Source organism: Myotis nattereri (genome assembly GCF_964212035.1).
Source record: "Myotis nattereri genome assembly, chromosome: 3".
NCBI classification, from domain to species: Eukaryota; Metazoa; Chordata; class Mammalia; order Chiroptera; family Vespertilionidae; genus Myotis; species Myotis nattereri.
In genome coordinates this window covers 27,394,758-27,538,936 of record NC_138077.1, presented here as the reverse complement: position 1 = coordinate 27,538,936, position 144,179 = coordinate 27,394,758, and the positions used below count along the sequence as shown (strand labels likewise).

At 37.3% G+C, this 144,179-nt stretch overlaps 1 long non-coding RNA gene across 1 annotated transcript; it reads right to left on the bottom strand.

Annotated features, from left to right (window-relative positions):
* Positions 1-24,025: 24,025 nt before the first annotated feature.
* On the bottom strand, positions 24,026-139,027 carry LOC308517363. The gene is made up of 4 exons (XR_013995827.1): positions 138,787-139,027; positions 104,757-104,888; positions 32,925-33,088; positions 24,026-25,506 (listed from the first exon to the last, which is right to left on the bottom strand). It is a non-coding gene; the product is annotated as an uncharacterized lncRNA (long non-coding RNA).
* Positions 139,028-144,179: the final 5,152 nt, after the last annotated feature.

Here is a 144,179-nt window from a genome sequence, read left to right as displayed (position 1 = left end):
AAATAATTACTAAGGTCTTTGATAGCAAAGAATAAGCAATCAGGAGAGGTGGTATGTTTTCCAGCAACAAGATATCCAAGAAGGGTGACAAGAAAGAGAGACATAGCTCTATCAAAGGTATTTGTGGCACAGAATTGCACAAAACCTCAGAATGAGTAGAGGTCAGTGTGAAGAGGAGAGAACAAAGGCAAAGCTGTGTTATTCCGTAACTTGTTGCAAAGCAAAAACAAAAGGAAGCTGCAGATATAGAGACTGGAGTTAAAAAAGAAATTACCAAAAGCATCTGATAAGAAAGACTAATAATATGCCTGTCAATGACAACAAATGCTTCCTCTGCAAGTTCTAAAGACGGAGGAAAGTGAATAAGTGATAAGCCCCCATTTCCCTTTAAAAATGCCCGAAAAGGCAAACCACAGAGCAAACTCTGGATGAAGATAAATGGAAACAAAAGAAAGTCACATTTCCTTTATTATTAAAATTATTTCAGATTGCACTAAACCATCAAATATCTGCAGCTTCTCTTTATCCTTTATCCACCACTTTCACTTTCACATGCTCTTGAATAAAATGAGTATTTTATTTTCCCTGGCATCTGTCCATCTTCCTCATCCTTCTCACCTGTTTCTCCTTTACTTTCAACTATTATCTCTTAAAGCATTTCAATGCCAGTCATCATTCTGTTTTAATGCAGTAAAACTTTAATTTTATGAGTACAAGTCTAAAAAAATTAAAAAGAAGGTGTAAGGTGAATTGTAATACATTAACAGAAATGTTGTGTTCCATATTTTAATATTAACACAACCACAAACAAGCAAAAGCATACCATCCCGATAAATATAAAGTGTCTTTATAAGGATAAACTATGGCATTTGGAATACAATAGTAAATTTTAGCAAAGCATAATTAAAGAAAAATTCAGATTGCCAAACTCTAGTACATTATCAGGAAATTGTCATTATGTCTGTTGAAAAAAAGTGTAACATACAAAAATTCATCTATTGTTCTATTTGAAATTGTTTTCTCATCATTTTCCAAATTATAAATTTCATATTATAACAGTAGTAACAATAATAATTAAAACAATTACAAGATATTCTGCCAAGTATTATTCATAATAGAATATGAGCAGAAAGAGTCAAACTGAAGTCTCATCATGGTTGTCATTCTCCTCTTAAGAATTAAACTTTATTAACATTTGGTTAAATTTTCTTGTAAAACATGCTTTTAATTCATGCACTCAAAATACTAAGATCAATATTGTTTACATCTCCATTGCTATTGAAAAGAATTAGCTAGCATTTAATTTATTTATGTTTATCATTATTTCATATTTTCAGGTAAACTGAGAAAAATAATATTGGGAGAAAACTCTCCTAGAATTTATTTGTATATTTCTAATAATTTACTATTTTTTCTGTGTTATGTCCTAAACAATCAAATTTGTTTTTAATTCTTATCTCTACCTCAGAACTTACATTCTTTGGTTTTGTTGTTTAATTTTTACCTAACCTAACTAAAAAAATTTCTTAATGTTATATAAGTCCCCGTGGGTGTTAGCCTAGGTAGCTAGAGAATAATAAAGGAAGGAAAAAAGGGAATTGGACATTAAGAAGCCTAATAGATAAGGGATCTGAATGGGACAATAAGTCTACTTCAATAGGAAAATACAGCTTACACACTTCCCAAGGGACCACTGCATCCTTCATCCTTGGGGCTTAATCTCTGAAGTGGGCAGGGAGGATCCTTACTGGTCATTAACCAGGATTACCATGGGAGAGAGAAAACAATACAGGGGGAAATTCCTCTTTGGATCCATGCACCATAGAACTTGAGATGGTGTAGGGGAAAGGTCCTTCTGCTATGAGGTATGCACAATAAAAGCCAAGATGGTGGGCATAAAGTCCTATCTATCCAGCCTGGGAAAATGATCAGATTGGACAAGGCAGCCCAGTAGCCATGTGAGGTGGTACCAAGCTCAGGTTTGGATACAATAACGGAGCTCCAGCCAGAGTGAACCCGGGTACAGAGACTACACTGGTCATCCAGAGACAAAGATTAAACTGGCCTAAGCTCCGGCATGTACTAAGAGCAGAATTTCTGGACCCTGGTCTTTTTCCTGGGTTTGATGAAGACAAGGCTAAACTCCCACAGCTGGATGGAGCTGAACTCAGGATAGCCCATGTTGTTTTTTCCATCTTCAATAAATCCCACCACCATACCTCATCCCCTATGTGTGGTCCCTGAAATGTGTTTCTTGTGACACTGCAAAGACCCCATTTTCATCAGCAATATGGGAGCCCACTGAGACTACAGAATTAGTCTAAATATTATTATGAAGGGAAACCATTTGAGCTACAGACGATGCACAAAGAAATCTCTGAACTTCTTTTATCTGACTCAAGCAGAACCTCTTGGAAGTACAGCTGCCATTAACCACTCTCTGAGGAAGTTTCCTATGAATTCAGCTGCCATGGAAACAGAGTGCCCATTACCATTAGCATAAAAAAAGTCAAGTAGAACCTTGTACAGTTTCCAATTGATGGCCTAAACCCTCCCATCTTCTGTTAAGTTTGGTAAATAAACATTTATCCCAAGCCATTCAGCGAGTTTTCACTAAGTAACTCCCATATGTAAATGTGGATAAACTTTGTCTATTCTCCTCTTCATTTATCTATTGTCAGTTAATTTGCAGGCCCCCATCACTGGACCCAAGTTGAAAAAGGAAACAGGTTTTCTTTCCAACTGTTTTGTGGACTCAAATAGGGTTGTTGGGACTCCCTGCTAGCTCCATAGAATGCAATTAAGATTCCAACACCTCAGACCAATCCAGCAAAGTAAACTGCTTTATTAGTCAGGCTCCTGGATCTTTGTTGGGGTTTGGTTGAGTAAGAGCCTCTCCTGGTCTTCTTTTCTAAAGGTATTTTTCAAAGTTTAGATTTACAGTAGGAAATTTATGGATATATATATATATATATATATATATATATATATATCCATTGTGTCCTATTTGTCTCTGTCTTTTTGTGTTGTTGCTGCTTGTTTTAAGGAGAATAATAGGGTAGGACACAGGCATAGATCTTTAAAGCTTATTGTCCTAGCTCACTGGTGAGTTTGTAAATCACCAATAAAACTGGATGAATTTCTCCTTCCATCTCAATGCTGTATTCTAAGAACTTGGCTTGGATACATGTTCTCTCTGGTTTTCTGCCTGCCTGGGGTGAATTTGAGGAGGTTGCTGTAAGGTCTGACTGCAGGTCAAGTTGGGGAGCTGAGAATTCATAGCCAACCAGGCAGAAATGTGGGCAGCGGGTGTTAGGTAGGAAATTAGACATGAGTGGTGCCTGCCTTGGAATCCTGAACAAGGGTCGGGCCCATACTGCCTTCTAACCCCTCTCTAGGGGCAGCCCAGCAGCCAGCAAACCGCCAGCAGGCAGGTTCAGAGCCAGCAGGTTCTTTGGTGCAAGTTGAGAGGAAAATGACATGACCTCAATGTGACCTTACTAGGGCTCTGGGCTAATGATAATAAAATTTGCATTTTGATTTTGACCCCAGCCCCCATGGATTGTTCTGTGTGCAATATGGATAAGGGCATGCCCAGGAAAAATATAGTTTCTGTCAATCATCCCTGAATGCAAATAAAAGTCTCTACTCAGAAATTCCCTTTTTTAAACCCATGAGTTTGGGGCCATTCTCATTCATTCTCTCTCTCTCTCTCTCTCTCTCTCTCTCTCTCTCTCTCTCTCTCTCTCTCTCTCTCCCCCCAAGGAGCACACTCATGCCATTCCTTTTTCCCTTCCCTTCCCCCGCAGGCACGCATTCCCCAATCTCTAAGTCTAAGGGATCCTAAGAGACTTGCAACCAGGGGGAAATTGGGCAGCTGAAGTTCGACTTGGGCTAACCCCCTAAACCTATCTCCAAGGCTTCCTTTTCTCTGATTTCCCAGTGAACTAAAGCAGCCCATTGTTCTCTCTCTCTCTCTCTCTCTCTCTCTCTCTCTCTCTCTCTCCTCTCTCTCTCTCCTCTCTCTCTCTCCTCTCTCTCTCTCTCCCTTCCCCCCCAACGGGCTCTTCATTTGGAATGTATCTGCAATATGCAATTAGCCCCACTTTGCTTTCATTTTCTGTGTGGACAAAAAGTACCAAGGTCCCAGCTTTAACCCCAGTGGTAAAACCGGGATGCCACAGGTGCAGCTTGCATCTTAATGACCATTGCCAGCTCTTAGGAATGTTGTTTTAGTCTAAATAATGGGACTCTTGTCTCATTCCTGCTGCCTTTGCTACTAACTGTAGCCAAGGGGGTCCTTGCTTTCTCTCCCATTGGCTGTTTTTGTGTACGGGGCTATCCATGTCCTCTTTAGGGACACCTTTTGCATCCATGGTTAAATCACAAAAACACTTATTGGCTTCAGTCACATTAGAAATGGGTGTACTCTTTGAAGTTAGGTTAGAATCCCAGGCGTCTTTGTTTGGGAAGTACTTTTAAGGATCATTTAGAAGGTCACTGGCTCCTTTGAGAAAACATAAATCTCCAAAGCTGACTCCACTAAGATCTTCCTTTCCTACTTCAGCTCCTCAATTCTCTATAGTTATTGGAACTGTAGACCACCCTGTGACCCTCTGGGCCTCTCAGGTGCTCAGGGACTCTCATGAAGAGAAAAAACAACAGTGAGGTAATTAGTAAAAAAAAATTTAGTCCGCAGGCTCCATAAGATTGTACATCATAATGAAAGAAAATCTTTAAAAAGTCTGGACAATTATTTAGGGGAAGTTTTAGCCCTCATATTGAGCAGGTAACAACTTCTTCCATCTGCCAGAAACACAATACAGATAAAATTATATAAGCAGTGAAAGAAGAGAATCAACTCATTTAAAGTAGTAAATTTATATTTATGACTTACTCATTAAAATTTTATCATGAAAGCCATAAATATCTCTATTTGCATTTGTCTATCAGTTTGTATATATGTTAAGTATACATGACATCTTTCCACCAAATTAGAAAAGGAATTCTATTCTAATTGGCCTAGAGAAAATAAGTCTTTATATAAATTATGTATTTCTAAAACTCTCAGAAATATAGGAACTAATCTAAATGCTTTTCAAATTCATGTGATTTGGAGAAGCCTTTGGTAAACAAGAGTAGTTGAATATTGTTGGTTCAATAAAACAGGCATGGCCTGGCCAGAGTGAATTGGTGGTTGAGCATCAACTTATGAACCAGGAGGTCCTGGTTCTATTTTACAGTCAGGGCACATGGCTAGATTGTGGGCTTGACCCCCAGTATGGATCGTGCAGGAGGCAGCTGATCAATGATTCTCTCTCATCGTTCATGTTTCTATCTCTCTCTCCCCCTCCCTTCTTCTCTGAAATCAATAAAAAAATATTAAAAAACAGGCATGCCCTCAGAGTTGACAGCATTACCTATAATAAAGTCATACATTTTTATTCTACCTAAGCTTACTAGTCAAATAAGCTAATACTATATCTACTAAATGTTTAATATTATAAAATTTATAGATTTAATTTCAATAAAATATAGTCATTTCTCTGAGAAACTTTATTTCAACAATAATTTTGTTTTATTATATGTCTGCTGACATATAAAATCTTTTTGGTAACTTGAAATCTTAGAGTTATTCAAAGTAATAGATATTCAATAAATATCTGGATTATTTCTAAATAAGTTAAAATGCTTCTTGGGAAGAAAGTAAGGAAATGTGGGCCAGTTAATAAACATGTTCTTTCTATCACACTCAAAAATTGTACTATAAAGAAGTATATGTCTCTAGAAATTGTGAAATGATGTAATCATAAAATTTGCTAATCTACTATAGAGTGTTGGTATATGACTGGCAATTCATAATTGTCTATTTCTTAATTTTCACTGTAAAGTGAAGGTTACTAATGGTTAAAAATTATAATAAAAATAAAAATATACAAATAAAACTACTATAAACAGCAAGAGTAAAGGAAAAATCTTTGTATGAAAAGTATACTAGTAAAGAGAAACAGTATATGTAGTAAAAATACATAATAAATACATATGTACTTTATACACTTATTATAAGGAATTGGCTTATGTGATTATGAACCTGATAAGTCTCATGGTCTGCCACCTGCAGGTTGGAAAATCAGAAAAGCAAGTGATGTAGTTGAGAACTAGGAGAGTCAATGGTGTAAGTTAGTAGAGGGCAGAAGACTGATGTCCCAGCTCATCAGTCAGGCAGAGAGTGACTTTGTTCTTACTCTGCCATTTTGTTCTATTAGGGCACTCAATGGGTTGGATGATGCCCAGTTACATTGGGGAGGGCAATCTACTCCATGCAATCCACTAATTCAAATGCTAGTCTCATCAAGAAACAACCAGCACACATGCACACACACACACACACACAGAAATAATGTTTCATCAGGGTATCCCATGTCCCAGTCAAGTTGACAAATAAAATTAACCATAATAAAAAATATTCAAGGTATATAGGAAGTGTTTTTATTAAGGGATAAAGTGTGATTTAGCTCTAAAGTAGTTGTTTAAGGTTAAAGTTTGTTCCAAAGTGAATAAAAGGAAAGTGTAAGAGAAAAGCCTAAGTAGCTATAGGAAATTATAAGGGGTCTGAAGAAAAGAAAAAAGTGGGAAGACTATCTTATGTGATCAATATAGCTAAGAATCACTAGGTTTTTAATGCGCTTTAGTGTCAAAAGTGTATGATGAAAAGCTTGAGTTCAGTTTTCTCTCTCTTAAAAAGATGATTGGTTTGCTTTTAATAAGAGGATAAAACCTTTCTCTTTACCTTTTGACTAATCTACCTAGGAAAGAAAAATTCTTTATCAGAATAATTTCTGTGCTTAATGTTGTATTTGCCATGTCCTCCATTATTTAAGAGAAATAAGTTATATGGTAAAAGAGTTCAATATTTTTGTTTGTTTGCTCTGTAGTAATGTTACCTCATACTTATATTTCATAAATATTTTATTCTCACTTTGGTTGAATAGATAACTAAGAATTTTTTTATAATGACCTGTGATCCTATTTAATCAAGTGTTTGAAATTTTTGACATTTTTGACAAGTTTTGACATTTTGCATTTCAAAAATAAAATCCTAAATAAATCATGGTCTTGAGCTGACTTTGAGGTTACCCAGAGGGCCCTTAAAAATCTCAAATCATTTTTTTTTACCTTGTAAAAAGAGAGTTGTTTTTAAATAATTGGTTAGGTGATATGTTGGCTGGCATGAAAAGCATTGTCAAGTAAGAAAAGATTCTTAATCTTCTCTAGTTTATACCTGTATGGATAAATGTTATTACTATAAATATGTCAAGAATTATATAAAATACTTAGAAAAATTATAAAACCCTTGCTGTCCATATGTCCTTATGATGCTTTATCTGATAGTACAAAACAATGGCAAAATGTTATCATTCATAATTCTACTTATTTAAAATGTTGTACATCCCAGAAACAACTAAATTTTCTTGTCAATTACATTATTTTGATGAACTCTATTCAGATTTTGCACTAATCATTATTTTACTCTAATGCTTTCTTGAAACTTTTTGCAATCAGCTGCAACCCAGAATGCTTCATCTTTATCAAAAGGGACTGTCTCCAAAACCAATGGAAAAGATTGCTTAGCAGGCTCTGAGGTATATACTTCTGATAGTGTTAGTAACTCTGAAATTATACCACTGGACTGAGTAATGATTTCTACTACTCTGGAGGAGAAGTTGATGGTTTCATGAAACTACTAATGCAATATCAAGAAAAATAAGAGTTATAAGGGATTAAATAAAGTGATAATAATGATTAAGTTTTATAAACTTTTTTGAACATTACTTATTTTTCATATTCTATTTTTCAGATTTAAGGAACCCCTTTTCTCATTTTCTTAAGCTATCTATAACAGACAAATTGAATAGATTATACTTTTGCACACAGAAGTAAAACATTTATCTTTTCTCCCTGTATGATCCCTCTAGAATTCATTAAGCATTCTCATTAAGTATTCTTACATGGCAATATGGTTATTTGCATAAATTCAATGAGAATGTGTTATTTTTAGAACATTCTTGGGAAAATTGATCATATTTTCAAGGCTTTAACTGGAATATTATATTTGAGAATGATATATACAAAATCAGATGTGATTAGGCAGTTTGAAGGAACTGAGACTGACCTTATGAGCGAATGGCATATAACAGTTTTGAGCCTTACACATAAGAAAAGCCACCTCCTGGAAGGCTCCGGAACCCCAGGATATTTTGAGGGACCTTGAGAGGAGTTTACCCACATCTACAGGTCTCTGCAGGTGAATGTACAACGGTTCATTTCTGGCTCTCCACCCTGAGGCTCTGTATAGCAAGTTCCAGTAAAGCACATTTTTAAAAAAGCTTATGTGGTCAATTACTATTTGTGCTGCACTTATGTAAATTAATAGTCCAAATTTAAGAAGACTAGTTGTAGTTTGTAAACAAAAACCATCTAACTTTATATTTGTCCAAATGGGTGTTAATATAGAGATAAATTTTATGTTTTAATGGAAAATCCACCGTTTGGCTTATCAGATTCTGGTCCTGTTCATTGTCTTTGAACTATTTTTCACCGCTTTGTAAATTAGATCCTGCTCTCTTTAGCATTTGTCAGTAATTAGTTTGTCAATAATTAATGCTTCCAATTTTTCTCCCACCCTCCGGACTTGGTATCACTGAGAACTAAAAACTGACTGCCCAGGTCTTTACTGGGATGCTAGGCTATGTAGTAGCTATTCTTTTCCCAAAGCTCTGGAAGTTGAAGCTGGAAAACTTGGCAGAAACTTCAAAAGAGTTAGCACAATAGTCAGGGTCACTCGGGGAGTTTACCTGAGCACCTGCATCTCCCATGCTCTACTCCTGAAGATGATTATGCCTATGACACTGTTGTCACAAACTACAAACCCGGAAATCCACCAGATTGCCATTACTGTCCTCGCTCCATTCTCTAAAGGCATTTTGAGCTTTACATCTAGAATCCTCTCAACTATCTGAACTCTGGACTCAAAAATTAGGTTTATATACAGTCTGCTCCAAAGCTTGCTATTTTCCTATCCTGTCGATTTTATACCAATGTCTCTTAGTGGATGGCATTTATTGCCCTCATCATACAAAGCCTTAATTTGATGAGTGCCAGGCTGAAAGAAATCTTACTGAACTTCTTTTATCTGACTGAACCAGAGCCTCCCTTAGAGAAAGTCACCTGTGAATTCATTCAGCTATTATGGAGACAGATTGTCCAGTCCAATTAGTATAAACAAACAAGCAAACAATGAAACAAAAAAGGAATAGAACCTTTCATACCTTCCCATTGAAGCCCTAAAGCCCTTCTCCATTTTTGTTAATTTTGGCATACAAAATTAACTCTTGAATGCAAGCACAAAGAAACTTTCTTTTTCTCCTGTTAGTCTTCTTATTGTCAATTAATTTCCAGATCCCCAAACACTAGGCCCAAGGAGGAAGAAAGAATTTTTTTTTTCCTCTCAACACATCTTACATATATTCCAAAGATTTTCATGTAATGAAAATGATATTATTATAAAATATGAGTTTCTGTTATTTAAATACATTTAACAAGTTTATTTTAATATCATTCAAACAGCCTATAAGTAAAATAAAAACATGTTAAATTATGGAGGATTATATGCTGGTTAAAAATGGCAGGCTAAGCACAGATGTTTTCTTACTCTCCATTATAAATTTTGAGTTTAAATGACAAAAGCATATCATAAAAATAATATTAAAAGTTACTGAAACCACAAGAGCTCTGAGAAAAGGAGAACTGAGAAGGCCTGGGAGATAAAAGGCATCCATAATTGAAAAGTGGACAAATGACAGCAGTAAAATATTAGCCTGAGGAAAGCAAAGTACATATTGTCCTTTCCAGAGAGTTTTGGGGATGCCACAATCTCTCATTCAACACGGATAAGGAGCAAGGGACTGAGGATTTACAGCATTCAGAGCAGCTCCCTTTTCCCTCCTTAAACCAACCAGCAGGAGGGAGCAAGCTCTGCCTGAAGGACCAACCCTCCATGGAAGGAGGGCTCTTGGTCTGCAGTAGACTCTGGGTTAGAGCTCTGAGGCTCGAGAGAAAAGTAGAGTAGCACTAAGCTACTTCATCAGTTTGTAATAAATCAAAAATAAAAGGAAAACAAAGTCATTTGAGGAAAGAATGATATTAAGAATACCATCTCACAAATCCACTTGAACTTGGAAATGGTGGTGACACCAACTAAGTTGCCCTTTGCTGTCCATGCATTCTATGGAAAACCCTGGTTGTCAAAATGTACAGTCCACTTCCATAGAACCTCAATCACCATCCCATGCAAAAGTGAGGTCTTAAGGAGATACCTCTGATGTCACAATAAAAACCATTGCTAGTCCCTTACAGAAATCAGTATATTTTACCCATCAAAGTGAATGAAGAACCCAGGAACATTGGAGGCTGAAGGGGAAACAATTCCAATATAATAACTGTAAATAATAAAAATTAAAAATGGAAAAAGTGACACTCGAACACATAGAGTAATTCTACTTACTACATTCAACGACATTTAAGATAAAACCACAAAATAAGAAAATAAATAATAAAAAAGGAACACTAAAATAGAAAGGTCCTGATGAAGAAAACTACATCAAACATGGAGATAAACAAGACAAAATATGGAGATTACTAAGTGTTCTTCAGTGCAATGCTGACTTTCTAGACTTCCTACTTACTGGGCTCCTTTACAAATATAAAGGGTCTGAGCTTAATGCGTGAATTTTTGATCGGTAGAAATTCAGGTAATTATTTTCTGTTTCAAAAGATCTCTCCAAAGCAGCCGTGGGCAAACTATGGTCCACGGGCCGGTTTGGCCCATTTGAAATGAATAAAACTAAAAAAGAAAAAGACCGTACCCTTTTATGTAATGATGTTTACTTTGAATTTATATTAGTTCACACAAATACTCCATCCATGCTTTTGTTCCGGCCCTCCGGTCCAGTTTAAGAACCCATTGTGGCCCTCCAGTCAAAAAGTTTGCCCACCCCTGCTCCAAAGCGTACAGATTGTAGACATTAATCAGTTTGAATAAAACCCAACTATCTCATTCTATCATTGTCTTAAAATTCCAGCCTCTTAAATGTTGCTTGGTATGGCTTTATCATGTTATTGGTGCCCTCATTAAGTTGAATAAAATCTTTGATACATGTTTTCTTTATATTTGCATGAGAATCTTGTTTTTTTCACTGTTAACAATAGTGGGGGTCATTGACTTTGATTCCCAAGGAAACTTACCTGATGAAGTCAAGAAAAGTGCACCTCACGGGCTGCTTTAAGCCCAAGCAACTCTTCTTCGCCTTTCAAAGTGAAGCCCAGAACTGATTCTCCAGTGTGCTTTTAAATTTTTTTTCTTAGCAATTTTGTGTTCTGCGTTTGTGTTTGATTTGTGCATGGCTGATAAGCTGTTCCTCTGATGGCTGCAGTCATTGGGAATTTGGTTTTATTGTTGGAGCATTTGGAGGTCTCTATCAGATGAATGAATGATAGTGATCTATTTTCAGTTAGGGGAAAGATGACAACATTGTTATGCTAGCATTCTTGTGTGTTTGTTATCTACTCATGAATTCAAATCCCTTAAGAATACTGTATCCACTGGAAAGGGAAATAGCTTTTTGATATCTGAACTGGTGGCTTTGTGTTTATGGTTTCCTTCTGACCTGTGACTGATGTAGAACTAAAAGCACAGCTCTCTCTGTGTCTGGAATTCAGAAAAGCTTTCGCCTTTCCTGGTATGAGAGTGATGTCTTTTCCTACCACCAGAGGGCAGATGATTAGGTTTCTTAAAGTAGCATTGCTCTGATTGTTTTATAAAGACTTATATGTAAATCCAATGTTCCTGAAATTCATAGAAATAAAGGAAAGTAAGCTTCTAATACCTAAGAATGCTAGACATCTTAAAAATTATTCTTATGGAAACTGCTATCTCAGACACATTAAAAAAAATCCAAATCACATAATTAAAGTAATACTTCGAACAAATTAGGCTAATTTAATACTTTTGATAAAAACATAAAAATAATAACTCTATGTTTTGGCTCAGGTTTATCAGTATGGGTTTAATGTAAGTGTATGGTTTTGTTTTTTAAAGATTTTTTCTTGTTATTTCATGAAGTGACTAGTCAATCTAAATTACCTAGACTTCTTATATTGCTTTATTAATCAAATAAGCTAATATTGTTCTTACATTATGTTTACGATTATAAAATAGTAAATTTGTATTTGACTAAATTGAATCATAATTATAACACTTTTTAATAACATTAATTATATGTGTAATATGTCAGATTAATCATAAATTTCAAGATCCTGAGGTAGCTTAAAACTATGAATAATTATTATAATTTTAATTTCAGAGTATGATCCAATATTGAAGCAATGATTACAAAACATCATTTTAAATGTATATAGTTTTGTTATTTTCATATACTATAAAATGGCCATGCCTTTGTGTTATGATAATGAGTGAGTTTATGTTTGCAACTTTAAAACAGTGTCAAAATAAATGCTTACATATGAGAGATATCAATTATCTACTTCTCAATTTGCTGTATAAAACTGAAGTTAGTTATTTTGGTTAACATTAAAATCGATACAGTTGAGACTGTAGTTGGGAAAATGGTGCTAGTGACTTGAATGTGGAGAAAAAGTAATGGAATATTTTTTGTTCATCAAGATAAAATGTAGTTTTGTCTTAAAGTGTCTGCAGTCTAGAATGTGAAAGAGGTCAGTGAAACACAAAACTAGATAGCACTAAAAAGTTGTAGGTGTGGCCTGGCCAGTGTTGCTCAGTGGTTGAGCATCAACCTATGAACCAGGAGGTCACGGTTCAATTCCCTATCAGGGCACATGCCCAGGTTGTGGGCTTGATCCCCCGTGTGGTGTGCAGGAGGCAGCCAAGCAATGATTGATGTCTCATCATTGATGTCTCTCTCTCTCTCCCTTCCTCTCTAAAATCAATAAAATATATATTAAAAAACAACAAAAGCAAAAAACAGCCAGGGCAAGGCCTATATTACTACCGAATATTACATTTAACTTTATCTCTATTAAAATGATAAATTGGTCTTAGATTTATTATTATAGAATATTAAAAATTACTCTTTACCTTCTGCCCTGACTGGTATGGCTCAGTTGGTTTGAGTGTCATTCAACACACCAAAAGGAGGTAGGTTCAATTCCCAGTTAGGGTACATGCCTAGGTTGTGGGTTTGGTCCAGTGTGGGCATGTGAGGGAAGCAACCCATCAATATTTCTCATTGACATTGATGTTTCTCTGTTTCTCTCTCTCTCTCTCTCTCTCTCTCTCTCTCTCTCTCTCTCTCTCTCCCTTCATTGCTCTAAAATCAACTAAGACAATATCCTTTACCTTCTGTGTATTTTTCTCAGCTAGATAGAAGATATCAGGTCTCTGTAGAATAATTTTCTCTACTTTGTGTATTTATAATATCCTTGATTACTTGCAATAAATAAAACCACATTATAATTAAAAACACAGACAACAAAAGTTTCCTCCTTTGTGAAAAACTAGAATTCCTTATAAAATTGCTACTTTGTTTTATGTTTATTTGAAAACATGTCATCAGTTTGATTAAATAGGTACACAAGTACAGTTTCTGAGGCATCTAAGATCCTAACCTTATTAAATATCCAAATCTCCTTTGACAGTTCTTTTGATTTTTCCTTCCCAAGATAAGATCCTAAGTTAAAAACTGAAATAAAATAAAAATTTCAGGTTATCTTTCACAGCTAACACTATCTTTGAGATTTTCCAGGTAACCTCAAGAAAATCACTAATATTGGTTATTTCATCTTGTACAATGAGGAAGGGCTCTAGAATAATAAAGTTTGTTAGGCAGGCTCATATTTCTTAGTTAGCTCAATTGTATTGTAAGATATACATAGAGAAAAACTCTCAAGTGCAAAAATACACTTGCCTTTTTTTAGGTTAAGTTTACAGGGAAAATGTTTTTAATGTAAATATTTCAAAAATTGTATTCTTTTTGAGGAGACTCTGGAGTTTTTTTTATGTTCTCACTCTCCATAAAATGTTTTTGCTTTTCGTGAAATATCGATCAAACGCTTATAAAACAGTTATCTATACCCCAAAAGAGAAATCTCCTTTTCTCTATTCTGATATCATCAGTATTTACAATAAATGAATGGTCTCTTTATCAAATATGTTTCTCCTTCCCTGTGTTTGCTAGGAGTCTCTTCTGTAAGTTATAGACTAGAATTACTGTCTTCACCAAACACAGTCAGCACCTCATGGAAATGCTATACCAGATATTCTGAACTGTTGATACTTTGATGCATAGAAGAAAATCTAAGTGACCTTGGGTTTGATAATGGGTTTTAGCTATAACATAAAAAGCATGATCCATAAAAGTAAAAAAAAAAAAAAAATCAATAGTTGGACTTTAATGAAATTAAAAAGTGCTGTGCAAAAGACACTCTTAAGGGAATGAAAAAAAAAAGCCTCAAACTTGGAGAAAATATCTGTAAAACAAATATTGTGTAAAGGACTGTTACACAAAATATATGAAAAACTCTTAAACTCAACAATAAAACAACAACAAATAACCCAATTGAAAAAAATGGGCAAAATATCTAAACAGATACCTCACCAAAGAAGATATGCCATTGGCACATAAACATGTGAAGAGATGTTCAACATCATTTATGATTAAGAGATTATGAATACAGAAATAGTAAAACACAAATACACACTTATTAGAATAGCTAAAATGCAAAATTTGACAAGCCGAATTCTAGGAAGATTTTGGAGCAATTCCTTTCATTGCTGGTAGGAACGAAAGATGGTATAGTCACTTTGGGAGACAGTTTGACAGTTTCATACAAAACACTTGTGATATGAATCAGCAATCATTCTCTCAGGTATTTACCCGAAGTACTAGTATTTGATGTCTACATAACAACCTGCACATAAATGTTTATAGCAGCTTTATTCATAATCACCAAAAACTGGAATCGATCACCTTGTCATTCAATAGGTGAATAATTACACAGTGATACAGCCATGCAATGGAACATTATTTAGCAATAAAATAGAAATGAGCTATCAGGCCACAAAGAAATATGGATAGACATTAAATGCATATTGCTAAGTGAAAAGAAGTCAGTCTGAAAAAGCTATACACTATATGATTCTAATTATATAAATTTTTGAAAAATGTAAATCTATAGAAACTAAAATGATCAGTGGTTTGTAAGGGTTCTGGGGAGAAAATTAAATAGGTGTAGCTTATGAACTTTTTAGGCAGTGATACTATTTTGTATAATATTGCAATGTTAGATGTAAAATTATGTATTTGTCAAAACATATCAAACTTTAAAGCACAAAGATGAACCTTAACACATGCAAATTAAAAAAAAATATTTTGAAGGTTGGGCAATCCCAGGAAGAAAGACAAGGAGGCTGTAATCTAACTGTATCATCAATGTATAAAAGAACCTTACTAAAGGAGATGAGGAGAAAAAGTGCTGACTGACCTAAGTAACTCTGGAAAGAAGATAAGTCTGTAAAACTATAGGCATAAAGACTGCACATACACACTGTATTTCAGTTCTTATGGGGGTTCACAATCTTGATACTTCTATAAATATTCTGGAATTGAATAATTAAGTAAATGAATGGCAGATTGTGGAAGCCAGGTTTTTGTGATGTGTTGTTTTTTTTACTGGTGGAGTTGGCTAATCAAGGAAGAGGACTAGAATGATCCATGTGGTAATGCATTAGCTTTGCAGACCTCTATAGAACCCATGATTAATTAATGGCTATGGATTGTAACATATAGAAATTATACACACATATTTTCTTGCTCTGTCAGCTGAGAAGGCCTGAACGCAACAACATCTCCTTAGCAACAAGCACACACAGTGCCCAGATCTTGGTTTCTAATATTATTCTACAATAAAAGAAACCAAGACTCTCTGAAGAAATGAATGATTTTAGGACTAGAGCAGTAGATATACAAGATGAGGCTAATGCATCTAGTAGTGTGAGAAAGCAAGGAATCAAACCAACTGTACATTATGGGGCTCTGTCAAAAAGACCCAGGAGCCTACAGAAAGAGTTTTCAATGGACAACAAAATGTAAAAGATAACATTAAATTATAGCCAAAACAAGAACAACAAATCTGATTATACTGATATAAATAAATTAATAAATATATAAAGGAATAATATTATAACTCTCCCATGCAGAACTATTTCAGTAAATTATGCAGGCATTCCGCCTTTGAATAGGACAGCAGAACTCCCCAGGCATAAGTATGGGCTCAGCATAGTGGCTTTCTTCCAAAGAACACAGTAGGGAAAGGGGGTGGGCTGGAAGAGTAACTTTCAAATGGAGAAACCTACTAACACTATCTTTGCCAGGCGATCGAAGTCAACCTCAATAACAATAAATCATGTAAAGGCTGTGTAGTCTTGACATGATTCGATGAAAATGGTACTTTACCTCCGTGATCTTCCCCAAACCCATAACCTCAGTCTAATCATAAAATAAAAATCAGCAAACTCCAAAAGGGGCATCCTATAAAATATATGAACAGAGCCCAAAACTGTCAAAGCTAACAACAGCAACAACAACAACAAAATCACAAACTTTCACAGTGAACAAGAGCCTGTTGTGGACTGACGGTGTCCCCCCAAATTCACACATTGCAGCCTTAATCCCCAATGTGATGGTATTTGGAGGTGGGACCTTTGATAAGTAATTAGTTTTAGATGAAGTCATGAGAATAGAGCTCCCATGATAGGATAAATACCCTTAAAAAAGAATAGAGAGAGAGAGAGAGAGAGAGGGAGAGAGAGAGAGAGAGAGAGAGAGAGAGAGAGAGAGAGAGAGAGGATATATCTCTCTGAGTTCATGCACCAAGGAAAGGCTATGTAAAGATACAACCAGAAAATTAGCTCTCACCAAGAACCCTTATTCTGGCACCCTTAATTCAAACTTCTAGTCCCAGAACTGTGAGGAATAAATGTACATTGGTTAAGTAATCCAGTCTATAGTCGTTCATTATAGCAGCTTAACTGACTAAGACAGAGTCTAAGAGATCTCATGACTGAAAATAATGTCCTAGCTCAGATGGGATCCTGAAGAAAAACAAACAAAAAAAACAAGCAAAAATCCCATTAGGAAAAACTAAAGGATCTAAAGAAAATATGGCCATTTAGGTAATAAAAATGTATCAATATTAGTTCTGTAATTATAACAATCATACCAAACTAATATGAGATGTTAATAATAAAGAAGACTGAGTGAAAGATATCTGAGAACTCTCGATCTTATCAGTTTTTTTCTGTAAATCTAAAACTGTTTCAAAAAATAAAATCTAGTCTAAAAAAATAAAAACCTGAAAAAATTCAGAATTACATTGAATTCAGAGTCAGTCTCCTAAATACAAAAAAAAAGAAATCCCTAGCCATGTGTTTAAAAAAGACCAACAGCACAAGTTATAAAAATTGGCAAAGGTATGAACATAAAAGGAAATGCAAATTGGTCATGAAAAAATGAAAGATTCTCAACCTAATTTTTAATAAAAAAATTAACATTAACACAGTGAGGTAGTCCTTTTCTGGCATACTTGGGAATAAAATATAAATGTTTGGCAACATATTCTGTTATCAGGGCTATGGGGAAATAAACACTCTCATATGTTACTGGTGAAACTACATATTAAAAAATTACTACAGAGACTAATTTAGTAACATCTATCAAAATTACAAAGACATTTACATTTTCAGCCAGTAATCTGACTTTTATGAGTTTATCCTATAGATATATTTTCATCTGTTGTTCTGTCTAAGATTATTTACTGCAGCATTGGTTCTAATAAAAAAAAAAAAAAGCTTGGAAGCAACATAATTTTGCATTAGTTGAGCCCTGGGTAAATAAATTATGGCTCATCTATACAGTGGGATAGTATAAAGCTGAGACGCACTTCAGTGTAAAGTGTAAGAGCACAAATTGTAGCGAGACTAACAGGTTGAAATCCCTACTTTACCTCTTGATATTTTTGAGGTTTGCTGTAAGATCCATGAACATGGCTTCTTCATCTATAAGTGGGGGTGAAACAAACCCACATTTCCTAGTGTTGTTTTGAAGGCTATGTTTTATGACATATGTCTTAATATTTTTAAAACATTCAAAAGAGTGCCTCATGCATGCTAATTACCATAAAATGTTTTCTATTGCTATGATTCTGTTATAAAAAAGAAACGAAGACATTCTCTGTATTTTGACATGGAGATAATGTTCAGTTAAAACAAAAAATGTATAAAACAGTGTGGCCATCATTAATGTATGAAGAAAATAAGAATTGATATTACTTCATACTTACTAGTATTTGCATAAAGAAAATCTAGAAGCAGGCACACACAAACCAAAAAACTGTGATTTATCTATAGATAAGGGGAAGGAGACTTGTGAGGGCAAAGGGGGAGAATTTTTACTGTATAGCTTTTCATACTTCTTTGATTTTTTTCAACTACTTGACTGTATGACCATTGAAAATGATACTACATTCAAACTATAAATATTTATAAATATATATAAATATGTAAGGTAGATAGCAATAAGTATATCTCATTTAATATTTATATCCATCTAATGAGGTAGGTTCTACTTTCCCCAATATGCTAAAGAACTGAGAAACACAGAATTAAGTAACTTTTCTAATGTTACAAAAATAGATTAGTTGGTGTTCAAGCGCAGATCTCGCTGACTACAAAGTCTATGCTCTTAGCCCCAGTCTCTCCCTGATTTGAAAGGCACATGTACGACAAGTCAGGATGACATTAATGGAAAATGCTCTGGGAGCCAAGCACTGGTCCTAGTTCTGAGCCTCCCGGGCGTCTCTTCTCATCATTGAAGTGTGAGTTTTGGGCCAGCGAATCCCTAAACCTCCTCTACCTGTAATCCCACAATCTCTATCATCTCTTTAAAAATAAATTATTTGGCATAAATCTTATGTAGAGAACATTAAACACTAACCTACTTTGGAATATATAATGTTGCTATATTGTTAACTATTTAATTTTAATATCACATATTAATTATAACTGATAACATTCCAAATTACTATTGAACAGTAAAATATTTAATACATAGTTCTGAATTATAAGAAAATATTATTATATTTCTTCAAATATTAAGGCCTTTAAAAATGAATTAAATATATAATTTAATTAAACTTAGTATAATTGTAAATTATCTGCTATTATTAATTGCAACATCCTTGACTGTCAATCTCATTACTTAGAATAAGGTAGAGATTTCTATGGAATATGGAATTATTCTGAAGGAGGCCAGTATTTCTCACTGCAGTGGTACTTTTTAAAATTATAGTTACTGAATCCTAACTCCTGACGTTTCTTTGTCAGTAGGAATAGAGATGGGATTAAGGATATTTTTTAACAAGTGATTAATGCAGATAGTCCTTAGAACAGTCTTTGAGAAACACTGTCATAGAATACTCAAAGGAGAAAGAAAACTCTCCATTCACTTCAATATCACACCAAAGGAAGGTTTGTGATTGTGTCACATGACATTTTTACTATTAAGATTGAATAACTAAAAATAAAATATTTTTATCCAAAAATAAAATATTTGGACATTGGTATCTCCCTAACCTACTAGTAACCTGCGGTATGATTCTTCTGGCCAGATGATGTTTATATAAAGAAAATGCTTTCCTTTTTATTTTCTTATATGAGGAGGGCGATAACTGATTCATTTAAAAGAACACAAAAAACAATCATTGATTTTTATTTTGTTTTGGTTGTTATTTTTAAATTGAGAGACAGGTGAGGAATCATATTGGATTGAATGCAATTTCTGAATTCAATAGTGTTATAAATCAGATAAAAAAGACAAAATAAAGATATCCATTGCTTAGCAGAGATACATAAAAGTGGGTATTCGAAACACTATAGTATATCATGTCAAATATAATCCACAAGGAATAGTGATTGCTATTCATATTCTCTGTCTTCTCTATTTTTTGATGGAACTGGTAGATAGTAAAATATGTTTAACAATGCCATCAACTACTGAGAGATTAAAAAGAAAACTTTGTAAAATTGAAATATATCTAAACCCTCATGGCTATCTGCTTTTTTACTTTATTTTTTTAATTTTTTTTTCTTTGTTGATTAAGGTATTACATATTTGTCCTTATCCTCCCATTGCTCCCCACTCCTTCACTCATGCCCTCACCCCCCTGGTGCCTGTGTCCATTGGTTAAGCTTATGTGCATGCATACAAGTCCTTTGGTTCATCTCTCCCCCTTACCTCCACCCTCCCCTACCTTCCCTCTGAGGTTTGACAGTCTGATCGATGTTTCTCTCTCTCTGGATCTGTTTCTGTTCATCAGTTTATGTTGTTTATTATATTCACAAATGAGTGGGATCATGTGATATTTATCTTTCTCTGACTGGCTTATTTTGCTTAGCATAATGTTCTTCAGGTCCATCCATGCTGTTACAAATAGTAAGAATTCCTTCTTTTTTACCGTAGCATAGTATTCCATTGTGTAGATGTACCACAGTTTTTTAAACCACTCATCTGCTGATGGGTACTTAAGCTGTTTCCAAATCTTAGCTATGGTGAATTGTGCCGCTATGAACATAGGGTGCATATATCCTTTCTGATTGGTGTTTCTAGTTTCTTGGGATATATTCCTAGCAGTGGGATCACTGGGTCAAATGGGAGTTCCATTTTTAGTTTTTTGAGGAAACTCCATACCTTCCTCCACAGTGGCCGCATCAGTCTGCATTCCCACCAGCAATGCACGAGGGCTCCTTTTTCTTCACATCTTCTCCAGTACTTGTCATTTGTTGATTTGTTGATGATAGCCATTCTGACAGGTATGAGATGGTACCACATTGTCATTTTGATTTGCATCTCTTGGATGATTAGTGACTTTGAGTATGTTTTCATATGTCTCTTGGCTTTCTGAATGTCCTCTTTCGGAGAGTATCTGTTTAGGTCCGTTGCCCATTTTTTAATTGGGTTGTTTATCTTTCTTTTGTTAAGTTGTATGAGTTCCCTGTAAATATTGGAGATTAAACCCTTATCGGTGGTAACATTGGTAAATATGTTCTCCCCATGCAGTGGGCTTTCTTGTTGTTTTGTTGATGGTTTCTTTTGCTGCACAGAAGCTTTTTATTTTGGTGTAGTCCCATTTGTTTATTTTCTCTTTAGTTTAGGAGCTGTATCAGTGAAGAAATTGCTTCGGCATATGTCTGAGATTTTGCTGCCTGTGGATTCTTCTAATATTTTTATGGTTTCCCATCTTATGTTTAAGTTCTTATCCATTTTGAGTTTATTTTTTTGTGTATGGTGTAAGTTGGTGGTCTAGTTTCATTTTTTTTTGCATGTATCTGTCCAATTTTCCCAACACCATTATTGAAGAGACTATATTGACTTCATTGTATGTTCTTTCCTTCTTTGTCAAATATTAATTGAGCATAGTGGTTTGGGTCAATTTCTGGGTTCTCTATTCTATTCCAAAGGTCTATATGTCTGTTCTTGTGCCAGTATCAGGCAGTTTTGATAACAGTGGATTTGTAATACAGCTTGATATCTGGTATTGAGAGCCTTCCTACTTTGTTCTTCTTTCTCAGGATTGCTGCAGCTATTCGGGGTCATTTTTTATTCCAGATGAATTTGTGGAGAGTTTGTTCTAGGTCTGTGAAATATGTTGTTGGTATCTTAATGGAAATTGCATTGAATCTATAGATTGCTCTGGGTAGTATGGGCATTTTAATGATGTTGATTCTAGCAATCCATGAACACAGTATGTTCTTTCATCTGTTTATGTCTTCCTCTATCTCTTTTTTCAGTGTACTGTAGTTTTCCGAGTACAGGTCTTTTACTTCTTTAGTTAAGTTCATTCCTAGGTATCTTAAATTTTTTGGTGCGATGGTAAATGGTGTTTTTTTTTTTAAATTTTATGCATTAATCTTTCCTAAGTGTTGTTGAATGCCACTGTATATTGCTTTTAGAACTTTGAATAGCATTTTTAAAGAAAAAAATGAAATGCCTCATATTTAAAAATGTATTTTCAATAAGTGAATTTAGCTTCCTTGAATTTATTCCTGTGTTGTATTTAGGTTTACTAATATTCTGAATCTCTTTCCTTTGCCAGCAACTTCAAAAATGTGAGTTGAGACCCAAAGGTGGATTAAAGAGCAATCCCAAGGATTATATAGTATTCAATAAAATAACTATATGAGATTTCAACACTTTTAATTTTCAGTTTGTAGTTAACTCCCATCAGTTTGTAGAGAAGTCCTAGAATATTATTCTCAAAATAATATTATTAGTAATTATTATTGTTCTTAATACTAATATAACAATGGAACAATACAACATGTTGGTTACCAAAATATGACTGAAAGCAATTTTACTCTTTTTGCAATTTCTGAAGAAATCACCAATAGAGTTATTTTTTTTTTTTTATTCCTTATTAATCAGCATCCTCACAGGAAGCGTGCCACTACGTTTGACACTTTTACCTGAGGCCTGTGTAAAATGTTTAGAAAACACTCAAGTTTTTGAATGTTGCAAAGATTACTAAGCCTTTTTAAAGTGCTGATGAAGTGTGTGTTAAGTTCTGTCTAAGGACATGAGGGTGGAGGCAGGAAGCGGATACGTGTAATAGCATAAACAAAAGTGAAACGTAAAGAAAAGGGCATGACTGCTGCACATAAAGTGTTGTTTTCCTATTTGCAAATGGTTAAGGCCCAGCAGTGTTGCAGACCTTCTTACAGGTGATTTGTCCTATTAAAATGCAAAACTACCCAACAAGAGACTGAAAAGCTGGTTTATTGTGGCGGGTCATTAACTACATTTGCATTTAAATTGTCACCTTTGACCAAACATCCTCTTTATATACAATGTATTTCTTTTTTTTAAATTAAATCTTTATTGTTCCGATTATTACATTTGTTCCTCTCCCCACCCCCCCCCCATAAATCCCCTCCTCCCAGTTCCCACCCCACCCTCTGCCCTCACTCCACACCCACTGTCCTCATCCATAGGTGCACTATTTTTGTCCAGTTTCTTACCACATCTCCCACACCCTTTCCCCTCGAAGAATAGTCAGTCCATTCCCTTTCTATGTCCATGATTCTATTATAATCACCAGTTCATTCTGTTCATCAGATTATTTATTCACTTGATTCTTAGATTCACTTGTTGATAGATGCGTATTTGTTGTTCATAATTTGTATCTTTACCTTTTTCTTCTTCTTCCTCTTCTTAAAGGATACCTTTCAGCATTTCATATAATACTGGTTTGGTAGTGATGAACTCCTTTAGCTTTTCCTTATCTGTGAAGCTCTTTACCTGACCTTCAATTCTAAATGATAGCTTTGCTGGATAAAGTAATCTTGGTTGTAGGTTCTTGGTATTCATCACTTTGAATATTTCTTGCCACTCCCTTCTGGCTTGCAAAGTTTCTGTTGAGAAATCAGCTGACAGTCATATGGGTATTCCCTTGTAGGTAACTGAGTTTCTTTCTCTTGCTGCTTTTAAGATTCTCTCTTTGCCTTTTGCTCTTGGCATTTTAATGATGATGTGTCTTGGTGTGGTCCTCTTTGGATTCCTTTTGTTTGGGGTTCTCTGTGCTTCCTGGACATGTAAGTCTATTTCTTTGACCAGGTAGGAGAAGTTTTCTGTCATTATTTCTTCAAATAGGTTTTCAATATCTTGCCCTCTCTCATCTTCTGGCACCCCTATAATTCTGATGTTGGTACGCTTGAAGCTGTCCCAGAGGCTCCTTACACTCTCTTCATATTTTTGGATTCTTTTTTCATTTTGCTTTTCCGGTTGGGTGTTTTTTGCTTCTTCGCATTTCAAATCTTTGCCTTGATTCTTGCGCTCCTCTGGTCTGCTGTTGGGAGTCTGTATAATATTCTTTATTTCAGTCAGTGTATGCTTAATTTCTAGTTGGTTCTTTATCACAACATCGAGGATCTCATTAGATTTCTTGAGGATCTCATTATATTCATCGGTGGTCTCACCATTCTTTTCGAGGGTCTTACTAAGTTTATCGGCGGCTTCTAGACAGTTCTTGAGAGACCTTAAAAGTGTGGTTTTGAACTCTACATCCTCCATTTCTGTCATTTGTGTCCTGTTTCTTTGTCTCCGTATTTTTAATGCTTTCTTGGTGCACCCCCTTGTGGTCTTTGTGCACAGTCTTGTTGTAGTTAAGCCTTGATTGTTGTAGGTAATACTGGGGGGGATTTGACCTCCAGGCCAACTGGCTGTGAGAAGCAGAGTTTTTTTTTTTTAAATATGGGGCAACATGCCATAAAATCCCTTTGTCTTTTTTTTCTTACCCTTGTAGGCAGGGTAGAGTCTCTTTTAAATCCTCTCTTTTTCTCAACCTCAAAAGAACATATTCTTAATCTACCTCAAAAGAACATTTTCTTGCGCTGGCCAGTGTGGATCAGTTGGTTTAACATCATCCCATGCACTGAGAGGTCACTGGTTCAATTCCTGGTCAGGGCACATGCCTGGGTTTTGGGCTGGATCCCCTGTCAAGGGCATGCAAGAAGCAGCAGATTGATTTCCCTCTCCCCCTCCCTTCCTCACTCTTTAAAATCAATTTAAAAACTTAAAAAAACATTATCTTAATTCACCTTAGGCAGACTTGTCTCTCTATCCCTTTTCCCCTTTGTCTATCTAATTATGATGTTGATAGTAATGATTCTCTACCACTATTACCTTTAGTGCAAGTTCAGCTACTACTGTGATGCAGCCCTGGTCTGGAGATAATCAAGCAAAGATGCAACTCTCCAGCTCTCCCGAGGGCAGTCCCTGTGTGATGGGGCATGCTGATAAGAGTTCCTGGTGGTAGAGAAAATAAATGAAAGATAAAAAAGCCTGAGTAGGTAAAGGTGAAATTTTCCTTAGTGGCCATGGGAAGAAATAAGGCATTGAATACACCTATGTGAACTTTTACCCAGTCTATTTTACAGAGTCAAATCACTACAGTCTTCTACAAAGAAGCATAAAATGCTGATCAGTGATAATTAGTGACCAGTTCCATCAATGGCCCAACACAGACTTTTCATTGTCTTTTTTTGTGTGTAGGGTAGCATTCCTTCCTGATATCCCAGGGGATGAGGTGTGGCTTTCCTTGGCTGTGTGTGTCCATCAGGAACTCTTCTGGTTAACCTGATCCTTCCCAGGAAAGAAGAACTTGGAAGTTAGGATTCAATAACTGCCATTCTCCAGTGACTATGCTTCTGACCAGAGGAAGATGGAATATTTACCACATCCTGTTCTTCGTGTATGAATTGAACCACAAGATGTGCGTTGGTGCCTTATTTGAAGTCAACCCCTTAATGGGCAGGCAGACAGAAGATTATCAGTTAGTTTTGTCTATCAGTTCTGGGATCTGAAAAATACCAAAGAACAGCGATCATTTGTGTGACTGACCCTAACAGTTTCTTACCTGAACACTAGACTGGCTTTCAAGCAATGTTTTGCAAACTAGAGTTGTATACAAGAAAATCAGTTAACTGAATAATGTTCCACATACAGTAGTTTTAAATAACATTGAATAAAAGGAAACTATCTACTGTATTGCATGTATTAAGTGTAAAGTGGTTTAGTAAATGTTTCTTTCAATTGTGTATGCAGGTATTTGATGTATGTCTCTGTATAATAGATTGCAATGTAAAGTGTAATTTTTTATGTGGGTCATAATCTAAAAAGTTAGAGCCCAAGTAGTCTCACAATTGGGTTTGAATAATTCATATATCCTAGTCCAATAGAATGTATCTATATCTTACCTGACTTCAAAAAGTGTGGCAAAATTTTTTATCACTTTTGGTTCCCTGGTCTATTCTGATTTTCCAACTTCATTTTTCTGAGCTTCATTGGTTGGCTTTACTCTCCAAAGCTATTCTTTCTCTCTCCCTCCATAGACTTCATTTTCTAGAGTACTTTTATATCCACAGAAAAGTTGTGTGGAAAATACCAAGTTCTCAGATACCCGTGCCCCAGACATGGACAGCCTCTCCCACTATCAACCACTATCAATACGCCCACCAGAGTGCTATACTTGTTATAATCAATGAATCTACATTGGCATATCATTATCAGCCCAAATCCATACTTTACACAAGAATACACATATGGTGTTGTGCATTCTATGGGTTTTAACAAATGTATTCACCATTGTATTATCCTCATACAGATTAGTTCCACGGCCTTAAATATCCTCTGTGCTCTGTCTATTCATCCTTTCCTCCCCTCAACCCCTGGCAAAGAAAGGTATTTTACTGTCTCCATAGCTTTGCCTTTTCCAGAATGTCATATAGTTGTAATCATATACTGTGCACCTTTTCAGATTGATTTCTTTCACTTAGTGATATGCGGTAAAATTTGCTCAATGTATTCTTATGGCTTGGTAGTACTCTATCATAAACTGTGGTGCAGCAAACAATGAAATCTTTCCATACAAGTTTTAGAAATTATGAATAAAGCTTCTATACACATCTGTGTGCAGGTTTTTGTGCGGTATAACTTATTAGCTTATTTGGGTAAATACCAAGGAGCATGATTTCTGAATTGTATGGCAAGCATATGTTCAGTTATATAAGAAACTACGAACTCTCTTCCAGCGTGACTGTAGTTCCATATTCCCACAAGCGTACCTGTTACTCCATAACCTCACCAGCATTTGGTGTTGCCAGTGTTCCAGATTCTGGCAATTCTAATAGGCATGTAGTGATATCTCATTTGCATCTCCCTGATGACATATGATGTGAAGAATCTTTTTATATGATTATTTGCCAAATGCTTTCTTCTTTGGTAACCTCTGTGTAGATACGTTTATGTTTTTAAAATTGAGTTGTTTATTTTCTGATTGTTGGGTTTTACAACTTCTTAGTATATTTTGGATAACAGTTCTTTATTAGCTATGTGCTTTGAAAATGCTTTCTCCCAGTCTGTGGCTTGTTTTCTCAAAGCAATGTTTTGTTTTGTTTTAAATATATTTTTTATTGACTTCAGAGACGAAGGGAGAGGGAGAGAGAAAGAGCAACATCAATGATGAGAGAGAACCATTGACCAGCTGTCTCCTGCATGCCCCATACTAGAGATCAAGCCCACAACCCAGGCATGTGCCCTGACCCAGAATTAAACCGTGACCTCCTGGTTCATAGGTGGATGCTCAATCACATTATTAACCAATGTCATCCTTATAAACTTAGTAAATTAAAAAAAAAGAAATACTAACACTTCAAAACATTGACTCAATTTTAAAATATACATACATAAGATAATTTTATGTTAGCTAAAAGCTTTTTGATAGTAGGCATGGAATAAATACAAAATATATGATGTATTAGATACTGAAGTAATATTTTTAGTTCTTAGATACTTTTTAAATATATTTGATAATTTTAATTTCTGTAAAAATTTAATCCCAGATAAAAATTATCAAAATCACTGTACCTGACTTGGCCATATGCAACCTACTAACAAAAATGTTATTCATAAATTATAGTTAATGATGTTTTGAGCATATTTACTTAGAATGACAAGTTATGTCAAGTGAGCTTAGATAAATAATGGTGTGTCAGGATAACATTAATTCATCTATTAGTTTATATTTAACTTTTGGTGATTTAAAAAGTAATTGTTATGATAAATATAAAATTCATTAATAAACATACAGTCATTGAATGTTTAAATCATGTGTCTACAATCAGTAGAAAATAGGATATAATAAACTTAGAACACATTTCATTTTATACAGTTGTATAATATAATAAGGAAAAGGACCCCAAAGACATAGCAGTGTGCTGAAATTGTTTTTATTTCCCATAAAACTAGCATTATTTAACTGTGATCAGGGAAAGTAAATCCTAGACTTGATATATGTTTTCTTGACTAAAACTCTTCCACATTTTAGTTTTGCCGAGTTTAACTATTTAGCTGTTGTAAAATAAAAACTCCAATTCACTTTATATATTGTTGAGAAGTAAAGTTTACTATTTGCTACCACATAAATATCACAGAAGAGATTTACTATGTATTGCAAAAGGAACAACACAACTTTCATATGCACAGAATAGTTCAGACTATTTTCTATCACCTACACACTGAAATGCTAGGGGATCAAGTCTTAAACCCAGGGTGTCATCTAGAATTTCTTTCTCAGATATCAATTCCTTACCTAGTAATTGACTTTATGAGTCAAACAGTGATAGGAGTCATTATATCAGCCAACCAGAAAGGATAAATTAAAAACAAAAACATCTACATTAAGACTCTTATGTAGTGATTCTTTTGCTTTTTTCAAATAAAAAAAATTACTTTTAATGCTAGAAGTAAGCTATTTACATTTTGGGACAATCTCAGAGAGCTACAATGCTGAGACTGACCTTATGGTGTCAAGAATTATATGAAATTTTGTGTTTTTTTTTTTTCATAATTTCAGTTGAGTTGAATTACATTCTGTTAAACATCTTAGATCTTTCATTTATCACTTGAGTGCTTTTTAAAAAAAATACTCACTAAAGGATATCTTTCCATTAATTTTTAGAGAAAGTGGGAAGGGGAGAGACAGAGAGACAGACATATCTATGTGAGAGAGACACATGGATTGTTTACCTCTGGTGCACATGTCCCAACTGGAGGACTGGGGCTAGGAATCAAGCCCGCAATTGAGGTACGTGTTCTTGACCAGAATGGAAACCATGACCCTTCAGTCTGAGTGCTCATGCTCGATTCACTGAGCAAAACCAGCTAGGGCCCACTTGAGTGCTTTTGATGTCAAAAAACTGATCATAGATAAATCTGAACCATTGGAAAAGGTGGTTTTGTTATTCATAACCAATTTGAGACAGGAAGATAATTTGTTATAAATGTTAAATGTGATTAGAAAATTGATGAATAATGATCAATAATGTAATGCACATTTAAAAATATTAATATTATTTTATAATAATTAATGACATAGTAAATAATAGGCTACAAAAGCTATTAGCAAAAAAGAAATCTGAAAATGGATAACTGGACTGAAATTAGAAAATCTTATTACAAAACATAAATGAAAATCAATGAAAAACATAACTCTAAACAATTACATAAGAAATCGTCTACCAGGCATGTAAATGCCACATTCACAAGCATTGTAACTGTGGATTGATGATATGGTGGCTATATATTTTATTTCATTTTCAATATTGTTTTGGGAAGAGAAGAATAAGATGGATTGTGAATTCAATACAAATTTTTCCCAAAGTAAAGATTATGAAGGAAACAAGCAAACAACTGAAACAAAACAAGAAAGATTCCTAGTTCCAGGGAGCACTCAATTCAATACAGATGTCTCTTGGGGATTTGCTCACTCACTGCTTTGCAGGAATAGTTTGACATGTGCGCTGAGCAGACTGGTATACAACTTAAAAAATAAAAGAAATTACATATCATTTCTATACCAGTATTGACAGATGGAAGAAAGAAATTTAAATAAGTGGTAGTTTAGTATAAATGTAAAGGATATACTGCATTAGTAATGACATCGAAAGATAAAGGAGGTCTTTGCTGTTTGACATCCTTTCTCTGACCTTAGTGGTGTGCATAATGAGATGGTTAGCTAGGGTATAATAAAAGATCTGGAAGAGATAAAGAATCTGCTCCATGAATAAAACTCATTTTGCCCAAGTAATTTCTTCACCTGGCCAGTACATGGAAAGGAAATGGGTCATGTATAAAACAGAGGAACAATTAGGAAACTTATCCAAGGTCATGTAGCTCATGGATGATAGATCTGAAATTTGTATCCAAGTTTCCCTTTAATAAGTTCTCTCAGAAAAAGTGGCTACTGTACATATTAATGATTCTAGAACCTATTAAATTGTGTGCACTCAGACACACACACATTTAACACACAAAATTGAACAGAGAAAACATTTTAATAAGAAATAAGAAAACATAAGAAACAAGCAATAGATTGAAAATTAATTTATATAAATTTTCATTCTACCATTAAATCTTTCTGAGACTTAGGGATATTAATTAGCTTCCCCAAAATCACTAAATTAATAAGTAGCAAACACAAATTTGAAACAGGCATTTCCAAATCCAATGACTTATATGTTCCCATCTCTTTCTTCAGAGTACAAAAACCATAAGTAATTTGAATTATGAAATTATGTTCCCTCATTCTAAGCAACCATTACAATATACAAAACTGAAGGCCTATGCCAGGACAGGCCAAGAGAATTGTTTTGTTATTCTAAATTATGTTGAAATGTGCTTTTCCACTGTTAGAATGTCCTTGGAGAGTACAGAAAATTTGACAAGAAGAGAAACTGAAAGTCAGAGGGGAGAGGTTATTAAAGTACAGAGAATAGCCTCATTCTGCTTCTCCCCAGTGATATTCCTACACTTGTCTCAGTGAAAGGATTAACTACCCTAGATATGTTTCACCTCCCCTATTTATATAATAAAGTAAAAGCATAACTTTATAGAAAAATTAGAGTTCAAAGTTTATAGCTCAGTGCTAAATCACTTAAATTATTTCTTCTGTGGATAGCACCAAAATCTCTGTGGAAATGTACCATTTTCATATCTACTCTTTTTCTCCTCATTAATGGAATTCTAAAACTAAGTATCTTTGAAATTTGTTCAATCATTTCTTTAAACTGCAAAAAAAAAAGGAATTATAGGGTCACCTAGTTTCATTTATATTTTTTAATACATGATAGCTGGAAAAAATCAAATATTATCTAAATCTATTTCCATATGCTTCAGAAGCAAACTTATGAATGTATATTAATGGATATTCTGCAAACTTTCTTAGAGACCATTAATTTTCCAACGCATAACAAAGCTGCAAAAAGAAAAAGTATTTAGACTAATAATTTTTCTTATAGGAATTCATCCTCAGGAAAAAAAAAATCAAAGAAATTTACAAGGAAATGTTTATAATGATATTTATCACAGTATTATAAATAATGACAAAAAGAAGGAATTTAGCAATAGCATAAGCAATTCAGACTAAGCAATTTGCAGATTATGGTACATTAATAAAATATGTTAACTAAAGATTCTGTTAAACAAAATAGTAATCCTATATAATAAAGGGGTAATATGCAAATTGACCCTAACAGCAGAACCACCTGGTAACAACAGGTCGCTATGATGTGCACTGACCACCAGGGGCCAGATGCTCAATGCAGGAGCTGCCCTCTGGTGGTCTGTGTACTTCCACAGGGAGAGCAACACTCAGCCAGAAGCCTCTCCTGCCTCCACGGCAGCACTAAGGATGTCTACCTAAGCTGTTAGTTGGACATCCCCCAAGGTCTCCTGGGCTGCCAGAGGGATGTCTGACTGCCAGCATAGGCCTGATCCCCTGGGGAGTGTGCTAAGCTGTCAGTTGGACATCCCCTGAGGAATCCCGGACTGAAAGAGGGCATAGGCTGAGCTGAGCCCCCCCCCCCCCCCCCGAGTGCATGAATTTTTGTGCACTGGGCCTCTAGCATAATATAAACTATATTTTGTGTAGAAATAATAAAATAATTGCAGAGATTAAGGCATTTTGCAAAAGTATGAAAAACAGAACTGGTAAATTATTAAAGTGCAGGGTCATTAAAATAAAGCAACACTGCACAAAAAGTTGGCAACTATAATTAGGAGAAAATAAAATAAAATTAAGAAATAGACAGGGTAATCATGAGAGACAAGAAGGATATTTTTAAAATTATAAAATAATACATTTCTGCTAATAATTTTGAAAATTCAGATGCTACTTAAACTTTCTATGATATAAAAAGCATGGAAACAACTCAATACATTACCATGTGTTATAAAAGTAGCATAAGAAAAGGAAATTATTTAGGGCTCCTCAATTAAGAGATTTTTAAAATAGCAAACAAAAAGGTATCAACTGAATAATATAATGTCCCAAAAGGTATGGATGACATTAAAATTACAAAAATATAAAAGACTCTTTTACAAATAATGTCATAATCACAATGTTCACTTGTTTTTTTAAAAAAAAAATTGTTGGAAATCTCTTTAAATTGTCAAAAATGTCACTTTGACAATTTTAAAAATTTGAAAGTATTGAAATAAAAATTTATAAATAGAATAATTTTTATATATGTATATATAATGTGTCCATTCAGCACTGTCAGTTAGGAGAAGAGTAATATATATCGAGAGAAGGAGACTATTTGTACAGATTTAAGAACACACGCTGCATTTTCATACTTAGACAACTGGGCAATTTGGGATTTTTAGAATCATGGGAGTGAAACTCTTCTAAAATACAACATTGATCACAAGACCAGTATGCAGATGAGAAAGCTGAGATCCAGGAATCGTGAATATATAGAGAAAATTATTTAAAACAATAATCATCATGTTCATTTTCTGACAGAATAGAATTGAAATTATTAGATAAAATTGAAATTAGTGTTCTTCGGCAACACTAAGATGAAGCCAATATGTTTAGTACTAGAAAGAAAAACATATAAGTATTCCAGAACATAAACATCATTCTGAATATTAAGTTTTATAGCCAAAAATAATCCCTAAATTGATAGTCTCCCATTTTTTTGTGTCTCAGTCAGAAACTTGTTAAAAGCTTCTTCTTTTTTTTTTTCCCCCCCAAATGGTTTTCTTGATAAATCCTATTTTGTGGTTGGGTACAATCCCCAAACAGCTACTACTGACATAATAACAGAGAGATATTCTGCCTAAATCACGGGCTCCATTTCACTGCATAAACAGCCAATAGTTTTCCAGTAGAGAAACCAGCAATGATCACACAGTTAAATAATAGCTACATACCTGCCAGGTTACTGTCATTTTTGGCATCCTTGGCATACACTCTTAATTTGGCCAAATACTATTTCAGTTACTGCCATGCCATTCCCAGAGGTAGTCTTTGGCTTTGTAAACTGATCTGACATCTGCAGTGCTTCCAGGAATGAGGTTTAAAAATATAACAGTGTCTGTGGAGAGGTATATAGAGACATGAGAGTTAAAAATAAATATACATTTTTTCATTTGGGAGTTAAATATATTCCTTATCCATGACAATTTTTTGAAACATACATATTTGCTTTTCATCTAAGCCTTAAAGAAAAATATAAACATACTAGAGGCCCAGTGCACAGAATTCGTGCACAGATAGGGTCCCTAGGCCTGGCTGGCAATCAGGGTTGATCGTGGTCTTACTTCTCCAGGCTGCCAGCTGTTGGCTGGGCTTTCCTTTCCCCAGCTACCTTCCCCCACTGCCAGCTGCCAACTGGGACCATCTTTTTTTTTTGTGCCACCCCCTGGTGGTCAGCACACATCAAAGCAAGCGGTCGAACTCCCAGTTTCCTGATCGAACTCCTGAGGGAATAATTTGCATATTAGCCTTTTATTATATAGAATGATGAAAGCTCAAAGCACTATAGCCATGTTGGCAAATTTTATGTTGCTTAAAATCAGATTTTTTACAGCAGCTTTTTAAAACTATCCCTCATGTTGTAGTTAAGTATAGATTTTATGGATTTATTCCTCTCAGTTTAATCTCACTAATCCTTCCCTTGATTTAACTTTGAATTTCTGGTTTTACACCACTTTCCCTAACTATAACCAGGATAGTCATGTTGATACTATCCCACCTTTTTTAGACTTTCTAAGGAACAAGTTTGATAACTATAAATTTTTATCAGACTATATTACTTTCTGTTCAAAATTTCCCAATAATATTCTTCTAAATCTGGAACTACTTGAAAGTATCCACTTTTTAAAAAAAAAAAAAATGTAAAACAATATGCTATTATTGTTTTGTGGATTTTTACTCTTGTTTACTTACCTGAATATTTTTCCTCTTCTCTCAATGCTGTTATTTCTAATTTCCTATCAAATTCTTAAAAGTAAATGTGTTTTTATTTATTGAGGTTTTATTAAAAAATGTTGAAAAAGGATGTTGTCCTCTTGCCACCTTATTTTTCAGGGAATCTGTGCTGATTTAGACCAGCATTTTCAAAGGCTAATATGTTAAATGATGAAAGAAACCTTTCCCAGGCCAACTAACTTTGGAATTCATTTCATTAAATTTGATTAAATAAGGTTCTTTGCTGTAAAACTTTACAGAATAATAGACAAAAACATTTTATAATTCTCTAATAGAATTATACAAACTCATTTACCTAAATAAACTTCTTGTGTCTAAGAGTCACTTAGACTTGCATGTTACTAAACCAGTTTAGGGAGAATGTGGATTAAATGTCAATCACTTCAATATCATATTGTCATTAAACTATTTCTGTCTTTTGTTTATTTTATTTGTTTGTTTTATATATATTTTAAATAATTTTAGAGAGGAAGGGAGATGGAAGAAGAGAGAAACATCAATGATATGAGAGAATCATTGATCGGCTGCCTCCTGCATGGCCCCAATGCAGATCAAGCTCACAACCAGGGCATGTGCCCTGACTGGGATTCAAACTGTGACCTCCTGGTTCATAGGTTAATGCTCAACCACCAAGCCATGCTGATTGGGCTCTCTGTTCCTAGTTGGACATTTCATGTGCCAACTAGAGGCCTGATGCACGAAATTCGTGCAAGGGCTCAGCCCTCGCAGCCCCAGTTTCATCCAGAAGGTCATCCAGAAGGATGTCAGGAAGGTCATTTGGCTGTCTGGTCTAATTAGCATATGATGCTTTCATTATTATAGATACCCTCCCAGGACAAATATTGAGTGTGTCCTAATTATTCTTCTACAGGTTGAACACAGAGTGATGAAAGGGCCAAAAAGGTCACTGTTTAAATAGAGTTTATATTTTAAAGGATAAAAGATAACATACAAGTAGATAAATTCAAGTACTGATGAGTGCCATGTACAAAATAATAGTGGATAAAATGGGAAGAACTGAGAGAAGTTTAGGCGGATTCTCAGGAAAAGTGTCTCTTAAAGGATGACATTTGGGCTGAGACTGGGATTAAAAGAGGAAACCATGCATATGAAGATTATAGGCCAGAGAGCTCAAAGTAAAGGGAAAAGCAGCAAAGCTGCAAAGGTGGAAATAAGTTTGGTGTTTTCTAATAATTTACAGTGTCCTGGCATGGTCAGAGCAAAGGCAAGGAGAAGGTAAGAGAGAGATAAGCAATAAGACTGGGGAGGGAGGCAGTGACCATGCCATGTAGAGGCTGTGTGGAGCTTGGATTTTAGTCTATGTGCAATGAGAAACCATTGGAGGGTTTAGAGCAGGAGGATGCCATGAATTTTAAAACACCACTATGGCTGCTGTGTGCAGAATGGCTAATTAGGGAGCAAAAGTAGAAACAGGCAAACCATTAAATAGACTATTGCATTAGCCCAAATGAGTGAAGATTTCTTGAACTAGGGGAGTAGCGATGCAAATAAGGTATATTTTGGAAAGAAATAACAGGATTTGCTTCTAGGTAAGGTATGGGAGCTAAGAAAAAGAAAATTAATGATAATTTCTACCTTAGTTTAATCAATAGAGTGGATATGGTGTTATTTATTGATATGATGAAGATTGGAGAAGGAAAATGAGGACAATAGGAAGACAAGAGCATACTTATGTTTTGAGATCTTGGTAAAGAAATCAAGTAGGCATTTAGATATATAAACTTGAAGCTGAGAAGAGAGATAAAGGCTGTAAAGTGTTTAGTATAGATGATATTGGAAGCTATGGGACTGAATAGGTTACCTAGAGGGATAAAGTTAATAGGAAAGAATGAATGACCTAGGCCAAAACCTGGAAGGTAACATATATTTTGAAATTAATAATTTTATAAATTTTTTAAATGACCTTGTGTCTTGAGAAGTGGGTGCCGGAAGCCAATTCCAGCATGTCAGCAGGACTGAATCATCTGGAGATGGCTGAGGGCATTTCCCAAAACATGAAAAGGATGCAAAAATGATTGCTTAAGCCAGATAGCTAAGGGCATCTCCATCTATATGTTATTGCCTCTTCCTGGCCAAACACCTGAGTAGCCATGGGCAGTTTTTCACCAATCTGACAATGGACTCTGTATACCTAACCCTACCCTTTGATGTGCATATCTACCTTGCCTTAGGACAAATTGTGTTAATAAATAGCAAGGGGTTCTGAGACAAGGAGAACTTGTTTTCTTTAGCCAAGCTCCTCTGGTTCCCCAAATGCCTTTCAAAATTATGTTTCCTCTCTGGACTCTTATTTAATCTACACGCAGCGCCTCCTCCAGATTCCTGAACCCTTTTAGATGCTGGATCAAGAACCCAAGCATTAAGTGGGCGTAGTCAGGAAGCTTCAGTATTATCTGAGAATGTGTAGACACAGTTCTGGGAAACCAAAGGGAAAACACATACCAGATCAGACCAAAGCCAGATATTGGAATTATGTTCTCAATCAGAATATATAACCCTGTGAAGGCAGAATCCTGAAGTCATATCATTCAGAAGAAGTACAACTGCTAGGTTTCTTACTCCTAGCTTATTAAAAAAAAACAAAACAACTTTTAATTTCTGATATATTAAGACATAACACTTGATTTTCTGAGAGCAGAACTAAAACATTAGTACTGATCCAGACAAGGAAATTCAACACAGTTATGCAGGTCATACACTAAGCAAAACTTTATTTACATTAAGAAATCTATTATGAAAGGAGTTTTTAGAGGTAAAATAGGCAGGTTTAGGGAGTTTTAGAAATAAAGAGGGTCCATGGGGGAAGTGCTACAAAAGTAGGGCTATGGAGCTGCCAAAAGGCATACATTCACAAAGGACAAAAGGTGCCACCTGATAAGGGGAGAGGAATACACCCATTCACAGAAGATAGGGAAAAGCCACCAGAGATAGAGAAATGCTGACAAATGGGAGAAAGAGGAAAACATATTTTCACAGGAGATAGAGAATTCTACCACTGAAGGCGGAGAAAAAGAGGGGATTCTCATGTGGGGTCTGAACTCTGAAGCTGTTATAGTGACAAATCAGGGGGGAATATCAAGAAACAAAGAACTGAAGCCTTTATAAACCTTAGAAAAAGGGGCTTATCGGGTCACCCCCTTGGGACCCCCTTCCTACGTGGGAGTCTGTACTTGTTTCCAATAAATTTCCACCTTTTCATATACCACCTTTTGTTCACGGCTTCATTCTTTGAATCCACCTGGACAAGAACCCAGGAAATAAATCACCTTTGCATCCAGCTCAAAAGAAGCCACGCGTTTCAGTTAGAATATATGCTTCCTTGCTATAAAGGATTTAGGGACTTCTTTTAAAATGCTACTGTTAGCATAGGTAGCTAGTTAGTTATTAATAAAGGAAGGGAACAAATGGAATCAGACATCATCCTGCTTAAGTAGGAAGTGGCAGCTTTGCAACCATAGGGTGGGGAGTGGGCGGGGGGTTGGGGATGGAGAGTGAGGGATAAACATAAAAAGGAAATTACTCTGTTGAGGCAAGCACAGTAGAAGCCAGATGGCAGGCAGAACTGTGAGGCATGGGTAGTAGGAGACAAATGGCAATCATAAAGGGAAGGAGTCTACCCTGGAAGATTCAGGAAAGGCATTGGTTAGGGGGAGGGCCCAGCACAAGCCCACAAAGAACTAGGAAGAAGATTGGTTAGTTTGAAAGAAAGCTTATCCTTCCCAAGTCCAAGGTAATATCTTCAAAGCTTAACAAAGGCCTGATGTTTGTTTGTGTGCTCTTTCTCCCCGGCAGCCCTGTGGGCCTGGCGGCGGGTGGGCCCAAGCGCATCACTGGTCACAGTCCCAGGTGCCATCAAGCCTTGAGGCAGAGGTACAGATGGGGAAAAGAGACACCGAAAGCTGTGTATCTTTGGATCTTGGCCCTCCTGGGCCTAACAGGTGTGGGTGCAGTTCTGAGGCCCCAGAGGTTGGACTTCTGTACCAAGATGGAGCTGAGCCACCTGGTCCTGGATGAGACATTGAGCACCTGGAACAGCCCACTGTTTTCACTCCAATAAATCATACCACCCTGCCTCCAGTGCTCCAATGCATGGGTCCCTGAAATGCATTTTAAATATATATATACATTTCAGAGAGGAAGGGAGAGGGAGAGAGAAACATCAGTGATGAGAGAGAACCATTGATCGGCTGTGCCCTGAATGCCCCACACTGGGGATTGAGCAGCAACCCAGGCATGTGTCCTGATTGGGAATGGAACTGGGACCTCCTGGTTCATAGGTCAATGCTCAACCACTGAGATTTGCTGGCCAGGCCCTGAAATGCATTTTTCACAGCTCCATGGAAGAATGCTATTTTTGCCAGCAACACCACTGCTATTGCAATGCATACTATCTGATATAATAAAAGACTAATATGCAAATTGACCAAATGGTGGAAAAACCAGTCGCTATGATGCACAATGACCACCAGGGGGCAGACACTCAATGCAGGATCTACCCCCTGGTGGTCAGTGTGCTCCCCCAGGGTGAGCGCCACTCAGCCAGAAGCCAGGCTCACGGCTGGTGAGCACAGTGGTGGTGGCGGGAGCCTGCCTCCGTAGCAGTGCTAAGGATGTCCAACTGACGGCTTAGGCCTGCTCCCCTAAGCCAGCAGTTGGACATCCCCCGAGGGCTCCCAGACTGCAGGAGGGCACAGGCCGGGCTGAAGACCGCCACGACAGTGCACGGATGTCATGCACCGGGCCTCTAGTATTTAATAAGTTCGAATCTGAAAATCTGTTTCAGCAATTAAAACAATTGAATAGAAACCGAGTTGATCCACAATAATGAAAATCACCAGCACTTATCAACCTATCTATCTATGATCTATCTTTTTATTACTTAGTGCATTGTTATATTATCCATAATCAATTAGCCAGTGTATAATGGCCTTTAAATTGGATCTTTAAAAAGCTGACCTGGTCATTCCAGTTGCTTGGCTTTTATATATGTAGTTGTATAAGCACATTCTGGCTTTGCACTCTATAGGTGCTGATGGAACCAGGGAATGTTTATAAATTACAGTAGAGTATTATTTACAGTCTTTCTGCTTTAGATTGGATAGGTTGGGCTGTAATTATTCTTTTGAACAATGACCTAACATTGTGGTGGTGAAGTGTAGGGGAGCAGAGGAAAACAGTGATAAAACTGAGACTGGAAATATCAGAAGCATTACAGCAGGTCGATGAAAGGCAACAAAGTATCACCAACAATTGGTCTGAAGCTCATCTGAAAATCGGTTACTATGATAAAAATATTTTCTTACTCAGTTAGAAAGAAAGACTTTTATTTAATTTAGTCAACATTTTCAAATAACCAAAACTGTATTATCTCAATCTTTCCATTTTTCCACTTTTTCCTTCTTAATTGAATCATAATTATTCACTATTAGACATTTTATAGCTCAACTGTTATATAAATTTTCTTAAAATCTGTGTTATATTATTATCTATTAAAAATAAATTTAATTATTGTGCTTATATTTTTAATCCTACCTACATTTACTTTACTTTAGTGTTTACAAATAAAATCAGATTAATATATTTGAAGATTTTATTGGGCTTGTAAAGAATAATAAACAAAGGTCTGATCCTCAAGCATCTTAAAACTTGGTTTGGAAAACAAATTAAAATCATGTGGAAATATAATTCCTACAGAACAGAAATTATACTGCAATTTAAATATATGTTTTTATAGATTGTTAATAAGTCAATAATCATTAATAAAATATGAAAAGCACAGAAATGCTCAGAGTCACATTGCAAAATAGTGGAATAGGAGGTTCCAGACCTCAACTCCCCACAGAAACAACAAATAGAACAGAACTCACAGACAAGAATTACATTACGGGAGTTCCAGAGTGGAGTTGAAAAGTTCAAGCACCTCAGTACAGCAAGACATTCAAGAATAGATGCAGAAAGAAGGTAACCATACCTCAATAAAGTAATAAAAAAGAAAATGAAAACATCCTGACATATTTTATTCACATTTCTTTTTTTAAAAAATATATTTTGTTGACTTTTTACAGAGAGGAAGGGAGAGGGATAGAGAGTTAGAAACATCAATGAGAGGAACATTGATCAGCTGCCTCCTGCACACTCCCTACTGGGTATGTGCCTGCAACTAAGGTATATGCCCTTGACTGGAATCAAACCTGGGACCCTTGAGTCCGCAGGCCGATGCTCTATCCACTGAGTCAAACCAGTTATGGCATTATTCTTGTTTCTATACACTAATAGCACATGTCCCAAAAATAAATTAAGAAAACAACCCTCTTTATAATAGTATCAAAAAAATAAAATATTTAAGAATATTTTTAAAAAATCTTTTTTGTTGAAAGTATTAACTGAGTAAAAGGTCTGCACATTAAAAACTATAAATCATTGATAGAATAATTTGAAGACAAATAAATGAAAAGATATATCATGTTCATTCATTGAAATAATTAATATTGCTACAGTGTCCATACTACTTAAAGTGATCTACATATTCAATTAAATCTCTAACAAAATTCTAATGGCATTTTTCACAGAAATGGAAAAATCAACTCTCTAATTCATATGGAACCACAAGACTCCAAAAAGCCAAAGTAATCTGGTAAAAGGAGAACAAAGTGGAACATATTCCATCTACTGATTTCAAATTCTATTACAAAGTTTTGGTAATCCAAAGAGTATTATGCTGGCATAAACACAGATATAGAAACAAATGGGACAAAATAGAGACCTCAGGGGAAAAAAGCAACTATATATATATATATATACTAGAGGCCTGATGCACAAAAATTTGTGCACTAGGGGGGGAGGGGGGGTCCCTCAGCCTGGCGTGTGCCCTCTCGCAGTCTGGGAACCCTCGGGAGATAACGACCTGCTGACTTAGGCCTGCTCCCAGGTGGCAGAGGGCAGGCCCAATCCCTAGGTGCAGCCCCCGGTCGGGCTCAGAGCAGGGCAGATTGGGGAGTTGGGGCACCGCCCCCTGTCATGCACAGAGCAGGGCGGATCTGGAGGTTGCGATGCCACCCTCAGTCACGCTCAGGGTAGGGCCGATTGGGGGGTTGGGGCACCGCCCCTGTCACACTCAAGGCAGGGTCGATGGGGATGTTGCGGCGCCACCCCCTGTCACGCACAGAGCAGGGCCCATCAGGGGAGTTGGGGCTCTGTACCCTGTCACACACAGAGCAGGGCCCATCAGGGGGTTGGGAGCTCCCCCCCGTCACTCACAGAGCAGGGCCGATCAGGGGGTTGAGGTGCTCCCCCCTGTCACTCACAGAGTAAGGCCAATAGGGGAGTTGGGGCACCACCCCCTATCACACACACAGCAGGACGGATCAGGGGGTTGGTGCACCGCCCTCTATCACCCACAGAGCACGGCCGATCAGGGGGTTAGGGCGCCGCCACTGTCACACTCAGGGCAGGGCCGATGGGGAGGTTATGGCTCTAACCCGTCACACACAGAGCAGGGCCCGTGCGGGGTGGTTGGGGCGCCGCACCCTGTCCCACACAGAGCCGCAGGGCGATCAGGGGGTTTGGGTGCTGCCCCCTGTGTCACTGATCCCGGTGCTGGGAGGCCTCTCAGCTCCGCTGATCCCGGTGCTGGGAGGCCGTGTGGCTCCGCTGATCCCGGTGCTGGGAGGCATATTACCCTTTTACTATATAGGATAGAGGCCTGGTGCACGGGTGGGGGCCGGCTGGTTTGCCCTGAACAGTGTCCTGGATCAGGGTGGGGGTCCCCACTGGGGTGCCTGGCCAGTCTGGGTGAAGGGCTGAGGGCTGTTTTCAGGCTGGCGGGTGACTGAAACTCCCAACTGCACCTTTTTTCCTTTTATTTTTTTATTCTGGGCCAGCTTTAGCTTTGAGGCTTGGCTCCAGCTCTTAGGCCTCTGCTGCTGAAAGCAGGTTTATGGCCTTTGTTTACCTTCTGTATTTGAAACAATGTTGGGATCCTGCTGGCTGAAGCCCGGCGACTAAAGCAGGTTTCTGGGGTTTTGTTTAGCTTCTATATTTGTAACATAGTTGCTTAGAGTTGCAGCTCAGAGGCCTACAGCGGCAGGTGGGGAACGTTGGAGTCCTCCGTCACTGAAGCAAGCAAGCCTCATGTTTGCTTTAAGCTGCCTGTCTGCCGGCCGCCATCTTGGCTGACAGTTAATTTGCATATTGCCCTGATTAGCCAATGGGAAGGTTAGCGGTCGTATGCTAATTGCCATGTTTCTCTTTTATTAGATAGGATATATATATAGGATATGTATATATATATATATGTATATATATACATATCCTATCTAATAAAAGGGTAATATTCAAATTAACCATCACTCCGTCACAAAGATGTTGGTCACCATAGCGACAAGATGGTGGTGCCCAGTCCTCTCAGCCCTGACGGAGTCACCCAGTCCCAGGGGGGTGGCCACTAAGAGTGGGCAGCATGAGCGGCCTGGCGGAATGCTGGCTGCATTGCCACACCTGGTTCAGGCCGGCCCCCTGGAGCCGGAGCAGACATGGACAGGGACAGGGGGGCCAGCCCGCAGCCTCCGCTGCCGAGTGCAGTCCCAGAGAGGAGACAGCGGGCCCACCTCCCACAGAAGCAGCAGGGGTCTCTCCCGCCTCCTGTGGAATGAACATGCGTCCCTCCCGCCTCCTGTGGAAGTGGTGCGGCTCCCTCCTGGCTTCCATGGATGCTGCAGCTTGCTTCTGCCTCCCATGGAAGCAATGTGGCTCCCGGTGGAAGCGGTGGGTGGCCTACTGCATGCGATATCGCACAATTAGCTAGTAGTATATATATAGCCAAGTAATCTGTCAAAAAGCCTCCTTGATTACAAAATGGGGACAGTGTAGTTTCTCCAATAAATAGTACTGGGAAAATGGGGTATCCACATGCAAAAGATTGAAACTGAAACCATATCTTGCTATATACAAAAATCAATCAAAATGGATCAAGGACCTGAAGCAATGAAACATTAGGGGAAAAAACTCCTTGACATTAGCCTTGGAAGTGATTTTTTTTTTTTTTTAAATAAAACCAAAGGCACACAAAGAAGCAAAAATAATTAGGTGACATTACATCAAACTAAAAAACTTCTGCACAGTTAAGGTAACCCACAGAATGGGAGAAAATATGTGCAAAGCACATATCTAATAATGGGTCAATTTCAAAAATATATAAGGAGCTCATACAACTCAGGGTCTAAAGGAGGAGAAAATGGGAGGTGGTGGTCGAAGGGTACAATGTTTCAGTTATTCAAGATAAATAAATTCTGGACCTCTATTATATAACACTAGTAGCCCTTCGCAAGAATCCATGTGCCAGTAGGTCGCTACCGCCCTCCTGTAGCTCTCTGCCTGCTGTCCTGCCCTCCTGTAGCTCCCTCCCACACCCCCTCCCTCCCCTCATAGCTTGCTACCCTGGCCCCTCCTGTAGCTCTCTGCAGCCGGCTTGTACCTCACTAGCCCACCATCCTGCTGATCTGTGATCTGGTCATGATGTGCTTCGTTGTTATGCCTCAGGTCGTAATGGCTAATCAGCATATTCCTCTCTTATATAGGAGGATAGTATCTATAACTAACAATACTTGAAAGATACTGTTAGATAGAACTTCATGGTTTCTTCTTATCACACACCACATGCATGCATGAACAATGTCTAGCACAGCCGAGGTGAACCTGAGGAGGGGCAGTGAAGGATTAAAGAAGACAGACAAGAGAATACAGTTGGGACCAGGTAGGATCACTCTGCCTGGATGGGGAAATGCTGGGAGCCGGTTCAACCTTGCTGCTTGACACAGTCGCTGCAGGGAAGAAATATCTGCACAGCATATGTTTCAAGGGACCTGGCGTATATGGCATACTGTTCTTAATATGTTTGCTCCCCTTCTTGGCGCTATGTGTTTTAATCAAGGTCACCTCTCCGAGAAAGGTTGTTTCCCCAGGTAGGGATTTTTCCCTGAAGTTAGGGAGGGAATAAAACCCCTTAACTAAGTGCCAGGTGGGTAGTTAATCAATTTAACTACGAACAATCACGCTTAAGCTACATAATCTTTACTCCCTGGAATGGAGATAAGAAATGCCCTAACCTTTGGAATAGAGATTGACAGGATTAAAATCAACTGGTATAAATACAGATGCAACAAGACAACAGGACACAGAACCTAGACATAGAACCTATGGAGAGAACCTGGCTGAAGAACCTAGAGACAGAACCTGGCTACAGAACCTGGATAGAACATGGCAAGAGAACCTGACTAGAACCTGGTGACTGAACCTGACTGGAGAACCTAACCAGAACCTGGCTGAAGAACCTGGCTACAGAATCTGGTGACCAAACCTGGCTGGGGAACCTGGGGAACCTGGCTATTGAACCTAGAAAGAGAACATGGACACAGAACCTGGCTGGAGATCCTAACCAGAACTTCGCTGGAGATCCTGAACAGAACTTGGCTGGAGATCCTAACCAGAACTTGGCTGGAGATCCTGGCTAGGCTGCTGATCAACTAAATGCTGTCTTCGTGTCATTTCTTCTTCGCCGACTCCGTCCACACCTTTGGGAACCCCTGGACCTGCTGGGGTTGGACCCCAACAGGAAATCAGGCAGGCAGGCAGGTGAGCGGTTAGAAGCCAGTGGTTAGAAGCCAGTGGTCCTGCATTGCAAGAGGCAGTTGGACATCCCTGAGGAGTCCTAGATTGGAGAGTGTGCAGGCCAGGCTGAGGGAACTCCCTCCTGGGCCTCTAGTATATAAATAATCTAGGTGTCCTACTCAAGTGACACAAAACTATACCAGCAAAACAAATGCTGCCTAAATTAGCAGAATAATTCACCAAAAAGTAACATATAATCTCTATGGACAGGGAGGAATGTTTTTAGTAACCATTGTAGGAGAGGATATTCCAGGCAGAGCAAATAGCATAAACAAGTGGATAAGAAAGGACTAGACACTTGAAAGATGCTGAAAATCTCCATTACTGCTTAGATTGCTGGCATGGATGGGCAGCAATGTATTAGAAAAAACTTAATTAACATTTATTAAATACCTCCTGTGTTCCCAACACTGTTGTGTTTTACATCTACTTACTCTAATTGTCAACACATTTCTTTATGACCCCATTTACAGAGGGGGATCCTCTTCCTTAAAGAAATAATAATTTTTTAAAACTTGACACAGCTAGTTAAATTGTTTTAACAGTTGCTAATCCAAGACTGACTACAAGATTCTGCTTTTTAAAAATATATTTTTATTAATTTCAGAGAGGAAGGAAATGGAAGAGAGAGATAGCGACAACAATGATGAGATAGAATCGTCGATTGGCTGCCTCCTTCACATCCTGCACTGGGGACTGAGCCTGCAACCTGGACATGTGTCCTGACTGGGAATCAAAACATGGCCTCCTGGTTCAGAGATCAATACTCAACCATTGAGCCACACCATTGAGGCAAAGGTTCCATTTTTGAATATCATGTCTCAAGGTTTGTGAGAGGAATTTTTTGGATATTGTGATACACGGGGGGAGTAGATTACTTTTAAATTTATATTTATATTTTAAGAAGGCAAACCAAATTAATGCTGCTGCTTGTGGCCTGAAGGCTTGGGAAGTAAAGAGCCATTTGGAAGGTTCCTGTGATAGATCTGACAAGAATCAATGAAGATGCCAACCAAGTCAGTGGAAGTCAAAATAGAAAGTATGGGTAGGTTTCAAATCTGCATAACGATTAGAATAAATAATATTTGGAAACTACCTACATTTAGACAATTAAGGAGTGAGAAAAATTAAGAGTGACTACTACTTTTCAAACTTGAGAAATATGGTATTTTTAAAAACAATGCATGGTATTTTAATATTTCCAAATACAGCTACTCATATAATTTTTTTCAGAAGAACAATAATTCTCTTTGTGGGAAAATTTCAGCACCTTTGAATACAAGGAGAGCAAATCTAAGCCTTAAAGTCAGTTCTAATTCTAGATCCCACAAGCTTTTGGATTTATCATAGGAAGCCTCTTTTATCCATCAAGCCCTGGTTATTTTGGACAGTAAGGTGGAAGCTGATGTTCAGAAGAATTAACCCTGGATTTGGTATTTGGGCTTAAGTAAATCCTGGACCCGCTATGCACAAGCTGTGCACAGCTGTGTGAGTTCATTCTCTTGTCTGAACCAGAGGGTAACAATACCCTTCCTTGAGCTTGACTGTGAAAATTAAACTTGAAAGTAAGTGAGAAACATGTCGTAAGGAGCACTAAATGTCTTCCTCTAAGTTCTGTAAAATAAAGAATACCTGCTTATTTTAAAATATGACAATATTGTTAGTAATAATTATTGTATTAGCTAAGCAAGTGCAATAAATACTGCTAAAATTCTGGTATAAAAAAATGCAAAGGAACAGAGCTATATTCACAATCAGAAAAAAATATCCTGTTATCCAGTCTCTGCAATTGCTTTATAGGCCACCCTGCACAGGATTGGGTATTTCAGATTTAAATCTAATTTTAATAAATTTAGATGCTTAAATTCTCAAAAGCATTTATAATTCCTATAAAATGTTAAGGAGGATACAAAACAGAGTATTTGAAAGTACTTAGCACTAGTTAATATTTAGGTGGTTCTGAGAAACTTGAATGAAAGGAGGGAATAAACAGTGAGAAGCAAACTGTATTTATTCATTTCAGATGCATAGTGAAGTATATTGGCATTGGTTAAAGCAAAGATTTGTGAGTCCAAAAGATCTGAGTTTAAATTAGTTTATTGCCTAAATTACACTCAGCAACTTAACCATTCTAAGCTTCAATTTTATCTAGAAACTGTAGAAAATAAAATTACTTTAATTGTTGGTTAAATTAATTGATAAATATATGTTAATTACTTAGCATATTTTCTGGATTATAAAGAGTACTAAAATATTGATAGCTATTTTGTTGTTGCAGCAAGCAGTGCCATGATCATCATCACCATCTTTATGTGCCCATTATCTTTAATCAAAGAGTTGTCAGAAACAGTGTTTACAGAATGTTTTATACAGAAACACTTTATACAGAAACACTTTATACAGAATGTTTTATACAGAAACATTTTCCCCATAATTATACAATAACTCCCAATCTTTCAGTGGGATGCTTGGTTTATCTGAAAAGGATTTTTCAGGAATTTAAAAAATTTTAAAAGTGCTTTTTTTAAAAAAAAAATATGCTTATTGCAAAAAAAAAAAATCAGTTGTATCATTCTTGCCATTCAACATTAATATGAAGAGTAACAAGACTTTTAATGGGAAAAAGTGAATATGAATTTTGCAACTAAACAAAATAACAACACCTTTTATATCCAACAGAATCTCAGAGAGCCTTGGCCATTAGCCATCATCTGCATTATCCTCTGTCTTCTTCATTTCAAATTTGAGATTTTTTTAATTTATTTATTTTTTTAATATATTTTATTGATTTTTTACAGAGAGGAAGGGAGAGAGATAGAGAGTTAGAAACATCGATGAGAGAGAAACATCGATCAGCTGCCTCCTGCACACTCCCACTGGGGATATGCCCGCAACCCAGGTACATGCCCTTGCCCGGAATCGAACCTGGGACGTTTCAGTCCGCAGGCCGACGCTCTATCCACTGAGCCAAACCGGTTTCAGCAAAATTTGAGATTTTTAAACATGATTTTTATATTTATGTTATTCCATGAGGTTGCAGTTTAGTTCTGAACTTAATCTTGGCAGATTGCCACCCCTTATTCTGACTGAGGTTTCATTAATTTGAAGCATGAGATTGGTAATATTAGTTTTTTGTTTATTTTTATGCAGCTAAAAACCATTTTGCCTCAATTTGTGACACCTTTTCACAGGGTTGTTCATCTAGAGGCCTCTCAAAATTCTTAACTGGCCTCATTATTCCATTTAAAAAGTTTTTGGTTTTTTTTTTTTAAAAAAGAGCCCAGAAGCCTCATGAGTCCACAGAGGGTAATTTCAGAGCATGTGAGAAGTGCTGTACAGCAGGGAGAGTCCTGGGCAGGAAGTACTTTGCAACTAGCTGTGAACAGTGACCCTTGACAATTTCTTTGACACTCAGAAGAATGTCTGAACGACCCTTAATGTAAGTCCCTGCTTCCTGACTTCATGGCATTCACTGTATGCTGGATCACAGCAACTTTTATAAGGAAGTATATCTATGTGCATGTGTATAATTAGCATTTTTTCCAAAAGTGCACAAATTTATCTACATATTACATTGAGAAAAAGTTGTGAGGAAAAGAGATTCCTCCCTAAACGTTAGATTTGTTAATAACAATGCATAATTAATCAAAGCAAAGATATGCAAACCATCTTAAGAAAGTAGAAGGGATTTGAGATTATAAAACCTCAAAGTGCTATCTTGACTAATACATTAAAATATGTGGAAAAAGTATAAGTCTCTAAGAAGGAGAATTAGCTGGACAGGAAATAAATCTAAAATTATTGAGCACTCACTATATTTTCATTCTCACACAAACACTATGAAACAAATATCATTGTTATCATTTTAAAACTGAGACACAGAGGATAAAAAATTTGCCCAACATTGTATGGCTGGTTAGTGCTGAAATCAAGTTGGACAAAAAGAGTCGCAGCAGCAAAAAGAGCATAGTCACCCTAGCATGGTTCAGAGTAAACATATTCCCACCCAATGGACTTGGAGTGCTTCATTCCATAGCTATCCCATCTGTGGCAATGGTGGGTCAGTTTACCTAACCCTGTTGTCATTAGTCAGTCTTTTCTTCTAAGGGAATCTATTTGTGAAGAATCCATACTATCCAGGCATTTTATAATTCATTTTCTCTTCTACAAGAATACACTCAATACATTGAAATAAGTATTCTGATAGGTTTGATAAGTTTCTTATTATAAATTTATAAAGTACTCTTTCAATCTATACTCAATTGTTTTTGACAGGCATGTTTTCATCCAAAAATAATAGAACACCATATTAACAGTGGCTACAATATAGGAGTTAATTTTTCTCTTATAGTAAGAAGGCTAAAAGTAGCCAGTTGCTGGTTTTGATTTCACAGCTTGCAATGCCAAGACCAGATCAGAGATTAACTTAGCCTTCTCTTTGTGTCATAAGATGACTACCTGAGCTCAAGGCATCATGTCAGCATCCAAGGCAAGAATTAAGAGGAAGGGTCTGTGTCCATTATATCTGGGCAATTGATCATAGAAAAAAAGCTTTCTCAGAAATTCCTCAGCAGACATTGACCAGGACTGTGTAATTTGGCAACTCTTATCAGTAAAAAGATGAGAAAAATTAGTGTTTGAGTTTTTCAGTAGAGAAGAGAAAGAAGAAGAAAGTTGGGAATGTTGTGTTAGAATCTAGAATAGCATACATGAAAGAGAGATCACCTCTAGTGTTGTTGATACATTTGGGCTATGAGCCTGTAAGTTTAATAACCAGACTTTGACCATGATAGATACAGCAAGGTGAAGGAAAGGATCAGTAAAAGACAACAAGACCAATTTCCCCTGGAATAACCTTTACAATACTTTTCATTCATTTTGAAATGTCTAAAATTGTAATTAAAATTTCCAAATAACCAGTGGTCAGCACAGTAGAAACATTTGCCTTGGAATTATTATAACGTTTTATCAAATTTACTTCACCATATCCAGGTATGTGTAGTCCCAGAGTGGATTCTTCAGAATATAACATACCAAAAGTCTGGGCAGGTATAAGACTAGTAGGGCACCATGACCAATTAAGATTTCATTTATGTGAACACCTATGAGTACGAGGGGAAAATATTTAGTTGAGTCCTATGGTTGATGAAGCACACCACCAAAAATCAGGACAAAACAATGATTCTTATCAATGGTGGCATAAAAATATTGAGGAAGAAGCTCCACTTGAGGTATAAAGTCCAGGTGCATGGTCTGAAGATGCTGGTGGGTGCCAGAGAAAAAAATGTTTTTTAGAGTAGAACTGAAAAGCTCTATGAATCAAGATCATTCTACTGTACTCTTAATTATATTCACAAGCTAAAATAAAGTTTCAGGTTGTTGGCAAATAGTAGTTACTTAATAATTTCTTGATACAATATATACTAGTATATACTAGAGGCCTGGCGCACGAAATCCATGCAAGGAGTTTGGCCCTAGCAGCCATAGCAGCTTCCCTCAACCCTCACAGCCCCAGCTTAGACTGGAAGGTCATTTGGCTGTCTGGTCTAATTAGCATATTATGCTTTTATTACACACACACACACACACACACACACACACACACAAGTGCTCTTGAATTGAATGTATAAAGTCATTCAATAGAATGGTCTTATGAACATGTGATGGTTATTTCTCTACAGTCCTGAGCTGTGCTCACTGGAGGACAGTGAAAGAAGAACAGTGACACTGCCAATGGGAGCAATGGTGAGACTGGGGGTAAAGGCTTTCAGCCTATTGGACCTGCAGAAGAGAGGGAAACAAGGGATTTGTGTGATAGTAGTTAAAAACACAGTCTTTGGAGATAAACATCATTGATTTGAATCTAGGTTCTTTCAGTAACTGTGATTTTTGGTAATGCAACCTTGTCATGTTTTGGTAAAGCAACTATCAGCTGGTAAGGGAGTGTTTGATGGCAGACCCATCACTCCCAAGGTTACACCCTCCCTGGAGGCCATATCCATTGAAGGCAGAGGCATGGGTATAAAAGCCCTTTGTAAATGTTCTATAAACTAATTTTAGAGTTTTGTCATTTATTAAATATTTATATTTGTTGGAGGAGACACAGGTCTGAAATCATTTACATGAGTAATACTCCAGACTCTGGGGACCAAAGTCCAATTACTACTATTGTTACTGTGATTCTTTTCATCAAATATCACCACAGGCCATAGAAAAATTTAAAGGTTAATTTCCCAGTGAGTTAATGTAACTATCATCCTGAACAAAGATTATCTTTACTGCATTTAAAACATTCCTGAGCTATAGAACCATGTAAAGAAAATGGATGAAACTATATTAATACATTGGATAATATCTGGCATAATCTGAAGGAAGATAGAGTTGAATAAACAAAAAGGAGACATAGTGTCAAATAAACTGTAGACACTGTAATAGCAAACGGATTTGGGAGCTTATTATCTGTAAAACTCTATGTTAAGCCCTTCAGGGTATACAAAGACGAATACATTTACAATTTAGTATGCAAAAAATAAAAGTGCACAAAAATCAGAATATAGTAAGTATAAAAATATTGCTAGCAGAGATCAAGAGAAAGAGACATCAGCCCTAGCTGGTTTGGCTCAGTGGATAGAGTGTCCACCTGTGGACCAAAATGTCTTGGGTTCGATTCTGGTCAAGGGCAGTTGCAGTCTCCACCCCATCCCAGGAACTCAGGGGCATGCAGGAGGCAACCAGTTGATGTGGTTCTCTCACATCGATATTTCTCTCTGTCTTTCTCTTTCTCTTCCACTCTCTCTAAAAATCAATGAAAAAAATATCCTCGGGTGAGGATTTAAAAAAAGAGAAAGAGATATCACATGTGTTTGGTTGAAGAATTCAAACAATAATGATAAAAATAGCTTTCATAAAAGGTATCTGTGATTTCAACATTTAGGATGGGGGAGAGACAGGGTGGGAAAAGCATACCAAACAGAAAAGAGCAAGAACAGATTGTTCATGCTCAGGATTATACAAAGGAAAGTCTTTTGTGAACAGAAAATAGTAGAATTGAGAATGTGGGGTATGTTTAAAGAAGTAGGTGGAGATCAAGGTAGCACAGATGATTGGGTGGTAAATTATTGTTTAACCAGAGGCCCGGTGCATGACATTCATGCACCCTTTCGCAGTCCAGGAGCCCTCGGACATCCTCAGATGCCACGGAGGTGGGCTGCTTCACTCACCAGCTGTCAGCCCGGCTTGTGGCTGAGCAGCGCTGCCCCTGTGGGAGCGCAATAACCGCCAGCGAGTAGCTCCTGCATTGAGTGTCTGCTCCCCGGTGGTCAGTGTGTGTCACAGTGACCGGTCGTACCACCATTTGGTCAATTTGTATATTACCCTTTTATTATATACTAGAGGCCCGATAAACGAAGATTCATGCAAGAATTGACCTTCCTTCCCCTGGCTGCCAGCACCGGCTTCCCTCCCGCACCCAGGACCTGGGCAGCTTCACTCCGGCTACTGCCAGGCACCCAGGACCCAGGCTGCTTCGCTCCTGCCACTGCCAGGAACCTGGAACCTGGGCTGCTTTGTTCTGGCCGCCATGGCCACCCACAGGGGGTGTGCTCCAAGCCGCACCACGGCCGCTCAGAACACGTTACCAGCCCTGGTGTGTGTCCATTGGGGTGGGGGTGTGCTCCGAGTCACGCCGCAGCTGCTCAGAACAAGTCCTCACCCCTGGTGTGTGTCTGCTGGGGCTGTGGGCAGCACACAGTCCCCTCCCGCCCATCTGCGTGCACAGCTCCTCCTGAGCCATTGTGATGCAGCCTCCTCCTCACCTGGTCATGAACGTTACAGCCTCCCAGCCTAATTTGCATATAACCCCTTTATATCCTATATAATAAAGAGGTAATATGCAAATTGAAATTCACTCCATCACTCCATCACAAGATGGCTGCACCCACAGCAGAGGTAGGGTTAATGAGCCTTAATGAGCAATCAGCAGGGACCTGAGGCTGCATGGCACTGGGCCAGGGCGGGGAACCTCAGGCCACAACCCCCACCCTGGTGCTGGGCTGAGGGACTTGAGGCTGTGCCCCCCAACTGGCAGGGCTTGAGGGGGGACCTGAGGCTGTGCCCCCTGCCTAGCGGGGGTTGATGGGGATGGGGCTGGCTGGGTCTGGATCTCGCGCAATTTTGAGATGCACGTGGGTGGATGGGGACTTGACTTTGGGTCCCGTGGCATGCCCCAGACTCTAATAGGAGGAAGATTTTCATATACATTTTGCTATTTTTCTTTTCATCTCTGACACTTCTATTATAAAGGGCAAATAGCAATATTAAAATATTTCCTCTAATTCCTTTTTAATTTTCATGAATTTTGTGCACCAAGCCACTAGTGTATATACATAGAGAGAAAGAGGATAAAGATATACATTCATACAATCTTATATTCTAAATTTAAAAATATGTCCTTAGTAAATAAATGCATGTTTGCCTCATTTTATACATAGACACTCTTAGAATGAGAGAACATGTAATTTAAAGTGATTTTTAAAAAAACTCCTCTTCCCTTTGGCTTCCAATATCAGTTTGGAGATATATCACTAACAGGGATGTGGATAGAAAAGGTGGGTTCCTAAAGTGCAAAATAATAACTTCTTAACATTCACCCTGTCTGTTTCATCCTATTGAAACCTCTAATACATATAAATGTGTGTGCTTGTAACTTTGAAGGCTCAACCTCTCCCCAAGGACTCAAATTCAAATGAAAGGCTGTGATCATTTTAGAGGTGCTGTAACCTTCCCCTCTACTACACAATGGAATATCTCAGAAATGTGACTCCTTTGGCTAAAGAACAATGAACAGCTGGATTACTTTTCTTCTGTTCCATTTTCCCATCATCTTTTCAATCCCACTTTTCCTATTGCCAGTCCACTTCCTACCTATTAACATCTTTCCTTGGCATCTGTTATCTAAGGTATACTCTGAAAGAGGATATAGTTGAATCAACAAAAAGAAGGCATTAGGATCAAATTAAAAACTATAGTCATATTATGTTCTGCAAGCTCCACAACGTACTCTCATCAGCATGGATATCACACAGAACCTCTCCACCTTTAAGATCTCAAATGAGGTGCCTTCTCTCCATTATTATAAACCCTTTACATTTTCTTTTTTCAGGTTCATTAAATTTGCTTTTTTTCCCCCTCTCAGTGTGAACTCCTTTCACTCACTCCTGCCAAATTACTCAGTTCTTTAACCTCTAATTATGATCAACTCCAGAATTCATCTTGACCTTTGTTTCCACCACTGTAAACATCTCCAATCTCAAATTTCCCCAGAGTTTATTGCCTTTCTCTGCTTCCAGGGCATGAATTATTGTTGATTAAAGATTTAAATGCATTAGGCCGAAGTCCTCTGGAAAAAAAAAGGATGACATTCATCTCTTACTGAGAATTCACTAATGCAAAACATTATTTAATTCACACTTTTTTTTCTCATTTCTTAGCATACTTCCAAAGAAGCAATACCAAAATTTACATATCCCCATATCTTTCAAAATTCCCAATTAACATATGCATATTTTAAAAATATATTTTTATTAATTTCAGAGAGGAAGGAAGAGGGAGAGAGAGGAAAAACATCAAGATGAGAGAGAATCATTGATCGGCTGCTTCCTGCATGCCCCCTACTGGGGATGGAGCCCACAACTTAGGCATTTGCCCTGACTAGGAATGGTACCTGACCTCCTGGTTCATAGGTCAATGTTCAACCACTGGGCCACACTAGCCAGGCATCATATGCACATTTTAATAACAATTTTCATTATAAACTTTTTTCTGGCAATATGTCCCAAACTCAGAAAATACATTTACCATATTTATCTCTTATTCTATCATGTGGTGTCAGAGAAAAAGGTGTTTCCCTTCTGAAATTTAATCCCAGCATTTATATTTTAAAATGCTCAACTTATAATACGTAGCCCCTTTGTCACCACTATTTATCCCCCAAACTGAATGTCTACCAGAATGTTGCACAATAAATCCTACTGAGACAAAAATATAGTTCATCACCTAGCTCTCTTCATATAATCAACTAGTAAACCAGTAAACTTTCAGACCATTTTTTTCATGTACCCTCAGATCAGCTATCAAGTTCTTTAAAATCTCTGTACACAGTAAATCCTGTCCCCAACTGTTTTCAATGTTGCTGCCTCCATAACTGAAAAGCGGGACTCATGAGATATTGGCTTCACCTTTGCAAAAATCTCTTAACTAGTTTAACTGATTCTGTTCTTATTTCTCATCCATATATTACCGACAGATTAATCTTCTGAAGATAATGCACCATTACATTGTTTGCTTCCTTGATAATATTATCATTTGCCAAATAGCTTTAATTCTTAAGACTCTCCTGAATTGGCCAGCTGTATTTTCCAGCTTTACACTATTCCTCAAAATGAGCTTTATACTCCACTGAAACAGGAACAAACATACACTGTCATAGTGGAAATTGCTTGTGTATTTTCAGTTGCCCAGTACCTTTTGAACACACTTCATGTGTTGGGATTTTTTACTATATGAGTCCAGCCTCCATGACTATCAGGAAACAGGCATATAACCCTGGTTCTCTAATCATATATACTGGCTTGAAATGAAAGAAGAGAAAAATCAGATAAGAAAGAAATTGTGTGAAGTTAAGGCGAGGAGGCTAATGAGATACTCAGCATTAAAAGGCAAAAATATAAACTTTTCTCCATGAAATTCTGAATTTGGTGTTCTGTGTCAACTATTTTTATTATAACCCCTTCATTTTATTGATTTCAGAGAGGAAGAGAGAGTGAGAAAGAGATAGAAAGATCTGTGAATGAAAGAGAATCATTCATCAGCTGCCTCCTGCAAACCCCACAACCCAGGGATGGAACCCTTACTGGAAATTGAACTGTGACTTCCTATTCAGCCCTCAATAATGGAGCCACACTGGCTGATCTAGCAGCTGTTTTTTGAATAAAGTTTTATTGTAATAACACAACATTTATTCTTTTACATATGACCTATGACTGTTTTTGTGCTACAATGGCACTTAAATAATTAGGACAGAGATAATATGGACTGAGAAACTTAAAATATGTACTATCTAGCTCTTTACAGCAAAAGATAGATGACCCCCTTAATACTTCTTGGTTTCAAATGCATATTTGTAAAATAAAATTCATATTACTATAGTTTAAAATTTTTCAAATTCTTAATAATAAAATCAAAAGCTATATTTCTTAATGTTCTTTAACATCTTAAAACTTCTAAAATAAAATAGGTTTTCTAAGTACCATTTTAATGAAGTATTTAGTTTCATTAATTTTATATATCTGAATTTCCACAAGGGAATGCAAACTCTACAATTATTCTTTGTGAAATGAACTTGGCACCTTCATGTACATATGCAAAAATAATCTAGTCTGCATCACTGGTTAGTTTGATCCTTCTTATTAGCAATTACTTTTTAAATTTTAAAAATATTTATGATGAAACATTTTCTCTTACATGTGCAATTACCTGTATTTTCACATTTGTTTAAACAGATATGCACTGATTTCACTTTTTTTTTTAGCCAACCAAAGAAAGGCTATGATTAGAATAAGTAAATGTTTTTATAAATCTATCCTAAGAGGAGAAACTAAGATGGTGGCATAGGTAAACACCGGGAAATTGCTGCCTCCCACAACAACTTCAAAAGTACAACAAAAAGACAAAACGGACATCATCCAGAACTACAGGAAGGCTGGCTGAGTGGAAATTCTACAACTAGAAAGAAAGAGAAAAACACACTGAGAGCCAGAGGAGCTGCGGAAGTAAAGTGCAGAGGTACAGAGGATCTCGCATGCGTGGAAAGGGGCTGTCACCTGAGGATGCGGCTGTCTTTTTGAATCGGGAGGGAGTCACAATTTCCCAACTGCTCTGAACTCAGGTTCTGGGAAGTCTCTGGGGACCCAGGACTCATACGGAGAGAAACTGGACTGTCTGGCAGCAGGCAGAACTCTGAACTTTAGGGCGGCTTTCCCTCATAGGTGCTTGCAGCAATTATCAGGACACTGAGATGCAGGGCCCCTTAGGGCAGGGCTGAGGACTAGCCATAGCTGCTTGCTCCGCCCTTTGATTCCATGAGACCCTGCCCCACCCAGGCTGAGGCAGAGGCTTTTGCATATGAATGTCCTGACCTTTTGCAACCTGAAAATTACCTAACAAACTGCAGCTGGGCCAGACAGACCCAGAACTTCCAAGAGAAGGCCCAAGGCCCCACAGCGGCTTGCATTGCTTCACAGCTGGGCCTCATCAGGGCACCTCCAAACTCCAAAAAAGGAAGGGGAATCTGCAGTTCTCTTCATAGCTCCTGCTGTGTAACCTCAGGCAGAGGCTAAATTAGCACCTCCTTAGATCCAAGAGCCAGTGTACCCAGTGGTCAGAGGGGGACCATCCAGATTACAACTCCTCAGATCCATAAGGGACACACTCAGGGGGCAGACTCAATGAGCATCAAAGCCCCACTGAAGAAAGTCTTGCCCCATAAGGGTGTCTTCAGCACAGAAGTTCTCCCACTGCAGACACAGCTGATTCTCACTGCCAATTGGCCTGGAGGTCAATTCCTCCCAGTGATCCTACAACAATCAAGGCATAACTACAACAAGACTGTGCACAAAGCCCACAAGGGGGTACACCAAGAGTGTCCACCTCAGGTAACTGGGGAGGCTGAGCCACTGGGCCCTACAGGACTCCTAGCACACAAAACCACTCTACCAACATGGAAGCATAAAAAATGCGGAGACAAAGAAACAGGTCACAAATGACAGAAATGGAGGAAAGCAAACGACTGGATATAGAGTTCAAGGCCACGTTTATAAGGTTTTTCAAGAATTTTATGGAAACCGCTGATAAATTTAGTGAGACCCTGGAGGATGTGAAAAAAGACCAACTAGAAATTAAGCATACACTGACTGAAATAAAGAATAATATACAGAGATCCAACAACAGACAAGAGGATCCCAAGAATCAAGTCAAAGATTTGAAATACAAAGAAACAAAAAATACCCAACCGAAAAAGAAAAAAGAAAAAAGAATCCAAAAATATGAAGATAGTGTAAGGAGCCTCTGGGACAACTTCAAGCGTACCAACATCAGAATTATAGGGGTACCAGAAGAAGAGAGAGGGCAAGATATTGAAAACCTATTTGAAGAAATAATGACAGAAAACTTCCCCTACCTGGTCAAAGAAATAGACTTACAAGTCTGGAAAGCGCAGAGAACCTCAAACAAAAGGAATCCAAAAAGGACCACACCAAGACACATCATAATTAAAATGCCAAGAGCAAAAGACAAAGAGAGACTCTTAAAAGCAGCAAGAGAAAGACAGTCAGTTACCTACAAAGGAGTACCCATACGACTGTCAGCTGACTTCTCAACAGAAACCATGCAAGCCAGAAGAGAGTGGCAAGAAATATTCAAAGTGATGAATGCCAAGAAACTACAACCAAGATTACTTTATCCAGCAAAGCTATCATTCAGAATAGAAGGTCAGATAAAGAGCTTCACAGATAAGAAAAAGCTAAAGGAGTTCATCACCACCAAACCAGCATTATATGAAATGCTGAAAGGTATTCTTTAAGAAGAGGAAGAAGAAAAAGGAACTCTTACCATTTGCCACAGCATGGATGGAATTGGAGAGCGGATAAATACCACATGATCTCACTCATTTGTGGAATATAATGAACAACATAAACTGATGAACAAGGACTGATCCAGAGATGGAGAGGCATTGATTGGACTGTCTGGCCTTGGAGGGAAGGTAGGGGAGGGTGGGGGTAAGGGGGAAAGATCAACCAAAGGACTTATATGCAAGCATATAGGCCTAACCAATGGACACGGACAACGGGGGGGGGGAGGGGAGGGCATGAGCGGGGTGTGGGGTGCGGGGGGGGGGTAGCGGGTAACGTGGGGATAAGGACACATATGTAATATCTTAATCAATAAATATATATATATATATAAAATCTATCCTAATAAGCCTCATTTTTTTTTAATCAGCAATTCTTAGCTCCTGTCAATCCATAAACTCTCCAAGAAAGGCACTTTTTCTCTGCTATACAGATATCTTTATAAAAAGCATAATTTCTGATGATGTGGAGAGTAACATATGTGAGAGTCACTCAAGTAGTCATTATTCAATTTAAATCTAACTTTTGCATAATTACATAATGTAGCTTCCAATCAGCTGCTTAATATTCTTGATATAATGTAATCTCAGGGTAATCACTAACCTAAGAGCAACCTCTGCTGGCAACCAGAGGCTGAGTCCCTACCACTATTTTCACTGTAGTTTTACAATGTAATTTGACCAAGTCAGATATAAATATAAAAAGTATATTTGGGGGAAGGTTTTAACATTTTTATTACGTACAACAGGGCTATACATTGTATATTTTTAATATTAAAGTGAGGTGATTATGGTATATTTGTTTTAAGACTAAACAAAAATCAGAAGATCTACACTAAAGGCTTGTTTCTCAATTCTCAGCTTTGTGGCCTAAGAGTCATTTAGAAAAGAAAATTAAATGAAGTGTCAGATTTCATAAGATTCTTAAAATATTGAATGAAGGGATGATGTACCCAAAATATTTACTGTAAAATACAAAGTTCTATATAAATAACTTAATTCTAAATTGTAAAGATGGTTTCAGGGCAATTCATCTAATCAAGGTGAGCACCATAATGCATTTTCTTTTCCAGATAAATATAATTGTAAATGAGAGATCATACAGAAGGGATAAGATAATACTTCCCTTTTAGAATCATATGAAAGAAATGCCACCCAGATATACCTTTCAAAAATTACAGCTGTTAAGAACAACATCACTCTTCCTGGTTTTATGTTACTGAAGTACACACAGAGTTTGGCTATAAAATATGTCTTGCATAGAAGTCATTCATTATTCAGTAAGTATATATAATTAATTTGTCCTTTGGGCTTGGTGCGTAAGGAAAGACATGTGCATCTACTGTCACAAAACTAGATACACAAAAGTGAGCATCTCAGATTCGCAAACACTGTGTGGACTATTTAGTTACATGGCCTATATTCATCTGACTGCTGTACATATTTTAGATAGAATCATTATTCTACGCTTTATAGGTACAATCTGATACAGTCTGGAAAACTAGTAAAATGTTAGGTCTTGTTTTATTTGTTTCAATACAATAAAGCCACTTAAACAAAATCTGGCTCTTATATTTCCAAGTATATTTCCTACATGAATATGCCATTCACATTTATCTACTCTTGCACAGACCATGGATGTTCCTTCTTAATAGTAATAATATCTAAAATGAATGCCTTGTACAGTAGTTCTCAAAGTGTGGTAAAAAATCATGGAGGTCCCCAGTACACTTCCATGGGGTTCATAAGGTCAAAAATATTGTTGTAATTTTTTTTGTAAATTATTGCCTGCCACTTTCACTATTTTAACATTGTCACTGAAAGTGAGAAAACAATAGTGGAGAAAACTGATAGTGTCTTAGCACGAATTAAGACAGTGGATGCAAACTGTACTATTTTTTACTGTATCCTGTCCCACCACACACACAGTCAAAGAGTAAAGAGAAAGTCAGATACATTTAAGAGTATCCACGAAGTAGTAAATGTTAGTCTTATTGAATCACAATCCTTGAATGTCTTTTTTTACTTTTCCATGTGATCAAATGGGAAGTTTACCTAAGTGCTACTTCTGCATACTAAAAATATGACAGCCATCTCCAGAAAAATCAGTTGTGCAATTATTTGAGTTGAAAATGGGCCTAGCTGATTTTTACTTGGTATATCATTTTTTTAAAAATATATTTTTATTGATTCAGAGAGGAAGGAGAGGGAGAGAAAGATAGAATCATCAATGACGAGAGAGAATCATTGATCAGCTGCCTCCTGCACATCCCCTACTGGGGATCAAGCCTGCAACCTGGGCATGCGTTCTTGACTGGAATTGAACCCAGGACACTTCAGTCCACAGGCTGATGCTCTATTCACTGAGCCAAACCAGCTAGGGCAGTAAATCATTTTTACTTGGGGAAAAAAAACCTGACAGATGAACTACAACTATTCAGATGGTTATTTGGCAGCTTTCTCAAAATTAGATAAGAAAGTTTATACTTCAAGGAAAACAACTGATATTATTTATTAGTAACAAAATTCAAGATTTCAAGCAAAAACAAGAAGTATAAAAATTTTGCATTCATTTCATAAGCTTAAGATCTTCACTGTAATTGAAGACCTTTCTAATGTGATTAGTGGTGGGTGACATTACTGAATGTGATTTTCTGATATAGTATAATGAAATGTGTCAACATTTGGAAGATCAGCCTGATTCAATCAACGAATGTTTTTCAAATGACCGATGCACCATGCTGTAAAATTCTGCATTGGTAAAATATCCATTCAAAGTGCATGATAGGTCAATGGACTTTAAAATGACAGTGATAAAAAAAGTTTATATAGTGTTTCAGATTCCACATTTCAATTAATCTTTAAGAAAATCCCATTTGTTGACTTTTTGTATAGTATCAAAGAGGAAAATTACTATTATATGAAAAGCTTTTGAAAACATTCCTCCATTTCCCATTGCATATCTGTATGAGACCAGATTTTCCCACATACTTCTAAAAACTAAACATATCACAACAGACCACATACAGAAGATATGATAATCCAGATGTACTTTTTTAAGGCACATGGTAGAGACTTGCAAAAATATAACAATGCCACTCTTTTCACTAAATATTTTGTCTGGAAAACATAGTTATTTTTTATTTAAAAATTACTTATTTTAGCTTGTAATGGGTTTTTATTAAAATATCTAATTAATAGTGAAATATTTTAAAAGTCTTATATGGTAAGTATTGGTAGCTATGACCCACATAAAGTTCCTTATGTGGAACATAATTTTTAAGTTTATCATAGTGCCCTAAAAGCCCAAACTTGAGAACTACTAACCTAGTACAGACTAAATATTAGTCTAAGTACTTTGCAGATATTATTTCATTTAATTCTCAAAACCACCCTATGAATGAGTCAGATTATTTTTATAATTTATAGATGAAGGAGAGGTGTGGGATTTGTCAGAAGTCACAGAGCTCAAATGGAATAGGGCCAGGATCTGAACGCAGGTCCCATGCTCTTTACCATTATAAGTGCCTCCATGTTTTGGTAATAAAGTTTCCCATAAATGGCCTACCTGATGGTCTAAGAGTCTTGCACTGAATAGCATTGTGTCCCAAATAGAATAGGTAACAAAACAGAATGCCTGAATTTGATTCCCAGTCCTATCAAAGAATTTCTTGAGGTTCAGTTGCTTAAAAAATGTGCAAATTAATAATGTTCATGATTCTTGTAAAAAGCAAATTAAACAACATATGGAAAATTTTTGTACAACCATGAAACATGCTAAAATTATCACTGCCTTTGCTTTATGTCCCAACTGAAGGCATCCCTCTCCACAAAGCCTTCCTCACTGTCACATACCTTTATATCTGTGGCCTTCCTAAAGAATTATGGCACTTTTGAATGCATTCATTTTTAACTCACTTTTCTGTTTATGTGTGTCACCTATCTCCCAACTTAAATTATAGGTCCTACATAGCAGCAATCTCTTATACCTAAGTGTATCCCCAACATCTTATCTAAGGCCCTATTACAATAAGCACCCAATAGGAATTTTCTGATAAAATCAATGATTACTTTCAACACTCTGGTTTAAGATTAGTCAACTCCAAGCTTTATGTGTCTGACCTAGCTTTTATTAGGGAAGAGAGTAAATAATGATCTTCTTGTTGAGTTATATAAAAGATAGAGGTAGAAGAGAGTTTAGAAAGGTGTTCACCTTCCTTGATACATTAAACTATACAAAAATGAAACTACAATTAAAGGAAAGAGTATTTATGAGCTATATGTATAACAATATATCATAAAGATCTAGCTACATCCTATTTTGAAGTCCCTGTACACAGAGGCTGCATTTATCTCCCTATGTGTTTAATCTGCATATAGAATATATCATATGAAAAACAGGGCTAAAGCCCAGCCAGTGTTGCTCAGTGGTTCAGCATCGACCTATGAACCAGGAGGGTCATGATTCAATTCCCGGTCAGGGCACATGCCCAAGTTGAGGCTCAATCCCCAGTGTGTGGCGTGCAGGAGGCAGCTAATCAATGATTCTCTCATCATTGATGTTTCAATCTCTCTCCAACTCTTCCTTCCTCTCTGAAATCAATAAAAATATTTTTAAAAGAACCAAAACAAAACAAACAAACAAAAACAGGGCTAGACTCAGAGGAAAGAGAAGTAAAAATTGGTGAAAGGAATATCAATAACAAGATATGCAGGTGACACCATTGTATTGGCAAAAAGTAGCAATACTTTGAAATGACTATTGATGGAAGTGAAAGAAGAAAGTGCCCAAGCAAGACTTCATTTGAACAACAAAAATAGTGACTACAGAGCAAATACACAACTTTAATATATTCAATGAAAACAATGGAATTTTTAAAGACTTTTGTGTACTTTGTTTGGGTCATCAATTCAAATGTAAACTGCAGCCGAGAAATCAAGAGAAGGCTGAGTGTTGGAAGGGCAGCAATGGAAGAACTAGGAAAGATCAAGAGTAAATATTTGTCAACAGAGACCAAGGCTAAGATCGTCTACACCCTTGTACTCCTTTACTATGTATGGATACGAACGCTGGACTGTGGAAAAGACTGATAGGGAAAAAAATTCAATCATTTGAAATATGGAAGAGGAGAGCTCTACACTCTGGCCCATCAGAAACATGAACAAATGGGTCTTTTGGCAAATAATGCCTGAAACATTGCTGGAGGCAAAAATTACAGAACTGAAGCTGCCCTACTTCAGGCACATCATGAGAAGGCAGAATTCTTTGGAACAGATAATTCTTGGAAAAATAGAAAGTAGCAGGGAAAGAGAAAGACTGAATATGAGGTGGATTGACTCCGTAAAAGAAGCTACAGGCATGAGTGTGCAGGGCCTGAGCAGGGCTGTTGAGGACAGGACACTGTGGCCATCCATATGGTCACCAAACCTCAAAGCTGACTCAGTGGCACCTAACACACACACACACACACACACACACACACACACACACACACCCCACACACATTGCAAATATTTTCTGTATTGCCTTTGAGGTGCACAAACCTTGAGAACTCAGTGTCTAATGAATGCTCTTAAATACATCACAAAAAATGTACTGGGTCTCTGGATACCACATATATGAAACTAAAGGGTTGAAGGTTACAAAGTTAATGAACTGGTTTCTTCATAAACCCTATAAAATGATCAATGTCAGTGTCTAGTAAAACACTGGGACTCCCTCCTCTCCACTCAACTGGAGATATTCCAATAGCCTATTTTCCCCTCCTTCTGATAAAATGCCTTGTGGTATCTGCCAACATTACCACCCTCCATTTCCTGTTACAGTACTTACACAGTTTATTTTTAAACATTTTCCAAATTGAGATAAACTCACGTATTCTTTCTCTTGTGTCTATGTCCTTTTCCTATAGGACAGCACAGCAAAGTCCAAATTTAATAGCCACAATTATCTGACTGCTTGTGGACTCACTAGTAAGATTTGTTTATCCCTTGAGTATTCTGTAAACAATGTTTGGGTCAAGAAGACCACTCACTTGTTATATTGTAAAACGTTTGATTGTATCAAAAAAGTATACATTTTTATTGATTTCAGAGAGGAAGGGGAAGGGAGAAAAAGATAGAAACATCAATGATGAGAGAGAGAAACATTTATTGACTGCCTCCTGCAAGTCCCACACTGAAGATTGGGCCCACAACCCTGGCATGTGCGCTGACTGGGAATTGAATCACGATTTCCTGGTTCATAGTTTGACACTCAACTACTGAGTCATGCCAGGCAAGTGTATCTTTTTTGGTAAAAAAAAAAGAAAAAAGAAAAAAAAAGAAAAAAAAAAGGCTTCATTTTTCTTGTATAAAATTATGTGGTAGCCACAGCTGGAGTTTCCTCTGCACAGAAACTCTGGTGTGAGTCTTCACAATATTTCTGATAGGGTGACTTAGTGAACACAGTCTCTTTCCAGAGATCAGGGATAAGATAGTTGTAGGTCTTAGAGATGACATCAAAGTTGGCTTAGGCAAAGTTGCCCAGGGTGGCAATGCACTCCCTGGCTGAGGTGTTGCAGTCCTTGATACTGGCCAGCAGCAGCAGCAGTGTATTGGGCACAAGGGCAGATTTGAGGCACAGGGGCTGGTCACCTTGCAAGGAACTATATGGGGCTTGCCAATGTTGTTTCCCCAGTAGCCTCGCCGCACAGGGACAATAGAGAGCTACGTAGCTCTTATTACTGATATGTTTTATAATACTCACGAATTACTTTCCAAAAGTTAAAAGCATCCAATTAATTCAAAATAATCACTTTTTAAAACTCCACATTCCTTTATAAGTTTTAACTACTTCTGAATAACATCAGACCTCTTCCATTGGAACATTTAATTGTTCATCTTCAGTTCACTGATGCATCAGGGTGTCGTTTTTGATAAAATATCGGCTCACTTACTGTATCAAAACAAAATTATTGTGCAGTAATTTAATGAGATAGCTCTTCCCTTTTATGAGCTCTGAAAATATCTCATTAACAGTTTCACAAATTACCACAATAACTTATGCTGACATGCTCATTTATTCTCATTTATGAATAGATTTGGTTGACAAGCCTAATGAAATATTGCAGGGGAATTCCCATCCTTTGATATGGATCAGGCATCAAGAGAAAAATCTCAATGTGGGGATTATTTGAGCCCAATCACTTCACTGTAAAAGTGGAATGTTAGGTTCTATCAAATATTCCAGTAAAAACGTACTTGTTCGCTGACACTTGTCCATGGTACAACATGGAAGTGTTCTTACTTCCCACTCATCAGGAACCGCCGTGATCTCCACCATCTGCCTAATGCTTAATGAGAGAAAACAATCCTGTAATGTAGAAGTTTTCAGTCTCTAGAATATTATTTTGTGATAGTTTTTGCTTGTTAATCATGATGTCATGCTCAATAATTAATTTCTATAAAAAAATTATTTTGAAGTTGATCCAAATCCATTTTATATAGAAACATAGCAAAACATATTTAACATTGTTATGATGAGACTAATTAGACAAAAGGTTATCCTTTGAGATTTTAAAAATAATCTTAATTGTTTAAGCAAACAAAGATTAACTTTTAAAACATAAATTGCTGTATATATTCATTTAATTAAATATGTATAGGAGATAATAAAATATCATGCAAAGACTAATAAAACAGGTATAGTTCCTACCCTTAAGTAATTATAGTTTAATACATTTTGAATGTGTCTATACAAAAATTTATATTCACAAGTACATTAAATGTATGAGCTGCACCTTAATAAAGGGATGACCATATAATGTTTCATTCATATTGGGATATATTTGAGAGAACAAGATTATGATAAACTAGAAAAGAAAATATTGGGTGTGTGTGGAAGAGGGCATAGAAACTGAAAAGGAGAAAATTTTGGCATAGCATGGTGTCAAATTACAAAGTACATACAAAAGAGTGTAGGTTTTATCCTGGAGGCAGTGGGTTTTATTAAGGGCATGGGAATGGCAAGATGACATTTGTGTACTAGAGATGCTTCTCAAACATGCAATCTCTTCATAGAACTCCTCCCCTAGGCTCCCATAGGTCAATTTGAGAGTGAAAAGAATGTAGATGTATAGGAAGGTAGAGAAAGAGTTGAATAATGAGATGATAAGAATGGGGTAGTTGTAGCTCAGCCAGCATGGTTCAGTTGTTGAGCATCGACCTATGAACCAGGAGGTCATGGTTCCATTCTCAGTCAGGTCATATCCCCAGTTGTAGGCTCGATCTCCAGCGTGGGGTGTGCAGGAGACAGCCAATCAATGGTCGTCTATCATCATTGATGTTTCTATCTCTCTCTCTCCCTCTCCCTTCCTCTCTGAAATGAATAAAAATATATTTTAAAAAGAATGGGGTAGTGGGGTCGCTCTTCTGTGCTACAAAAACTTGGTTGCACATGTCCCCTGGTTTTCTCCTAGATCCAAGAGTCTTTGGACTGCATGCAAACCAAATGAATTAAAACAAAGATCTGAATTTCAGGTGGAGGAAATGCAAAAAAGAAAATCTTGGAGTTCAAATAAATGTGATAACAATGAAAACAAATTTTTAAAATTATAGGCAGAAAAATGTCCTACTTCAATAGAAAATAAGAGAAAAACACATAGAAAGTCAGATTGTGCTCATTTGTTATATACCGTCTGATGACAGCTAAACTGATCACATGCACTAACACAATAAGTATTCAATATATTTTTTTAATAGAACAGTGAGCTTTATTGGCCATTTCCAACATGAAATAAGACAACAACAACAAAAATGCCCTCTACTTTAGTTAAATTGATGAAACAAGTGTAAATCTGATGTATACTTTTGATGATTTCATGCTCTATTTTAAACATCATTTCCTTAACATTTCACTGCAATTGGGGAATGAAAGCTATTCTCAAGGTACAGTTTTCTGTTAGAATTTAAGATAACTAAGCAAGATAAGGATATACAAGCAAAATACAAAGTGAATGTTGGGTCGTGTGCATTAGCTTGCAAAAGCAGGACTGGATTACTATATTTCATACCCTTAAAGAATATTAGGCTCTTAACGGGCTATTTATACAGTAGTCCTTTCTCCCCTTGTTAAAATGCAGAGCTGTTTGATCTGCTCGGACATCTTTTTTGCAATAATGGCTTTACCAGTAGAAGTGAAGAATAATTCATCTAATTGAAACTTAGCATGCTATAGATAGGCAGAAAGTAATTACCTATGATACAAACTACCTGGGTTCCTGGGAAGAACATCCATATCTTTAAGAAAAATGCTGTGAAATTATTCAAGGCCATAAGCATCAGGACACCCATTTACATCTTATCTGCAACTCTCAGAGTTCTACGGGCTGCATAAATAAAAGTAGAGTAAATAAGAACAGCAAGGTAATCCTCCTTTTATATTCAGCACTGGAGATCCTACTGTGTCTAGTTTTGCATCCCAGAACTTAGGAACGATGAAGCCAGTTTAGGATAGAGGAAGATAAATGATTAAAAAGTTAAAAAAAAATAAGAATTCCAAGAAGGGTTAAAAGATTTATGTTATTTAGGATAAAGAAGAGCTGCTTGAAAAGTCATTTTTAATGGTCTTCATGGAAGGGTTTTTCCTCAGACTGTGGGGATCAGCTATTTTCATTTTTGTTGGAAACATAACAGACAAAAATAAATTTGAATAGCAAAACAAGGGGAGAAAGAAAGAAGCTTTTGATCATGGAAAAGACTGCCCAACACTAAATGGGTTTCCAAGGAATTTTAGATCATTGCAATTGTGGAAATCTTTTAAAAATAGAATTTCAAATATGTGAGGGTTGGAGGTCAAGGGGAGGACAAGATGACCTTTTACAATGATTTCCATGAATGCAATTCAGAGACTCTTACAAAAGAGGACAGAACTTCCATTATTCAGTAAGATGGACTGTGTAGATAGGGGAAGTAAAAATAAGTACAAAATGCAGACAAATGTGGTATCTCTTCTTGACACTATTTACCTAATTTCATTGTACAAAAGTTTTCTTCATGTGAGGGCAAGAGAAGCACTTTAGTTTTCCTTCCTAATATGCACTCTTCAAAAAGCAAGAAAAGAAAAAGAAAACAATTGCTTCTCACAATAAGAATTTTTCCTCTTAAGACAATTTCCTTCCTGATTCATATGTGATGGAATCTCTCACATTATGTTATAGCAGAAATAACAAGGAAAAGCCTTGCACAACTAGTAATGTAACCCCTCTTGGCAGTGTGGGAAAGCCTACACTGTCATAGAAGTGACCCTATATTCATAACATATTTTTAAATACATGTTTATTATTGTGCAGAAGCTTTTTATTTTGATGTAGTCCCATGTGTTTATTTTCTCTTTTGTTTTCTTTGCCCTAGAACAGTGATGGCGAACCTTTTGAGCTCGGTGTGTCAGCATTTTGAAAAACCCTAACTTAACTCTGGTGCCGTATCACATATAGACATTTTTTGATATTTGCAACCATAGTAAAACAAAGACTTATATTTTTGATATTTATTTTATATATTTAAATGCCATTTAACAAAGAATAATCAACCAAAAAAAATGAGTTCGCGTGTCACCTCTGATACGCGTGTCATAGGTTCGCCATCACTGCCCTAGAAGATGTATCAGTAAACACATAGCTACAAAAGATGTCTGAGATTTTGCTGCCTATGGTTTCTTCTAATATATTTATGCTTTAATGACTTAAATTTAAGTCTTTTATCTATTTTGAGTTTATTCTTGTATATGGTGTAAGTTGGTGGTCTAGTTTCATTTTTTTGTATGTCTCTGTCCAGTTTTCCCAACAGCATTTACTAAAAAGATTGTCTTGACTCCATTGTATGCTCTTGCCTCCTTTGACAAATATTAATTGAACATAGTGGTTTGGGTCGATTTCTGGGGTCTCTGTTCAGTTTCATTGACCTGTATGCCTGTCCTTGTGCCAGTACCAGGGTGTTTTGATCACGGTGGCTTTGTAGTATAACTTGATATCTAGTTTTGTGATTCCTCCAACTTTGTTCTTCTTTCTCAAGATTGCTTTAGCTATTCTGGATATTTTGGGGTTCCATATAAATTTTTGGAGTGTTGTTTTTTCTATATCTATGAAATATGCAGTTGGAATTTTAGTAGGGATTGCACTGAATCTATAGATTGCTTTGGTTAGTATGGACATTTTAAGGATGTTGATTCTACCAATCCATGAACACAGTATATTCTTCCACTTTTTTAATATTTTCTTCAATCTCTCTTTTCAACATCCCGTAGTTTTCCAAGTACAGTTCTTTTACCTCCTGGTTAAGTTTATTTCTAAAATTTTAATTTTTTGTTGTAATAGTAAAAGCTTCTGCACAGCAAAAGAATAAATCCTTGCTTATAACATTAAATCCCCACACAATTTTAAAATACTTATCTTCTTAACAAAATACATATGTTCTTTATTTTTTGCCAACTATTTGGAAATATAAACTACAAATGTCTGTAGTCTTACGTTCATTTTCTTAAAACAGATTTTGGCATCTTTTTAATAATTTCTGATAAAGTAATGCAGATTTGAATAAGCATTTCTGACTCAAATAATAGAAATACATTATATTGATAGTGCTATTAGAATGCAGACATGAGATAGTATTTTCATTATAATTATTCAAAAAGATAGTATCACTTTCCAATATTTGGGAGAGTATCACTTAATATATACATTTGAATTCAAAGAAAAATGAATCCTTATGCCTGTTTAAGACTTATTTCAGAACTTTTACTATATTTTTGTTTATTACATGAATTTTGGTGGGTTATAATTCTTCTCATAATGTATTAACATTTCAAATAAGGAACTCATTGTTACACTTGGTGGAACTCAGCCTATTTCTTCACGGGGAAAAAATAATTAGGATGAAGGAAAACTCTCTATCTTTTGTCAATCCAGAAATGTCAAAAGTAAAATAGAAGCCCTAGCTTGTTCTCAAGGAGGAAGTTCTCTTTCCAGGGGGGTCTGCTTCAGGGATAAATAAGGACATTCCTATTCTAGGAGGCAGGCTGTTCTCTGTCAGATACAAATGACTCAATGAGAATGAAGGAAAAGTTGATTGAAGAGAAAAAACTGGGGCCCTTCTTGAGGCTAGAGTAGTGTCTCAGACCTCCTGCTGTCTAGAGCTTGTGTTTACTCTTAAATTGAGCAGCCTTGGCTAGTGTCTTTCTGTAGGGTTTGGACAATAGGGGAAATAGGAGCGTTAATCTGGGGAAAAAACAAAATGAAACAAAAACAGAAGAGAAAAGAATCTGCCTTCTGTACAGGCACAAAAAAGGGAAGATTTTATTCAAATTAATATGTTATTTTTCTGTGGCAAGTGTTTTTCCCCCCAGTCACAAGCTTTTATTTGACTCTTTTCCCCCCTCCTTTGGCTATTTGTGTTTTCTTTGTCATTTTGCACAGAATAAAAACAATAAAAATGAAAATAAACTAGGCATTCACATGGTACGAATCCCTTGAAAATAAAATGAGTATCACCTTTCTATGTGGTTTCTAATGAATTCATCAGTTTAGCTTACATTTATATTGGAAATTACAGCATGTCAACTATGAAAAATGCTGTTTATTTACAAAGCAAATCATTTACATTACAAACCGATTAAGAAAGGGAAGCTATGCCACAACTGGAAATTCAATAAACTGAGAGATCCCACCATACCTGGGTAGCCTGAAAGCAAACTACAACCAATTTTGCAGAAATTCTATATTCAAATACAGTAATAATAGTGAGACCTTACCTTTAGGCCAACTTCAATGTAACACTTATTAATAATACTAAAAACAGCAATAACCTGAATAAATAAAATCCTTTTTTTTTTCCCTCAGATCGCAAAGTGCCTTCCCTAAAAATTATCTCATTTATTCTCATGACATATTTCTGTAGGGAGAAGAGAGAAAATATTGTAGGTATTCTTAGCCTGCACTTTACTAAACAACTTTGAGAGGATCCTATGACATCCTGGCACTAAAATCTACGGGTTGATAGCCAGCTGGCTGCATGCCTGGTAGGCCGACAGCAGCCGGGCTCTCTAATGGACGTCTTGGAGCAGGAGGAAGGGTTGGCTTTATAGAGATGGTGGAATAGGTGATTAGCCAGGCAGTGTGCTTGAGGGATGCTTAGAATATATGCTAACATTTTAAAGCACACCCTACCAAAGCACACTATGTGCTGATATGTGGAATTTCACTATTAGTTGGGGTTTAGGCAATACCCTAGTTTAATGCAAGCCCTTCCCCATAGGTTACACATTCACTTAGGAGGAACTATAATGATCTTAGTATGAATTATTTTACCAATACTTTTATTGATAGTTTACAATGGGAGAGAAAAATGCCAATTTGGTTTGGGTAGGAAGATAAAGTTTATCTTTTCATAAGAATTTCATAATTTAGCTGTCATTTATGATCTTGACATTGTAATATGTCTGATAGAGAAAAACAATAATAACAAAGGGAACCAAGGACATTCAGGCACAGACAGGGCTCCAGAATTCTAAAGAGGTGGTAGGAGAGCCTGGGACAAAATACATTAACTAAAGAGAAGATTTATCAAAAGGAAAGATGATGAAGACACATTGTGATATATTTTATAATTTGTATCTCATTAGAGCTAGAAATTATATGCCCATGACTCTGGGTTTTGTAGATTGTTCTAGAATTTATGCTTTAGTAATAACCTTCATATCTAGAATTATTATGAGATTTGCTCTCCGATGAGAGAACCAAACATATAAATAAATTCAAGAATGTCCAAGCAACTCTGGCTAACCCTTTGGGCACAAAGCAAAGTCCATGTATTTTTCAGGTTTGCCAGGACAGAGTGAAACTCCTAGAGAACATAGCTTGCAGTAGCCATCATCCAAGAGAAATTAGTTACATAAACTAACTCTACCATCATTTAGGTCACCCCAACTATCATTAAGGTAACCCCAACTACGACAAGGTTCTTTTAGGTATAGCAACAAGATAGCAGAATGGTCTATCTTAGTCTTATTTAAACTGTATGGAATTAATAGATGAAAGGTTAAATATATCTAAAACCATATCAACCTTTCCACTTACTACAGCAAAGAACTTCACATTGCTATACCCATTTTACAAAAGAGGACGTGACATATCCAGGAGAAAGAAGCAAGTTGTCAGTGATCTTTCAGAAGACAGTTTATTTCTTGGTCCACTACATACACTTTCCAAGTCTTCCTCACATGTAATTTACCTCAACTCTCTTTCTCTCATTTTCTTCTTCTATATTTTTCTTATTTTTAATGAAAAACTGACAAGTTAAGCTAGGAATCTCTTTACACAGACTCTCCAGTGACAAACTGTATTCCCATTTAAAGTGCTCAGTAGAATGATATACTTTTATTTTCAATATCCTTTCTCTGAACCCCATAATCCTATATAATAAAAGGGCAATATGCTAATTGACCCTCATGCCACTGCAAAGATGGTGGCATCCACAACCAATAAGGAGGGACTATGCTAATTGACTGCCACACCCTCAAAGATAGTGGCACCCACAGCCACAAAATGTGGCGCCCAGTCCCTTCATCCCCACTGGGGCGGCAGGCACAGCAAGGCTCCATGCACCTGCCTCCGGAGTCCCCCAGTCCCCTCAGTCCCCAGCCGCCAAGGGCCAGCCTGTGGCGCAGGCAAGCCTCGAATGGCCAGTCACTATGAGGTGCACTAACCACCTCTTGGACCCTCCCCACAGCCGGCAGGCTCCGATCACCTAATGGCAAATGGGGAACCGGGGATGGGTGGCCGTGGGGGGTGGGGCCGGCTGTGGGAAGCCAGGGAAGATGGCCCTGATCACAGCCAGGCCTAGGGACCATACCCAAACACAAATTCATGCACCAGGCCTCTAGTCATATGATAAACTTATAATTAGCTGTGAGCTTGCATTCTGGTTCACCTTGTCAGTAATGTCACACAGAGGATGCCATTTAGGGTTTTGAGTATAAGTCAGCACACCTGCTGAAATGGAGAAAATCAGGGTGATATGATGGCTAAAGCTTTAAGTTGAAAAAGAAGAGAATGAGATTTAAGTACTAGCTCTATATATAGGAGCTGTTAACCTCAAACAAGTAATTGAAAGTCTGTGAACTTCAGGGGTTTTTTCCTATGTAAAACATGGATATGATCTGTTTTGTTTTCATGATGAGATTGTTATAAGAATAAAAAAGGGCCCAGCTGGTGTGGTTCAGTGGTTGAGCACTGACCTATAAACCAGGAAGTCATGGTTCAATTCCTGGTCAGGGCACATGCTCAGGTTGCAGACTCACTCCCTGATGGGGACGTGCAGGAGGCAGCCAATCAATAATTCTATCTCATCATTGATGTTTCCTTTTTTTTCTTTATTGATTAAGGTATTACATATGTGTCCTTATCCCCTCACTGTCCCACCCACTCGTGCCCTCATCCCCCTAGTGTCTGTGTCCATTGATTATGCTTATATCATGAAAACAAGTCCTTTGGTTGATCTCCTCTCCTTCTCCCCACCCTTCCCTGTCTTCCCTCTGAGGTTTGATGGTATGATCGATGATGTTTCTATCTCTCTCTCCCTCTCCCTTCCTCTCTGAAATCAATAAAAATATATTTTTAAAAATAAAAAGGGCATGTAAATGTGTTTGAGAGCATTTCTAAATATAAAACTTTATTACTGTGGGCCTCTCTTATACTAATTACTCTGCCAAGTCTTTCCTAGGCTACAAAGAGATAAAAAGATTAGATCATTGGTCTCTGTCCACATTCTTACAAAAAAGGAGATTAATGAGAAAAATTAATATGATGAGGTTAAAGTGAGAAAGTTAACAAATTTATAAACTCTTTATCTCAGGGCCATATTCAGCAAGGGTCATCTTCTCTGATATATAAGATCCATCATGATGGTGCATTAATAGTTATCACAAATTCCTGTAACCTTTGAAAACCACTTCTCATGCCATACTGCTTATGTACACCTGCAGTTCTTATGCAAAGGCTTGTCCCCCTCGTTATATAAAACATCTAGAAGTGATCATTCTCACTTTGATATCTGGCTGTCAGTTTCTGGAACTCACTGTACCAGAACACTATCTCAGACCATCAACAGCTACATTCCAGGTTGTTAGCACATCATTTCTGATGCCTCTTGGGGCCAGCCCCTCTACTTGCTTTCAGTCCTGTGTATTAAACTACCCAAGCATTCATTTATTAGTAGCTAAACCAGAGGCAGTGAAATTCTGCAGATATCTCAAGATCAGCATCCATCTGTGTTGAGTTTTGCCACAGGGTGTTGCATTGATTATGAGCTGGGATAAATCCCAAAAAATTGTGTTCTCTAAAGAGAACCAGAACGTGGCTTTGAACCCAGAGTGGATGAGAGAGAGAGCTGTTACAGAATTATAATTCATCTGCAGAATGAATGCACTCATATTTGGAAAGAAGACCATTACTAGTTTTTGTTTTGGGGTTGTTTATTTTTTAATCTTTTAAAGTATGCTGCTTTATGAAGGATTAATAAGCTCATTTGCTTCAATAATTTAAATATGCTTGCTTTAAGTTGGTTGGCGAATTTTCCTTAAGATTTTGTAATACATTTGTCTATTCTATTTACATTGTAGGATTCTTATAATTATAACACTTAAAGGCCATCAAGTCCATTGTCTCTTATCTTTACAAAAAACAACAGCAGCAGCAATAAAGCTTATAATGGAGTAACTTGTGCAAAACTACCCTCCTGGTTAGTAGAAATTGTTTCCTGAATATTGTTTTTACGGCAAAAATGCTGCCTTCATGAGGAGAGGCATCATTTTTATTACTTCAAATATTATTCCCTCTTTTCCCTATATTCTTCACTCTCTATTATACTAATAAAGAAAATAAGAATATCTTTGGTGAGTATATTCAAAGTAGGGCTGAAGGGATGGTGGAAGAAAATAAAAATGTGGCATTAATAGATAAAAATTTACACATAATTTGAATTAAAATTTGTAGAAGACAGAAATGAGAGCTACATTTAGAAAATATCGATAGAAACTAATTTATTAGAAATATTCAATAATAATTGATGACTATTTAAAAAGTCTACTGTAGAAACTTTTATTATCTCCTTTTAATCTCAAGACAACTCTAGCCCTGGGCGGGTGGCTCAGTTGGTTGGAATGTTGTCCCATACACCAAAAAGGATGTGGTTTGATTCCTGGTCAGGGCACATACCTAGGTTGAGTTTTTGATCTCTGATTGGGGTCTGTATCTGAGGCAACCAATAAATGATTCTCTCTCCTCTCTCTCTCTCTCTTTCTCTCTCTCTCTCTCTCTCTCTCTCTCTCTCTCTCCCTTCCTCTCTCTTTAAAAATCAATAAAAATATCCTTGGGTGAGGATTAAAAAAAAAAAGGCTAACCCTTTGTCTATGAGTTATGTCTTATTTCTACCATACCATTTTGCAGAAAAGTGAGGTGCTATATGACTTCACAGTTAAAATGTACATGACAATTATAAATATTAAAGTATTTATTACAATGTATGTATCTATTTAAAATGCATAGTACATGCATACCATATATGTGCAATTATCACATATTGTAACACCTTGTGTTCATGTAATCCTTATTTTTCTGTATTCTAAGCTTCTTGAGGGAAATATCTGGGTAGCTCATAAGATAAATACTGCAATAAATACTAACATAATAAATTATTAATTTTGTAAATGCCAGCATTTGTTATAATTGGGATAAATGATAAATTGAAAGAAACAGTGTTGAGGACAACAAATAATTTTCTTTCTTTCTTTTTTACCTGTAAGTCATATTTACAAGGCTTAAAAATATTGACTTATAAATTTCCCTCTCCTAAATATATGATTTATAATAGTTTGTGCTTCTCTTACTATTTGTGTTTTACCTCATTAGGAAATTGAGGTCAATCTGATTACTTTTATCTAAAGTAATTGTTATTTAACTACCTCAGAGACCAATGAGCTAAGCAGAATACAATTATAGACTTAATGAAATTATGAGTAAATATTTTAACAAATGACTGTATCTAATTTATTTTTACAAGTACATAGTCTGTCTACAGGAATACACTCATAATCTGTCATCATATATAGAAGATATTACTCTTAACTTTTCTTATTGAAATGATAAATTAGGAAATAACATTCTTCAGCTACTTTATGAAGGAACAGAGATGAGAGCTTAGTTAATGCAGAACCTAAGGACTTCAAAGCATGTCTGTTTCATAATGGATGGAACATGTAGTACTAATGTTACTCAATAAATCTTAACAGTTATAAGTTAGGGCAAAGCAACGGAGTGAGGAGCATTACTCATTCATTCTCTCAAAAGGAAGGATGTTATCCATTGTTTATATTGCTAGATATTTTAACTCCATAAAATTGATTAACTTGTGTTAGTACACAGGATGTAAGTAGAACTGATCGCTTCCAAAGACTTAAATTTAAGTTACTTTTTAAAGCTACAGTTAAAAATTAATTTTGTAGACTTTTGACTCAGCACATCTGACACATTTCAATGCTATATTCTGTTAATGGAGTTGTCAGCATCTCAAGAGAAATTGAGAACTCATGAAGTAGTGAGTTTTTCTTTACTATTGTTAATCAAACAAACGTTCTCCTAAAATTCATACTTGCTTCCTACCAGCCAGAGTCTATGTTTAGCAGGGATATGATATAGCAGAATTGTATCCCCAGGGTTTATACTAAATAAATCGCCACTAATCACTACATCACTACATTGTTCCTATTTTGAGATAGAACCATCCTCACTTCCATTCCATAGCACTGAATTCACTTTCAGTTTTGCTGATGCTGGATAAGAAAAAGCCCAGGAGTTAAGAGCAATACAAAAAATTATCTTTGTCATTTCAGTTATCAAAAATTACTGTGTTAAAATAAAGACACTACAAAATCAATATTTTGTTATATTTATTATTTACAAGACAATTACTACTTGCTTTCATAAAACAATTTCTAATACAAAAATACAAAATATTTAATTCCCTTAAAATATCTCTCTTTTAAAATGAAGTTCACATGGATTAAATTCACTAAAATAAAGCACATTTCACCAAAATTACAGACATTCTTGGATAACCTAGCACCACAGACCATCCTATGATGCCCCAGTGTCAGATGCTGTAAGTCAGTTACACATGTAACCCTACAAAAAATATGAGGCTGGTAAATGGAACTTTCATGAGTCAACAGCATAAGCTTCCAACTATGTTGAAAAATTGTACCTAGGAAATACGTTCACTACTAAGTACCATGAAAACACATTCTTTAAGTCACATTAATTTTAAAGAAAAAAGAGTGCAAAACGGATGGGTGGAGGTAGAAGAGGACATAGAAGGCATAAATGGTGATGGAGAAAAATAAACAAACAAATACATAAAAAAGTGTTCCAAATGGACAGTAGCCTGTAAGCCAGCAGGCCTACCCTAGCCTCCGCCTGTAAACTCTATTCATAACTGAAAGCTCTGATTTAAACTGAAAATAAGCATTTGAGCCACATAAGTGAATAGACTTTTCCTATGTATTTTCTGTCACATCATATGGAGGTTTGGCTGCCACACACAGATTACACCACGTAGATGCAAAGAACAAGGCACCTCAGGAGTAACAGTGCAACATGACCAAACGGAACTATTGCATATCCAATGGCAATACTTGTTTTTAGCAGAGGTAACAAGCAGCTGCATATTCTGTTTACATAATACAAACACATTGCCTCTTGTTTTAACTTTTTATTTCCTTTCTGTAGTGATGTAGATAATTCATGTCATATTGTTCCCTTTTATGTTATAGGCTATATTATATACAACTGCTAGTATTTTTATTTGACATCGATTTATTTTTCTTAATATATTTTTATTGTTTTTAGAGAGGACAGGAGAGGGAGAGAGAGACAGAAACATCAGTGATGAGAGAGAATCCCCCTGAGGATCAAGCCCAGAACCTGGGCATATACTCTGGCTGGGAATCGAACTGCGACCTCCTCATTCATAGATCAATGCTCAACCACTGAGCAACACCAGCCAGATTCAAAGTTTTCATTATATTTTTTTTTCCTGAGTTTATGGAGGCTTTGTCCATTATATATTCAAAACTATAACTAATTTGAATATTTTAATACTGGTAATATAAAGATTCCAATAGTGAAAATGCATCCTATTTTAACTATTATCTATATCCTATATAATAAAATGCTAATATGCAAATAGACAGAACGGTGGAACAATCAAACAACATGTCTCTATGACATGCACTGACCACCAGGGAGGGTGAATGGAACATGGCAGGTGTCGGCAGCAGGCAGCAGAGCACTGAACATGGCAGGCATCAGCCACGGTGAGATGGTGAAGCAGGTGAGCAGGTGCTCCAGACCAAGGCGGGGTGCTAGTCGCTGTCATTGGGGCAAGCCTCTGGTGGCTACTGAAAATTCTTTGCTCCCATGTGCCACAGTCCCACCTGGCACTTGCACCTGCTGCAGCCGCCAGCCCCGCTCACACCTGCTGCCAATGCCTGGTGCTGGCCCGATCTCTCAGCACCATCAGCAGGTGTGAGTGGCAGCTGCTGGCCCTGATTGCCCCTCAGGGCTTCTCCAACTCTCCCTACTCTTGAGGGGTGATCGGGGCTGGCAGCAGCCTCTCGCACCCGCTGCCATCAATGGCCCCACTTGCACCTGCTGCCGGCACCGGAGCTGCCGCTTGCACCCACTGCAGGTGCCCAGTGCCAGTCCTGATCGTTTTGTGCCATCAATGGGAGTGAGCAGTGGCTGTTGGCCCCCATCACCCCTGAGGGCTTCTCTGCCTCCCCCTGCTCCTGAGGGGTGATCGGGCAGCAGCCACCTCTTGCACCCACTTCTGGCACCAGCCCCAATCGCTCTACGTCATCAGCGGGTGTGAGTGGGGCCAGCGACATCAGCGCATGGGAGCGGCATCAGCAGCAGCAGCAGGAGTGGGGCTGCTGGCAGAGAGGAGACCAGGGGCCGCAGCAGGAGGAGCAAGGCAGGGGTACAGAGGATGGGCCAAGACCCGCCTCAGTGCCTACCGCAGCCTCCTGGCCCACAGTTCCTTTCAAGGTGCACGAATTCATGCACTGGTCCCCTAGTCTATATATATAAAAGCTTAAGCAACGTAACGACCAAATGACTGCTTGACTGGTTGCTATGACGTGCACTGACCATCAGGGGGCAGACGCTCAATGCAGGAGTACACTCTCACAGTGGGAGCTCCGCTCAGCTGACCAATAGGTGTCAGATGAAGGGCTCATGGATGGCTGGTGAGCACCACTGCAGTGGCGTGAGCCTCTCCCGATCGGGACTGACTGGGCACGAGCCCACGGCAGGCACATTGGGGCCAGGATAAGTGGGAGCAGCAGGCAGGAGCAGCAGGCAGCATTGTACTGCTGGTTTTGGCCTGTTCCCCGCAGGCCATGCTGAGGGACTTGCCAGTGCATGAATCTATGCACCGGGTCTCTAGTTATAATTAAATTGAATTTTGGATTCTGATACATGCAAATAAACATAAATAAAACTTTATCCATGCACTCTCAGAATTCACATGCTAGAATTTAATTTATTAAATAGAATCACTATATTAGAAAAACTTATTTTAAGATGTTCCTTGCCCTCAATTAAGAAATGAAATAATGCTTATATGATATTATACCTGCTAATTAAAATCAAAATGTTCTAGATTTAAAAATTCTGTGTAAATGTACATATTTGTCATAAGAAATATATATGAAAAAGCACAAGTTAGTACCAAGGAGTATTAGAGTTTAGTATTAGAATTTAAATTTGGAAACCCTGGGTTTCCAAAATTATTCTTAGGGCATAATCTGTCAATAACCCTGGGTATGTGCATTGGAATCTGGGGCTTTTCCAAGTCTCTTAGTTGTTTTGTTTTAGATTCAGCCAGGAAATGGCTTAAGGTACCAGTATAATAACTCAAGTGGAAAAAAAAAAACACAAAACATATATAGGGTCTGGGTAGATCCAGGCAAGTTTCAAATGATGATAATGCCTTAATTTAAATATGATGCTAGAGTGTCATACACAAGTATGCTTCTATAATTCCCTTCAAGCACAACCAGGTGAATAGTAGGAGATAAAAGTTAAGTAAGTAAATAATTAATTAAATAGTTAGATGGGGCCATCAATTCATCAACTCACTCTAACAGATTTAAGTTTGTGGAGGGGATGGTTTTCTTCTGACAATTCTAACAATATTGTTGGTGCTCAGGTTTCTATTTCAGCCTTATGCGTTTATCCTATATAATAAAAGCCTAATATGCTAAGTGTCTGATCATCCAGTTGGACGTTTAGCCAATCAAAGAATAATATGCTAATGATATGCTAAGACCACTCAACCACTCCCTATGATGTGCACTGACCACCAGGGGGCAGACAGTCAACTGGTTGACCAGTCACTATAATGTGCAGTGACCACTGACCACCAAGGGGCAGACACTCCGACTGGTAAGTTTGCTTTCTGTCCGGGTCCAGACGATCGGGACTGAGCAAGATGGGCTGGACATGCCCTTGTGCCCTTCTGCGGTCCCTCCCTGGCTGGCCAACCTCCCATGTCCCTCCCTGGATCCAATCATGCACCGGTGGGGTCTCTCGGCTTGGCCTGTGTCCTCTCACAATCCAGTACCCCTCAGGGAATTTTGGAGAGCCAGTTTTAGCCTGATCCTGCAGGCCAGGCCACGGGACCCCACTGGTGCACAAATTCGTGCACCCGGCTTCTAGTTGATCTATAAAATTTACCCAAGCAACCAATTAATCCACATTCTCTTTAAATCCATGCACTTAGATTTTTTTCAGACAAAAAAATTTAATCTGGAAGAATCTATTAGTAGAAGTTATGTCTATGGAAACTAAAGCCTTGGTGAGTTAATACCTCCTTACTGGGGTAGTCTATAAACTCTTAAACATGTTACTCAGGGTTTCTACCTAAAATAGCATGAAATACTCAAACCAGTAGGTAATTGATTCAAGCAAGCTGTGTACTCCTATATCTAGGATTCTAGTCTGCCTATGCTTGTGGTAAGATTTTTGTTTCAACAATGTATTATTTAATTTGGTTTGAATACTTTAGACCATTGTTTCCAAGAAAATTCTCCCAATAAGGCTAAAAAAATCACCATTCTTTAATTTATGAGGAACTGGTCTACCAAGATAACTTGTTCGATCAGCAAAAATCTGATGAGGATCAACCAAGAAGCCAGGTTTAGAAAGATAAAATAGTGGGCAGTGAAAAATGTGTTGTGTTCTCAGACTATGGTGAACATTGGCATATAAACAGACGAATTACATATAAGTGAGGCTTACTGTGACAGAGATATAAATTTAATGCTTCAGAGGATTCATCTCTGTGTGAATCGGAAAAAGCCTCACAGTAGATATGGCATTTAAATAGCACTTGAAAGCAGAGTTTGCCAGGTGAAGAGAGGGGAGGTGACTCTGAAGGAGGGGGGTGGGCGGAGGGAAACCTTGGCAAAAGGCAGAGCCAAAGAAAATGTCTCATGTTTGTGAATCAGTGAGAAATGTATACTAGTGAATGACATAATGTTTATGAGGGGAGGGTACAAGGGGTATGAAAGAAGACTAGGGACTGGAGGAAGGTATAGATTGGCCAACATGGGAAGAGGCCTGTTGCCGGCCAAAGGAATTCTGATTTGCCTTCGTAGCTAATGCGGAGTGTACATACCTTTTTTAAAAAAGTAACTACTGTGGAAGACAGTTAACACCTGGAATGACCAGAGAGGAAGACCAAATGGCAAGTAGTTACTAGGCAGACCAAAGGGTAAACAGTTACAAAAGGCCCAGTGAGGGATTATGAGCTGTTTAGCTGGCAGTGATCCTGTAGGTGTAGAGAAGCCAGACCTGAGAGGCTCTCAAAACTCAATCAAGGACAGTGTGAGCACAATGTCCGTATTTTGTTTGTTTGTTTTTTTTCTTTGCATGTTTCTATGGCTGAAATCTTTCAAGGGCCACCTGAGGTGCCTTAGAAAGTACAGTGGGCCCACTGTACTAGATTTGCACAATCTAAAATTTCCATTTGCCTACACCCATTATAATCCTTTTTGCATTTTCTGCAGGGTACCCTTCACAGCTAAGGGCTGTTTCATCCACCAGAGGCCATCTCCTATCTTTGGAGAAACCCCAGTTAATCATGAGATTGTTTCTCTCAACTATATTATTCTTGGCGACTGTAGGAGGTACTCTTCCTTTTCTCTTATGAGAATTAGTCTAGGTGCCTTTATCATGCTGTCGCCTGTCAAATTTTCATGAGTACAAAAAGTCGGGGTCCCTCGATTTAGGAGTTCTTAAATCACTGAGATGCATAAGAAAATTTCCCAACAAAATATCTGAGAGCCAATGGTTTTTAGGCAGCTAGTTTTCAGCAGTCCTTGAATGGCAAATGTGAGTAGCACTACCTATTTAGTTTAATAATTAGCCTCCTAACCAAATATTCTGGTTTTATTGAAAACACACTGAAGCACTGATGGCCAATGTGAGTTAATGGCAAGTTTGGTGCACAGATCAGATAGATTCACCAGACAAAAAAATATTTTCCAATGTAGGGTCACTTTCCTTTTTCTAGTAGAATCAAAACAGACCTATGCAAAGCTAATTCATTCTATCAACATGTTTTAACTGTGTGCTTCCTATACACATTTACCAGGTTACAAATTTGATTAAAGTAAACATGGCCCTCAGCTCACCTGGAGATTATACCCAGAAGAGATGGAAGACACGCCATAAGCAAAGTAGCAAATAAAACTATTATAACTTGTGAAAAAGACTATGACAGGAAAGCTCCATCTGATCACACTCCAGATGAGATAGACACCAAACGCTCAAGTGATTCTACTTTCTGCCCGTCCTGCAATTCATCTCTCCCATGACATTGAGCTCAGAGGAAAGTATATTTATTCATTGTAATCATATTTATTCATTCTACAATTATTTGTTAATTTCTTATTATTCACTAAGTTCTGAAAATTGGGAAAGCTGACAGGAATCACTTTCACATACTAAGTAGTTCCTCCAATTGTGCTTATTCTTTCTTTTTGATGCAGTTCTTAATATGAATGCAACAATTATGCATTTTTAAAGGTTCTTTTCCTGGTGATGGCTAAGAAAAAAAAAAGTAAAAAACATAAAACGTTTGCTTGAGTGCATAATGACCAATAAAAGTGTAACTTGAGAACAGATTAAACAAGATAAAATCCAGAATAATACATTTTCTACCTTACTTTGAAAGAGGTAGAGGATTCATTGTCATAAGAAAAGAATAAATGGCTATAGTTTAATATATTCAGAATTATAAAATCTCAAATTTCAATAAAGTGCAGTTCTATCAACATTAAAAATGAAATAAAATTTCAAAGTAATGATTAAGGTAATTGAAAGTATTTTTCAAATGTACAAAAGTGGTTTTAAGAAACAGTCATAAGGATAACTTTTTGTAATATTATACAAAATAGATGCATAGGATTGATGTCAAGAATCAAAGAGAATGAAGAAAATACAGTATTACATAGGAGTAATATACATTGCTATTTTCAAAATACAAAAATGTGTTAATCTACTGAAACAACAGAGAGCCAACATCCTCTTTTCTATATGTATTATTTATTCAAATATACCCTACTGTTTATTCTAACAAGTACATGCTTTCCTTAAATAAGTTAATGTTCTATTTTCTTCTGCCAAGATTAAGAGCAGCAGAGTGTGAAAATTTTGGTTACACACTTCACTTTCCAATTTACACAGTTCCCCACCTACTTCAGAGTACCAGCGGATAACTCCATACAAACTACTACCAACATGAAAATTAGAAAGCCAGTATTTTTATTTAATGTAACAAGATAAATATTTTATAAATATTTCAAAAAGAAAATTCATAGAAAATAAAATAATAAAAACTATAAGACAGATGTAGGAGGTAGCCGATCAGTGATTCTCGGTCATCATTAATGTTTCTCTCTTTCTCTCTCCCTCTCCCTTCCTCTCTGAAATCAATAAAAAAAATATTAAAAAAAAACAACCTGAAATACTGAAACCCTTGGTTTCACATGTTGAAATTATTTTTGCATCATTACTTCAACTCAGATGCAGTTTCACTTTACTCGTTTTTGTTATTCTGAAAAATAATAAACCATAAGCTAATATTAGGCTCCTTCACTCTGCTATTAATAGGGGTTTCTCATATTTTCTAATGGTAAATCTCTTTGGCCTGATTCAGTGAAGCATTATCCTTCATTAAGGAGTTGGTTTGCAGGCTATCAGGGAACACCACGGTAGGAAGGGAACTCAAGAGATAATTTGCCCCTCCCTTTTATTGTAGAGATTAAAAAGGGATTTCAGAAAAATGCTGCCTTTTCAAAAATCTCCTTTGTTCTGATTAAAGTTTATCCTTTTTGGTATACAAATAAGTTTCTCATGTCTTCTTTACATAAACAATCTCACTATTATGTAAGCCCAGCTCACTAGCATTGAACTTCAATCAGATATAATTACCATGTTGGGGAAAGGAAAACAAAAAAACAAAAAACAACAATAAAAAAAAACATCAACAACATGTGTGGGGTTTTTTGTTTGTTTAAAATTTAACATATAAACTTGATGTTCATAAATTACACCTATAAGTTACAGTTATCTTACACAAGTTCTCAACTCTGAGCCAATAATCCCAATCATGTCTTATTTTTCATTTTTATTATTCTATGTTATTTAAGTGGGATGAACTAGAGATTCCTGGGAGTAGTCATTTTAGTGATATTTCTAAAAATAAAGAGATATTTTAGTACATTTTTTCTGATAAGTAAAGTAATGCAAATTGTGGAACTAAAAAAAAAAAAGTAATAGCATAAATAACAGTGATCCATTGTGTCACCATTCCAGAGGGCGAATATCTTGAGACATTTCTATTTTGTCTTAGTCCGATAATTTTTATAAGCATACTAGAGGCCTGGTGCACAAAAATATATGCACTTGGCGGGGGGGCAGTCCTTCAGCCCAGCCTGTGCCGTCTCACAGTCTGAGACCCCTCAGGGGATGACCACCTGCAGGCTTAGGCCCGCTCGCCAGTCAGACATCCCTCTGGCAGCCCAGGAGCCCTTGGGGGATGTCCACTTGCCAGCAGGGAGCAGGCCTAAGCTGCAGTCGGACATCCTTAGAGCTGATGAGGAGGTGGGAGAGGCTCACACCACCACCGCTGTACTGGCAGCCATCAGCCTGGCTTGTGGCTGAGCAGAGCTCTCCCTGTGGGAGCACACTGACCACCAGGGGACAGCTCCTGCATTGAGCGTCTGCCCCCTGGTGGTCAGTGTGTGTCATAGTGACCAGTGATTCCCAGTCATTCTGCTGTTAGGGTCAATTTGGTTATTACCCTTTTATTATATAGAATAGAGGCCTGGTGTATGGGTGAGGGCTGACTGGTTTGCTCTGAAGGGTGTCCCGGATCAGGGTGGGGGTCCCACTTGGATGACTGGCCAGCCTAGGTGAGGGGCTGAGGGTCGTTTTCAGATTGGCCACACCCCGTTCAGGGTGGGGATCCCCGCTGGAGTGCCTGGCCAGGCTGGGTGAGGGGCTGAGGGCCGTTTTCAGGCTGGCCACAGCCCCTTCAGGGTGGGGTTCCTCACTGGGGTGCCTGGCCAGCCTGGGTGAGGGGCTGATGGCTGTTTGCAGGCTGGCCAAGCCCCCCAGCGGTGAGCCTCACCCCATGAGAGTGTGGCCATCCTGGGTGAGGGGCTGATGGCTATTTGCAGGCTGGACACGGCCCCCAGCCACCCAAGTTCCCAGTGGAGGCTGGCTGGAAGCAGGTATCTGGGATTTACTTATCTTCTATAATTGAAACTTTGTTGCCTTGAGCGGAGGCCTCAGTCGGCCAGGGCAGGCGGGAAGCTTGGCTTCCTCCATCTCTGGGTAACCAAGCCTCCTGCTTGCTCCAGCTCGGAGGCTGCCGGCCACCATCTTGGTTGGGTTAATTTGCATATAGATGCTCTGATTGGCTGGCGGGTATGGCCTGAGGGCGTAATGGAGGTGCAGTCAATTTGCATGTTTCTCTTTTATTAGATTAGATATCCATACATATTAAATTTGCAAGCCAGGTTGCTATCTTAAAAGGCAGTTTATCGGATTTTTAAAAATTGTAATTCACCAAGGACAGGCCTGCAGTGTCATTGTCAGCAATTTCTCCCTCTGTGTCTGCCATTAAGTCTTAGCTCAACTCAGGAAGATGGGGAATATGACTTAGAAGAAGTAAGGGAAAAGTTCCCCTCATTTTCATCCTGAAAGAAATTGTAGAAAGAAGAATGTTTTGCTGAAAAAATTAGCACCACCAGGGACATCTCCCCTGACTACCTACCTAAACCACTGTCAGGAGGTGACTACTGGGTATTTCATAAATAACCGAGAGTAAAGTGTGATCAAGAAGAGAGAAACTGAAATTTCTCTTTCTCAGGCTGATTTCACTTCCTGTATGAATTGGAAGTAAATTGAGAACCAAAGGACTCCCCTTGGCATTGTCATGATGGTGAGATCACATATTCAGATTGCGGGGTTTAGGTCAAGAGTGCTGAGGGGAAGGTGAGTCCTTTACAGTCGTTCTCAACCTTCCTAATGCCGCAACCCTTTAATACAGTTCCTCATGTTGTGGTGACCCCCAATTTCATTGTTACAAATTGAACATAATTAAGGCTTAGTGATTAATCACAAAAACAATATGTAATTACATATGTGTTTTCTGATGGTCTTAGGCAACCCATGTGAAAGGGTCATTCGACCCCCAAAGGGGTCGTGACCCACAGGTTGAGAACCGCTGCCTTAGTAGGAAGATGGCTGAGAAGGTTCAGTACCCGTCACAAAAGAACAGAATGCAATTTCACCTGCAGGATGTGTCCTGAGCAAAGATTTATTACCCTGGACACCAGCAGGTACTTTTACACCTAAAGACCGACACAAAAGCCCTTTATCCTCAGATTTACAAAGACACAGAAACCTCACCCTATCATTCATATGAATAGTGGTTTTTAGGGGTGAAGAGGTAATTCGAGAAATTGAAAGGTTTTGTGCCAAAATAAACAGACCACTAATGATACTTTAAATAATTGAATTGTTTTTGACAGAAGCATTTGAGTAGTCGCTCCTCTTCCCCAGTGCCACACACACACTGTTCCAAGGTTGGGATTCAGGAGAAATATTCACAGATGAGTATGGCAAATATAAAGCAGTTCCTTTTTTCTGTACAGCCACACTGCGAAATGAGTTAAAATTCACAGATTTTCTTCATCTGTATTTGCTTTTCTTACATTTGTTAGAGCATTTCCTGTTAGTGATAAGGACAGGGATTTAGTGCCAGTGTCAACCAATTTGCCATCTGCCTATCTAGACTTGAACTGTTCCTAAAAGCCATCAGTCAAAAGCATACCATTGTGCAGAATACAATAGAGCAGTGGTTCTCAACCTTCTGGCCCTTTAAATACAGTTCCTCATGTTGTGACCCAACCATAAAATTATTTTCATTTCTACTTCATAACTGTAATGTTGCTACTGCTATGAATCGTAATGTAAATATCTGATATGCAGGATGGTCTTAGGCGACCCCTGTGAAAGGGTCGTTCGACCGCCAAAGGGGTCGCGACCCACAGGTTGAGAACCGCTGAGAGAGACACTGTGCGGATGGCTCACCTCCACTCTTTACCAATGGGAGGAACACAATGAGAGACCAAGCTGATTTGATGAGACTAGAATAAATAGTGGCTTTATATGAACTTTTTATACGAAAGGTAGTGAAGCACATAGTTTTGTCACTGCTTAAATTATGTTTATTTTTAGTTAAAACTTAAATCCTTTTGTCATATATATAAAATAATTATAATACAGAAGATATGCTCAAAGCAAAGATCTCTACCACTGAAAATGTAATGTATTTTTTCAATGATCCATCTCTTTTTTTCAAAAGAATTACCTGGAGTTATGTATTCAGGATTCCTGGTTTCAAATAGAGCCCATCTTCTAATCACTTGGTTAACTGTAATTAGTTGCTGCAGGTTGCTACCCCAGGATTCACCCCTCTCTTCACAGCAAGATTAAGAGAAGTGCCAATTGCTAAATAAAATAAGACCTAATTGAGATTTTTTTGTTGTTGTTAATCCTCACTCGACGATATTCTCCCATTGAGTATTTAGACAGAGTGGAAAGGAGGGGAAGAGACAGAGAGATACACCGATGTGAGAGAGACCCTGACCAGTATGTGCCCTTGACCCAAATGGAACCTGTCGGTCCACATGCCTACACTCTAACCATTGAGCCAAACAGACTAGGGCCCTAAGAGAGACTTTATAATCCAAAGTCCTAAAAGAATGTAAAAAGGGACATCTTGAAAGAAAGAATGGAGGATTTTCTTAAATATTTTATGCAAAAAAAAAAATATTTCATTACTTTGCTTATTTGAGTGGTTCTGTGACTGAACAGATCTTCTGTATTATAAATATATATATTCTTAGAATGTTCAGAGATGGATGTTTTTCCAAAACTCTAGATTTGAATTTAGAAAACAGAGAGCCATAAGGTAGAGTAGTGTTTTTCTTAGGCACAGAAACAGTGGATAATTTAACATGGCACCTGATTCTGGAAATTTTGTCTTTGAATTTAGTTTGGGTCATCTACAGACTTGAATGCTAATGACAATCAGCTAAAATGTCCTTATAAAAGCTTACCATTTATGAAATGCTTTCACAATTTCTAAAAGAAAAGGCAGCATGAATATCCTGAATCTTACTTATCTATATACTAGAGACCTGATGGGCGAAATTTGTTTCCATGGGCTCAGCCCTCGCAGCTGCGGCAGCTGCCTTGGCCCTCGCAGCCCCGGCTTCGTCTGGAAGGTCATCTGGATGGTCGTTCCACTGTTTGGCTATCTGGTCTAATTACCATATTATGCTTTTTTTTATTATGGATATAAAAGCCTAAGTGACCAAACAACCATTCAACTGTTCAACCATTCGACTGATAGCTATGACGCGCACTGACCACCACGGGGCAGACGCTCAATGCACAAGCATAGAAACATAGAACAGACTAATGAATCTCAGAGGAAAGGAGGGAGGGGGAAGGGCAGGAAGAGATTAACCAAAGATCTTATATGCATACTAGAGGCCCAATGGATGGATTGGTACACCAATGGGTCCCTTGGTCTGACCTGTGGGGATTGAGCTGAATTGTGCACCAGGCCTCCGACATCCCCCGAGGGGTCCCAGATTGTGAGATGGCACGGGCCAGGCCGAGGGGCCCCACCGGTGCACGAATCAGTACATCAGGCCTCTAGTTAATAATAAATAGCATTTTTCATGTTTAGTTGATCCTATTTTCTTCTATTTAGAACCAGAAGGCTTAACATGGTTAATTAACTCTCCCTAAGTAAAACAGCTTGTAAATGTTAGAGTTTAAAAAATGTGTTTATTAATTATTTTTAAATAATAAAAATTCATTACATATTAACCAAAAACATTTATAAGGACAAAAATTATACTTTCTATAACAAAAATATTAAGAAGCATGACATTTTATCCTTTTGTAAATCTCTTTATTGGCTCAGTAGAAGGCAGCTGGACAAACCTTTGGCATTAAATCAGGTAGCCTTTGGAAAACGCATTGTATAATCATGTGAGAATAAAAGTTAAAAACAAATACTCTATTAATAATGATTATTAAGAAATTAGTCTTGACCTCACACTGTCCCTGCAAGAATCTCTGAGATGCCCAGATTTTGATTAGAAGATTTCTATAGTCCTGGATTAGAAGATATCTATGGCTTTTTCAATTCTGTAATCCTAAATCTGAACTGGTGATTTATATCTCAGAAACCAGATTTTTGCTTTGTAGTTATGATCAGAATCTTTTTTTTTAAAAGACATCTTAAGTCAGCAATGTTTCTAGAATTGAAGGAGAGAGCCTGAAAGGAAGACAGAATTCAGAAAACTACAGTAATAAGACATACACAATAGCAGTAACAGGAGGTCAGAGTAGAATAGATTCAAAAATAGTCTAAATAGAATCAGACCCATAGTTGAAGCTGAACTGAATACAGATGGCATAAATGCATGATTGGATATTGATTAGTTCAAAGTCACCAACAAGAGGCTGACAGATGATTAAATATTTGCCAATGTTAGTCCAGTCTATGACATCCAGCTAAATGAGGACCACAGATATTTGCCACTGCCTTGCTATTAGAACACTGCCCAGTTTTCTTAGAAGATATGCTGAAATAATTGGAAATCGAGGGACAGCAAAGGCACTAAAAATGATACACCTGCCAAATATCTCTCACCCAAAATGAGATAATGTTTTAGTATAAAAGTCCTTGAGCAGGGTACAGAAGTTTCTATCTACAGTGAGGAAGAGGTATGTAGGTTACTCTCTATAGGCTTTCATTTAGTAATACTTTCAAGTGAAAGATATGGGCAGAATGATTTTTAACATTTTTAAAAAGTCCAATAAATTATGTAACAAACAATAGAAAAAAAGGCGTTTAAGAAACATCTGATTAGTGTTACCAATTTTAAATAACAAAACATAGGGTGTCCCAAAAATGTATACACACTTTGAAAGATTATTAAGTCAATGTTTCTTAAAATACAGATCACTTTCTGAATTCAAAAGAATCTACAGAAATATATATATATATATATATATATATATATATATATATATATATAATTTGTCAATACCTGTTTTCAAACTGATGACCATTCTGTCCAAGCACTGCTGATAATGCAAAGCAATGAATTGCAAACATCAAGAATACATTTTTTTTTTTTGTATTTGTGAGCCCTCAATTTGTCAACTGTTACCGTCAATTTTATCTTTTATGTAGCCCCATAAAAAAGTCTAGTGGAGAAATTGTCTTTGTTCAAAGCTTAGTCTGGCTTCACCCATTCTTTCAAATCAGTTAAAACTGAAAAGGAGTTATCAGCTGTTAACGTGGGTATACATTTTGGGGGAACACTATGAATAAGTTTACAAACTTTGAATAATTATAAAGGCACTATTTTTACTTCAACTGAATTTTCAAACTTACAGTAGCATTTTAGGATGAATTTCTTTTTTTCAAAGCTTAGTCTTGCTGAAAAAAAAAATTTGAGCTATCAGCTGTTAAAGTGTTTATACATGTTTTTGGGATACCCTGTACATTTGATACCCTCATTTTGTATGGAGAGGCCCTGGTTATTTTATCATTGTTTTGGGGATAGCTTTAAAATATTTTCAAAATATATATTGAAGAATATTTTAACTACAGTAAGAATAGGTTTATTTCCTTTTAAGAACTGAGGGGGACAGGCAAGTGACCAGTTTAGAAATATATCACTGGGAATTAGGAAAGTATAAAATGAGACCTATGTCCTCAGTAAGAAAAATGATGTAAAAATGTGACAAGGACTCAAAACCAATCCCTGTAGTCAGACAGCAAGCACACATAAGCAAAGGAAGACTAAGTAGATTCTATGAGGAATTGATAAATTAAGTAGAGAGGAGATTACTAAAGAACTTGCATTTCCTATGGCCTAGAGCAAGGAAAAGGGATAGGGAACATGGTGGTATTTCCAAGAAAATGTTTCCAAAACGGAAATGAAATGAACTGAAGCAGAAACAATAATCTATATTATAAATTAATCATAAAATTTTTCAGAGGAAAGAAGACGCAGATCCAAATTATTACTACATTCTAAGAAAAAGAGAAAAAAGGATATAAACTATGTGTAGCCTCGCAAATGTTGATTTATAAAGATACATAAATCTGAGTCATTCACATGTAGAAATCAATAAAAGGTTAGTGTCAGATCCCTTTTTCCACAGAAAACAATGAAGTAACGTGGTATTATTTTTAAAATAATGTTGAAAATCAGAAATTTTATGCCACTTCAAACAATTTTCCGTTCATGCAAAAAAACTAAAAGACATCCTTAGGAATGTATGGTCTCAGAAACAGTGGCATTAATAAATCTTCTAAATTAAAAAAAAAATGCATTGAATCTAACTCCAAAATATCAGGAGGTAGATTATATTTTATAATTTAAAAATAAAAAAATGTCATATTAAGAAATTTACAGAACTCTGTGTTCTATTTGTGCCCTAAACTCAAAAATCAATTCTAAACTGTGAAGCTGTATTTTTTTCCTCTCCCTACATCAGAAAATATCTCTTGAGCATACATCCTTCATCAAGAGTGCAGATGGAATATTTTTCTTGACTTGATAGATGCTTAAAACATGAAACCATGCATTTTTCTTCAAGCACTTGCTAATGATATATAAAATATACAGTTGAGTTACTAGGCTCAGTGAATTATTAAAACCAAAGTTCTGTTTTATTCTGTTTGCCTCTCTCAAAGTTATTAGTTTGCTTAGAGCAATATAAAAGGCATTTTAATAGCCAACAAACAATATCTTTTGATAGTTAAAATGCATAATGATTACTTGATCTATTGTGTTCCTTTGATTTTAATTGAAAAATATTAACATATAACTTAGGATGTAATATTGTCAGTTGGTCTCCTTTTCATATCCTCTTGAATCTCAGATCAATGATGTTACTTCAGTAAATATATATATATATATATATATATATATATATATTATATATATATATATAATATATAAATACACATGTATATACAAAAATAGTATATTCAAAAGTGTGCTATAAATATTGAGTTGTTATTTAAATTCTAAGACATTTTTAGTATTTTGAATATACATATTTTTCTAGTGAAAATTTGGTTTCCTACATAGAAATCAAGATGGAAAGGTCAAATATATATATATATATATATATATAATCATACCTAAATAAGATCAGAAAACTGCAGCTAAAATATTAACAGTTTTCTCAAGATGTTGGCATTGTGGGCATTTTTATTATTTGTAAAGTTTTATACCTTTCTATATTTGTCAAATTTCTATAATGAACATTCATTTTTGTAATACAAGAACTGCACTAATGAATATAATGTGTTTTGTCATGTTAATCTACCTTTTGCCGTGACGGCATGGCTAGCGTTTTGGAACATGCCATTAGAGCTCTTCACAGATACTTGCTTGGGTCGTTGTATACATTTTTCTCCTCCATGAAACTGCTGTCTCCTAAAAAAGCAAATGTGGGCTGCCCCTGGCATTGATAGGACCTGGGACATGAGTACAAGTGCAGGCCCACATATCATACATCTTAATATTTAAAACTATAAGTTAAACTAACAAACGGTAAAGTAACATGTTCTATCCTCTTACCTTAGCAAATTTACCTTCCTAATGAAACAATGAAAAAAAAATATCTCAAGCTATCATTTTCAAAGACTGAGACACCATTATAACAAAGATAAACAAATGAAGCTATCATTGCACATATCTGGATGCTGTGTATTAGATAGCTGCATAAGTACATATGCATACTCTTTCTCGCATATATACTTGAGTATATATATGTTTAATTAATGATTATATTTTGTTACATAAAACAGATTTTTCCTACTTTGTTTCAGCAAAGTTAATAATCATGGTGATAATAAAATTTTCACATAACGGTCTATAAAAATGAATAATGTAATTATTCCAAAGTATGTGAAAGTTTAAAACATTTTAATCAAATATGTAATCAAATTGAACATAAAAATTATTTTCATATATACTTATTTTAAAATATACTGAATAGTTTAGTAAAATAAAAAGAAATATATACATTATCACTAATGAATATAAAAATTAAAAATATATACAGATTAATTTAATTTTATAAATTTTAAAAAAATTAATTTTTATAAAAGTAGAGCTATTCGCAAGTTTATCATCAGTGACCATCTCCCCATCCATGTAAAGAATAAATATCATGTTTTATGCACATTAGGCCTACACTTATTTAAGATTAAGAGTATATAAATTATTAAATATTTAAAAATTTGCTCTGGCAGAATATGCAACAGTTGAAAAAAATGTGCTTATTTTTGAGTACCTTAAGAATCACAAATTTAGGAACAAAGATGTAAGAAAATGAACACTCAGAATTCAAGGAAAATAGTTATTTCATTACATAAGTACCTAAAGCATTCACGTGAACTGAAAGAAAAGATATTATAAATTGTCTTTTTATTTCCTTTGTTATATTTTCCTTTTATTTATTTATTTATTTATTTATTTATTTATTTGTTTGTTTGTTTGTTTATTTATTTATTTACTTATTTGTTGTTAATCCTCACCTGAGGATATTTTTCCATTAATCTTTAGAGAGAATGGAAGGAGAGGGAGGGACAGAAAGAAATATCAATATGAAAGAGACACATTGATTGGTTGCCTCCTGAATGCACCCTGACCAGGGTCAGGGAGCCTGTTACCAAGGTATATGCTCTTGACCAGAACTGAACCTGGGACCTTCAGTCAGCAGGCCAACACTCTGTCCACTGAGCCAAACTAGCTAGGGCTGTCTTTTTCTTTTAAGTGCTTCTACGATTAAAATTTTCTTTGCATTTCAAAGCAGTATGTCAGTCTTTGACATTGGCAATAGTATAGGCCACAAGTCTTCAACACATTCAATACAGTCACCTTTTGCATCAAGAACAAGTGCTGAGATAGGTAATGAAGCTTTTCCTGGGGTCTGAACTGTCAATCATGAGAGCAAATGTTTAAGATTATGGGCTGTGCTGAGCAGAAGTGTTCATGTGATCTTTAATAACACTGTTATTTATTTTTATTCAAGGCTGTCTTACTTTGGAGCTCTTGTGCGCTGATCTAACCCCAGCACCGGTGGTAACCGTGTCCTATCCACCTTGCCACACAGTTATTAACAGAGCATCATATAGAACATTAAGTGCTCAGTAACTATAAGATTTTTTGAATTAACTTGAAATATAATAATCAAGAAATTGCTAAAGATGTACATGGGAGAGGGTCTTAAACCTATATTATGATATTTTTGAAATCCATCATATGAATTTGTAAACCGACATACAGAATGTAATTAAGTATTTCAGATTAAGAAAGCAGCAAAACAAAAGGGGATGCATGGTCGGGACTGCCTGCAATATTCCATAAATATCCCCTCCTTGTTTTACAGTACTGGCTATACACCTGAAAGTTTTTGGCTTAAAAATAATAAAATAAATTATTAAAAATAATACCAATAAGAGTAATAAAATAAATATGGACAGCCCTTTTCAAAAGCAAGTCCAACTTTACTTCTAAAATGGAATCTGTTTGCACTATATATTCAAAGCATGCCTCGTGAATCCCAAAAATGTGTCTTCTTTTGTGCCAGAAATGTCTTAAATTTTATAAGCGTGGAGCATGCTTAACATAATTGTGACCCTAAGAGACATTAGGAAGTGGAGCTTAATAGTTATTGATTAAGGAAAAAAAGTATTTTTCATGGTCAATTTGTTGAAGCAAGTATCAGGCAATGCCACTCTACTATGGCCATAGCTCAAAATATCTCTATTTTTAGAATAAAATAAGAAACACTCTGCAAAGTATTTGTGTATCTCAAGATGATTTCACGAAAACCAGCACAGGGTTTCAATAAGGCAGTCAAATCCTTCAGAGACACTTCTAAATATAATTCTTGACTTATAAGGTATTTTATATTCTCTTAAAATAATACTGTGCAGAAATAAAATATGAAAGGATTTCTTTCTTAGTCACCAAAGACATGTACTGGATCTGAGTCTGTTTCAGCCCGCAACAACAAAAGGTATTAATGGAAATACTACAACTCAGTATGCTCCACATTGCTGAAGTTGACAAAAATAGACTAAGAGCAAAAAAACAAAAAAACAGGCTAGCAAAGTTTAAATTTTAGTGGCTCATTGTGAACCTTGAAAATTAAAGAGTTATTAAGTCTTTATTTTGATAATATATTATTTAAAATATATACTCAATATATTTTAAGGGAATATATATATATATATATATATATATATATATATATATACATATATATATATTAAAGTGATTTATATAATCACTTTAATGGTTCAAAAAACTACTTCCTTAGGAATAATTATTATTTTAAACATTTTTTAGTGCCATATGACAAAATATAATTTTCTCCTGCTGTGTATAGTCACCTCAAATTCCAGTTAAATGATTTGTAAAATACTATTCTGTCAGTTTTTCTCAATAACTAGAGCATCATTTTGTTTTCCCAAATATTCTGAAACTGATAGTAATTTGATATTTAGAACCAGAGAAGATGTTTTAGCTAATTTATATTTGACTTATGGGCTGTTCTGAAAGATAGATCCTTTCTGTTATAATGTTTATTTTTCTATAAAGGATTAGTCAAATACTACCGGCAAACAGGAATGATGTCAATATGATGTGGAAATTGCATTGGTTTATACATGATATTGATTATTTTGTCTAACTTCCAGACTAATGCAGAAAACCTCTCTATAATATTTTGATTAGATTGTCCTCTAGTAACTGAAAATTTATGTTGAAGAAACACTCACAGCTTCACAATACAGCCTATTTAAATTAGTATTATAACCTTCTATGGTTTCTAAAGTGCAACTTTTTGAAATATATTCAATCCTTTTAATTTTTACTTTCTCTTACGCGAGCCTTTTTCTCTGATTTTGCATTTTTAAATAAATTTAAAATAGTTTTTCTTTAGGTAAAAAAAAACTTGATGAGGTGACTAAGAATTTGGTATATAGCCTGGCTGGTGGGCTCAGTGGTTCTGCATTGATGTCACTATTTGATTCCCAGTCAGGGCACATGCCCAGGTTGTGGACTCTATCCCTAGCCTGGGGCATGCAGGAGGCAGCCGGTCAATGATTCTCTCATTGATGTTTCTATCTCTCTCTCCCTCTCCCTTCCTCTATGAAAACAATAAAAATATATTTTAAAAAATAAAAATAATTGGGAGAAAATAAACTATTTCAGAAATAGAAAAGAAATTAGGAGTTTTATATTTGCTTTTAAGAGAAGTAGAAAATGCAAAGAAGGAAATTGTTTTGATTAAAAAGAAGAGACTAAGTAGATACGAAGTACTTAAAAGATATTGAGAGACACAGGCTAATAAAATCAAAGCAATAAAATGTAATAAACATTAAAAACTAAAATTTAAGAAACATTTTTCTGAAATAAAAGAAGACTTAAAACAATGTGTTGAAATGATGGACTATGTACCTGGAAAAATTGACCTAGAACAGCTAAAACACAACATAGTGGTAAAGTCATGGGACTTTCTAAACAGATACCTTTTTTCCATATAAGCAGAAATAAAAATAAAAAATAGTGACTTAAAAAGAAAAAGATAGCAAATTACTATCAGATTACTTAACCTTAATGTGCCAGAAAGCAATAGAATGATATATTTATCAAACTCCAGGAAAGAAAATGTGAGCCAAATATTTTATTTGCAATTAAACTTCCAAGTCAATAGCTACAAACTATTATGAACAATGAATATTGCTCTTTCTTTTTTTTTCTTTGCTGCTCAATTTCTCCACCCCCCAACACATCTCAATGATCCCTGCCTTGAGTAGCATAAGTATTATTCATACCTAAAATTAAATGATAGTTATAGGGTAGTTAAATAGTACACCATGTCTATGTAATCTGAAAATATACAACTATCAAAAATAGAGTGGGAGAGCTAAATGAAAAGTTAAGAAACTCACAAAATAGCTTACTGGTATTAAAGTAAAATAATATTTTAAATTAGGTGTTTTGGAGATTCATTATACTTTTCTCTCTGCATTCACATATGTTTGAAATTATCTCTACATATAAAAGCCAAGCGACCGGAACTGGAATGACCAGAATGACTAGAACAACTGGTCGCTATGACATGCACTACAGCCGGCCAACCGGCCAATCTAGAGTGGGGCCGGCTGGCCAACCTCTTGTGACCCCTTCCCTCGGTCGGCCTGTCCCCGATGGCCTCTATCAGAGCAGGCTGGTGGGCCCCACCCCACCCATGCACAAATTCATGCACCAGGCCTCTATTTTGTGATAATAGTGTTGCTAAAAGAGATAACTTTGAAGTTTACAATTTAGACCGCCTACAGTAAGCCAAAAAACAGACAATGAAGACTTGAAGCACAGTAATAATAAGGAGAATTAAAAGGGAGAATGGATATATTATTAGATAGAATTGGTAGGAATTTGTGATCAGTGGCATTAAAAAGAATAGAGATGCCAAAGATGACTCCAAGGTTCTGGCTGAGATGATCTGGTAGATTGTAGATGTCATAATTGAGACATGAGACAGATGAGGGAGACTGTGATACAATTAACTTAGATGGGAGTACAGAAGAATAAACTGCTACAAAGACAATAATTGCCAGGGTCCAACCCCAGCGGGTCCAGGGGTCCCCAAAGGTGTGGACGGAGTCGGCGAAGAAGGAAGGACACGGAGACAGTGTTCAGTTGATCAGCAGCCTAGCCAGGATCTCCAGCCAGGATCTCCAGGCAAGTTCTGGTCTGGATCTCCAGACAGGTTCCGTGTCCATGTTCTCTTGCTAGGTTCTCCAGGCTCTCCAGCCAGGTTCTGCAGCCATGCTCCCTCGCTCGGTTCCCCAGCCAGGTTCTGCAGCCATGTTCCCTCGCTAGGTTCTCCAGCCAGGTTCTGTCCAGGTTCTCCAGCCAGGCTCAGTCACCAGATTCCAGTCAGGCTCTCCTGCCAATTCCTGTAGTCAGGTTCAGTCCAGGATCCTTTGCCATGCTCTCTCCAGCGAAGTTCCTCTGTCTCCAGGTTCCCTGTAGGTTCTGTCTTCCTGGTTCTGTCCTCCAAGTTCTGTGTTCTAAGTTCTGTGTCTTGCTGTCTTGTTACATCTGTATTTATACCAGTTGATTCAATCCTATCAATCTCTATTACAAAAGTTAGGGCGTTTCTTATCTCCATTCCAGGGAGTAAAGATTATGTAGCTCAAGCATGATTGTTCGCAGTTAAAGTGATTAATTACCCGCCTGGCACCTAGTTAAGAGGTTTTATTCCCTCCCTAACTTCAGGGGAAAATCCCCACCTGGGGAAACAACCTTTCTCAGAGACCTTGGTTAAAACACATAGTGCCAAGAAGGTGAGCAAACATATTAAGAACAGTATGCCATATATGCCAGGTCCCTTGAAACAGCAAGCATGGACCGGCTCCCAGCAAATAATATATACCTAGAGAGATTAAATTTACCAAAATATCAACATTGTATAGAAGAAATTAAAGAGATTTTTGAGTTAAGATCTGTTGAATTTTGGTGTATAATTAGTCTACCTTAGTTCCTAAAAATGTAAGCTGTAGGGAAGCATGGAAACCATCTGATTTAGCAGATTAGCTTTTTCTTCTATGAGGCAACTGGATACCTAATACGTATTAGACATAATTCCTATTTCTAGAGAAATAAAAAATAACAACAGAAGAAGAAAGAAAAAAGAAGAGGAGGAAGAATGTATTACTTGTCCTCAAAAATCTTATATTCTACTGAAAAGAGGCTGATAAAAAGCAGATAAGGAGATTAGGAAGCATGCTATTATCAGAAAGTGATAATTTAGGTAATGTGAGTAACCAGGAAGAGACTGTGAATTATTGCAATGTAAGGAAAAAAAGAGAATAGTGGCATAAGGTAAGCTTAAATAAGTAGCTATAATAGCATTTAAAATTCTAAGCCCAAATTAATAATAACATCTATCAAACAACTTCAGAAATAACTCTCTTTCTCATTTACTTTGGTTGTGAAGAGCTTCACTTTGTCAATTAGTCTCTCTTGCTTTAAGTTTCTATTTTTACTTTTTTAAAAAAAAATTGTTTTTAGCAAATTTAAATGTGCATAGTCTTTGTCCCAGAAAGGAATCTATCTTACAGAAATAACATTATTCAAAGAATTTTTGGGAAGAATGAAAAACAAAAACACTCAATGTCCATCAATAATGAATGGTTAAAAAAATATGGTATGTTTGTCTTAGGGAACACTTCATATTTAAAAAGTAAGATCTCATTTATATAAAATACAAAATACATTTTAATTATAAATTTTTGTGACATTAAATTTCCCTGGGAGGATTAATCTGTGAAATATATGGCACCTTATTTCTTTTTTTTTTAATTAAAAGTATGTCTGTCCTGAGCCACACAGAAAAAGAATTGAAAAGGAAATGAGCAAAAAGACTACTTAAAATAGAAATAGGAGAGATGTATCAAAATGGGATTTACACATTTTATAATACTTTATGTATACATTTTTTATTTTCAATATGTTTTTATTGATTTTAAAGAGAGAGGAAGGGAGAAGGAGAGATAGAAACATTGATGAGAGAGAAACATCTATTGGCTGCCCCCTGTACACCTCCTACTAGGGATCCGGCCTACAACCCAGGCATGTGCTCTGACACAGGGATTAAACCAGCAACCTCTTAGTGCATGGAACAATGTTCAACCAACTAAGACACCTGCTGTGCCATTCACTTTTTAAATACTAAGCACCTATTTGCCTTTTACTTTAGTCTTACAATATTTTTAAAATGTGTAAAGAAATATGGTAAATGTAGTTTCCAATTTCTTCGCGTCTTTGATGATTTCCCTTGCAGTAGTGTTATTATCCTCTTTTAGTGCCTATTAGCTTCTCTAGTTCCAATTACTTTGGTACTGCCTTTGTAGGTATACAAAATGAAATAAAGTTCAGTAATGGTTAGTAAAATGATGCAAAAAGTTTAGGAGAAGTGATGAAATGAGCAATACCACTAAGCTGCTGAAATGTGCTGAGATTCACTAAGTCCTATACGAAAAGAAGCAAAAAAAACACAGGACTTCATTACACAGTTGACTAAGCTGTGCGACTGAGGGGCAATACTCATTGCCTTGTGATATTCAGGCTCTCATTAGTGATTTCAGGCCAGCAGAAAAGACTATAAAATTGAAAGCACGATGCCAAGGTGAAGTTTGAAGAGTTATGAATCTGAATTCATTAGGAATCATAGAAGATTAATAGATGACAGACACATTTAGAACTGTCCTTACATAAGAAGTTAGGGGGCTCTAGTCCTGAATCCAAAAAACTTATATATTTTTAAGAGAGACAAAGAAACACAGAAGTTGTTAAATAAAATCATCTTACATTTTCAGGATTTACTTTACATAAAAGATAATAATAATAAATAATGACTATGCCCATAATTCTCCATTATTTTCTTCTAAATTTGATTTTAAAATATCATATTAATGCTTCATGGGGATGTGATATAAAAACAAAAACAATACATTTACCAGTACATAAACTATAAGATATGTAGTAACATCTCTGATTGCCTGAAATGCTATTCAAAATCCAAATCTGTATATTACCGTGAAGTAATAAACCCCTCAGCAAGAGAAGCAAATCGCAGGTCATATTTCTATTCTGTTAGTAGCAAAACCAAACAGATTGCTCTGTGAAGGCTTCTGAACTTGATTTTTTTTAAAGGCACAGATAACCTAGCTACTCATAATAAATCACAACCAAAGGATTCATACAGCTTAATCTACTAGATTAAACTGAAAATCAGTATGCAAGGCTCTCTTGGTCAAAATAAGAGTGGTGTAATAATATTTCAGAAGCATTATTAGAGTTTTGAAAACCTGGTGTTAGTTTACTAAAATTCTGGTTAATATTTCTCTTTTCATCAGTTAATTTATCATGATCACATTTAGAGCTTTCTTTCTGAAAAGTAAGATTTAGTACTATGCAATGCATAATATAAAGTTCTTTGACATTATCCTCTTTTGCATAAACCTAGACTGACTTCATTGTTTACTTTTAAAAATTCTAACTAAACCATATTTTTCTTGAATATCTTAGTTATTTCAACCTAGATTGTAAGAATTATAAAAGTATATTATGTGAATTAAGAAGAAATAGCAATTTTAATAACTAAACAAAATTAAAACTATACAAGTAAAATTATACTAATGATATTCTCAAATAACTAAGTGATCAAAAGTTATAAGGTCGGGGGATGAGGACACATTTGTAATACCTTAACTAATAATAAAAAAAAAATAAATAAAAAAAAAAAGTTATAAGGTCAGAATCATGAGGAAAGGCGGGGGAAGGGGTAAGAGATCAACCAAAGGATTTATATGCATGCATATGAGCATAACCAGTGGACACGGATGGGGGTGGGGATGGTAGTGGTGAGTGCATGAGCTGGGGGTTGGGGACTGCCAGGGAGAGGTCATCATGGGGAAAAAGGAAACTTATGTAATACATTAAACAATAAAGAATTTAAATTTAAAAAAAGTTATAAAGTAAATCTTAACCATATGACTTTAAATTTAGAATATTTTTCAATATAAATCTGTTTTTGAAACAATGTGTTTTTAAAATATGAGCACTTTTACAGTTTAATTTGGTATACCAAATAGCTTAACTCTAAGCAAGGGTCATTTGAAAAAATTTATATATATATATATATATATATATGCCTAGAATTTGAAACTTATAATTTTAAATTAAAAGTCAAGTCCAGTGAGATTAAAAAATTTAATAAAAAAACAACAACACCCTGTACAAAATTATACTGGTGAAAAGAAAGAAGCCAGCTCTAAGACCTAGGGTCTCCTGACTATAAGTCTGTATTTTTCTCTATTCTTTCAGGCTATTATTTTCAATTAAATATTACCTATTAAAAGTTTACATATTTGGATAAATAGAAGCAAGCCATTGAATATCATAAACTAAGCTATGTTTATCATTGTTAATAATCTCATAAAAATTCAGTAGAGAAAATTTTTAGAAATTATAAGTTTAGCAGATATTCTGAACTATATCATAAATCATATCTTGTCACAGAAAGGCATTTAAAAAAATATCTATTTTTATTGATTCCAGAGAGGAAGAGAGAGGGAAGAGAGATAGAAACATCAAAGATGAGAGAGAATCATTGATTGGCTGTCTCCTGCACGCCCCCACTGGGGATTGAGCCCACAACCTGGGCTTGTGCCCTGATTGGGAATCAAACCGTGACCACCTGGTTCATAGGTTGATGTTCAACCACTAAACCATGCTAGCCAGGCATAGAAAAGCATTTTAAGGTAAAAATATAGCAAAACTCTAAACTTGATTTTAAAGGTAAATTTCATATAATGCAAGTCTCACATTTTTTAAATTTTTATCAGCCATAATATTCATTTTTATTCACACACCTGGTGGACTTTGGGTTAGTAGCTTTATTCATCGGTCCTAAAATACTACTGTATGTTTAATCAACTTAAATCTACTCGTTCTGTTAAAATGAATGCTTAAACGTGGAACTCCAAAGAAAATGTGACCCTAAACTATAGATAAGTATTCACAAAGACAGAAAGACTGCTTTTCACTTTTCTTATCAAAGATACTTTATACCTTACACGAGTTGGGACTAAGCACCTCAAACTCACTCAATAAGGAACTATTACATTCAGCAAATAGCATTTCTCTATCCCATTTTACAGGTCATCTCTTATTAAGCCCAGTTCCTACCAAACTTCTGCTTAGTCACAAGGGCCTACTGCAGGTACAATCCTTTCAGGCATTGATATACGGTGATTTTACTCTCCAAACTCAAGCAAATGAGCAGTTCAGCTCAGTGAAAATGCTGACACAGGGCAATAAATGTTTTAGCAGGAGACTCTTCACTAGCAGAGAAAAGTGTGCTTCTGTATGTTGTATACTAAAAAGGTCAGTGATTCTCAAGTAAATAGCTCCCTCCACTGGCCCAACCATCACTTTATACTCTGAAGTCTATAAAGTCACTTGAGTTCTCCTACTACCAAGTTTGCATACAGACCACAGAAAGCTAGAGCTGCTTGAGAATTCAGAAATACTCTATTAGAAGGTGAGTCAGCCAGGAGGTAAGAGGTGGCAACCCCTGTTAGAATACTAAGAATTCAATGGAACTTTAATGAGATGCAGAAATACTTAATACCTATAAATGCCAGAACTTTCAGGGAAGCAAGACTGAAGGTTGAAAAACACACTCTAAAAAGGAGTTTGTAGTTCTGTGAGGATATGATGGCAACAAAGGGAGGAACAATGATCATTAAACTCCGTGGGTCTGGCTGGGGTTTTGCTTTGCTGATTGGATATTAAAGTTTAAAGATTGAACTGGGTCAGAGTATAGATTGATTATTCTGTTTTACTTCTTTGGCCTTTTTACATAAAATCTCATCCTTTCCTACAAAAACGTTTTCAATTTGAGTGGATGCTTGTGATCAGCCTATATGGTATGTCTATATTCCTATGTCAGAGATACTATGCAGTCCAGACTCTGCTGTACTAAGAAGTAGGTTCAAAAAGATGAAATGGTAACTAAAATGTCCTTACCTGAGCCCTGGGCAGATGACTTAAGCTGGTATTCTTTCTAGGAGAACAGTAGTTTCACAGAGTGTAGTTCCTCGACCACCACAGCATCAGCATCACTTGTGCCTTGTTAAAAATGCAAATGTAGGGCCCCACCTATAAATTAGAAACAAGGATGAAGGTCAGCCACCTGTATTTTATTGATATATTTTTTTTTACAGAGAGGAGGGAAGAGGGATAGAGAGTTAGAAACATTGATGAGAGAGAAACATCGATCAGCTGCCTCCTGCACACCTCCTACTGGGGATGTGCCTGAAACCAAGGTACATGCCCTTGACCAGAATCGAACCTGGGACCTTTCAGTCCACAGGTCGACGCTCTATCCACTGAGCCAAACCAGCTAGGGCAAGCCACCTGTATTTTAACAAGCCCTCCAGTTGATTATGATGTACATTAAAGTTTGAAAGCTTTGCTCTGATAAGTGTAATCAATACGTTAAAGTTAATTATTTATCAGCATTAATAAAAACAAGATATCTCAACAATTTTTATGAACTACCTTTTAGTGAGTAAAATCAACTTTTTTTTCCAACTTCCAGCATCATTTATTTTTCCTATAATTTGGATACAACTAATTGCAGCAAGACAGTGCTCAATACTATTTAAGCCTCACTTTAGGCTCTTAAACCAGCTCAGCATTTGTAAATTTGAATTCACATTCCAGTAAAACTGAGAAACTAAAATTTGACATACCAATAAATTTACTCAATAGTGATGTAACTACAAAATTTTATATGTAACACGTGGACTCTACAGAATTTGGCCTCTAGAAACTAGCTTACAACACATAAACAAAGTTACTCTTTCCTTACCTGTCCTAACCATTTAGTTTTACACCAACAGACCCCCTTCCTATAGCTTTTACCATGAAGAGACAGGTGATTCCAAACCCCAAACCCCAAAGTGTCCACCCAGAAAAAATGTTAATAGAACTATCCAATTGTAAAGTATCAACATATATAACACTAGAAATAGGTCAAGGGCAACTCGGAAGTCTTTTACCAAAGTAGCATAACAGAAAGTCACAGTGTTGACCAAAAGAACACACGGGTTTCTCATTAAACTTTGTTATTTTAATGGGTCTCAAAATTCTGTGACAGATTTTTGGTCATGTTGTTTCCATTAAAAAATACTGATTTTAAAAACCAATAACTTAAAAACTGCCACACACACACATGAAAGAAACAAGTGGTCCACAAAGCATTCCCCCTTTTTTTCTGAAGGTTTTCCGATGCATTGTAATCATGAACCAGGTCTTTTACTATTAAACTTAAATGGCCAATTGAGACAAACAGTTCTGAGGCCGTTCTTCCACCACTGATTCAGACTGGGGTGGCAGGTGTTGGGAATAATACCCATTAGCTTTCTAAGCTTTCTGGGCAGACTTGATGACTTTGCCAGCTCCAGCTGCCTTCTTTTCCACTGCTTTGATGACACCCACAGCAACTGCCTGTCTCATGTCACAAACAGCGAAAAGGCCCAGAGGAGGGTAGTCAGAGAAGCTCTCTCTTGAGTTACATTCAAGTTGATTGTTTTCAGTTGACCAAAGGTGGACACATTGCCCTCACTCATGGTGATTGTATCCCTCCCAATATCCCATTCCATTTGGCCCCAAATAACTATTCATTGTTCAGGTTCACTCAAGGGACAATTCCTGTGGGATTTTTTTTTTTTTCTACTAGAACTTAACTAAGTTCCAAATCAAATTGGCTTTTCCACATTACTATAGGCATATTTCTTTTAAAAAATATTTTTATTGATTTCAGAGAAGAAGGGAGAGGGAGAGAGAGAATCATTAATGATGAGAATCATTAATCAGCTGCCTCCTGCACTCCCCTTACTGGGGATAGATCCCACAACCCAGGCATGAACCCTGGACTGGAATCGAACTTGGGACCCTTCAGTCTGCAGGCTGATGCTCTACCCACTGAGCAAAAGCAGCTAGGGCACTACTGGCATATTTCTAAGAAAGCAATTTTAAAACTTCTGTTACTCATTTATAACTGACTTTCATTATTAGATTCCATATGTTTGAGGAGCCAAAAATGTTCATTAATCTTCTGATATCCACACAAACAACGTGTTATCTAGTATAGAGTCAGCATTTACTTCATATCTACTACATGAACAATTGGATTGATTAACCTTATCTGGTCCTCGTGGTCTTAAGATTTTTATAGCCACCTGCCTTATGGAGAATTCTAGTCAATACCTTTTAGAGAATTCTCTGCTCAATGTAAAGAGTTAAAATTTACTTACTACAACACCCTTCCCAAAGGCTCTAATTTCATTGTTTTGGACTGCAGTCAGAGCAACAGAATTTTTAAAAGTTCCTCAAGTGACTCTAATGTGAAGTCAAAGCTGAGAATCACTGACCTACAGTGATCTCCAGGTTGGTATCAAGACTTGTATTAAAATAACAGGAGTCCAGGTGTGTCACCACCTCTACAGTAAACGTGCTGTGTAAATACGTCTGGTTTAGGTCTACTGAGATGGCTTACTGAGTTTACCTACCAACTTCATGCACTAAAGAAGGAAAAGGTATTTAGAAAATGAAATATTACAGTGTGTAGAAAACAATAATGAAGAGCAGACATTTCTAAAACTGAGAATTCACACTAACTGCTTCAAATGCCTTACCTAAGTCTTTCTCCAAGGCTCAATGGTTCTCTCTTTTTTTTTTTAATTTTTTTTTTTTATTGCTTAAAGCATTACAAAGGGTATTACATATGTGTCCATTTTATCCCCCCACCCTAGACAGTCCCCTAGCCTCCCCCATCCCCCAGTTTCCTATGTCCATTGGTTATGCTTATATGCATGCATACAAGTCCTTTAGTTGATCTCTTACCCCCCCTACCTCCTGCCCCCCAACCCTCCCCGGCCCTCCCGCTGCAGTTTGACAATCTGTTCTCTCTTATTATTGATGTTTCTATCTCTCCCTCTCTTTTCCTCTCCAAAATCAATAAAAATATATTTAAAAACATAAAAATAAATAAAATTTAAATTCTGGCTATTTTTAAAATAAAAACTGTAATGTTTAGCCAAACTGGGCAGCAACCTTCCTGACAGGTGAGAAGAAAGCCAGAGGCTGTATCTCCAAAGCTTATTTTTTACAGGTCTCACAGGCCGAAGTTTCCCCAGAGTCCCCATGAAGTCTCCCTGACTCATTTATTAATGGTCTGACTCTTGTTACCCTATGCTTAGGTGGGCCTCAGGTTTCACTGATGAGGGTATAAATGCTAAGAGGGAAAATGGGGAATGATAAAGAAATATCTCCCTGTTAAGTGAACCTGATGACTTTACTTTTGTTAAAATCAGTTCTACAAAGTGATCAGAGTCAATCTTATAGGAATTGTACCCAGTCCAAATATTTTAGAAAATAACTAAGGACAACGTGGCTGGGAGGGGAGAAAATAATGAAATTTCAAAAAAAAATATGTGGCCAAAACCGGTTTGGCTCAGTGGATAGAGCATCGGCCTGCGGACTGAAAGGTCCCAGGTTCGATTCCGGTCAAGGGCATGTACCTGGGTTGCGGGCACATCCCCAGTAGGAGATGTGCTGGAGGCAGCTGATCGATGTTTCTCTCTCATCGTTGTTTCTAACTCTCTATCTCTCTCCCTTCCTCTCTGTAAAAAATCAATAAAATATATTTTAAAAAAATATGTGGAGAAAGGAAATTTTAATTTAGAAAAAAAAATTGCCTGGGTATAGAGATGGTTTATGAATTTCAACTGTCAACATGTCTTATAAATTATAATTTAGAAGCCGAAACCGGTTTGGCTCAGTGGATAGAGCGTCGGCCTGCAGACTGAGAGGTCCCAGGTTCGATTCCGGTCAAGGTCATGTACCTGGGTTGCGGGCACATCCCCAGTGGGGGGTGTGCAGGAGGCAGCTGATCGATGTTTCTCTCTCATCGATGTTTCTGGCTCTCTATCTCTCTCCCTTCCTCTCTGTGAAAGATCAATAAAATATATTAAAAAAATTATAATTTAGAAGAAACTAAATAAATCAGTTTATACATATGCATGTGCACACAAAGTAGAAATTATTTCCTCATAGTATCATATTTTCTCTTCATTCTTGCTTAAATTTCAGATAATTGACACCAGCACTGGCTTTATTTTGTCTTTAAAAATGCTCTGATGTGGGTGACTACAACTTTTGAAATATTTTTCTTGATACAATTCAAAATATGTCAATAATAGCTATCATATTTTATTTTGAACTGCCTCCAACTTCACTGACTACATTTTCTTGACTGTCTTTCTTTGATCACTTCCTGTGGTAGATATTTACTATATCCCCCACCCCTAGTCCAGTTGAAATGTTCTCTTCAGGTGGTTACATGTCTTTGTATATGAAATTAAGTTGAAGAAAAAACTCTCTTCCAAATATGCGAAGAGAAAAAGAAATTCTGAGAAACATTTTGATGACATAACTTTCAAAATCTTTATCTTTTCATTGCTTCTCTCCACACTGACAGAGTCAAAGGCTCAAACATAATAATATTCTGAACTTTAGCATTTAACTTTGTACTGTGTCATCTATAGTCTATCATCATTTTTTGTGATATTTGGGACTGGGGATCTACTATCAGAATGACAGTCATTTCTTTGTCTACTCTATGTAGAACTAGAGAATATTCACTCCATTCAAGAAAATTACCAACGAATATTGCAGCATTCTCAGAAAAGACAATGATAGATTGTTATAGTTTTCTAGCCAATAAAAGGAGGGGCAGAATTTCTGAATTTCCAGAGAATCACTAACACACATACTAATACACATTATCTAGGTATCTACTCATATATTTGCTCCATGTATAAACTTATGTAGTCTGGGGACCCATAACTTCAATACTATTGACATTTGGGCCAAATAATTATTTGTTTTAAGGGACTGTTCTGTGTCCTGGAGGGTGTGGAGTATCCTACACCCACTAGGTGCCAGTAGCACCCCAAGTCTTACGGTCACAATCAAGAATGTTTCCAGCTATTGACAAACGTCCTTATAGAGTAAAATTACCCATTGTTGAGTACCATTGATTTAGTCCTTTCTAAATGGATATGGCTACTCATTTCTAAGAAATAGATTTACATATGAACTTCAAATGAAACATAAAAGACTATTAAAATCTAGTAATATTATTTGTACTATATAGTAAATCATTATAGTCATCATTAATAAATAGTTATGGAGCACCATGACTATTAATATGACCCAATATGAGATATAGGATCAAACTTACATAATCACTTAATCAGATATGACATGATTACAAGTAGTTAGAAAATTAATTTTGAACCAAAAAACTGTTTGCTGTACTAATTTCAAGAGACCAGACCACTCTTCACATGCATATCCTATATAATAAAAGCCTAATATGCTGTGTCCAGTCATCCAGTCATCCATTCAACCAATCAAAGCGTAATATGCTAATGAATCCTAAGTCTCCTCAACCACTTGCTATGATGTGCACTGACCACCTGGGGACAGATGCTCTGACCAGTAGGTTGGCTTGCTGCTGAGGTCCGGCCGATCGGGACTGAGCAAGATGGGCCGGACATGACCTGGAGCCCTCCTGCAGTCCCTCTCCAGCTGGCCAACCTCCTGCATCTCTCCCTGGCCCTGATCGTGCACAGGTGGGTCCCTCAGCGTGGGCCCTCTCACAATCTGGGACACCTCAGGGGATGTCAGAGAGCTGGTTTCGGCCCATTCCCACTCAACACAGGAACTGCCCCCTGGTGGTCAGTGCCCTCCCACAGGGAGAGTGCTCAGAAGCCAGGCTCATGGCTGCCAAGTGCAGCAGAGGTGGCGGGAGCCTCTCCCACCTCCACTACAGCACTAAGGATGTCCGACTGAGGGCTCCCAGATGCGAGAGGGCACAGGTTGGGCTGAGGGGCCGCTCTCCCCAGCAAGTGCACAAATTTCATGCACCCCGGGCATCTAGTTCTAAAATAAAGCCTATCTCTACACTTCTTCAATTACATCTTTGTTTTATGAAACCTCTACTTGTCTCCTTTTTTTGAGATGTTCCTCATTGAGGAGAGGTCTTCCATTTATAATAGCCAGAATAAAATCATATCCTTAATTGTTTGGTACATTCTGTCTTTCACATTGTTGTTGTTGTTTGTTTATTTGCATGGTTTTGTTCTCATTTATTTGTATTCAGGTAGGGTGAGTAGAGAAGTCCAGCAATCTCTGAGGATCATGAGACTATCTTGCAAGCTATACTTGAGCAATCTCTCATCATTTAACAAGATTCCTAGTTATTTGTATGCACACTCAAATTTGATTTTCATTATCTAAAATTTTTCCTGTATAGCCCTTCTAGTAATGTGTTAACTATTGCATTTTCTTGTCTTTCCTTCCTTTTTATATCCTGTGATTTTCTTCCATTATTAGAATAATTCAAAGTGGGTAAAATTATGCCTGAATTTCAAGAGTGTCACCATTTGCGTATCATATTATTTCATAGCAGCCTTCTTATATGTTTCTCCACCTACAATGACCTCCTCTCCTATCAAAATCCTATGTGTACTAATACAGCATTAAACATGTCTTTCTCCCCTAGATCATGAATGTCCTGGGATCTGAGACTGTATTGTATTCATTGTATCATGAACACTTAGGAAAACAATTGAAACACAGTGTGTGCTCAGTATATGTTTAGTTAAGTACCTGAACTGAAGAAAAAGAACATAGCAGAAGGAGATTTACTCATTTATTTATGTAACAAATAATCACAAAGGACTTGTTTCCATAGCAAACACTGTCTCAGGTCACAGGAAACAGAGGTGGACATGACATACAAAGTTTTTACCCACAATTCGTGATTTCACTTAATGATATGTACTTTGAAGTAATATGAACTATGAAGTAATAAAGTAGATGTATAGAAAGTAAGTATCCGGTTTACATAAAAGACCACTCACAGGACAGGGTAGTTGAGCTGAGGCAGGACAAACGAAGGGCCAGTACGTGCACATGGAGAGGCAGGTGACAGTGGACTACAAGCAGAGGTAAGAAGGACAAAGCCTTAGAGATGAGAAAGAATTGGGTGTTTTCATCTGACAGAGAGGATGCCATTGTGGCTGGATCATGGTAAACAATTAGAGGAGTGATATGAACTGAGAATAGAGGGAGAGAGATTTAAATTTTAAAACATCTCTGTTATTGCTCTATGGAGAAGGGATGGGGATCAAATGAAAAAGCAGAAAAAATCTATAATAATAAAAGGGTAATATGCTAATTAGACTGGACATCTTTCCGGATGTCCTTCCTGACAAAACGGGGCCAGAGGGAAGCAGCCCGGGTCCCAGGTGACTCCTGGAAGCTGGAGGAGGAAAGCAGCCCAGGTCTTGTGTGCCTGCCAGTGGCTAGAGGAGGGAAGCCTGGGTCCTGGGTGCCGGAGGGAAGCCAGGGCCAGAGGGAAGCTGGTGCCAGCAGCCAGGGGAAGGAAGGCCTACTCTTGCACAAATTTTTGTGCATCAGGCCTCTAGCATAATATGAAATAGATGCATGCAATGGTAGACTTTACCTAATTTGAAACTTGCCTGAATCAGTAATGCTTAAAAGGATAAAATGACATTCCCAAAACAGAAGAAATTGACTGGACAGAGGTAGAAACAAGGAAAGTCACAAGAAAATGCTTCATCTTAAATGTTACCAGGGGAATCTTCTTTCCCAGAGACTAAGGATGAAGCCTTTAGATCAGTGCTTCTCAGATTCAATACACATGGGAATCAACTGGTGAACTTGTCAAAATGCAGATTCTAATTCAGGAAGGCTGACATAGAGCCCCAAATTCTTCATTTTAAACAAGCTAAACATAGTGGTCTGCAGACATATTTTGAATAGCAAGGTTTTAGATGGCCTAAGTAAAGATAAACCATGTTAAGAAAAGGAGCAAAGCAATTAAGGCATTTTGAAAATAAAATACAGCCATTACTGGTTTTAAGAATTCTCAACTGCAGTTTCAAGTAGTTAGGCATAAGGGCATCAATAAGCTTTATTCTGATTTACTTAGGCCACTGTTAGAGACTGGTCATTTTTTTTCTATAATTGTTAAGTCTGAAAGCATTAAAAGAGAAAGAAGTTTCAAAACCATGTTGGATATCTACTGGAGGCTTGGTTCCTTCGGGTAGCCTTGTTTGGTGAAATCACATCATAAAACATTACTGTTGGCATTTCTTTTGACCTCTTGGGTGGATCAAAGACTCATTGATTCTTTGTGGAGAATGCTATGGTGGGGTTTGTGCATTTGTGAAATCATTTTCTTTTTAAAAAATATTTTTTTATTCCATACTTCCATGTCTCTAGATCCACCCCATTCATCAGTGTATTTTGTTTCTTAGATTCCAGATATGAGTGACATCATATGATACTTGTCTTTCTCTGACTGACTTATTTCACTTAGCATGATACTCTCCAGGTCCCTCCATGCTGTCTCAAAGGGTAAGAGATTCTTCTTTTTTACTGCTGCATAGTATTCACTGGTATAAATGTAACACAGCTTTTTAACTAATTTTATTGTTGTTAAGACATTGGCAGAGTTAGGAAAATATGCTGCAATAAGTAAAGATAAACACATCTACTACAATGTCCTTTTTAAAATTATATATATATATATATATATATATATATATATATATGCTTCATCTTAAATGTCATATATATATAAATATATATATATGCGCTTCATCTTAAATGTCATATATATATATATATATATATATATATATATATATATAATTTCAGAGAAGAAGGGAGAGGGAGAGAGAGATAGAAACATCAATGATGAGAGAGAATCATTGATCAGCTGCCTCCTGCACTCCCCACGCTAGGGATGGAACTCGCAACCCAGGCATGTGCCCTGACCGGGAATCTAACCATGACCTCCTGGTTCATAGGTGACACTCAACCACTGAGCCATGCTGGCCGGGCTGTCCTTTTCATAAAAACAGTTTTAATTTACATATTTTGGGAATGAGTAAAGTGACAAAATGAACCTCAGAGAAAAATAAAGATTGCTATTCTGACTTTACAATTTAGTTTGCTAATTTGGAATTATATCAGGCATCTCAATATTGAACTATGGACAGTCAGGTCAAGGAATTAGTCACATTTAATTTTAACATTTACTTTCTATTAATTGAAGATAATGGTTAATTGAAAGATTTTCAATTTTTCTATGGTGTTTGAGTTTTATAATATACATTTCAAAGATCATTCTAAAATGGATGTAATTTGTATGATTAACATATGTTCATGCTAAGGATATTATTTGCAAATTTTAGACATTACACACTTGTGGGTTTCTCTGGGTAAAATCTTCAAAATAGTACATTCGAGACACACAGATTAATAGACTTTCTATGTCTTTCTAAAACATTTCAGAAAGAACTCATTTAAAAATAACAAACCTCTATTTTCAGTGTCACCCAGGCACACTATTAGAGAGATTTAAATTCAGAACAAATTGCAATAAATACCATAATGATTTAGAGATTTGCAAGTCCAACAAAAGCAAAACATGATTTAGTTTGGCTTTAGAAAGTTAATATGCAGTTTAATGTCTTGCATTTCACATATTTCATCTTCATCTAATTTTATCAAAACTCTTAAAATATTACCTTTTGTTTAACAAAATTATAACTCATTGTCTTTGGATGTTTCAATCTTTCGATACTATTTATTGTTGTTTTATTTTTTTTCTGAAATACTTTCAAACCTCTTCCCATTTTCATGTCTTTATAGAGTATCCAGTGTTTCACTTTAATTCACACGAATAACATGCACAAAGCTTAGTACACTGCATTTCCACTCAGAAATTTCTTTCAATTTAATATGCAGGTCAATGAAAATGACCTCCAGTGCATTTGAAAACTTTTCTGAGACGATGTAACATAGAAACCCACACCTGAAACCTATCTGATCATCTTAACCAATGTCACCACAATAAATTTAATTAAAAATAAATAAAAAAATATTCTAAGGCAGCGGACATATCTATGTTTTAAGAGAAAAGGAAGATACCAATTTTTAAATAGGGTAAAATGCAAACCTTTCATATTTGTTACCTTTGACAAATTAATCTAATTATTGTTTTTCTATCATTTTCATCAACTGAAGGTTTTTATTGTCTCCAGTAGTCATTCTTTTCACAATTTTTCTCACTTTGTTTTATCATTTCTGAAAGCCCAAACAATAAGCTGTGAATTTTGTTGTCAACCTAAGAAATTTAACTTACATCTGTTTTCCATGACATTTCTTTTGTTCCAATAGTACAACCAGGATAATTTTTATCAAAGTAAATACAACCCATGATCGCCTAGCTTTCTGAACTGCTCTGCACTTTAAACATAATGATATACTTGCCCATTTTAGCTGAATTAAAGATGCTATAATTACTGAGGCACAAGCTGATAAAGGAAACCAGAGGATGAGTCAAAGGAAGAAGAATGGAGGCTGAGAACAAAGTAGTTTTAAGTGAGGAGAAAAATGTAAAAAAAAAAAAAATTGTAAGATTGGAACGCAGTAATTTACCATTATGGGTATGTCCAGAATCTCGAACAAAATAAGCACTTGGGCTCTAACCAGTTTGGCTCAGTGGATAGAGTATTGGCTTGCAGACTAAAGGATCCCAGGTTCCACTCAGGTCAAGGGCATGTACCTTGGTTGCGGGCACATCCCCAGGAGGGGATGTGCAGGAAGCAGCTGATCGATGTTTCTCTCTCATCGATGTTTCTAACTCTCTATCCCTCTCTCTTCCTTTCTGTGAAAAATCAATAAAATATATAAAAATAAATAAATAAGCACTTGGTATATAGCAGGGGTCTAGCCCTGCTAAAGCATCAGGGGTGAGTTAATTAAACATTTGGCCAAATATAGCAGGCTAAAACTTAAAATTAGCAGCTTAAATTTTTAAGTTGATAATTTTGTAAACCTGTGAATATAAACATCCAAATGGCCTTTGGCAGAAAAAAGGTTTCCCACCTTTGGTATAGAGCAGTGGTCGGCAAACCGCAGATCCCGAGCCACGTGCGGCTCTTTGGCCCCTTGAGTGTGGCTCTTCCACAAAATACCATGTGCGGGCATGCACATACAGTGCGATTGAAACTTCGTGGCCCATGCGCAGAGTCGGTTTTCGGCCTGGGCGAGTCTATTTTGAAGAAGTGGCATTAGAAGAAGTGGGGGGTGCCGGGCGGTCGGGCGACAGGAGACTCGCAGGCGGGCCGCAGGATATGCAGCTTGGGGGAGGTACATTGTTTTGAGATACATTCCCTGAGGTCGACCCCTTCCAACTCTCCCATCCACACTCCTCTATCTGAAACAAGTATACAAGATGACTGTGGATGGGAGAGTTGGAAGGGGTTGACCTCAGCGAATGTACCTCAATCAAACTGAGGACGTTTTTAGCAAAGGCCAGCTTAGGAGTACCCTAATTAAGTTAATCACAATGTACCTACCTATATAGTTTAAAGTTTAAAAAATTTGGCTCTCAAAAGAAATTTCAATCGTTGTATTGTTGATATTTGGCTCTGTTGACTAATGAGTTTGCCGACCACTGGTATAGAGTAAGACCTTTAAGACAATTCAAAAACATTAGAAAATAAGTACAAAGGGATATGTTTCAGTTATGTTAAAATATATTGTCCCTGCATATCAATGTTACAGATATTGTCTATCACCATTAACATTGACAATTACTAACATTTGTATCTAAGAGACTGAAGTTACTTTCATATATTATCATATATCAAGAGAGGCACTCGCTAGACAGATTAACGTGGACCTTACTATGTGCCAGCCATTTCACTAACTGACATAAAGTACAATCATTTAGTCCCCAGAAAATATCTACAAAGTAGCATCATCTCCATTTTATAGACAATAAAAGTGAGACTCAGAAAAATCAAGCCACTTTCCCTAAGTAACTTAATCAATGGAATCACAAGAGATTTAAATTCATACTTGTCATTGTTTAATAGAAATTTAAGTTCAGGGAGAAAACCAAAGAAAACATACTAGAGATTGTTAAAATTCCAATTCAGGACACTTAACAATGTGAGAAATAGAAATCTGACTGACAAAAGCTCAAATAACGGTAATTTAGAAAAAAAAATCCATTAAATTAAAACAAGGTCTCCTTTGTTAATTTATGTCTATTACCCGAATGGGAATGCTACAAACTTCTGGTTCTCAAAGTTTAACTGTATCAGAATCACCAGGAGGGCTGATAAAAGACTTTCTAGACTTCTCCCTTAGGGTTCAGATATGGTGCCTCTGGGGAACGAGCCTGAGAACTTCAATTTTAAACAAAAGGTCCGGTGATGCTCATCCGCTGGTACAGGGACCATACTTTAAGGAATGACTGTGTGAGCTATTTAATCTGCAATGTCCAGTTAACATAGGGTACTTGAAAGCTCCATGATATCACTTAAAGAAGTAGTTACTTCACAAAATAATTCATTTAAGAAACAAGTTAAAACATAAAAAAATTATAGAGGATTAAAAAACTAATGAAATGGTCTGAAACTTATATTTTATAATCATTCAGTATTACTCAGAAAGCATTTCTATAACATATTTTAAGTTGAAATACCACACAGAAAAAAAGAATGTGAGATCATATTGTAGGATATTTTTACACATAATTTACTTTCCTTAAGTACAGTAGACTCAGGAAATAAAGAAGAATGGTGCTCATTGATTATAGGAATTTGAGAGAAATACTTTACATGAGAAAATAAAAAGCACTCACCAATGGAAATACAACTATCACTCATTGGAGCCAAGTGGGAGTATGCCTTTATATACAAAGTTAGATTATACTGTTTGAAATATCTTCATATAATCATATAAATTATAAAACTCCTGGTTTAGTGCCTGCCTACTCAGGGCAACCTTAAAAGAAAGAGAGCCTCATCAAATTTAAAAGAAGAGAAAACATACAATATAGGGTCTCAAACCACAATGGAAGTAAAGTAAAAATTAATAATATAAAAACACCTTGAGAAATCCCAAAACATATGAAGACTAAACAACATACTTCTAAATAACACATGGATCGAAAAAGAACTACCTCCTTTTTATCCTACTTATCCCTGCTCTGTGGCTCACCCCATTCATCTGACACTTGTCCATGAAGGAGGTAGTTAATAGTCTCCACTCTAAAACACTGATCCTCTTCTGGCATTTTTCTCTCAACACTTCAGAAATATCAAAATAAAATATAATGAATACATGATAAATAAATGACCTCTGCTTCGGGTTAAATTCAATTTGTTGACTTTCACAATGGTCTTTGGGATAACAAATGGTCTTTGGAAGCCTTTGGAAGCCTCAACTAAATCACTGAGGCTTCCCTCCAACCCTTATCCCCACACAGAACACAGAGATAATCCCTTGGGTGCCAACTTCATGTCAAGGTTACAAAAACTCTTATGTACTCTGACTAGAGTGTTTTGTTTTTTTCAAACCAGAGATTGATTCCTCCAAAGAAATGGTCTCAGGGAGAATGAGACTATTAGTTTGAGTGACTTTAAATCTACATAGTTGTTTTGTTTTATTTTGTTTTAAATATGCAAATTACACCTTGAAGGGTTTACAGCTAAACCATTCTCAGCTCACATCTTGATGGGGATTAGTTCTTGAAGAGTGGGAAAATAGTATAAAGGATCTATGGGGTAGTGTAAGGAAGAGTAATTATTTTAAAACTCTAACGTTATATATCAGATACTGGTTGCACAACTTGAGAAAATTGAGACCAGGGCACTGGATGGCTAGAATGTCATAGACCAAAATCTCTGATTCCTAGAATCTGATTTTTCTACTAATTGTAGTAAAAGTCTAGAAAAGTCCCAAAGACAATTTCAAAATGGAATACTTAAAATCATCTTCCACACTAATATCTGCACTGGGTAAACATTATAAAACAACTTTTCATTTGCAACTATAATTAGCACTCTCTCTTTTCCCAAATTATAAAGAAAATGTTTTGGGTAATTTTCCATTCACTTTTTTTTAAGAAGAAAATATACTTTTACATTTAATGTGTAATTCACCCTACTTTTTCTTTAAAATAATTAGAAATGCATAGGTAAATTATTTAATAGTGTCAGCACTTGGATTTTAAAGATAGTAATTTGGATTCAAATATTAATCTTTGAATTCTACTTGAAGGTCTACAGGCTTCCTTACAAAACAAAACAAACACACAAAAAAAGCAAAATGTCTTTTGTCTCTTTTGTTAACATTTTCTTTGGAGTCAATAATAAAAAAAAAGCTTTTAAATTAAGAAGCTACTTTTTCTCCTTTAAATGTGATTAGTGGCAAGTGACATGAAGTTAATGGCTTTGAATCAACTGCAAAACCTGCTAACCTGCTGCTTCATAACCATCTTTACAACTTGGCATTAAGTCTTCTCATCTCATTTAGACTAGTTAAGTCTTCTTCGATAATCAACCTGCCCCTGACTCACCATTTCTGGCTATGGAGCTATCTGATACTGCTTTCTCTGAATAGAAGTATCTTGCTACACTTCTCTTTCTAGACTCTCTTAAAGACTTCCTAATTCCATTAAATATTTCTAACATCATCTTACTTTATTCCATGCTTTTTTAAAATGACAGTCAAGCAAGGGTAGAAAGAAGGTAAAATATAGCTGAGGCAGACTTGAGTGACTTTCCTTATTACCATCCTGAACAGGACCACAGGAAAAAAACCAATGTATGCAGCCATCTGACACCATTAAAAAGAGAGGCTGATATTACTTGAATGTTAATGCCAAGTTACCTTTCCTTTCTACATTGGTGGGTACGGATCTTCCATTCTGTGCCCAAGAATTTGAAAGCCCTTTCCAACTCCTCTCATCTGAACACCTGCTTCATTATTTCACTGGTTATAATTCTCAAGGTGTATTATATGGAAAAGGAAGTCAAACATCAATTTTGGGGAGAACCCAAGAGCTATGAGACACACTACAAGGTTAAAGCTTAGAATATCTTGAAGAATTAAGTTATTTCCCCAAGTCTATTTCTCTCAAATGATATTAATGGGACATTAATTATATAATTGAAATTCATAGGTAAAGGGGTAGTCATTAAAGGTTTTAAAATAAGAAGAAATAAAATGAGTTTTCTGATTTGACAGCTACCAGAGAGTATTGTGATGGTCAAGTTATTGATCATGAAGGGCTGAAGAACTTTGTTTTAGAACTAAATAAGAAAAAACAACAACACGTTCTCGGTATATCATCAGAGATTAAAACATTAAGAGTTAAAGATTTTTTGTTATGACAGGGATAAAGGATAGAGAAAGAAGGCCAGGCGAACAACAGTAACAAAAAAACACCCCTAAAAGAGTGGGTGCTTTATTTGTGTATTTGCATGGTGGGTGCTCAGTGCAGGGCTGTGGATCTGGTTAAGCTTTATAAATGCTGAACTTGAGTGCTGAAGACAGCCAGAAGAGGTGGTTAGCAAAGAGTCAAGAAATCTAGAACTGAAAGAGTCAAGACTAATTTAAAAGTCATCAGCACAGAGAAGATGCTTTAGACCATATGAATCGATAAAATAAAGAGAGAACAGAATCAAGAATAAAATCTCAGTAAGTGCCTAAAATTAAGAAGCAGAAAGAGGAGAAAATCAAATGCTGCTTATCACGCAGCAATAATATCAGCAGATCATCTGCTTCACCAAGATACAGAACAGCAGTGTTAGTACTTGATAATTTATAATAATGCTATGTATTATTCCATTCATCTATACTAATAAAAGGGTAATATACTAATTAGACCAGACGTCTTCCAAAAGTCCTTCCAGACAAAGCCACAGAGGCTGCAAGGGCCAAGGGCCAGCAGCTGTGGCAGCTGTGAGGGCAGGTCCAGCACCAAGTTCCCTTTTACAGAGGCCATGGGAGAAGGCAGAAGGGAGAAGGTAGAAGAGAGAAGGCCAGTGCCATGGGAGAAGGCAGAAAGGAGAAGGCAGAGGGAGAAGGCAGAAGGGAGAAGGTCAGCACCAAAGGAGAAGGAAGAAGGTGGCAGTTAGGCAGTTAGGGGGATCAGGCTGGCAGGGGAGGGCAGTTAGGCAGTTAGGGGAATCAGGCCAGCAGGGGAGGGCAGTTAGGGGGATCAGGCCAGCAGGGGAGAGCAGTTAGGGGGATCAGGCTGCCAGGGAAGAGCAATTAGGGGTGATCAGGCCAGCAGAGGAGCAGTTAGGAGCATCAGGTAGGCAGGCAGGTGAGCAGTTAGGAGCCAGTGGTCCCAGATTGAAGAGGGATCCCAGAATGGAGAAGGTGCAGGCCAGGCTGAGGGACTGCCCCCTTTGTGCATGAATTTCGTGCACCAGGCCTCTAGTCTTATCTCAATAAAAATATAAGATACTATTACTATTTTGCAAATATTGACAGCAATGAGATTCATTTACTATCCATTCATAAGATATTTACTCATAGGTATAAGGTAATGTCTGAAGTGTTGGGAGATATGTTTATTAATATGACATGCAACTTATCCTGCAGAGTGGTCAAGCAGTCCTACTATCCTATAAAATAAAAGGCTAATATGCAAATTGATCAAACATCAGAACAACCAGTCGCTATGATGTGCACTGACCACCAGGGAGAAGACGCTCAATGCAGAAGATGCACCTGGTGGTCAGTGCATTCCCACAGGTGGAGCGCCACTCAGCCACAAGCCAGCTCAGGGCTGGCGAGTGCAGCAGCGGTGGCGGGAGCCTCTCCTGCCTCCATGGCAGTGCTAAGGATGTCCTACTGTGACTTAGGCATCAATGGGACATCCCTTGAGGGCTCTCAGACTGCTAAAGGGCACAGGCCGGGCTAAGAAACCCCTGCCCCCGAATGCACAGATGTGATGTACTGGGCCTCTAGAATATTTATAAAACACAATGCTTACTCAAATTAAACTAACTACAACTTAAACTCCTTTCATCAACAATTTACCCTAGAAAAGGAATAACTAGTATGTACACATTTTCACATTTATCATTTCATTTGATTTTTATAACAATCTTGTTAAAATAGGTAGGCGGGTATATTCCCACATCTGACTGACAGCTTGTTTTGGCTTATCTAACCACATATGTCTTCTCTTAAGATATCTGTAAGCAGGGGCAGAGTGCTGATGATGGAAAATCTGGTACAATTCCAGCTTCCCTCCTTAGGAAATATTAAAATCCTGTGGCTTCCTTAGAAAGATTTTTCCTATCATTAAAGGTCAGGCCTTTTGGTTACCAGGGACACAAGCATTTCCTCAGATTCTTTTTTTAATTTTGTTTATTCAAACTTATATAATACAGAAGTATATTTTAATATTTATTTTTCATATAAAGGTGATGAATTCATTATGTAATATTTAAGACTAGAAAATAGTAATAAAAGCATCAATTATAATTATCTCTTTAGAGGCAACTATCATTAAGATTCTAGTGTTCTCTATAGATATATCTAAAGGTAGGTCTATATTTACATCTGTTTTATCTATATATATAGTGATGCCATCTTTTTTATTCAAATGTACACCTTGCTTTTATCACTTAATAAAATAATTTGTCCATGTAACGATATACCAGAACATTATTTACCTTACCATTTGCCATATGAGGATTACATTTGAAAGTTTTGTTTGGGAGAGGTTGAACATAATGTTTATTCACATGGTTCTCATGTCTATAGTACTCCATGAAAGTAAAAAGCCCTTTTAAGTAAAATATAGCTGGAAGAGCACTGATAAGAAAATCCATAGCACTATGTAATCCCATTAACTCTGCATATAACCTATTCATTTTTTATTAATGACTTGGATGAATGTGTCTGATCAACTGTGTAGATGGCATGAAACTGGGAGAAATAATAAACATGTTGGATGATTAAATCATAATCCAAAAGGATCAGGCAGGTTGAAAGAATGGGCTAAACGAAAGAAGAATGCACATTTAAAAGGATAAAAATAAATTTCTATGCTTGAGTTACAAACAAAAAAGCATCTCTAGTAGATGATATGGAATGTGATTAAACAGCAAGTTCATGCAAAATAAAAATAACAAAAAGATAATGGTGCAATGTGGCTGAAAAAAAAGCTAATGCAATGTTGAGTGCTTTAATAAAAACCCAAGAACCTGCAGGTTTGTTTTTCTCTAAACTGAACAAGTCAAACATGGATATTTCAAATGGTTGCCATCTAACAGAGAGTGCTCAGGTTGCAAAAAGTCTCAATATATAACATATAAAGGAAAGTTAAAAATATGAAGGATATTTATCCAGGAGACAATGATCGTAAGTTTTAGAAATTAACTCAATAGCTGTATTAAAATATGTGAAAGGATTTAGGAAAAATAATTTGACTTATACTAAGAGACTTATTTTCTGTTCTATGAAAGCAAAATTAGTACCTAAATAGGTTCTGGTACCAATTCCAATGTGGGGGAGGGGAAGTTCCTACACAAATAAGCACTTCTTGGGATACCATCTGGGCACCCTACAATTGAACTCACTTCTGAAACTACCTGTCCAGAGAGAGCCTCAGGGTAAGGGCTAAGTCCCACAAGACCATCGTTCACTTTAGATGCCAGTCACAAGCCCAGGTTACCTGTGCTTTTGACCCTCCCACTGAGTTTCCAATGATCCCCTACAACTCAGGATCCAATTACAAGTCCACATCGTTGCCTGAACTTCTGACAGACTAACTGTAAATCAGAAGTCCCTACAACCTCCACCTTAAGTTTGATTAATGTCCTAGAACAACTCACAGCACTCAAAAACAACAATTTGTTTACACACAAATGACCAATTTAATACAAAGTCTGTTAAAGGCTATAAATCAGTAGCAAGATAAAGAGATACACAGGTTGAGGACCCAAACAAAGGATCTTCTCTTCCTCATGGAGCTTGGAGTCCAGCACCATGGCAAGTGGAAGCATTCTAGTTCCCCAAGGGGAGCTCTGCAAACTCTCTCCTTTTGTTTCTTTGTGGAGGTTTCATTACATAGACATGACTGATTAATGCATTGGTGATTGATTCAACCTCTAGCCTCTCTCCTCTTCTCTGAAAATCAGGGGGTAGAACTGAAATTCCAACTCTCTATTCATGGATGGTCCCCCTAGCAACCAGCCTGTATCCTTAGGCACTTTCCAAAAGTTACTTTCATTAACATAAACTCAGTTTGGTGGTAAAGGCTTGTGATGAATAAGACATCCTTTTCACTTTGAGGCTCTGAAGCACTTTCAGAAACTGAGGATAAGAGACCAAATCTATCCTATCTAATAAAAGATAAACATGGTAATTAGCATACGACCGCTACCCTTCCCATTGGCTAATCAGGGCGATATGCAAATGAACTGCAAGCCAAGATGGCGGCCGGCAGCCAGGCAGCTTAAAGGGAACATGAGGCTTGCTTGCTTCAGTGACGGAGGACTCCAACGTTCCCTGCCTGCCGCTGCCGGCCTCTGAGCTGCAACTCTAAGCAACTATGTTACAAATATAGAAGCTAAACAAAACCCCAGAAACCTGCTTTAGTCGCCAGGCTTCAGCCAGCAGGATCACAACATTGTTTCAAATACAGAAGGTAAACAAAGGCCAGAAACCTGCTTTCAGCAGCAGAGGCCTAAGAGCTGGAGTCAAGCCTCAGAGCTAAAGCTTGCCCAGAATAAAAAAAAAAAAAGGAAAAAAAGGAGCGGTTGGGAGCTTCAGTCACCTGGCAGCCTAAAACAAGCCCTCAGCCCCTCACCCAGACTGGCCAGGCACCCCAGTAGGGAGCCCCACCCTGAAGGGTGTGTGGCCAGCTGCAAACAGCCATCAGCCCCTCACCCAGGCTGTCCAGGCACCCCAGTGGGGACCCCCACCCTGATCTGGGACACCCTTTAGGGCAAACCAGCCAGCCCCACCCATGCACCAGGCCTCTATCCTATATAGTAAAAGGGTAATATGCCTCCCAGCTCTGGGATCAGTGGAGCCACGAGGCCTCCTGGCACCGTGATCAGTGTGACAGGGAACAGCGCCCTAACCCCCTGATCACCCTGCGGCTCTGTGTGTGACAGGGGGCAGGGCCACAACCTCCCTATCAGCCCTGCTCTGTTCGTGACAGGGAAAGGCGCCCCAAACCCCTGATCAGCCCTGCTCTGTGCCTGATAGAGGGGAGCTCCCCAACACCCTGATCGCCCTGAGGCTCTGTGTGTGACAGGGTGCGGTGCCCCAGCCCCTTCCCCCCCACGGGCCCTGCTCTGTGTGTGACGGGGTAGAGCCATAACCTCCCCATTGGCCCTGCCCTGAGTGTGACAGTGGCAGCATCCCAACCCCCTGATCGACCCTGCCCTGTGGGTGATAGAGGGCGATGCCCCAACCGCCCCCCACGGGCCCTGCTCTGTGTGTGACGAGGTAGAGCCATAACCTCCCCATCAGCCCTGCCCTGAGTGTGACAGGGGGCGGTGCCCCAACTCCCCTATCAGCCCTACTCTGTGAGTGACAGGGGGGAGCTCCCCAACACCCTGATCGGCCCTGCTCTGTGCATGACAGGGTATGGAGCCCCAACCCCCCTGATTGGCCCTGCTCTGTGTGTGACGGGGAGGCGCCGCAACCTGCCCATCGACCCTGCCTTGAGTGTGACAGGGGGCGGTGCCCCAACCCCCCAATCGGCCCTACCCTGAGCGTGACTGAGGGTGGCAACGCAACCTCCCAATCCGCCCTGCTCTGTGCATGACAGGGTGCTGCGCCCCAACTCCCCAATCGTCCCTGCTCTGAGCCCGACCACGGGCTGCACCTAGGGATTGGGCCTTCCCTCTGCCACCCGGGAGAGGGCCTAAGCCAGCAGGTCGTTATCTCCCGAGGGGTCCCAGACTGTGAGAGGGCACAGGCCGGGCTGAGGGACCCCCCTGACCCCCAAGTGCACAAATTTTTGTGCACCGGGCCTCTAGTATATATATATAACAGGCTAAGAAACTGTCCAACCGTCCGACTGGAAGGTAGGTATGATGTGCACTGACCACCAGGGGGCAGACACTCAAGGCAGGAGCTGCTGAGCTGCAGTGACTTGGCAGTGGCGGCTCTCAGGTGATGCACCTGGAACCAGAGAGGAGGGAGCCCGATTCCAGGGTGTGTCACCCAAGAACCACCTTCTTGCAATCCAGGACCTCTCGGGGGATGTCAGAGAGCAAGTTTCAACCCAATCTCCACAGGCCAGACCGAGGGACCCCACCTGCCAGAGGGACCCCCTCACTCTGCAGATTCCCTTCAAGACGCTGCTCTGCCCCAGGTGCAACCGGCTAGTAAGGGACTGCAGGAGGTTGGCTCCAGGACTTGTTTGGTCCATTTCACCCAGTCCCGCCCCACCAGCCACCTTATAATTAATTTCCTTTAAAAGTGCACAAATTCGTTCACTGGGGCACTAGTATTATATAAAAGATTCTCCCATTGCTCTTATAGCTCAGAAAATTCTAATGTGTTGAGAACTGTGAGCCAAGAACTATGGGTGAAGACAAAATATACATGAGAAATATATTTCATCATGTGAATGACCAGATACATATATTCCTTTTAAATCATAATACCAAGAACCAACGCAAAGAATTACAGAAAGATTAATTTTGACTCAATACAAGGAATTTGCCTAAAATGTAACAACATAGAACAATAACAATAAAACATTCAAAAGTATCCAAAAATAAAATGAGCTGCCTCAATTTACCTCGTGAGTTTCAGAATCTTTCAGTCTCTGGAACTTTGAAGCAAAAATTACTGTACAGTTGACCCTTGAAAAACACGGGGGTTAGGGATGCTGGTACTCATATAGTCAAAAAACTGTGTATAAGTTTGACTCCCCAATACTTAGTTGTCCCTGGGCATTTGTGGAATATTTGTTCCAGAACATCCCCCTCTCGTGGATGCCAACATCCATGGATACTCAAGTTCCCCCTATGAAATGGCACAGAGGTCAGTGCACAGAGTCAGCCCTCCACATCTGTGGACTCACAAATGCAGACAGAAAACAGTGGAGGCACTGATTGAAAAGAAATCCATGTGTATGTGCACCAGTGCAGTTCAAACCCATGTTGTTCAAGGGTCAACTATATCATCATCTACATTCTTCCCACGCATAATTTCACCTAATCACATTGTTTAAATTGCCAATATTGATAAATACTGATTTCATGTCTTATCTGTATTCAAAATTCTTATCTCATAACTAGTGGCCCAGTGCATGAAATTTGTGCATGGAGGAGGATTTCCTCAGCCCAGCCTGCACCCTCTTCAATCGGGGACTCCTTGGGGGATACCCAGGCCTAAACCAGCAGTTGGACATCCCTCTTGCAATCTGGGACCGCTGGCTCCTAACCACTCATTTGCCTGCCTGCCTGATCACCCCTAATTCCTTCCCCTGCCGGTCTGATATTGTCCCCAACTGCTCTTCCCTGCCAGCCTGATTGGGCCTAATTGCCTCTACCTGTCTGATCTCCCCTAACTGCTCTCCTCTGCAGGCCTGATCTTGCCCCAAACTGCCCTCCTTTGCTGGCCAATTTGGTTCTGATTGGTCAGTGTCTATGCCAGTCAGCATCAAAAGCTCTGCCTCCTAGGCAGCCATCGGCTCCTCACAGTTCACCCAGACTTGGTTCTGATTGGTCCGTTTCTATGCCAGTCAGTGTCAAAAACTCTGCCTCCTAGGCAGCCATTGGCTCCTCATAGTTGACCCAGATTTTGTTCTGATTGGCTGGTTTCTATGCCAGTCAGTGTCTCTGGGCCTATCAACGGGGCCTGATCAGAAAGACGGGGATGATCAGCAGCCCCGGTGGAGGCCTGGAGAGAAATGGAGGTGTGAGAAAGAGAGGCAAGTGCTGATCAACAGCTGCCACACAGGCTACGAATCAGACCCTGCTTCTCTCTTCAGGCCTCTCTCAGGGCCTGATTCACAGCCCCCTCAGCAGTCCGTGTTGGGTTGCCACGGCAACACAGCACTGACTGCAGGACTGACTTCTGGTTGGTTGAGACTCTGGTCGTGAGGGACCCAGGGTTTTTATATATTAGGATTGCACCACTCTCCTTTTTATCTCTGTATCAGTGCTTCCCAAATGAAGGTGATTTTGTCCCTACCTCAGTGTATACTTGGGACAGTCGGGATACATTTTAGTGGATATACCTGAGAGGGCTGTTACTTGCATCTAGTGGTAGAGGCAGGAGATATTGCCTAACATTCTACAATGTAAAAGGCAGTTCCCCACAACAAAGAATTATCCAGCCCCAAATGCCAATAGTACCAAGGTTAAGAAGCATATGTCCAACATGTAATGAACTAAGCATGACCAACTACAAACTCAATATCTCCCCTCCACTACCCTGCTTTCCCTTTGAAATCCGAAGTTTCCTTTCAATAAAACTTAGGTTACTCCGTATTATGATTAATGGCATCACTAGCTACCCAATCCTATGACCTAGAACTCTTGGAGTCATCCTTAACTCCGCACTTTCCATTGTCTATTGATCTACATCTAAAATGACTTTCTGAATCTTCCCCTTGGTTTCCATCACTACTGCAGCTGACCTAGTTCAATTTCACATTTTCTCCTAACATGATTTTCTTTTCTAATTCATCTTTCACATTGTAGCCTGATTTATCTTTCTGAAACACAAACGCAATAGTCCTATTATCCTATTGGAAACCACAGGTAAGCCTTCTGGGAATAAAAGTTTAGTAAAAGTCCAATGAATAAAAGTTCAAACTTTGAATTGGCATAGAAGATGCTCAACTATATGGGCCCAAGTTCTCTCAACAGTTTCATCCCATACCATTACCTCCTCCCCTTGCATGCTAGATTGTAAAACAGTACTTTCAATCTTTTTTTAATGACAGAGTCCAAGCTCTAACATGTTTTCACTTATGGATAAAGGAGGCAAGTGTTCACATTACATATGTCCCATTATATATCTATCTTTATATAAACATCTATAATCTTGTTTAGGTTGAGGTTTCAATTTTGTCTAGACATTCCTAGAGAGAATATATATTCCTAGAGAGAACAGAAAATGTAAAAAGTTTTATTCTCTGCCATAGTGATTATAACTGTTTAATTTGTTTGGTAGCCAAATGAAAGACACTAGTTATTTATGGTTGGCTTTGTGATATTTTTTTTTATCTTGTTAAATATATTTTTATTAACTTCAGATAAGAAGGGAAAAGGAGAAAAAGATAGAAACACAATAATGAGAGAGAATCATTGATCGGCTCCTACAGGCCCCACACAGGGGATCAAGCCCGCAACCCGGGCATGTGCTCTGACCAGGAGTTGAACTGTGACCTCCTGATTCATAGGTCGATGCTCAACCACTGAGCCAGCCAGCTGGGTGACTTTGCGTTATTTAAAATTATTTAGATTTTTATAAATAAATACATCCAAAGATCAGGAATCCAAAATGCCGTCACATGTTGTATTCTCCCCCTGGAGGAATGAGAGGATCATTTGTTATGTTACATTTTCTTTGTTTGAAGTATTAAAACTTCTCCAGGGAAGGTTACAAACCTAATAGTCCTCTGAGAGCAGCACTGAAAGAAAAGCAAATATTTGACTGTCTAATGCATGTAACCAGAGTTAAGTCATTGGACATACAGATGGTTAAATGCTAAGGATGAAACTAAGGGAGGCCTCATGAAGTACCTTTGAGTATGTACTGTCCTGAAATATAGTGATGCTACACAAACCCCAAAATCCCTTTTAATAAGGTGGAAACAGAGGCATGTTGTTGGGTGCACAGAACAGTGCACCCACATCCTTTATATTTGCTTTTGGAAATTGGACTCATTGAGACTGTCACATGTAGGCACTCGAACACTGTCCTCTGCCACGTGGAAATGAATTCTTGCTAAGGAGACCACGCTGCTGGCAGCCAAGAACAAAGTTAGGTGTTCCAGGGAAGCCAGTCTGGGGCTACAGCCAAATCTCCATAAAGCAGAGAGTTCTCTAAATAATAAGGAGTTGACTGTGATGGGAAAAGCCTTCTTGCAGGTGCAGATGAATGTATTGTGGAATGCAAATAAACCTTTTCAGATGCTTGCCCTGTCCCACCACCACAACCTGATTTTCAGTGTCCTAATCTTAATGGAGTTCTTCACTCAGGGATCTCTTTACCCCAAACGGTTCCAGATGTGAGATGCAGCAGACAAGAAAGAAAACAAGGGAGTGTATTGTATAGAAATAAAACCAAAATAAAATAGAAATGGGGTCTGAGATAGAAGTCTTTCTGCTATTTCCCAGGCCTTCTTCTTGCCTTTGGCAATATAACTTGATGCATTCTCTTCAGATTGAATACCTGGAAATGAGCCTTCAGGCACACACTGCTGATATTTTGAGTAGTTATTAATAGACTACTCTATCAAAATGAAGCCGCAGACATCAATTAAGATATCTGTGTCATCACTGTAGCTTTTGAAAGAAAGCATATTTCCTGGAGTTTTATTGGCTGAAATTCTTTTATTTCTATCAGTCTCCTGCATTTTACATTCATCTTTGTAATAAATTAGGTCTGACATAATTTAATTTGCTATCAGATCCTAAGAAACCATTTCACAACAACGATTTTGGAACATTTCATTCCCTACAGGAAATTTCCATACAGAGAATTTCTTCCTCAACAATGCTTTCTTATAATAAAACCTAAATCAGTAATCGATCTGCTTAAGTAGAGTTTTAGGCAAAATTAAACAGAGCAATTTCTTAAGCTCTGCGGTTTGTTTATCAGCAGTAAATGAAAGTTAAAAATATAGCAGCGTAATTTGCAAAGCATCATTTTCTGATACCTAGCCCAGTAATTATAGGAAGCTAGATTTTTCATATTCTTCTCAATGCAGCGTTATTGTAGATCATCAAATCAGACAAACAGCATTTCTTCCTTACTGATGAAGTTTTTCATGTCTCACAAAAAACTCAATACATTATTTCTCTGGCTTTTTGTAATTTGCCCAATCTTGCATTCCTTCCAAGGCTAGGGTGACTCTCCACTTTTCTTTTCTGGAATAGTGAACCAAGTGAAAAATAGACCTGCGGAGCTGAAAAAGATGTATTCTTCACAAATGTAATGGTGGACATGAATGGGGTCTGTGAAATTGACTTATGAAATCATAAGCATATAGCAGAATAATTTAGTACATGGATTATACCCAACTTTCATAAATGGGTACAAGTTTGACAAAGCCAGCCTGCAGTAAATCTAATTTCCTGTATGTGAGATATCCATTTGACATTGGCTAGAAGATTCTGTGTAAAAAGTGACAATCAATGAGACCCAAGCAACATTACCTAATTGAAAAGGCCATAAATATACCAGAATAGAAGGTACCTTATAAAATGAAAATAAGGGGAAAAACATGAAAATTTTGGTAACTAGAACTGCATAGTGGGAAACTATGGTGAAATTATTATAGATAACCTATTAAAGGAACAGCAATATTAGGTTACGTTTTTAAGCTAAAGGGTAGAAGAGGTCTTTAGTTTGACAAAAAATAATTACTCAGGAGCCAGCTAAAATGATCAGCAATGGTCATTTATCAGATGATATCCTGTTTTATTTTGTTTCTCCCACTCTATTATAATATTATCGATCATCAGGATTGTTATCAGGATTCAATACACAGCAAATGGGTTGTGATGCTATTGTTACTGTTACATACATACATACATACCTCAAGGGCAAGACTTACTCTTTTGCATTATTTATAAATCCACTTAATATTTTGCACAAAGCTCTGCATGTGAATACTACCAGCCCAAAGGACAGTGATGATAGGTGTCTTTGAAATTTACATACAAAATCATTAATATATGAAATCATACTGTAAAGTGCTTTTTAAGGATTCAGCTGCCACGTCTTTCATTTTTGATTGGGGCTGGTCAAGAGTGGAAGTGGGAAGGTCAAGAAATGACAGCTAAAAGTTTTTAGATAAAAATCAAAGCCAGGGAAAATGATTTTAAAAGATAGGAATAGGAAGGCAAGAAGCCCTGGAAAGCTCCTCCTGTTGCTACCTGAATGTCAAGCGAGCAGCACTTCGCTCCAGACCCTTCACGGAAGGAATCATTGGGAAAACACAAGCTGCATAGGTAACTTGTCTGCAGTATCTGCAGGGGAAGATTTCTATCATAAATACTAACATATATGTGACATATATTAAAAGGACCATGACTAGCTTATCTCAGTCTCCACTAAGATCATGCAAGACGGTGTGAGCTTATGTCCAGTAGTAGGAGGGATTTAGAAAAGGGTTTAAGAATTTCACAATAATGCAGGTAACAGCACATTGGGATGGATTAGCAAAGGCAGCTATGATCTACCTGAACTGAAAATGCTTTGAAAAATTAGAGATCTCATCTCACGCTGAAAATCACTTCTCAAACTCTTGTTTAGCCCTCTAAGATTTTAAGACTGTGTGCCAAGGGCCAAATAAAAATACAACTATGTAAAACTTATGTTTTATTTAGTAAGGAAAAATATATTCATAAACTAAGAATGACATTTTTCTATCATTAAAATATCTAGCTCTCATTGATTTTATTATTCATTCATCGATCCATAAAATTAATTTGTACAACTGAAATTTTTCTGTTGTTGACTGTACAGCAATGGATTTAATACCTTTAATAATAATTTTAAAGAAATCAATACTAGACAGCTTACTAATTCCTGAAAAAAATCCACAGTTTTAGAAAACATTGGTGTTAGATATGAGAAATGTTTTCTTTAGAAAGTCACATCTAAGATCCGCTATGTAGGAAAAAAAATGTCCTTAAACTTTTGGTATTATTATTTTTTAAATAATAATACATGTTTCCAGTAGATGACTTTTTAAAAAATTACAAAGTGTTTTTGTCATGTATTAAAAATAATTAAAATATGGGTTGAAAACTAATTCCCTTTAAAACTGTTTCTTGGGCGCCCTGTGGTTTTTTTTTTGTTTTTTTAAATATATTTTTATTTATTTCAGAGAGAAAGAGAGAGATAGAAACATCAAAGATGAGAGGGAATCATTGATTGGTTGCCTCCTGCACATTGGACCTTGGACGGAGCCCGCAACCCAGGCATGTGCCCTTGACCAGAGTCAAATCTGGGACCGTTCGGACCGCAGGCCAATGCTCTATCCACTGAGCCAAACCGGCTAGGGCGGGAGCCCTATTTGAATGAGGCAGCATCCTGTCCTCTAGGAGTGCCTTATGTAGTAGCTGAGATCAATTTCATCAACAGCTACCTAGTATGAAAGGCTGGGAAAAAAATCCAATGGAAATGCAGAGAAAGTAGGAACTAACCCCAATATACCACACTTAAAAAAAAAAAGTCAAATAAAAAAATTAAGTCAAAACAAAACTCCAATCAGATTTCTTAATTGAGATGGTGTGCTTGTAATTACAGTGCACAGACATCGAAGATCTGGTCCATTCACTTTCATAATCCACCTACTGTAAAGCACATCCTTCGTACCTCAGTCAACCTTTACTCTCTGCCAGTTCTGTTCAATTTACCGTTTGAATTTTTGATTGATTTTTAGAGAGAGGGAAAGAGAGAGGGAGAGAGAAACATCAGTGTGGGGGCAAAACATTGACCTGCTGCCTCCTGCATGCCCTCTACCAGGGATGGAGCCCGGAACCTGGGCATGTGCCCTGATCAGGAAGGTGTACAATTGCTCCAGATTGTAGATGAAGACACTGAGACTCAGGGACTAATTACTTTTCATCTCATATGTGACATTAATAGTCAATCCCGCTGTTACTGACATCAAAGCCCATACATAGGCATTTAACTATTATGCAACAGACAGTATTGATAAACATTCACACACCTGTTCTAAACCAGAGACAGACACTGGGAAATATTGGACAAGACTCCGCTCCTGCTTTTAGTCTAGTGAGGAGGACAGGCAGGTCTTCATGTGCTAAATGTGACAGCAAGGATGAGACTATGAGGCCGTCAGAGCACAAAGAAGGATGCTAAGGGTGTTCCTACAGAGGTTGGGCAAAGCTCCCTGGAGGGAGCAACACTTCAGCAGAGAACTGAGCCCTGAGTCAGAGTTAGCCCGCAAGCTGGTGAGAAACGACAATCAGCTGGCATTTTCTCGCTGGTGTTCCGTGTTGGAACTCCAGAGCTGCCAACACTAACTTCATGCCAGGTGACAAACGGCCTGAGTGCCCACAGCTGCAGCTCCCGCTATATACTCTCTCCCTCCTATTCCCATCGTTGATGAGCCTAAGACCAGAAAAGAAGGCATCTTAGGAACCATTGATGTTAGTCAGCCTTTGGAAGAGAAATACAAGAGACGTTCTTCACTCTTGTTAGCAATACAGTCACAAATCCTTTGTTATTTTCCTCTAGCACTTGCTGAAATAGAAGTTTGCTGCTACTAACTCTCATGTTTATACATTTTGGTGGCAGGTTTTTGTATGCTTAGAAATATACTCATTATTTAAAAAAAATAAATACACGATTCTCCCTGCCACCCCCTCCCTTCCAGGAACAGCTCTAAAGCATGTCAATGCCCCTCATATTCCCTAAGGTTAATTCTTGCTGCTAGGAACTCTTCTAATTTGCCCTAACTTTCAGCAGTTCTGACTTCTCAATATTCTGCCTGCAGTTATACAACACCCCAGGGACGTAGGTATGCCAGAAGGTGTCTATTCCAGATGGAAATAGCTTTACCAAGTAAAGGCAAGCTTTGTACCTTTATAGAGACCTCCCTATTTTCAATATCACTTTAAAAAAGATGTCCTGTTTCAAACAGTTAATGTGAGGAGAAGGAACTGTCTTTCTACCATGGTGTGCCAAATGTAATATCCCCAGTAAACCGAGCTTCTCTAAAGACGTCCATTTTGCCCTTTAGAAGTCACTGCCATATGTCTAGAACTACTTCTTTGAATTTGTGTGAAAAATAAGGATTTAATCTGATTCCATTGTCAAAAAGCAAACAAACTTCATTGCTGTTTGTCGCTGGCAGTGCCTTTAGTACAATAGAGTCAAAGGAAGCACAGAATTGATTTCCTCCCTTTAAGGGGTGTCCAGTATGGCTGAAAGGCTAAAGATCATGTGAAACTGACTCAGTGACACTGACTAACGGCAATAGTGACATCAGGACACCGGGGGAAGAAGAAAAGCTTTCTCTTCACTAAGAAGGAGGAACACAATGTGGGATCCAGTCCTGGACATTTCCCATTATCAGTGTATATTTTATATTTGCATACTTTTGAATGCCAGGCCTTCCAAAGAATACAGAAAAGTACCCGGGATGTTTTCCAAGACATTGTATTTGTATCTTTCAAAAGGATCATTTAAAGCAAAACCAAACACTCTCCTGAAACAGGTTTTTAAAAATATAAGTCAGAGAATCTTGACCAAACTAGCTCCAGTGTATGGAGAAACTCTATTTCCATGGTAGAAGTAACACAACAGCTTCAAGTCAACCACTATGGGGGGAAACCTGCAGGGCACACTGCAGTGCATCTCTCTGAAACTGAATATCCAGCTTGATTTGAACAACATATGCTTTTCCTAATCCATTAGGCTCCAGGTCAGGCCGCGCCCCCAGGACGCAGCACAGATGACAGTCTCTGGTCACTGATCTTACTTGCTCCTTTCACATGGGCTACAAATAAAGTATTAACAGCAGGTCCAGCAGCAGAGAGACCAGGACTGTCGTAAGTATTTGTCACCGACATTGATGTGAGAAAAAGCCAGACTCTGTCCAGACTTACTCAAAGCGAAACAACTTCTGCGTCCTCAGTTTGGCTGACACATAGGAACCCCATCAGTAAAGATCTTTAAACTGAGAAAATCCACCCTTGTATTTTTTTAGACGAATCATAAAAATACTTTAATTAATTACGATCTGAAAATCATCGTCACAGTAGACAGGTTCTCTTGGGAAAAAGGAGAAAGTCCCTTTTGCCCGAGGGACTTTATTTTTAATGTTGTTGCTTCAATGACATTGTTCACTTGACCTTTTATTTGTCCAACACTACACATGCATTTATAACTTAGCTGACATTCCTATTAAAATGTCTGTTTATTTGTATTTAGTGTCAGCCTTTCAAATGAAAAATACTTCTTCTTCACTACTTTTTTATGTATGCCTGTCATTGTCCATACAAAGTATTATTACACAGGGACAGAGAAAAGGACTACCTATGCACAGTAAGCTGGGAGCACAAATATACTACCTTCATGCCCCCCCCTGCAAACTATGGAGGAGATTATTTTGCACTCTACAATTATAAAGAGACTCTAGAGAGTTTGAACTAAGCTGCAGACTAGCAAATATTTGGAGCATTCATGTAGGAAGTTATATATATATCCTATATAATAAAAGGCTAATATGCAAATTGTCCCCTCAATGGGGAGTTTAACTGGGAGTTCAACCAGGAGGCAGCCAACCAACTGCCCACAGCCCCTCCTCCAGGCAGCCAGACCCCACCTGTGCATGAATTCATGCACCCGACCTTTAGTATATACACTGAGTGACCAGATTATTATGACCACCTGACATTTGTAGGAAAATTAGCTATAATTTCAAGCTGAAGTTGCTAGAGGGCCAGACCATTATAAATAGGGAAGCAGGTTGTTTACCACGGCAGTAGAAGTGATTTTTTTTCTGAAGATATGGGTAAACAACATGATTTAACAGCCTTTGAATGTGGGATATATATATATATATATATATATATATATATATATATATATATATTGCAGAGTACAAAACATTTCTCAAACTCTTCAACTCTTTCTCTGAATTCATTTGCTTAACGTATGTTATATCTCCATTATATGTCTACTGCACAGATACAAGATGAGCTAGTGAATTCTGCCTGAGTTCTGCCTGAGTAATCATGTAGTGTGTAATTATCTTAATAACCCTTTTAAAAATGTGAAGGCAAGACTATTAATGTAAGAGGTTAAAACGGAGTAAGATTAAACATCAATAGTGGCTATTCCAGGGATCTTCTTTGCATTACCTGAGCCATAAAGGAGTTAGCTGGAACAAGAGCTTCAAAGACTTGGTGAACTTTGAGGATGTTAATCATTGATGACTATTAGAAAAACTAAATGTAAATAATACAGAATCCTGGCCTTACCCTCATCTACCATTCATTCACTCATTTCTATGGCAGATAAATAGTTTTCAAGAAATTTCTAGATTCTATGGATACAATATTATAAAATACTTCTTTATGTTGGAGGCTATATTCTAAACTGGTAGATAATAAATGGAGTATAAAATTATTGTAACACTTCATACTGACTCTCACATTCATAGCACTGTGAATAAACTAATGATGAAATCCAAAATTTTCAGCCTGATATTCAAGGCCATCTCTAATACTGCCATACTTAGTTATGTAATGTTATCTCTTACTGCTCATCTGAGACCAATGAAGAAGGTGGTACCCAACACAAACTAAATATCTCACTGGCCATTGTCATCTTTACCCACCAAAATCATTCTTTCCACGCATCCCCTGAGAGGATGCCTTCCGAAAGAAAAGACCTCACTAAAATCCCTAAGTTAGATTTCTCCACCCGTCTAAGTGCTATACATCTTGGACATGTCCCTCTATAGTAGCATTTATTTTGTTTTGATTTGTATTTTACTAGATAATCATATTCATGAATATGTCCATTCTATGCATTTGACTGGTAACTTCTTGAGGGCAAGGACTGTTTCTAAGTTTTCTTGGTATCTCAGGCTGTGGTTAGAATATTGACTTACAAAGCTCCCATTTCATATTTCTTACATCAAACTGTGTTATATTTGCTTTCATGAAATGGCAAGACATAAAATTTAGTATCTGCTTCATGTATACATTTGTTACAAGAGAATGCATACAAGTTGGTAAGTAGTCTAGTATTAGTTATAGAGCAATGATGCTGAGTAAAACCTCAGCCTCTGTTATTTCCAATTTAGTTCTGAACTTCTAAATCTTTCACTTTTCTGGCTAGTTTCTAATGTAACTCCCTTCGAGGACTCTGTAGCTTTTGGAGCTCTTATGGATTGCAGTTGTAGTAATCTCAAGTCCAGGGAATCTATATTTGTATATCTATATGTCCTATTTTTATATACTCCCTTCAGCCAATATTTTATGTTCACATATAAAAAAAACTTTCCCCCCAAATTTAAAGCACAGAAAGCTAAGTACTGAATGAACCTGTAGAAATTTAATATATATGTCTGGAAGTACATTCTTTAAATTCAGATTTTTTTTCTGGCAATAGATGATCTTCATACTAAGTTATCTGGCTAGAAATATTGCATGTGGAGGCACAAAAGTCCATCATATATATCACAATCCCTTTTATAACTGTGCAATAATTCTAAGTCACATATACATATTATTGCTTGCACATACACAACCCACATTCACATGGCATATTATATCAAACAAAATGTACATACACAAGATATGCATTTTTTATCATAATGTTTGAATAAGCTGTATATACAATGTTCTTTCTAGCACACAGATGTAAAAATAATTCCTATTTTACAGATGTGTTTATATCTGCACCCATAGCTAAAATGATTTAATATCTAGCCCACAGTAGTGTATGTGTATATATACACATATATATATACATATATACATACATATATACATACATGTATATACATATATATATAATTTTAAAAGTCACATCTGGTAAAAGTATATGGTAATATGGTTTAGGTTTACTTTATTTATTTTCTCTAACAAAGAAACAATTTAAAAAGTATTTTGGTGCCATTATTATGTGTTTCTTTAGACCATAACTCAAATCATATTTCTATCAATAAACAATGTACTGTAAAGCCTTTATTATATCATGTTGGAAAAATGAAAGGTTGTACTCGCAAGCCCCCATGATCTAGGTGAAAATGAAATGAGTGTATGCACATGGGCACAATTCAGGACACAGAACGTTTGGTACATAAAGAATGATCACACGGGTTCCTACCCAGCACAATTCCATTCAATAGTTTCGCACGTACCAGCTCAGTTGCCCATGATCCATGCTGCTTTAAAATACTACAAAGCAATTTACACTCCAACTGCCGCCCGCTTAAGTTCTTCCTTGTGCGCTCAAAAATGAATATACTTGGATAATGAGCGATGCCCTGTTGCAGCTGCCTCTCCGAGTCCTTCAGCAACCCACCTCTCAGCCGCGCAGGGTTAAGCCTGCCGCTCCAAGCTCATTCTCCCCAGCAGCTGGCAACTGGTCCGCCACTGGGCGGAGAGAACGGGCACTGGGGCGCCATCTGGAGGCGCCTAGAGGCAGCTACAGCGAACTTGGAGCAACTCGGTGGAACAAGAATGTCAGCACATTCTTTGTTAAATAAGCACACTGGCTTTATTTACACTTTCCTGTGCACATGAAACAAACAAACAAACAAACGCAAAAATACTCATTGTGTTGCCTATGAATGTTCTATTTCTTTCATGCTTCACAATAAAGTAATTTCATGTACGTGATTTCATGTATGTACAAATGAGAGATGGCAAATTAATAATCTACTCTTGACTCATCTCAAAGGAAAAGAATTAACACTGGATTCTATCAGAAGTTTCCAGGATTTTGGTATTGAACTCAAGGGCAGCTTTCCGAAAGAGAAATCAATGCCTCTAAGCTAACACAGCGTGGGTGTCAAACATGCTCTCTACTTTAAGAAATTACAAACCTTACCTCTGGAAATCGTTAGTGTGTTCCTCATCAGTGCATTATATTGACTTGACTACAACAAGGAAAAAGAGTTTCTATTATAGCTCTTGTGATAGGATGTTCATATGGCTTTAATATTTAAACCAAAGCTCCTTGAATTAATTTTCCTCTAAGCATCTCCCTAAGGTTCTTTCCCTTAAAGGGGATAATTTATATACCTGAATGAGATATAAGCTTAATTAATTAATCAACTAGGGCATTTAGAGAATTATCTACTGTGATGTGCATTTAAAAATGTGATTATTGGGTGTTTCCTTACTCCCTACAGTTCAAAATGAACATGGATTGCTGTCCTTATTTCCCACTCCTATTCCTACTTCTGTCAGGCATCCAGATTTGGGATTTCACTTGTCCTTTAAAATTAAAATTCAACTTTGAAGCTATTGGTTGAGATTAGGAATTGTATGTATTTCCAGGCAAATGAGGATCAGAGCTTGATTACATACTCTATGGGGCCCCTTTGGGAAATAGAAATTCTTTTTAAGATTTTTTTCGTTTTTAATATGTTTTTTAAATTAATTTTGAGAGAGAGGAGAGAGAGAGAGAGAGAGAGAGAGAGAGAGAGAGAGAGAGAAGGATAGAGATAGAAACACCTATGAGAAAGAAACATCACCAATCAGCTGCCTCTTGCACACCCCCTGCTGGGCATGGAGCCTGCAACCCAGACATGTGCCCTGATTAGGAATCAAACCAGTGACTTCTTGGTTCATAGGTGGATGCTCAGCCCCTGAGCCACACTGGCTGGGCAGGAAATAGAAATTCTTAATAACTACAATTTTAAATCTGTGTTTGGGAATTTCTGGCAGGATAAAAATAGAAGAAATTTGTTTCTTAAATATTTTATCACAATTGTTTATTTCCATGTGAATGATAAATGAACATATTGGCTTTTTATAAAAATAGCATTAAAAATATTCTAAAGTAAAGTAAGATTTTTTTTTAAAATAAAGAGTGCAAGTACCAAATATTTATGTCATAATTTTTGTGACTTTGTAAAGTCTCTGAAAATTTATGTGCTTGTGGGATTAAAAACACTGCCAACTCTTCATGTCTCTATACCCTAATCGCCTAGCACTGTGGAATATAAAAATATATGAGTTTACTAACTGACTCCTAAATTATAAGATATATATTCTGCACTATGATTAGTGGTGCATAGAAATTTTTATAAAGGCAAGACATTCAAATGCCAAAGATTGTAAGCAGAACAAAGTAATAATAAAGTAATAAATACTGACCCAACATGATATGTCCAACTTTTCCCAAGTACATTTTGGTATATGAACATTTTGATGTATCAAACAGATAAGTTATGAGATAAAAATTTCCATCATCAATTTTTGATGATTTTGGAAAGTCCAAAATCTCCCCAGAATTTCAAGGATGAATTTATCAAAAAATAAAGTAAATATTCACATGCATAAACAGATAAAAATATTAGACATTAGTGACAGGAATAGACATTTAAATTTCATAGCCAAGGACATTGTGTCCATGCTCATCAGAAACAGAAGATCAAAATGATAGCAGTTGACACGACGTGCAAAAGGGATGATTATGTGGCTAAGGGTGGAAGAAAGTATTATGGTCATGTGTTATCCCCTGAAAGAGGGCCTAAATTTAATCTTAAGACAGTGAGACAAAAGAAAATATAGGAAAATAGTAACTCCCCAAAGAGGAGTGTACTAAGGAAGTGAAGTAAACTCCTTCTTTTTCGACAATTTAGCATGTAAAGCTCAAAGAAAACAAAAAGGTCCAAGTCAAAGCAACAGAGTGGGATCTAAAGAACTAAAACAACGTGGGGGCTTGAAATAGGCCTTTTACACAAACTAGGATAAGGAATCTGTGTTCATGTTCTACTGCTACATAACAAAATACCATAACCGTAGTGGATTAAAACACAGCACGTTTATTATATCACAGTTTCAGCAGGTTAGCCGACGATGCATGGCTCAGATGAACCCTCCGCCCCGAGTTTCACAAGTTGCAGTCTAGGTGTCAATTGGGCTGTGTTCTTATTGGGAGGCTTGTTTAGGGAAGAACGTGTTTCCAAATTCAGTCGGGTTCCTGGCAGAATCCGTTTCCTCAGCTTCTTCAAGGCCCCGGGAAGTGTGTCTTCCTCGCACGGTCAGCACTGGTCTCTTTTTAAAGAACCTTTAACGGATTAAATTAAGCCGACCCAGAAAAATCTCCCTTTTGATTAATGCAAAATCAACTAATTTAGAAATGTGATTACATCTGCAAAATTCCTGCACCTTTGCCATTGCCTATTGGGTAGAAGCAAGTCACAGGTTCCTCCCACACTAAACGAAAGAAGAGGGGATTATGCAAAGGTGTGACACATTGGGGCTCACCTTAGGTGTCTCTACAACTGGATCTCTGAAAAAGCACATGGGATTTATTTGTTGCCATTCAAAGGCACCAGCGGAACAGCCTGGGGAAAATGGCACTGCAAGGGCATCTGGTTGTCCTTAGGATCAAGGCAGAGACATAGATACATTTATCAGAGAATTTTTGTAGATGCGTAGTTATCCCTAATAAAGAAACATAAGAAAGAAAAGTTGGAGAAGTCATTTGATCAGGAGGCTGAAGGTAGATACGTTGCACTGAGGAGTGATGTCATACTCACGAGCGGGGCCTGGAAAAATAAAGAACATTGGTGTCAAGGTGGCTGTCATGGCTTTATGGACTAGACAGGTTCGTGCTGTCTGGCTGCCTGCCCAGAGCTCTTCACACCTAATCATCCATGCAGGGAAGTGGCTCAGTCTTATCAGACCAGGAGAATATACCTGACCAAAAAGAGTAGTACATCCAGAGACTAGCCAGAAAGGTATGGTTTTTGTGGCCTTACTGGAAAAATAAGCCTGCCCAATTAGATTTTCAGGAATCTGACCAAAAGTAAAAGAGAGAAGTCGCCAGTTGGTGGAGAATACTGCAGCTAAAGGCCACATCGCAGTCCTGAGCTGCGTGCTAGCCGATGCAGAGAAAGCAGCTTAGCAGAAAGAAAGAAAAACGGTGCAGACTCAAAGAGAAGCAGAATTTAGAGAGAACATCCCCTCATTTGATTCCTTCAGTACGTTTGTATGGAGTTCCTATTATGTACCGGCCACTGTTCTAGGTGCCAGAGATGTCACAACGAATAAGGCAAAGTCCCTGTTTTCATGAAGCTTACTCTTGTATTGGGAGATAGACAGTAAATATGCACAGTGTACAAACTATATTTCATTAGGTGACAAAACTGTAGGAATAAAAACAAAGCAGTTATGAAGTTTAAAAGTAATGGGGGAATTGTTACTAGGGTAGCATGGTCAGGGAAGCCTCTGTGACCATGTGTTCTTCTAATAGAAACCTGAATGTAGTGAAGGCATCACCCATGCTGATATTTGTAGAAAGGATGTTCAAGGAAAAGTGCATAGTAGGTGCAAAGGAGCTGTCATAGGTGTGTTGGTGAGTTAAAGGTAGCAAGGTGGAGGGATATGCCTGGGATAGTGGGATCAAGAGAGCACGTGATTGGGTATGAAATTAGATCTAGAATGAGCCGGAAGATCACACAGGGCTTGTGAACCTGTTTCAGAAGGTTAGCTTTTACCTAAAGAGATTGGAAGGAATGCTATATGATAACATCAGATTTATGTTTTTAAGAACCATTCTTGCTGCTGTAGAGAACAGATGGGAAGTGAGGGAGGTGACTGCGGACCATGTGGACCCTGAGAGACACAAAGTGTGGCCTAATTTCCAATTATGTTTCCCAGGAAGTCTGGCTGTACTTGTCTCAGTCCTTGAATTTTCATGAGATAACAATGTAAATCATTTTTAAAATCTCCCTTTTCTTAAAATAGATTGCCAAAGACTCTAAGGAATATTAAAACTATTCAAGAATTGGATATTTTGTATTTTTATATATTTTGGTATAAGCTAAAATTAGTATTAAAAAAACAGGTTAGCTTTGTATAAATGATAAGAAGTGCTTGCACATGGGGAGTTGATGCCAGCCTATTAAATTATTTACCAGAGTTGTTTTTTGGGGGTATTTAATTTTAAGCCCATAGAAAAATGTCAGTTCCTAAAGACTATCTTTCTGATCCTGTGTAAAATTAGTGTTCCAAAAGTATTTAACTCAATGAACATTATCATCCAATATCAATAAAAAGATATTTACAATATATAAGTCAATTCTAATATCTTATGGATAACTATTTGGTTATACTATAGAATCTTTGAAACTAGGTATGTCTCCCTTTTTAGAGACAAAGCAATTTCAGAGACAACACAATGTAAGATTTTATAAAGAATCCATTAATTTCCAATTTTCTACCCTCCTAACCCACACACATACAGAGACACACACGTATCATTTGTATATATGTAGGCATATTTGGGCTACTTTTTATGGCATTTCAAATGAAATATTACAAAATCAATCATAAAGTGTTTCAAAATGGGAGGCAGGGGAAGTTAGCAAACACTCTGTCACTGTCTAAATCTCATGAAACATTTCACCACTACCCTTTCAATGAAAATTTCCAACTAAAACAAAAAATAAGATTCATTTTAGGTCAGATTATCCTTTGAAACTTTTAAGGGTACAACATTAAAACACATCTGAAAAATATACAAATATCTTTATCTTTTATTTATATTTTTGGTGAAGCTTTCTAGAAAGGG